The 136,269-nt window shown below is 47.2% G+C and overlaps 2 protein-coding genes across 4 annotated transcripts; both read right to left on the bottom strand.

Moving 5' to 3' along the window:
- Positions 1-22,410: 22,410 nt before the first annotated feature.
- LOC141050792 (uncharacterized) lies at positions 22,411-48,510 on the bottom strand. 3 transcript variants are annotated; one of them, XM_073547447.1, is made up of 10 exons: positions 48,408-48,510; positions 43,282-43,509; positions 39,319-39,632; positions 38,266-38,304; positions 30,531-30,710; positions 29,956-30,132; positions 29,640-29,753; positions 29,036-29,215; positions 28,683-28,814; positions 22,411-23,104 (listed from the first exon to the last, which is right to left on the bottom strand). In XM_073547447.1, the coding sequence occupies exons 3-10, from the start codon at positions 39,602-39,604 to the stop codon at positions 22,836-22,838; spliced, it is 1,377 nt and encodes a 458-aa protein (XP_073403548.1). In that variant the 5' UTR covers positions 39,605-39,632; positions 43,282-43,509; positions 48,408-48,510; the 3' UTR covers positions 22,411-22,835. The 3 variants fall into 3 exon arrangements, with proteins under 3 accessions (XP_073403548.1, XP_073403550.1, XP_073403549.1); XM_073547449.1 differs by having other exon boundaries at positions 28,701-28,814; positions 48,408-48,504; XM_073547448.1 differs by lacking the exons at positions 43,282-43,509; positions 48,408-48,510 and adding an exon at positions 41,417-41,474.
- An 8,023-nt stretch (positions 48,511-56,533) lies between these two features.
- LOC141050793 (uncharacterized) lies at positions 56,534-128,286 on the bottom strand. Its single transcript, XM_073547450.1, has 8 exons — positions 128,257-128,286; positions 127,781-128,072; positions 111,039-111,077; positions 109,834-109,956; positions 109,129-109,251; positions 95,066-95,248; positions 73,081-73,212; positions 56,534-57,147 (listed from the first exon to the last, which is right to left on the bottom strand). Exons 2-8 carry the CDS (start codon positions 128,055-128,057, stop codon positions 56,879-56,881), a joined length of 1,146 nt encoding a protein of 381 aa, XP_073403551.1. The 5' UTR covers positions 128,058-128,072; positions 128,257-128,286; the 3' UTR covers positions 56,534-56,878.
- Positions 128,287-136,269: the final 7,983 nt, after the last annotated feature.

Genomic DNA, 136,269 nt, shown 5'->3' with positions numbered 1-136,269 from the left:
GTGGCAGGAGTTGTGGATTTCTAGGTCTCTGGTGGCAGGGGTGATGGGTCTCTAGGTCTCTGGTGGCAGGAGTGATGGGTCTGTAGGTCTCTGGTGGCAGGAGTGATGGGTCTGTAGGTCTCTGGTGGCAGGAGTGATGGGTCTGTAGGTCTCTGATGACTAGATTTGTGAGTTTCCAGGTTTCTGGTGGCAGGAGTGATGGGTCTGTAGGTCTCTGGTGGCAGGAGTGATGGGTCTGTAGGTCTTTAGTGGCAGGAGTTGTGGATTTCTAGGTCTCTGGTGGCAGGGGTGATGGGTCTCTAGGTCTCTGGTGGCAGGAGTGATGTGTCTGTAGGTCTCTGGTGGCAGGAGTGATGGGTCTGTAGGTCTCTGGTGGCAGGAGTGATGGGTCTGTAGGTCTCTGGTGGCAGGAGTGATGGGTCTCTAGGTCTCTGATGACTAGATTTGTGAGTTTCCAGGTTTCTGGTGTCAGGAGTGATGGTCTCTAGGTCTTTGATGGCAGGGATAATGGGTCTCTAGGTGTCTGGTGACAGGAGTTGTGGATTTCTAGGTCTCTAGTGGCTGGGGTGATGGGTCTGTAGGTCTCTGGTGGTAGGAGTGATGGATCTCTAGGTTTCTGGTGGCATGGATGATGGGTCTCTAGAGACAGGGATGATGGGTCTCTAGGTCTCTGTGGCAGGGGTGATGGATCTCTAGCTATCGGGTGGCAGGGGTAATGGATCTCTAGTAGTTATGAGTGAACAGAGGCTGGACAGAACAGAGGCTGGACAGACATCTGACTGGGATGATTTAGCGAATCCTGCTCTGAGCAGGGGGTTGGACCAGATGGCCCAGGAGGTCCCTTCCAACTCTACTATTCTATGATTCTATGATTCTATGATTCTATGATTCTATGAACATGGTCAGGTAATATATTATCCGCGCATGCTCGGGTGGTAACAGCGTGTCTTCGGTTCCCAAGTCAGGGAGGCCCCTACACTGTTGGAGCATGGAGGTCCGTATGGTGGAACAGTCTCTATTTCTTCATGTGTCTGAACTTCCGATCATATGTTTGGGAATTTCAGTAGCCACGGTGCTGGCATTTCTCTGGACACATCCACAGATTGGAGATCAGCGCCTGGGACTGAGCATCCACAGTGACGACATGTAATATCACCTCACATAGTGGAGTTTCCCTTTAATTACACCCAGAGGATATCGGGACGTTGGCCGGTGTGGGGGCAGTGATGGCTCCCTCCATCGCTCACATTCCTGGCAGGGATCGTACATTCATCTCCGTATAATCGTCGCTTTATCAGCCCAGAATTCGGATTTACCAGAAACTTTGGACGCGGCTGGAAGTGACCAGAGATGGAGGATTTGTGTAAGAAATGGACACGAAGGAGGGAGACGAATGATTTCATTAGGTGTGTGATGAGGAGGCCTTCACGAGGAAACATCGCCTCGGTCCTACTCCCGGGATTATGGCGCAGGGTTGGCGGTCACTGTAACGAGCCGTGCACCTGTGTGTCCATCACGTGGCCAGGACGGATTATACCCTGGATAAAGACTCATATTACGTTACAGCCAGAGGAGACCCCACACTGGACCAGCGAGCGCCCCCGTATGCTGAGGGAAGGAGCAGACGCCAGGCCTGGCCCGCCGCCCGAGGCAGGAGCCTACAATCCCATGATCTTATATGGAGGTGTCTGTGCCTGTAATGAGTCATCCCGGCCACAAGATGGCAGCAAACCGCAGGAAATAACATTCACGAAAAGAGAAAAGTTTAACAGAAAAATTTAACTTTTAATCCATAAATGGGATTTGTATACTAAGACTGAAGCAATCATTGGGATTTGTAGGATCAAACACATTTAATGGGGCGGTCATCAAAGAGAAGGTTATATAGTGCTAATGTTAAGGGTTAATACTAAAATCAGAGTTGAAGTTTCGTTTTATCCATTCAATGTAAGGTTTCGTTTCTCCGTTTTTTGTTGTTGTAAGATAAATTTTTATAATTGGCATGGCCTGTCATGAAACCAGACTGTTTCCATCAGGTGCAAGATAAGGGGCTGGGGGGGGGGGTGTGTATTGCTCTGAATATGCCATTATACTACTTTCTATTTGGATACGGACATATATGTAGTTTCCGGTTTTCTTGCAATATTATTGGCTTATAAAGTGAAATGATGCTATTGGTACTTGAGAACCTTGCATAATTAAGCAAAAGATTATAAAAGATGTGACTAAAATAAAGGGGCTTAGTGATCTGCCTCGATCCTCCCGTACAGAGACCCCGTCTCCGTGTGGTCATTTGAGTTGCTAGCAACACTGGAATAATTTGGAAATCACTGGCTCAACCGTGAAGGGTTAATTTAACTCTCTCCTTATCAGCTTGGCGCCCAACGTGGGGCCCCTGAATAGGGATGCCTCTGCACCCCCCGGAGGACAACAAGACAAAGGACCCTCGGAGCGGACACAGGTGCTGGAAAATTGGGACTGATCACCCCCCCACGACCACGGTAAGTTGGCAGTTATACTGTTCAGACTGACCGTTGGTGTGGTTTTCCTGTGCTTGTTGCTGCAAAGAGGATCTGAGGTTTGTCCCCTGGTGGGGTGATTCATGGGTGGAATCATATAGAGGTGCAGTCCCGTTGGGGGCCCAGTGCTCGAACCGTACCTCATAAGGGACGGACACCCCGGATTGAGCAGTGATTGTGACTCTCTTTATAGTCAAAATATCCTGAATTCCTGAATTCACTGTTAGTAATCAGGCGTGGTCATGTGATCGAAGATGGGTAGGATACGTAACTCAGGTATATATAGATATATATATATATAACCAGAGGTGTCCGGAGGGAGAGTCTGAGACGCCCTCCTCCTTTCACTGAGCACCACGAATTTTGGGCAATCCCAGAGGGGGATTATTGACCCGGTGGAACAAACTGAGACGGCCGCTCCAGTATTGTGCACAATTGAAGTAAGGGTATTTAGCTGTAAATGAGAGAATCTGTGGAAGGAAAAGAAGAATTTTGTGGCTTGGCACATGTATAATACAAAATAAAATTGTGGTACCGTGTTAGCCAGAAAAATAGATGTAATTATTCAAGGTGTGATACCTTTTTTGGCTAACCAGAGAAATTATATTTGCAAGCAAGCTTTCAGGGCTCAGGCGGCCCCTTCATCAGGCTAGATTACAAGTGAATCACTGAGAAAAGATGGCAACATTTAAATAGGAATTACAACAGGACATGAGATGATGCTAGCTATAGACATGCCAAGGAAATCAAATTAAGGTTTTTGTTACACATGCAGATGAGGACCAAGTGTTCTATTAGAGATCTGGAGACCTTCTTGTGGAGGTGTGAACTGTGTCCATGTAATGAGTCATGAACCCAGGTGTCAAATTCAGTCCTATTGTTAGCGATTGGAACATATTTATAAATTTAAACTCCCAAATCTTCCTTTCTCTGTCACTATTAAAAAAAAATGAAAAATGACCTTTCAATATTAGGACTTTTAGATCTGCCAAGCTGTGTCCAGGTCTAGAGAAGTGTATCCCTACAGGTGTGTCCAGCTCAGTCTTTATCGTATGTCTGTGCAGATTCATCCTTGTTTGTAGCTTTTGCTTAGTTTCCCCGATGTATGTCCCTGCATTGCACCTTGTATACTGTGTCATGTACACGACATTGAAGGATGGACATGAGAAAGAGTCCATGATCTTATAGTCCTGATTTGTGTTGGGTATGGGGACTTTATCTGTTGGTGATATGTGGGGGCAGGTCTTGCATTTCTTACTGTTACAGGGACTGTGCCTGTCTCTGAAGGTGATGTGAGGGTACTTCTGACAAGGATATTCCTTAGGTTGGGAGGCTGTTTGTAGGAGAGAAGTGGCAGTTCCGGGAATATTGCTTTCAGTCTGTGGTCTCTGTGGAATATGGGTTGGAGGTCTGCGATGTTTTTCTGAGTGATTATTATTATTATTATTATTTATTGTTATAGCGCCATTTATTCCATGGCGCTTTACATGTGAGGAGGGGTATACATAATAAAAACAAGTACAATAATGTTAACAATACAAGTCATAACTGGTACAGGAGGAGAGAGGACCCTGCCCGCGAGGGCTCACAATCTACAAGGGATGGGTGAGAATACAGTAGGCGAGGGTAGAGCTGGTCGTGCAGCGGTTTGGTCGGTCGGTGGTTACTGCAGGTTGTAGGCTTGTCGGAAGAGGTGGGTCTTCAGGCTCTTTTTGAAGGTTTCGATGGTAGGTGAGAGTCTGATTTGTTGTGGTAGAGAGTTCCAGAGTAGGGTGATGCGCGAGAGAAATCTTGTATGTGATTGTGGGAAGAGGAGATAAGAGGGGAGTAGAGAAGGAGATCTTGTGAGGATCGGAGGTTGCGTGCAGGAAAGTACCGGGAGACGGGGTCACGTGAGATGGGGGAAAGATGATGAATTCTGTTTTGTCCATGTTAAGTTTCAGAAATCTAGCGGAGAAGAAGGATGTAATAGCAGTCAGACATTGAGGGATTCTGGTTAGTAGGGAGGTGATATCTGGTCCAGAGATGTAGATCTGTGTGTCATCAGCATAGAGGTGATACTGAAAGCCATGAGATTCTGTGAGCTGTCCCAAGCCGAAGGTATAGATGGAGAAGAGCAGGGGTCCAAGGACTGAACCTTGCGGGACTCCGACGGATAGGGGGCGAGGGGAGGAGGTGGTGTGTGAGTGGGAGACGCTGAATGTCCGGTCTGTTAGGTATGATGAGATCCAGGATAGGGCCAAGTCTGTGATGCCAAGAGATGAGAGGGTCTGTAGTAATAGGGAATGGTCCACTGTGTCAAAGGCAGCCGACAGGTCCAGGAGGAGGAGGACAGAGTAGTGTCGCTGAGATCGAGGTTAATGTGTCAGGGAAATAGTTAAAAGTGATGAAGAAGAAAAAAAAAAAAAAAAAAAGAGCAAGCTAACAGCTGCAGCTGCTTCAGTACCCCCTCCCATCTTAGCCCACACCATATCCCCCTTTGCCCCCACCGCAGCTGCGAGTGCACAGCCAATCTCTTATCACTGGAGCACACAGCAAACTCTGGCCCCCCCCTCCCTCAGACTTCAGCTACTGGGAATCCTGCTCCTCAGCCCCTCCCTGCTAATTCTGGCGATGCGCCAGACTCGAGCACTATCAGAGATTGTCATTCCCCTGCTGTTTTGATCGGAGTAGATGGTAGACCCAATTAATATACTTTTATAAACCCTATTTCTGTGGGACCCTTCCCCGAAGTTACTGCCCAGTTTGTAATCTCTCCCACATGCCCTGTAAATTTACTAGGGAGAGATTTATTATCGCAGATCCGCTCCTGAATACAATTCCAAGATGATGGTCAGATGGTTTTTTTTTTTGTTATATAATCCCTATGTAGATGAAGACAGTGAGAAAATCTGTATTTTGCATGCCCTTCCTACAGTTATGATGGCCCTGATAGGCCCAGATCCACCCCCAATATTGCCTGAGGATCAATGACTCACCCCATACCTCTCAGAGATACTATCTAAACTCCTGTCAAAAGGGCCAAATGATATAGGGAAAATGCCTGTAGAACCAGTAAAAGTGTTTCTCAAACCTGGTGCCTAATCCTCATACTTTTTTTTGTCCCAAATACCCCAGGATGCTGCTTGGTTTACAGTTATTGATCTTACCAATGTCTTCTTTAGCATTCCGTTATACCCAGACTGCCAGTTTCTATTTGTATTCACTTAGCTGTCCATATTAACTGTCGTCCCTGCTATGTCACAAGGGGCCCAAAACAGTCCCAACCAGTTTGCAAAAAAATATGAGCAGGTGTCTTTTGCCATTGCTGCCATTGTTAGCCTCCTTAAGTATCTGGCAGCACTGAACTGTCGGGTTTCGGCCTCGAGACTTCGGTTCTGCCTTGGTCAAGTGATATTCTTGGGTCACTGTCTCCTTCAGGGTGCCAGACACCTCGCAGAAGAAAGAAAAATAGCTGTCAGCTCCCTTCCTTTCCCAAAAGATGAAACTGGACTCCAGCGCTTTCTTATGCACTTATTGTTGTCAGTGGATACCGGATGCATCCCGCATAATGCATCCCCTTTACAACGCCTTGAAAGATGGTATAATGAACTATAAGGGAAGATGGCAGTGATGAGGATTACCTCCAACATGATTGTTCCCAACTTCTGACTGAAGAAACAGCTACTGTACTTGTTCTCACCCACAAAGCTCTCCACAGTGCGGCACCCCCTTACATCTCTTCTCTCATTTCTGTCTATCGGCCTAGCAGATCGCTGCGCTCTGCAAACGACTTTCGACTAACCTCTGCACTAATCCGTACCTCCCACTCCCGACTCCAAGACTTCTCCCGTGCTGCTCCTATCCTCTGGAATGCTCTACCCCAAGAAATCAGGACTATCCACAATTTGCATAGTTTTAGGCGCTCCCTCAAAACACACCTGTTCAGAGCGGCCTATCACGTTCACTAATCAAAGTCATTCTCTGTGTAAGTGTGCGTGCGTAGCCCATTCACTATCTCCATCCATCCTTCACTCCCGCAAGATGGCTGGACCTTCATTGTAAATACACCATTGTAAATACAGACCTGTACTCTGTATCTCCCTCACCTCATTGTAGATTGTACGCTCTCACCAGCAGGGTCGTCTTATTTCGTCTTATTTTGCTTTAATTATTGTATTGTTAATGTTGTTACTTATGACTTGTGTTTTGAAACTGTTAAACTGTAAAGCGCTGCGGAATATGTTGGCGCTATATAAATAAAGATTATTATTATTATTATTATTACTCCACCAAATGTCAGTGAGAATCCACTCCCAAATCCTGATCTGGTGTTATACACGGATGGTTCAAGATATGCTGACGAGTTTGGTAGATTCCACACGGGATACGCTGTTACCACAGAGGACACTGTAGTGCACGTAGCTGCGCTCCCGCCCTCACAGTCAGCACGAGAAGCAGAACTCCAGGCTCTGTCTACTGCATGTACTTTGGCCAAGAGCAGACGGGCTAATATATACACAGACACACGGTATGCATTTGGTATTGCTCACGATTTTGGGGCTCTATGGGCCAATCGAGTGTTTATTACTACTGCCGAAACTCCAGTGAAAAATGCTGAAGCTGTTAAAACCCTCATGGACTCGATCAAATTACCTACTCAGGTGGCCATTATCAAAGTTAAGGCGCACGGTCCTAGGAACAGTCCACAGACTGTTGGCAACGCATTTGCGGATATGCAAGCAAAAGCCGCCGCTCTCTTACCCGTTGAACCAACCATACCAACTATGGTGACCACACGCTCTCAGCGTAAACAGTTACAAGAAGCATTGACCCTACAAGAACCTGATGATCTACAACAGACTGAAGTTTTCTGTCGGACCCCGCGAGACCGCTTAATGACGATGCAGAGAATGTCTCCAAAGGAAGAGGTGAAGCAATGGAAGACTGATGGGGCACGAATGGATAATGGTCTCTGGAAAAAGGAGCGACTTGTGTGTCTCCCTAAGCGGATGTACCCTGCTATGGGCACATGGGCCTACACATCGAGGAAAGAATCAGGCCCTCGCACTGGTGCAAAAATTCTACTGGGCCCCGGTTCTCCAGTTGGCCGGAAGCATTCCCTGTTACCAGCAAAGACCACAGCGAAGAAACTGGTGATGGAAGTCATATGCAGATATGGGGTTCCAGAAGTTGTTGAAAGTGATCAAGGCCCGGCCTTTTTCTTCTCATGTGTACCAAGAAGTTCTGACAATGCTTGGATCCACTGTGGCCCTCCATACTCCGTACCACCCACAATCCAGTGGGGAAGTTGAGAGGCTGAACGGCACACTGAAGGGACAATTGACCAAAATGATGCAGGAGACTACGGCTCCATGGCCAGAGCTCTTACCCATTGTACTATACCACATTCGTACTACCCCTATTGCAAAACATGGCCTGTCCCCATATGAGATATTGTTTGGTGCTAGGCCCCCAGTTGCAAATTTCCAGCCTCAGCAGTTATCAGAAGAGACTGACCGTGTTGTTCAATATGTTATTCTGCTTAGTAAAAATCTTGCTAACACCCATGTTCTAGTTTCCTTTTCTTTTCCAGATTCAGCAGAAACCGACACCTGTCATAACCTGAAGCCTGGTAATTTGGTAGTCGTGAAGAAGCATGTCAGGAAGCATGGACTAGAACCCTTGTATGACGGTCCCTATCAAGTCCTCCTCATCACCCAACAAGCCAATAGCAAATGAAGGGGACATAATGTTTTGGTTTTCCGCATTTTTCATATTATTATTGGTAGAAGTTAAAAGTTAAAGTTAGAAGATATTCAATGACTCAGAGATTAATACGATAAAGACAATGATCATAATAAGGACAGTTGGTGGTCAGACACCTTCTCCTTTCTCAATCCAGCCAATTGATTTAAGGGAATTGGGGGCTGGATAGCTGGGATCTTACAGAGCTTGTTACACATTGCTGCCTGTATCCTTGTTGTATATGTGATACTAAAACTTGTTCCTTGGTGTATTTCTGTATGTATTAGGAAAACTAAGACAGCTAATGATGATACCAAAGGTGTTGTTGCCCCTGCTCTTCTCTGCACCGATCTCAAAAGGCTACTTGATGAAGATGTTGAAGCCAAGCACATGGCTACCTCCAAAAGATCCCCACCACCGTCATCAAAAATTGTTGTTCGTGAACTGCAGTATACAGGGGGGACAGGTGCGCCGCGACAGCCATGACTGGTAACACGGCTTCAGTCATGTGAAGACCAGTACCCCTCAAGCTGTTAGCTTGGGATAGCACCTCTGATGCTGCATGTGTGTTAAAAAATTTATCTAGGGGGGAATGTTAAGGGTTAATACTAAAATCAGAGTTGAAGTTTCGTTTTATCCATTCAATGTAAGGTTTCGTTTCTCCATTTTTGTTGTTGTAAGATAAATTTTTATAATTGGCATGGCCTGTCATGAAACCAGACTGTTTCCATCAGGTGCAAGATAAGTGGCTGGGGGGGGGGGGGGGGAGTGTATTGCTCTGAATATGCCATTATACTACTTTCTATTTGGATACGGACATATATGTAGTTTCCGGTTTTCTTGCAATATTATTGGCTTATAAAGTGAAATGATGCTATTGGTACTTGAGAACCTTGCATAATTAAGCAAAAGATTATAAAAGATGTGACTAAAATAAAGGGGCTTAGTGATCTGCCCCGTCTCCGTGTGGTCATTTGAGTTGCTAGCAACACTGGAATAATTTGGAAATCACTGGCTCAACCGTGAAGGGTTAATTTAACTCTCTCCTTATCACTCTACTAATAGAGCCCATAGTGACCTGGGAGAGCGCCCCCTACAGATCCAGCATCCAATGTGACCTCCTGTGTGACACGATGACCCTGTGCCGCCATCTACTGGACAAATGTGATATTACAGGATGTCATCAAGGCGATCAATCACCTGCGAACAGATCAGACACTCAGAGGTCATGGAGGCGACCTCTGCTCTTGCTAGGGGGGTTTCTGTGATAATCTGATCGCAGGATGTCCTAGGGACCCTCAGCGGCGATCAGCTGTAATCTGTGGGGGAACCAGAAGAAAGTGTTGCATTTCCCTGCAGTGCCCCCACAGGAGAAAAGAAGTATTACACAGGTCTCACTGACATCCCTAGAGTGATGAGGGTCCTTCAGTGAGAGACACTTTATCTATAGGATCCTGACAGGAGGACCCCCTTCCACTATTTTAGTTTTCCTTAATAAGGTGGATTTTTTTTTTAAAGATGTCCCCTTTCAAATATTCTGAGCTTCTCATCCAGCCGGTGAGTCTCCTCTGTCAGGGACAGATTATTATCGGCTTTCCATGACCATTGCTTTTGGAAGGTGATCTGTCATGGGGCTGTCATTGGGCATCCATGTCTGTTATTACTCCGGTCACAGATAACGATCTGTTGTGAACGGGCATCTGACTTTCCTTATAGGTCGGGGTAGAAGGATCAGGCAGGTTGGATTTCAACATGACCAATATTTGGTTCTTCCATAGAAGTCGGGTTGGGCCATAGAATGGAGTTGTTGCATTTCAGCTCCTGCCTGTGTCTTCTGATCATACCCCCTTCCCACACCCGGATCCTCATCTCTATAGGGTCCATCGCAGGGTCTCCATAAACTCACCTGAGATTCTGTGCTCTCGGATTCTCGCTGATTTGCAGCAGGACGGTGCACGTGACCCACACGGCTCTGTGTCTGGTGTAGTGACAGATGAGCCGGTCCGCTACATCCACAGTAGGTTTGATGGCACGTGAATGTCACGCGGGGCTTAGGACAACTAAGGCAGAAATACCCGGGGCCCCTGTGGTGTCCCTTTCACTAGGGGAAACCCTGTCTGACCCTCAACCCAGGGTTTTTGCTGAAGGTGCAAATGCCTGAGCCTCCACCCTTTCCTTATCTCCTGCTCAGCCCTGCACTTAACCCTCCACCCTCCACCCAGTGAGGAGTCACACCACCAAAGCTCCCACACAAATAATGACAGACAGGGAGAACTTAAACTGCACTGCGCCGCACACACACAGGAATATACAGTAATGTGAACAGGGCACAACTAAACACAAATATGGGAAGGAGAAAGGATAACGACGGATCATACGACACCAGATACGAATCTCTCTCTCTGCAACACCTCCACTCCAGACCGGAACCACTTGGTATGAAAACACAAGCTATAATCGGCGACGCCCATATGCCAGTATGACTATTTAAAGACCGTGGGCGTGACTAACCTTCCAACCTGGTCTCCAGCAGGATTAACCCCCGAGAGCCTGAAGATCAAGCCGGCGCCACTGAGGCTATAGTGGCTGGAGGTGGAACTACCTCTGCCTGCCGGACGCTGTGGTGTGAACAGCGTCCGACATGACAGTACCCCGTCTTCTACGAGGGACCCCAGGGCCCTCAAGACTCATAGGACCCGGCTTGTCCGGATGACGACGGTGAAAAGAACTGACCAGCCGATCCGCATGTATGTCTGAGGCTGGAACCCAAGACCTCTCCTCCGGACCATACCCCCGCCAGTGCACCAAATACTGAAGAGTACGGCGTACTACTCGAGAGTCCACTACCTTGGCGACCTCGAACTCTAAATTGCCATCCACCATGACTGGAGGTGGCATCGGCGTCGTGTCCACCAAGCCTACCACCTTTTTCAATAAAGCCCTGTGAAAAACGTTATGTATTTTGTACACCGCAGGAAGTTCCAACCGATAAGCCACTGGGTTAATGATGGCAGAAATCCTAAAAGGCCCAATAAACCTTGGACCCAGTTTTAAAGATGGAATTTTGAGTTTTATGTTCTTCGTAGCTAACCACACCCATTCACCCACACACAGGTCCGGACCTGGCACGCGTCTACTGTCAGCCACCCGTTTGTACCTGGCACTCATGCTCAACAAACGCTGTTTCACCCGCCTCCAGACTGATGACAATTGGGCTCCTAGCTGATCCTCCTCCGGGACACCCCCGGAGTCACCCTGACGTAAGGTACAAAACTGAGGATGTTGACCGTACACACAAAAGAATGGAGACTCTCCTGATGACTCTTGGCGGTGATTATTTAACGCGAATTCGGCCAGAGGAAGGAAAGTAGACCACTCCTCCTGGTTGTCGGACACAAAACATCGTAAATCCTGTTCTAGATTTTGGTTCATGCGCTCAGTTTGTCCATTAGACTGTGGATGAAACGCCGATGAATGTGACAACTTGATCCCCAACCTTGAGCAAAAAGCTTTCCAAAACCTCGCCACAAATTGCGTACCCCTATCAGATACTATGTCAGATGGTACTCCGTGGAGTCTGACCACCTCCTTCACAAATACCTGAGCCAACGTCTTAGCATTGGGCAAAGAAGACAACGCCACAAAATGCGCCATCTTTGAAAAACGGTCAACCACCACCAGGATGACCGTGTTCCCTGCCGAGGCTGGCAAGTCAGTGATAAAATCCATGGAGATTTCTGTCCATGGCCTATTGGGTACCCCCAGAGGCTGTAGCGTGCCAGCAGGACGGGTTCGGGGTGACTTAGCCCTAGCGCACGTGATGCAAGCTGCCACGTACGAGACCACGTCCTGCCGGATTTTGGGCCACCAGAAACGACGCGATACCAGCTCTAAGGTGCCCTTCACCCCTGGATGACCAGCCAGTACCGAATTGTGGTGTTCCTTCAACACCTTAAGCCGAAGATGCAGGGGTACAAATGATTTGTTGGCGGGAAGTCCTGGTGGTACCTCCTCTTGGGGCTCGGCAATCTCCGCCTCTACCTCCGTCGTGAGAGCCGAGACCACTACCCCTTTCTGGAGGATGGGTACCGGCTCTTCCCGAGGTTCTCCCCCCGGAAAACACCTAGACAAGGCATCCGCCTTGGTGTTTTTAGCCCCGGGACGGTACGTCACAAGAAAATTGAAACGAGTAAAAAACAATGCCCAGCGAGCCTGCCTAGGAGACAGACGCTTGGCCGACTCCAGATAGAGCAGATTCTTATGGTCGGTGATAACTGTGACCTGGTGAGCCGCCCCCTCCAAGAAGTGTCGCCATTCCTCAAAAGCCAGTTTGATGGCCAACAACTCCCTGTTGCCGATATCATAATTCCGTTCGGCCGGCGACAACTTCTTGGAGAAGTAGGCGCATGGATGCATCTCGCTCAAGGACGAGCCTTGAGACAGTACTGCCCCCACTCCCACCTCCGACGCATCAACCTCTACCACAAAAGGTTTAGACACGTCTGGTTGCACCAGAATGGGGGCTGAAGCAAAACTATTCTTCAGACGCTCAAATGCACGTATAGCCACCTCAGGCCAGTTCGCCAGATCGGCACCCTTTTTTGTCATGTCCGTGAGCGGTTTGGCGACAGTCGAAAAGTGTTTTATAAATTTCCTATAATAATTCGCAAACCCAAGGAACCGCTGGAGCGCTTTCAGACTCTCCGGCCTCTCCCATTGCAGCACCGCTTGCACCTTAGCGGTGTCCATTTTAAAACCGGCTGCGGACACAATATATCCCAAAAAGGGCAACTCCTGGACAAAAAATAAACATTTTTCCAGCTTAGCATAGAGCTGGTTCTCCCGGAGCAACTGTAACACCTGCCTAACATGCTCCAAATGAGTGTCCCGATCGCTAGAATAAATGAGGATATCATCCAGGTATACAATCACAAATCTCCCCAGGACATGAGCAAATACATCATTAATAAAATGTTGGAAAACGGCAGGCGCGGTGGTCAACCCAAACGGCATAACCAGACTCTCAAAATGACCCTCAGGAGTGTTAAACGCCGTCTTCCACTCATCCCCCTGACGGACCCTTATGAGGTTATACGCCCCCCTGAGGTCCAGCTTAGAAAACCATTTCGCCCCCGCTACCTGGTTGAACAAATCCGGGATCAACGGCATTGGGTAGGGATCACGGATAGTAATCTGGTTTAACTCTCGGAAATCCAGACACGGGCGTAACCCCCCATCTTTCTTCTTAATGAAGAAAAACCCCGCGGCTACAGGCGAGGACGAAGGCCGGATGTGACCTTTGCTCAGACTCTCCGCGATGTAGTCTTTCAGAGCTTGTCTCTCAGGACCAGAAATATTAAACATCCTGGCCTTAGGTAATTTGGCCCCGGGTTTTAACCTAATAGCACAGTCATAGGCTCTATGTGGAGGCAGTTCTGAGCAACCCTTCTCAGAGAAAACATCCGCGAAATCCTGCAAAGCCTCCGGCAGGCTGGGCGTCACGGCGGACACACATGTGGCCAAGCAATTGTCTTGGCAGAAACCACTCCATTGCACTATGTCCTGAGTTTTCCAATCAATTACCGGGTTGTGCCTGGACAGCCATGGAAAACCCAGGACCATTTGTGCTGGGAGATTACGGAGGACCCTACATGTAACCGACTCAGAATGTAGGACCCCAATGTGGAGTTTCACCTCTGCCACAAACTCAGTAATCTCCCCTTGAGGGAGGGGAACAGCATTAATGGTCACCACCTGTATGGGGTGAGGAAGTTTTTCGATCTTAAACCCGGCGGTGTGTGCAAACTCCTCATCTATGAGATTGGTAGCGGAACCGCTATCCACAAACACTGATATAGGTAGCTCTCTGCCGGCGATAATAACCTTGGCAGGGAGCATACATTGAGATACCATCATGGAGGATATGCATACGCTCAGTTGGGTCTCCTCCATACCCTCTGAGCTTAACAGTTTTCCGCCGGTGTGACCCTCTTAGGTAGTACCGGGCAAACGTTAACATAATGACCTCTTTTACCACAGTAGAAACATGCTCCGGGCTTTCGGAATCCCGGAGCGCGAGGCTGAACCTGTGCCACGCCAGCAATCTGCATAGGTTCAGGGGACTCATCTACTTCAACCACACCTGCACCTCTGCTTTCCCCCAGAGGTAGCGTCTCCTGTGCCCCCTGGCGAAAACGGCGATCAATACGTATCACCAAACTCATGGCAGACTCCAATGATGCCGGAGTCTCATACATCAGGAGGGCTTGTTTCACCCTCCCTGATACCCCATGAATAAACTGGCTCCGCAGTGCTGGGTCATTCCACTGTGTGTCTACAGCCCAGCGGCGAAATTCCGAACAATAGTCCTCTGCCAAGTGCTCCCCCTGGCGGAGGGCGCGGATTTTAGATTCCGCTAGAGCCAGTCGGTCAGGGTCATCGTAAATGAGCCCGAGGGCAGAAAAAACATTATCGACCGAATGAAATGTAGCAGAGTCAGGTGGTAAGGAAAATGCCCATGCTTGGGGGTCACCCCTCAGTAATGACAACACCAGCCCTACTCGCTGGGCCTCATTACCTGAGGAGATTGGCCGCATGCGGAAGTATAATTTGCAGGCCTCCCGAAATACGACAAATTTGCTGCGATCGCCTGAAAATCGTTCTGGCAGCGGAAACTTCGGCTCTGCACCGATACCTGCAGATGCCGTTTGCACCTTTGCTACTACCAGGCCCTGCTGCTGAACTGCCCCTTTCAACTCGGAGACCTGTATGGACAGCGCCGCCAACTGGCGGGTTATGGAATCTAATGGATCCATGGACTCCTGAAAAAATGTGGGCCGATTATAATGTCACGGGGGCTTAGGACAACTAAGGCTGAAATACCCGGGGCCCCTGCGGAGTCCCTTTTACTAGGGGAAACCCTGTCTGACCCTCAACCCAGGGTTTTTGCTGAAGGTGCAAATGCCTGAGCCTCCGACCTTTCCTTATCTCCTGCTCAGCCCTGCACTTAACCCTCCACCCAGTGAGGAGACACACCACCAAAGCTCCCACACAAATAATGACAGACAGGGAGAACTTAAACTGCACTGCGCCGCACACACACAGGAATAAACAGTAATGTGAACAGGGCACAACTAAATACAAATATGGGAAGGAGAAAGGATAACGACGGATCATACGACACCAGATATGAATCTCTCTCTCTTGAACACCTCCACTCCAGACCGGAACCACTTGGTATGAAACACAAGCTATAATCGGCGACGCCCATAGGCCAGTATGACTATTTAAAGACCGTGGGCGTGACTAACCTTCCAACCTGGTCTCCAGCAGGATTAACCCCCGAGAGCCTGAAGATCAGGCCGGCGCCACTGAGGCTATAGTGGCTGGAGGTGGAACTACCTCTGCCTGCCGGATGCTGTGGTGTGAACAGCGTCCGACATGACAGTGACACAGTGAGGGCCATGCCAGATGGCAGAATAACCAATGAGGCAGGCACACCGAAAGCCACATAACCAGGAGATTCAATATATGAGAGGCTGAGGAAATGAGAAAGCGCAATAGGGTCTTATCCGGGTGGTTTTAGGAATAAAATGATAAGAAATTTACTCACCTTTTCCAGGGGAGATAAAAGCGCATAAATGGACTGTCAGCTGCTGCACGCCCGAAGGTCCACTCCGTGACCGCCAATGTGAATCCTTATGGATAAGATATTTTTTGGACTTACTGTGCGCTGCTTGACAAAGCTCAGTAGTACAGGATGAGAGGTTTTATCTGTTTAATTCCCAACGCGTTTCGAAGTTTCTATTACTTCTTCCTCAGGGGATGACATGAAGTGAACAGATACAGCCATCTCCAGTTATATACATACAAAATTTGAATTTGGGCGCCAAAAGCGCATGTGATAGTGGGACAAATGTCAGAGTTCAAGGGTTAAAACAGCGCAGAGTGTATAAATCCATTTGTAATCAGATTAAATGCTTTTTCTTATGTTTCTTATTGCAGGAAAGACATTATATTAAATGGGAAAAAAGGGGGGAAAAGGAAACCTGAAGAAGAAATGAAAGAAAGAGGATGAAAAAAGGGGGAGTACCGAACCGGTGGAAAAAGAGAAAAAAACTCTAAGTCGGGAGGCAAAACCACTATACTGGAGGAAGATACGCTTGGAAAGCGACTATATATAAAAAGTTAAAAAATGTTTATTGAAATAAGAGGAATTTAAAAATGCATATATATATATACATGTATATAAAAATTGTATGTATAAAAAACTGTGAGAATAAAAATATGAAAATAAAAAATGAATAATAAAAAATGAAAAATAAATTGTCAAAAATGGATTATGGTGGAGATTCTAAACAGATGTCTAAAAGGATCTATTAGTACCATGTATCAGGAAAGGACCTACAAGGAATCTCACCAAAGAAGAGCATAAGGGAGCCGGGTCGCAACCCGGGTCGGTTGAAAAAAGAAAGATATATTATATGTATTGTTTTTGTGGGAAAAAAATATATCTATAAATATATATACATATAAAAAATATATATAATATATAATATAAAGAAGGAATTATATCTTGGACAGAATCGGGCAACTGAATCGTAAAGAAGTCTTCTGGATTTATAGGTTGAACACACTGAAACCAAATGGACTTAACGAGATCACTGAAGTTTTTTTTATAATGTTACTTTTTAATAGTGTATTTTAATAATTTCGTATGATAATTCCTTTGCTGTATATTAGAGTGTTTCCATTAGAGCATTGTACTATTGATAGATATAATTCCTTCTTTATATTATATATATTTTTTATATGTATATATATTTATAGATATATTTTTTTCCCACAAAAACAATACATATAATATATCTTTCTTTTTTCAACCGATCCGGCTCCCTTATGCTCTTCTTTGGTGAGATTCCTTGTAGGTCCTTTCCTGATACATGGTACTAATAGATCCTTTTAGATATCAATTTAGGATCTCCACCATAATCCATTTTTGACAATTTATTTTTCATTTTTTATTATTCATTTTTTATTTTCATATTTTTATTCTCACAGTTTTTTTCTACATACAATTTTTATATACATGTATATATATATATGCATTTTTAAATTCCTCTTATTTCAATAAACATTTTTTAACTTTTTATACATAGTCCCTTTCCAAGCGTATCTTCCTCCAGTATAGTGGTTTTGCCTCCCGATTCGGTTCGGTACCGGTTCGGTACTCCCCCTTTTTTCATTTCTTTTTTTCATCCTCTTTTTTTCATTTCTTCTTCAGGTTTCCTTTTCCCCCCTTTTTTCCATTTAATATAATGTCTTTCCTGCAATAAGAAACATAAGAAAAAGCATTTAATCTGATTACAAATGGATTTATACACTTTGCGCTGTTTTAACCCTTGAACTCTGACATTTGTCCCACTATCACATGTGCTTTTGGCGCCCAAATTCAAATTTTGTATGTATATAACTGGAGATGGCTGTATCTGTTCACTTCATGTCATCCCCTGAGGAAGAAGTAATAGAAACTTCGAAACGTGTTGGGAATTAAACAGTTAAAACCTCTCATCCTGTACTACTGAACTTTGTCAAGCAGCGCACAGTAAGTCCGAAAAATATCTTATCCATAAGGATTCACAGAACCAGGAGGGCAGAGGAAGAGTAAAACAGCAGGCCTACAGATATAGGAAGCAGACTCCTTAGCAGATTGTTGCGCAATGTGAACAGTCCTGAATAACAGTTTTTGATGCTTACAGCAAACAATTGGTTAACCAGCAGGTCACAGAAGCAGCTGATGCAGGTTATAGAATATGCAGCAGATTGAAATATAAAGTAAAGAGACACTAAGGCTATGTACCTACATTAGAAGTACAGTAGATGGGATTTAAAGAAATTGTGCTTTGTTGAGGCATTTTGGAGTTATTCTGTGACTGTTGCTGGGTGTTTTGCTTATCCCATGAGCTATTCCACATCCTCTCCTATATAGCTTCCCTACCTTTTCTCTCTTGTGTTTTTCTCTGTTGTCTATGAGTGTTTATTTGTATAACTGCTATATTAATTTATCCCTGTACGTCCTCCCTTGTTTGTCTGGTTTGTGTATATACTTACACTATTACTCCCCACTTCCCTGGTTTCCTGGGAGAGGGAGGGGACAGATAAGGGCTGATTCAGGAGTACAGAAAGGTACATGGACCCAAGACATTCACCATCAGAAGTAATCCGGGAAGCAGGAGTAGCTAGGGTTCCACTAGCATTAGGGACAGGGTAGGAGCCCCTGGCTCTGGGTGTCACGTTCTTCTGGAAGACCTGTCACGTCAGGTAATGAATCACAGCTCTTCTTTAGAGATGGTGTGATTTGTGTCCCATATTAAATGGATTTATTTTCTTCTAGTGCTGAAGAAATTAACAACCCTTTCTTTACTGGTAAGAAACATGCAGCTCCATTTCAGCTGCCTTTAATCTGGTCATTACCTCTTCCTATAAAAACTAGTCAGACCTTCTTGTCCCTGCCGGTGAAAGATTCATCTTCCTGTGCTTTGTGCTAAAGCTAAGCGATTGGAGTAGAGTTACTGTAGTAGTGCTTTGTGGTTTGCTGTAGTACGTGTGTGTTTATCTCCCGGTCATTGTTCCCATTTAGTTTATTCCTCCCTGTCCCTATCCTCCTCCCTACTGTTGGTTGGTGCTTTTGTATGATAGAGGTTTTCTGTTATCCCTGTTTTGTCTTTGTCTTGTTTACCTTACATTTCTGTCCCATGTCTCATGGGGTGGGTGTTGTGAATTCACTTTCTGGCCTACCTCTGGTTGCTAGTGAAGGTAATGGAGCTGATCTAATTGACAGAGGCCTGCCACCTGATAATGAGGAGGATGACTGGAGATCTGGAGTTTCTGACTGGATTTAAGACAGCCGACTCCCTCTATCCCTGCTGGTGATTTTTTCCTGCCTCCTGAGGTCTTAGTTTCCAGCTCAGTCCCTGCATGCTCAGCTAAGTGTTCTTTTGCTATTGTTCACATTTGATCTGGTTTTGTCTATTTCAGTTTTGTGTGGTCAGCCAGCTCCGGCTGGGGCTGTGCTGAATTTTCATCCTTATGTTACTATTTGTGCCAGTTTGTTTTTGTCCCTTATTAGATTGGCCTCTTTTTGCTCTGCTTTTAGAATATACCAGAGTGCTGATATAGTGGGCGAAGTCTAGTGACTTCAGTATTTTTCTATCAGACGTGTTGGGCATTTTTTGCAGGGTTTTTTGCAGGTTTTTTTGCGTGATTGCAGACAGAGTCTTTCCTTTCTTGTCCTGTCTAGTCAGTGTGGGCCCCATCGTTTGCTCAGCCTATTTTCCTACCTGCATTTGTGTTTTCATCTTGTCTCACCATCAATATATGTTTGGGGGCTGTCTATTGCTTTGGCGTCTGCTCTGGGGCAGTTTAGATTTCTCCTTTCTTGCTTTAGGCTTATTTAGTTCTCCGGCTGTGTCGAGGCGTCTAGGATCATCGTTGGTACGCTCTACGACTACTGCTAGTTGTGTGGACAGGATCAGGGGTCTGCAATCTGCTTAGTTACCAACCTCTCTGGTTTTCTGTGTCTTAGCTTGGTCTTGCTTTCCTCCTCGGTGACCCAATCATAACAGGTGGGAGGAGGGGACAGATCAAGGTTTAACAGAAGTATAGTAAGGTCGGAGACTCTGGCCTCTCTACCTTCAAGAGTACCCCTAGAACAGGGATAGTTAGGGTTCCAGGGACAGTTTGAGGCCCCCCTTCTTTACCGAAGAATTTCACAGCATGACACCAGGTTATAGGACAACAGAATTACCACTGGGATTTCTGACCATTCCTCGAGGCAACCCTGACTTGTACTTCACAACAGCTTTGTCCCTGGCTTCTTTGGAGATCTCTTTGGACTTCATGGTGTTGTCTGGAGATCTCTTTGGCTTCATGGTGTTGTTTGGAGATCTCCTTGGTCTTCATGGTGTTGTTTGGAGATCTCCTTGGTCTTCATTGTGTTGTTTGGAGATCTCCTTGGTCTTCATGGTGCTGTCTGGAGATCTCTTTGGCTTTATGGTGTTGTTTGGAGATCTCCTTGGTCTTCATGGTGTTGTTGGAGATCTCTTTGGTCTTCATGGTCTTGTTTGAAGAGCTCCTTGGTCTTCATGGTGTTGTCTGGAGATCTCATTGGTCTTCATGGTGTTGTTAGAGATCTCCTTGGTCTTCATGGTGTTTGGTTAGTGGTGCCTCTTGTTAATGGAGATGCAGCCTGTGGCTTTTCAGAAAAGGTAAAGTGTATATAATGACAGACACAAGACATTTAGATTGCACACAGGGGGACGTCCTGTCACTAAGTATGGGACTTATGAAGGGAATTGCTTGCACCAGAAATTTTTAGGGGCATCGTAGCAAAAGGGGTGAATACATATGCACATGCCAATTTTTAGTTATTTGAGCTCATACATTTCATTTATGTCTATATTTTTCTCACTTCACCAACTTAGATTATTTAGTGCTGATGCATCACACACAAATCGGCTTATAAAAATATTTACACACAGGTTGAAATGTAATAAAATAGGTAAATAACCAAGGGGGTGAATACTTTCACAGGCCACTGAATATTCCATCTCCTTAAACTCTGATTATAGAGTAACTTCATTTATATTATTGTATTAGTTGGCTACTTATCTTTATAGCACTGGAAAAAGAGAAGCCAGGAATTGTCGTAACCATCTTTGTCCTGCACTGTAGAGGTCCTAAACCGGCACATCCAAAGGACATGTTATAAATGGCACATCCACCTCCGGGACCCGCGGGGCCCAGTCACGTGCTCTTTAGTGATGAGTTGGCTGCCCGTGCCTGGCTCTCTCTGTTCATCTATATTGGAGGACACCGGACAATGAATGAAGAAAGCTGCGCATGCGCAGCTTCTTCTCTACTGTCAACATTGTTCTTGAAGGCAGATGTTGATCACATCATACATTTATGGCATCTCCTGTGGAAATATGTTATGATTAGGTCACCAAGGAGGATAGCCGGGAAATAAGCTAGGCAACCAGAAAACCAGAAAGGTTGGTAACTTAGCAGATTGCAGACCCCTAAACCTAACAACACAACTAGAATTAGCCGTGGGGCATACCTACGATGCCCTAGACGCCTTGGCACAGCCAAAGAGTTAACTAAGCCCAAAGCAAGAAAGGGGTAAGCTAAACTGCCCCAGAGTAGAATCCCAAAGGAATAGATAGCCCCCAAACATATATTGCCGGTGAGACAAGATGAGGCACAAACACAGGCAGAAAATAGAGTAAGCAAATAATGGGGCACAGACTGTCTAGATAGAACAGGACAGGAAAGGATACTGTCTGCAATCACGCAAAAAACCCTAAAAAATCCAACACATCTGATATACAAAAAATACTGAGCCCACACGACCTCTCCCCCACTAGATCAGAATTCTGGTGTGAACTGGAAGCAAAACAAAAGACACTGATATAACAGGGGACTAACAATACTGAACAGACAGACATAAGCTGTGGCATGTGGAACGGGGCCAGCACCGGTCCCAGCAGGGAACAATGCTGAACCCACACAGCAAAGCAGAAAGCAGAGAAAGGCAAAACTGGATCAAATGCAAAAGATTCCAGCAAACAAATAACTTAACGATGCAGGACCAAGCAGGGGACAAGCAGACTTCAAGATGCACAGGAAGAAAGCCAAATCACCAGCAGCAACTAAAGGAAGCTTGCTCACTTAAATCTTCCCAGTCTGTAACACCTGACTTCCACTCATCGTCTTCAGGTGATTTACTTCTGTCAACCCGACCAGCTCCATTACCCGCAGCAACCACCAGAGGGAGCCCAAACTCAGAAGTCAGGTAAAGAGTGTTCACAACAGAAATATATTAAATGTATTTGAAAGGGCAACTGCTTTTAGTAAAATGTTCAAGACAAAGTTGATATTAGATCCCAGACTCAGCCCGTCCGAGGATTCTTCTGTGTTTACTCTCAATAAACTCGCTATTTCCTCGCACAATTATGGTTCTCTGCTGTAAAAAAGAAAATCTATCATTCTCTGATTTTTGTCAAACGTTTTTGGTGAAAAGAAATGAAGTTGCGCGGCTTTCACCCCGACGCGCCGTGACCTTAATGACATCAATGAGCAAAATAACAAACTCAACATCAAATACTCTTTTTTTTTTTTAAGAACCATGTTCCCAACCACTGTTTTATTAAAAAAAAAAACCCATAATAAAATATTTTTCAATTATTAAAGAAGAAAATAAATTGTGACAAATTCTTCTTCAGTGGAAGTGGAATTTCTTAGAATTTGGAACAAGTTGCATAACCGGGAACATTCCGGCCAGTTAGATCTTTTATCAAACCAATGATCCATGTGGTCAAAATTCGGAGTTAAAAAGATTTGCTTTTGGGTTGGATCTATAGTGGTCACGATGGCGACTTTCCAATGACTTCTAGAAAATCTTGAATTTTCCTTCTAGATTTTGTGTGATAAATCCTTTGAAGATGTAGATGTTCTCTGAAGCCGCAGCCCGTGGTAAGTACATGATGACTTACAGCCAGGTCTCCTGCGACTTTATTTAGCTGCCGACTACTTTTCCAAGTTGAATTTTTTTTTCAGAGTCTTAATGACGGAGGGATAATGCTTCTCCAAAATGGGCAGGAACTTATCGTTCTCGTCGTGATCCACAGAATCGAGCAGTAGTCTCATCCTCTCCTGACTGCTGCCTTTTTTCCAGATGCTGTCGTATTGCTCCTGCGTCAGTAATCCTTCCTCCAGAAGATCATCCAGAACTGGATCCACTTGTGTGATTAACTTTATTAGGTTGTTTCGATTTTCATTCACAAAATTATTCTTATCTGTGGAAAGTAAAGAAAATGTCATCACAAAAAAAAGAGCTGATGAAGAATTTTTTAAGGTATTTCATAAGAGCTGCATCTATAAAACCCAACTATGGACTCAAGTGTGTTCAGGCACCGAGGCACATCCAAAGGACATGTTATAAATGGCACAGCCACCTCCGGGACCTGCGGGGCCCGGTCTCGTGCTCTCTAGTGATGGGACGGCTGCATTTCCAGCACTCTCACTATTCATCTGTATGGGAGGAATCCCGACAATGAATGAAAAAAGCTGCGCATGCGCATCTTCTACCCTACTGTCTACAATGTTCTCAAAGGCAGATGTGGATCCCAGCCATGGAACCATCATACATGTAGGGTATATCCTGTGGAAATATCTCACATGTGCGTTAAGTCAAATCTATAAGCTACATTTGATATTAAATCCCAGACTCTGCAGAAGATTCTTCTGTGTTTACTCTCCTCGCTTCCCCAGTGTTGGCTCTCCCTCGCTGCCAGCCCCCATCCACTGCCCCAGTGCCGACTCTCCCCCACTGCCAGCGCTCCTCCGCTGCCCCAGTGCCGACTCTCCCCCACTGCCAGCACTCCTCCACTGCCCCAGTGCTGACTCTCACCCGCTGCCAGCACTACTCCACTGCCCCAGTGCCGACTCTCCCCCACTGCCAGCGCTCCTCCGTTGCCCCAATGCCGTCTCTCCCCCACTGCCAGCGCTCCTCCACTGCCCCAGTGCCGTCTCTCCCCCGCTGCCAGCGCTCCTCTGCTGCCCCAGTGTCGACTCTCCCCCACTGCCAGCGTTCCTCCGCTGCCCCAGTGCCGACTCTCGCCCGCTGCCAGCGCTCCTCCGCTGCCCCAGTGCAGACTCTCTCCCGCTGCCAGCATTCCTCCACTGCCCCACTGCGAATCTCTCCCGCTGGGAGCGCTCCTTCGCTGCCCCAGTATTGGCTCTCCCTTGTTGCTAGCACTCCTCCGCTGCCCCAGTGCCGACTCTCCCCCACTTCCAGCGTTCCTCCGCTGCCCCAGTGCCGACTCTCCCCCACTGCCAGCGTTCCTCCACTACCCCAGTGTCGACTCTCTCCCGCTGCCAGCGCTCCTCCGCTGCCCCAGTGCCGACTCTGCCCCACTGCCAGCGCTCCTCCACTGCCCCAGTGCTGACTCTCCCCCACTGCCAGCGCTCCTCCTCTGCCCCAGTGCCGACTCTCCGCCACTGCCAGCGCTCCTCCGCTGACCCAGTGCCGACTCTCCCCCACTGCCAGCGCTCCTCCGCTGCCCCAGTGCTGACTCTCCCCCACTGCCAGCGCTCCTCCGCTGACCCAGTGCCGACTCTCCCCCACTGACAGCGCTCCTCCGCTGCCCCAGTGCTGACTCTCCCCCACTGCCAGTGCTCCTCCACTGCCCCAGTGCCGACTCTCCCCCGCTGCCAGCACTACTCTGCTGCCCCAGTGTCGACTCTCCCCCGCTGCCAGCGCTCCTCTGCTGCCCCAGTGCCGACTCTCCCCCACTGCCAGCGCTCCTCTGCTGCCCCAGTGCCAACTCTCCCCAGCTGCCAGCACTACTCTGCTGCCCCAGTGCCGACTCTCCCCCGCTGCCAGCGCTCCTCTGCTGCCCCAGTGCCGACTCTCCCCCGCTGCCAGCGCTCCTCTGCTGCCCCAGTGTCGACTCTCCCCCACTGCCAGCGTTCCTCCGCTGCCCCAGTGCCGACTCTCGCCCGCTGCCAGCGCTCCTCCGCTGCCCCAGTGCAGACTCTCTCCCGCTGCCAGCATTCCTCCACTGCCCCACTGCGAATCTCTCCCGCTGGGAGCGCTCCTTCGCTGCCCCAGTATTGGCTCTCCCTTGTTGCTAGCACTCCTCCGCTGCCCCAGTGCCGACTCTCCCCCACTTCCAGCGTTCCTCCGCTGCCCCAGTGCCGACTCTCCCCCACTGCCAGCGTTCCTCCACTACCCCAGTGTCGACTCTCTCCCGCTGCCAGCGCTCCTCCGCTGCCCCAGTGCCGACTCTGCCCCACTGCCAGCGCTCCTCCGCTGACCCAGTGCCGACTCTCCCCCACTGCCAGCGCTCCTCCACTGCCCCAGTGCTGACTCTCCCCCACTGCCAGCGCTCCTCCTCTGCCCCAGTGCCGACTCTCCGCCACTGCCAGCGCTCCTCCGCTGACCCAGTGCCGACTCTCCCCCACTGCCAGCGCTCCTCCGCTGCCCCAGTGCTGACTCTCCCCCACTGCCAGCGCTCCTCCGCTGACCCAGTGCCGACTCTCCCCCACTGACAGCGCTCCTCCGCTGCCCCAGTGCTGACTCTCCCCCACTGCCAGTGCTCCTCCACTGCCCCAGTGCCGACTCTCCCCCGCTGCCAGCACTACTCTGCTGCCCCAGTGTCGACTCTCCCCCGCTGCCAGCGCTCCTCTGCTGCCCCAGTGCAGACTCTCTCCCGCTGCCAGCATTCCTCCACTGCCCCACTGCGAATCTCTCCCGCTGGGAGCGCTCCTTCGCTGCCCCAGTATTGGCTCTCCCTTGTTGCTAGCACTCCTCCGCTGCCCCAGTGCCGACTCTCCCCCACTTCCAGCGTTCCTCCGCTGCCCCAGTGCCGACTCTCCCCCACTGCCAGCGTTCCTCCACTACCCCAGTGTCGACTCTCTCCCGCTGCCAGCGCTCCTCCGCTGCCCCAGTGCCGACTCTGCCCCACTGCCAGCGCTCCTCCGCTGACCCAGTGCCGACTCTCCCCCACTGCCAGCGCTCCTCCACTGCCCCAGTGCTGACTCTCCCCCACTGCCAGCGCTCCTCCTCTGCCCCAGTGCCGACTCTCCGCCACTGCCAGCGCTCCTCCGCTGACCCAGTGCCGACTCTCCCCCACTGCCAGCGCTCCTCCGCTGCCCCAGTGCTGACTCTCCCCCACTGCCAGCGCTCCTCCGCTGACCCAGTGCCGACTCTCCCCCACTGACAGCGCTCCTCCGCTGCCCCAGTGCTGACTCTCCCCCACTGCCAGTGCTCCTCCACTGCCCCAGTGCCGACTCTCCCCCGCTGCCAGCACTACTCTGCTGCCCCAGTGTCGACTCTCCCCCGCTGCCAGCGCTCCTCTGCTGCCCCAGTGCCGACTCTCCCCCACTGCCAGCGCTCCTCTGCTGCCCCAGTGCCAACTCTCCCCAGCTGCCAGCACTACTCTGCTGCCCCAGTGCCGACTCTCCCCCGCTGCCAGCGCTCCTCTGCTGCCCCAGTGCCGACTCTCCCCCGCTGCCAGCGCTCCTCTGCTGCCCCAGTGCCGACTCTCCCCCACTGCCAGCGTTCCTCCGCTGCTCCAGTGCCGACTCTCGCCCACTGGCAGCGCTCCTCCGCTGCCCCAGTGCAGACTCTCTCCCACTGCCAGCATTCCTCCACTGCCCCACTGCGAATCTCTCCCACTGGAAGCGCTCCTTCGCTGCCCCAGTATTGGCTCTCCCTTGTTGCTAGCACTCCTCCGCTGCCCCAGTGCCGACTCTCCCCCGCTTCCAGCGTTCCTCCGCTGCCCCAGTGCCGACTCTCCCCCACTGCCAGCGTTCCTCCACTACCCCAGTGTCGACTCTCCCCCGCTGCCAGCGCTCCTCCGCTGACCCAGTGCCGACTCTCCCCCACTGCCAGCGCTCCTCTGCTGCCCCAGTGCTGACTCTCCCCCACTGTAGGCGCTCCTCCGCTGCCGCAGTGCCGACTCTCCCCCACTGCCAGCGCTCCTCTGCTGCCCCAGTGCTGACTCTCCCCCGCTGCCAGCGCTCCTCCGCTGCCGCAGTGCCGACTCTCCCCCGCTGCCAGCGCTCCTCCGCTGCCCCAGTGCCGACTCTCCCCCACTGCCAGCACTCCTCTGCTGCCCCAGTGCCGACTCTCCCCCGCTGCCAGCGCTCCTCTGCTGCCCCAGTGCCGACTCTCCCCCACTGCCAGCGCTCCTCTGCTGCCCCAGTGCCGACTCTCCCCCACTGCCAGCGTTCCTCCGCTGCCCCAGTGCCGACTCTCCCCCACTGCCAGCGTTCCTCCGCTGCTCCAGTGCCGACTCTCGCCCACTGGCAGCGCTCCTCCGCTGCCCCAGTGCAGACTCTCTCCCACTGCCAGCATTCCTCCACTGCCCCACTGCGAATCTCTCCCACTGGAAGCGCTCCTTCGCTGCCCCAGTATTGGCTCTCCCTTGTTGCTAGCACTCCTCCGCTGCCCCAGTGCCGACTCTCCCCCGCTTCCAGCGTTCCTCCGCTGCCCCAGTGCCGACTCTCCCCCACTGCCAGCGTTCCTCCACTACCCCAGTGTCGACTCTCCCCCGCTGCCAGCGCTCCTCCGCTAACCCAGTGCCGACTCTCCCCCACTGCCAGCGCTCCTCTGCTGCCCCAGTGCTGACTCTCCCCCACTGTAGGCGCTCCTCCGCTGCCGCAGTGCCGACTCTCCCCCACTGCCAGCGCTCCTCTGCTGCCCCAGTGCTGACTCTCCCCCGCTGCCAGCGCTCCTCCGCTGCCGCAGTGCCGACTCTCCCCCGCTGCCAGCGCTCCTCCGCTGCCCCAGTGCCGACTCTCCCCCACTGCCAGCACTCCTCTGCTGCCCCAGTGCTGACTCTTCCCCGCTGCCAGCGCTCCTCCGCTGCCGCAGTGCCGACTCTCCCCCGCTGCCCCAGTGCCGACTCTCCCCCACTGCCAGCGCTCCTCTGCTGCCCCAGTGCTGACTCTCCCCCGCTGCCAGCGCTCCTCCGCTGCCGCAGTGCCGACTCTCCCCCGCTGCCAGCGCTCCTCCGCTGCCCCAGTGCCGACTCTCGCCCGCTGCCAGCGCTCCTTTGCTGCCCCAGTGCCTGCTCTCCTCCGCTACCCCAGTGCTGTCTCTCCTCCACTGCCCCGGTGTTCGCTGACAGGCTGCAGCGGTGACATGTGCTGTAGTAGTGACATCACCGCAGCAGCCTGTCAGTAAACAGTAAGGATCAGTTGGTCATTTTTACCCCAGGCAAGCCTTTTTAGTAAAGACAACAATTCTTGGACACCCCCTTGAAGGGAAGCTGCCATCAGAAAATTACCCACTGTATAAATCAGGTTTTTGAATTAAACGTGTTTTTTTTTTAATTCTTGACGGTGTTTTATTTTCTATATCACAATCTGTATTAAATATAAAAAATAAAAATCCTGCAATTTTCACACCTACCTATGGGAATTTTTTAGACGTTACCCTCGTATGTTTTCAGAATACAACATGAACATTAGCAGCAATGAACAGACTGTGATTCTATCTTTTGTATTGTAGCATCTGATGAGCGGGTGCAGAGGTCAATGTGAAGGGAGGAGGAGCAGGCGAGCTGTGACGTCGCTTACTATGATTGGTGGATCCTGTGTTATTAGCTGTGTATAGAGATAGTCAGTCTTTGGACTTTGGAAACCTGCCCCTGATGATAAGGAGTCTGCTGAAAACTCTTCTGAGCATGAAGTATGGGTCTAAAATAACCCAGGTGGCCAGCGAGAAAATTGCTAAATTTAGGGGTTTTTTTTTAATAAAGTTTATGATATAGGAAAAAAAAAACATTGGCAAAAATTTGTAGCCTGATTTCAATAATAGGTGATTTTTCAGCAGACTGGTCACAAATCCGATAAATCCCTTACCACTTGTCGGAGGCTTACTTGCTGTTTTTGGTTTCTCATCTTCCTCTCTCGGCTCCTTTCTCGCTCGTTTGCCGCCCGCGGCTCCACCGGAGGTCTGCGCTTTCACAGGTGACTTCTCCGTGGTTTTTGGCTCTGCACAGACATAAGTATAGCCTGCTCATGACTCAATGAGTAACATTGTCATCTGCCGTTATGTGGCCGCGATTGTCCAGCAGAAGAGGTCACATCTGGGGAACGCTAATAGACGAAGAATATACGGTAACCAAACTTCCAAAATGTGAGCTTTACTCAATAACACTCCTCCATCTAATAGAATATCATTCAGTACCACCCGATGCTACTCGGCCATTTACCAGTTTTTGGTTTCCTTCCTCTTTTGGGCTTGATTTCTTCAGTTTGTTGGCTTGTCCCCGGTTCACATTCTGTATAGGCCCCCTTGGGTTGTACGGTCACGGCCGGCTTAGGACTTTCTCCCGCTCCTGTGATCTTCTCCAGCTCCTCGGCACTGACCCGTCCACCGCTCGTCCGCGGAGCTTCATACATGAAACAGGAAAAATAAGCACTAAATGTAACATAAAGAATGGCCGAGACGTCCCGAATGTGAGTGGGATCTACTGGACGACAACTGTTATCTACTGGGGGACAACTGTTATGTAACTTGGCCAAAATTTTTGTGAAAGAGTAAAATGGAAAACATTGGAGAATATGGATAGTAAAACAAAATTCTATTTTTTATTCCATCGTCCTGCCAGAATCTAATTTACACCCCCACGAGACTCATCAATAGACTGCTGCATTATCCTCCTCCGCAGCCTCCCACCTAACACTCTTGTGCCCCCCAATCTTCAGCACAGGTTCCACCTCTTCCCTCGTTACTCCTGTGCTGCCGCCCTCCTGCTTCCCCACACATGATCTCTGTCCTCTCCATACATCTCTGACCGCTCGTTGGAGGCTTACTTGCTCTTTTTGGTTTCTCATCTTCCTCTCTTGCCTCCTCTCTCGCTCGTTTGCCACCCTCGGCTCCACCGGAGGTTTGCTCTTTCATAGGTGTCTTCTCCATGGTTTTTGGCTCTGCACAGACATAAGTGTAACCGACTTATGACTCCATGAGTAACATTGTCATCTGCTGTTATGTGGCTGCGATCGTCCAGCAGAAGAGGTCACATCTGGGGAACGCTAATAGACTCTTCCAAAATGTGAACTTTACTCAATAACACTCCTCCTATACAATAGAATATCATTCAGTACCACCCGATGCTACTCAGCCATTTACCAGTTTTTGGTTTCCTTCCTCTTTTAGGTTTGATTTCTTCACCAGGTTGTGTCCCCGATTCACATCCTGTATCGGTCCCCGTGGTTTGTATGGTCATGGCCGGCTTAGGACTATCTCCTGCTCCGGTGATGTTCTCCGGCTCCTCGGCACTGACCCGTCCACCGCTCGTCCGTGGAGCTTCATACATGAAACAGGAAAAATAAGCACAAAATGTAACATAAAGAATGACCGAGACGTCCCGAATGTGAGTGGGATCTATTGGGGGACAACTGTTATGTAACTTGGCCAAAATTTAGATGAACGAATAAAATGAAAAACATTGGAGATATGGTTTGGAATTTTTTTCCACTTTTTATTGGTATTAATTACGTAGGTGTAACCTGCTCATGACTCCATGAATAACACTGTCATCCACAGTTATGTGGCCGCCATCGTCCAGCAGAAGAGGTCACACCGGGGGAATGCTTTTAAATTAAGGACAGAACCAAATTTCCATAATATGAAATTTGCTGATAGACACCATCCAATACCACCTTATGCTTCTCTACACCACCCAACGCTCCACAGCTGTTTACCAGTTTTTGGTTTCCTTCCTCTTTTGGGCTTGATTTCTTCAGTTTGTTGGCTTGTCCCCGGTTCACATTCTGTATCGGCCCCCGTGGGTTGTACGGGCACAGTCATCTTAGGTCTATACCCGGCTTTTATGATCTTCTCCGGCTCCTCGGCACTGACCCGACCGCCGCTCGTCCGAGGAGCTTCATACATGAAACAAAAAGAAAGATGCGAAAGAAATTTCATAGGTGGAAGAATGATGAAGAAGCCATGAGCGTCTGTGAGATATATTGGGGACAGCTATTAGACGACTTGAGATATAAATTGGGCAAACATTGTAAAACTTTAGCAAATTTTGTATTGGCCTAAGAAATTGCTCCTTTTTGTGATTCTTTCTTTACTTTTGCCGTTTCTTATAAGTAAATAAGGCTTAGTGGTGGAGGAGTCACCTCCTATGCCGAAGCAAATTTCTTATCATTTATGTCAGATATCGGTCTGTTTTTATGATTTCTGTCCTTCATATGACCTGGTTTGCTCTAGTGCATTTTTCAGTAAGATCACTGGTATTTAGTAAAAAGAGGAGATCTGCCAATGTCTTGGTCCACCCTCCTTCAGGAGACCACTGTTACCAGCCCCACCTGTTATGATGAGTCACCGAAGGAGGAAAAAACAAAATACCAGCTAAGTCCAGAAAAACCAGAGAGGTTGGCAGCTATCGGATTGCAGACCCCTGAACCTATCCACAACAACTAGCAGTAGCCGTGGGGGATTCCTACGGTGCCCTAGACCCCTCGATCACAGCCGGAGAACTATATAGCCTAAAGACAGAAAGGGGAAAAACTAAACTGCCCCAGAGCAGACCCCAAAGCAAAAGGCAGCCCCCAACATATAATGACGGTGAAGCAAGATGAAAACACTAACACAGATAGAAAGATAGGTTGAGCAAATGATGGGGCCCAAGCTAACTACATAGGACAGGATAGGAAAGCTGCTGTCTGCCATCCGCAAAAACCCTATCAAAATGAGCCAACCGACTGATAGGAAAAACGGGCCCTGAAGTCGCTAGGCTTCAAAAGACTATATCAGCACTCAGGTATATTCTGAAGACAGAGCAAAATATCAACAGATCAGAGACAAAAATGGAATTCAGCTCACCCCCGGCCGGGGATGGCAGAACTCCCAAAAAACAAGGCAAAACAAAAACAAAACTGAAGAGTACAAAGCAGAGCAGAAAAACTTAGCTTTGAGATGCAGGAATCAGACTGGTCTCCAAGAATCCAGCAGGAAAATCACGAGCCAGGAAGAAGGGCGTCGGCAGCTTTATATCCAGTCCTCAATTCCAGCCACCCAGTCATCATCTAGCTGCCCAGGTGTTTGGTAATCAGTCTCACTACCTTCCTTCACTAGAGGAGGGAGTTCATCAGACCTCAATGGTGAAGGGAAAAATGAACTCACAACAGTACCTCCCCCTTGAGGAGGGGTCACCGAACCCTCATCCATGCCACCAGGGTGATCCGGGTGAGCCCGATGAAAGGCATGCACCAATCTTTCGGCATGAATATCAGAGGCAGAGACCCAGGAATTATCCTCCTGACCATAACCCTTCCACTTAACCAAATACTGGAGTCTCCATCTAGCCAGACGGGAATCCAGTATCTTCTCTACCTCATATTCCATGTTACCTTCAACCAATATAGGGTCAGGAGGTGCCACCACAGGAACTACTGGTTCAACAAACCTCTTCAACAAGGACTTATGAAACACCTTATGAATTTTAAATGTGACAGGAAGAGCCAACCGAAAAGAGACCGGATTAATAATCTCCAAAATCTTGTAAGGTCCAATAAATCTAGGCTTAAACTTAGGAGAAGCCACCTTCATAGCGATATTTTTTGATGACAACCAAACCATATCACCCACCTTAAACTGGGGACCAACAGTCCTACGCCGGTTGGAAAACCGCTGGGCCTATTCCTGGGAGAGAGACAACTTATCCACTACTTGGTCCCAGATCTGGTGCATTCTCTCCACCACAGTGTCAACACCTGGGCAGGCAGAAGGCTCCACCTGCCCTGAAGAAAATCGAGGGTGAAAACCAAAGTTACAAAAAAAAGGTGACATCAAAGTGGCAGAACTAGCTCTATTATTTAAAGCAAATTCGGCCAAGGGCAAAAATGAAACCCAATCATCCTGATCGGCAGAAATAAAACATCTCAAATACGACTCCAAAGTCTGGTTTGTTCTCTCCGTCTGCCCATTGGTCTGAGGGTGAAACGCAGAGGAGAAGGACAACTGAATTCCCAGCTTGGAACAGAAAGTCCTCCAAAATCTAGACACAAACTGAACTCCTCTGTCAGATACAATGTTCTCAGGAATCCCGTGCAAGCGAACCACCTGTTGCAAAAACAAGGGCACCAACTCAGAGGAAGATGGCAACTTAGGGAGTGGTACAAGATGGACCATCTTAGAGAATCTATCACAAATCACCCAAATAACAGTCATTCTCTGAGAGACAGGCATATCAGAGATAAAATCCATTGAAATATGGGTCCATGGCCTCCTGGGCACCGGCAAAGGCATCAACAAGCCACTAGAGCGAGAACAAGGTTAGGACCGGGAGCAACTCCCACAGGACTGCACAAAATTCCTGACATCACGAGACAAGGCGGGCCACCAAAAAGATCGACTCACCAGATCTCTAGTACCAAAAATACCTGGATGACCAGCCAATGCAGAGCAATGAACTTCAGACATCACTCTCTTCCTCCACTGGTCAGGAACATACAACTTTCCACTGGGACAACGCTCAGGTTTGTCCTCCTGAAACTCTTCCAGAGCACGTCTCAAATCGGGCGAGATGGCAGAAAGAACTACCCCCTCGCCTAAGATGGTAGCAGGCTTAGTCACAACAGGAGAATCAGCAAGGAAACTCCTAGAGAGGGCATCTGCCTTGACATTCTTAGTGCCCGGAAGAAAAGAGACCACAAAATCAAAACGTGTGAAAAACAAGGCCCACCTAGCCTGTCTAGGATTCAAGCGCTTGGCCGACTCCAGGTAAATCAAATTCTTGTGGTCAGTAAGGACCACGACTTGGTGTTTGGCTCCCTCCAACCAATGTCTCCACTCCTCAAATGCCCATTTCATGGCCAACAGTTCCCGATTCCCCACATCATAGTTATGTTCGGATGGGGAGAACTTTCGGGAAAAGAAAGCACAAGGATTCATTTTAGATGTCCCAGGATCTTTTTGGGACAACACCGCTCCTGCACCAATCTCAGAAGCGTCCACCTCCACCAGAAACGGGAGTGAGACATCAGGTTGCCGCAAAACCAGAGCAGAAGTGAATCTTCGCTTCAGCTCCTGAAAGGAAGAAACAGCCTCCGGAGACCAATTCAGCACATCAGCACCCTTCCTAGTCAAATCCGTCAATGGCTTGGCAATACCAGAAAAATTAGCTATAAATTTCCGATAAAAATGAGCAAAACCCAAAAACTTCTGGAGGGCCTTCAAAGAAGTGGGCTGAACCCAATCATAAATGGCCTGTACCTTGGCCGGGTCCATTTCAATAGTTGACAGAGACAAAATAAATCCCAAAAATGAAATCCTCTGTACCCCAAAAAGGCATTTAGATCCCTTGACATACAGGGAATTCTCCCTCAAAATCCGGAACACAGTCCGAACATGTTCCACATGAGAGTCCCAATTCTTGGAGAAGATCAAAATATCATCCAGATAGATGATCAAAAATTTATCCACAAAGTCTCGGAATATATCGTACATGAAGCACTGGAAGACAGAAGGGGCATTAGTGAGCCCAAAAGGCATCACCAGGTACTCAAAATGTCCCTCCGGAGTATTAAACGCCGTCTTCCATTCATCCCCATGCTTAATGCGAATAAGATTATACGCCCCCCTGAGGTCAAGCTTGGTAAACCAGCAAGCACCTTTAACTCTGGAGAATAGATCAGAAATCAGGGGTAACGGATACTGATATTTAATAGTAATTTTGTTGAGGGCACGATAGTCAATACAAGGCCTTAATGAACCATCCTTTTTAGCCACGAAAAAAAACCCAGCACCTAAGGGTGAAGAGGATGGTCTAATATGACCCTTCTCCAACGCCTCCTTAATATAGGACCGCATAGCCTCGTGCTCGGGTACAGATAAATTGAAAAGCCGACCCTTGGGGAATTTGCACCCCGGGTTCAGCTCAATAGCACAGTCATAACTCCTATGAGGAGGCAAAGACGCAGACTCATTCTCACTAAATATATCATAAAAGTCAGCCAAATAGTCAGGAACATCATGCGACTGAGGAAAGGTGGAGAAAACAGGAGCATCACTAAGGGCACACCGACAACCCCAACTCACCACAGACAAAGATTTCCAATCCAGAACTGGATTATGGATTTGCAACCAGGGAAACCCCAGAACAATGGTATCATGCAAATTATGCAACACCAAAAATCTGCAATTTTCTTGATGGTCTGGGGCGACCCGCATTACCACCTGGGTCCAAAACTGAGGTTTATTCTTCGCCAAAGGAGTAGCATCAATCCCTCTCAAAGGGATAGGCGTCCGCAGAGGTGTCATAGGAAATCCACAACGTTTAGCAAAATCCAAGTCCATCAGGTTCAGAGCTGCTCCTGAATCCACAAAAGCCTTGGCGGAAAATGTGGACAGGGAGCAGATCAGAGTAATTGCCAGAAGAAACTTAGGTTGAACACCACCCACAGAAAACGTGTTTGCACAACGTTTCTCTCGTTTAGGGCAGACAGAAATAATATGCGAGGCATCTCCACAAAAAAAACACAGCTTATTACGCCTTCTGAACTCCTGACGTTGCGCCCTAGACAAAACTCTATCACATTGCATAGGTTCAGACATTTGTTCAACAGGTGGTAACATCTCTTGTGTAGTTTTGCGTTCACGTAAACGCCGATCCACCTGAATGGCTAATGACATAGAATCGTCAAGACCAGAGGGAACAGGAAATCCCACCATAGTATCTTTTACAGTTTCTGACAAACCCTTCCGAAAGAGGGCTGCCAAGGCACCATCATTCCAGGTAGTAAGGACCGCCCACTTTCGGAATTTTTGACAGTACAACTCTGCCGAATCCCGACCCTGGCTTAATGCCAACAGGGTCTTTTCAGCCTGATCAATGGCATTAGGTTCATCATACAACAACCCCAAGGCTTGAAAAAATGCGTTCACATTATTCAGAATAGGATCATCAGGTTTCAAAGAAAACGCCCAATCCTGGGGACCCCGCGCAGCAAAGAGATGACAATTTTAACCTGCTGCGCGGAGCTCCCTGACAAGTTAGGATTCAAGGCAAAAAATAATTTACAATTATTCTTGAAATTCTAGAATTTAGACCGATCCCCCAAAAATACATCAGGAGAAGGAATCTTTGGTTCAGCAGCATGTGAATGAGCAAGATAGGCGGAAATTCCCCGCACTTCAGCAGCGAGCTGCTCCACACGATCAGACAATTGCTTCATCTCCATGGAGAGAAAAATTCCCCCTACGGCCTCAGAGATATAGAGGAAAAAATATGCACACAAAAAAAAAATCTGACACTTTTTTTTTTTACAATTCTCTCCTGCTATTGAGTACCCTAGGATCTGCGGTATGGCTGGTGATTCTGTTATGATGAGTCACCGAAGGAGGAAAAAACAAAATACCAGCTAAGTCCAGAAAAACCAGAGAGGTTGGCAGCTATCGGATTGCAGACCCCTGAACCTATCCACAACAACTAGCAGTAGCCGTGGGGGGTTCCTACGGTGCCCTAGACCCCTCGATCACAGCCGGAGAACTATATAGCCTAAAGACAGAAAGGGGAAAAACTAAACTGCCCCAGAGCAGACCCCAAAGCAAAAGGCAGCCCCCAACATATAATGACAGTGAAGCAAGATGAAAACACTAACACAGATAGAAAGATAGGTTGAGCAAATGATGGGGCCCAAGCTAACTACATAGGACAGGATAGGAAAGCTGCTGTCTGCCATCCGCAAAAACCCTATCAAAATGAGCCAACCGACTGATAGGAAAAACAGGCCCTGAAGTCACTAGGCTTCAAAAGACTATATCAGCACTCAGGTATATTCTGAAGACAGAGCAAAATATCAACAGATCAGAGACAAAAATGGAATTCAGCTCACCCCCAGCCGGGGATGGCAGAACTCCCAAAAAACAAGGCAAAACAAAAACAAAACTGAAGAGTACAAAGCAGAGCAGAAAAACTTAGCTTTGAGATGCAGGAATCAGACTGGTCTCCAAGAATCCAGCAGGAAAATGACCAGCCAGGAAGAAGGGCGTCGGCAGCCTTATATCCAGTCCTCAATTCCAGCCACCCAGTCATCATCTAGCTGCCCAGGTGTTTGGTAATCAGTCTCACTACCTTCCTTCACTAGAGGAGGGAGTTCATCAGACCTCAATGGTGAAGGGAAAAATGAACTCACAACACCCACCACAGTCTCATAAGGTCAATACCTAGGGGGAACCTTTGCCGTAGTCTTCTCTTTTAATGTTTAATAACAGACTCATAGATGATGTGATCGAAGTCTGACAACCCAAAGCTTTCTCCTTTACTGAGCCATCTCCAACTTTGTACTGAGAAGAGTGTAGCTAATTTCTGACTTCTGCCAAACCTGATCTGTCTCATTATGAACTCATTATCTTTCCTCCATCTCGCGTATCTTCCCTACCCGATCTATCTATTACGGTGAACGGCATCACACGCTCTCCAGCACCTGAAATCCGCTGCCTCAGAGTAACTCTCGACTCTGCCCTGTCCTTCAAACCACACGTCCAAACTCTTGCCACCTCCTGTCGCCTCCAACTCAAAAATATTTCCAGAATCCGTCCCTACCTCAGCCCTCAATCTACTAAAACTCTTGTACATGCCCTCATCATCTCCCGCATTGACTACTACAACACTCTCCTCTGTGGCCTCCCTGCTAACTATCTTGCACCATTCCAGTCTGTCCTCAACTCTGCTGCCCCACTAATCCACCTCTCTTCTCACTACTCCCCTATCTCTCCCCTCTGCAAATCCCTCCACTGGCTCCCGATTCCCCAACGAATCCAGTTCAAACTACTAACACTGACCTGCAAAGCCATCCACAACCTGTCCCCTCCCTATATCTCTGAACTAATCTCTCAATATCTTCCTTCACGTAATCTTCGGTCCTCCCAAGACCTCCTACTCTCCTCCACACTTATTCATTCCTCACACAACCGCCTACAAGACTTCTCCTGAAAATCCCCTATCCTCTGGAATGCCATTCCTCAACACGTCCGATTATCCACCACCCTCGGATCCTTCAGACGGAACCTGAAAACCCATCTTTTCAGGAAAGCTTACAGCCTGCAATAACCATTCTGCCGCCTCACCACTGCCTGAGCCACCGCCTCAAAACCACCAGAGCTGCTGCACCCCCAACCTTCTGTCTCTTCCCCACTATCCCATAGAATGTAAGTCCACAAGGACAGGGTCCCCTCCCCTCTGTACCAGTCTGTCATCGTAAATTTGTTTACTGTTAATGGTATCTATAACGTTGTATGTTACCCCCCTTCTCATGTACAGCACCATGGAATTAATGGCGCTATATAAATAAATAATAATAATAATTGACTACTTCTCCAGAGTTTAGTACCGACCTCGAAAGACCATGGCAGGTGCTCACCACTTCTAGGACCTTTCTAGTGTCGGCCCCAATGACCACAGTAACATTCTAATATAACACTCACCAGGCTCAGCTTCTTTTGGGTTTTTCTTTTCATTTTTACCTGTTAAGATAGAAGAAACCCATCATGTTACTGACAAGTTGAGGTCCAGCAGTTGGACCTCCAGTCAACCGGATCTGCAAAGGAAAAGTAGCTGCTCATGTAGAAATTGTAAAACATCTGAAGAGGAGCACGGAGTACCTCCACCGAGTCCTCATGTTTGATTGAGGTCTGTGGATATCAATTTCTGGACAATCCCTTCAATTATTAAAATGAAGTCAACTATATTATCGAATAGCCCAATGTAGCGGGGTCCGAGCTCTGATGATATCGGTATAGGCAGAAGAATAAACTGATAAACTATTGCATGTATTTCTCATAGTTGGAAGCATTGAACAGTAGGTGTAAAAAAAAATGCTAAGAAACTTTAAATTTCCAGTAAAATTTTCAGTCATAGCACTAAGTTCCTCATGATCGTGGACTCATTTTGAGACCTGCCCATGAGAACCCAAAACAGCTTCATTAACTTCCATTTTGGGCATTTCTTGCGTAAATGACACTCTTTTAGGAAATATGCCTATAGACCTCCCATGCATGTTAGACTAAGGTCAGCCAAGCTCGTCCATATCAGTGGGATCGGCCGACGGTCTAAGATGTGTGTGTGTGCTCCTCCCAACTCAGCCCCGACAGGTGGTGTTGAGGGAAAGAACATCCATCATGTCTGATTTTGGCTTCCAATCGTTTTCTTTTCTGGAGATAACATAGAGAGTATACTGTAGGAGATCTTGGCTGGTATGAACGTTCCTGTCTAGGAAGCATTCGGCTAACAGCTATCTATTGTGTTTGTGGTCAGACGAGGAAAAGTAAACTCCATTCTTCCCTCCAGTCAATCATTACTCACTGAATTACTTAGTGATTTAAGGACCTCAAAATCTTCTGCACTTTACACTGGATGGACGATGTGAAGGAGGAGGGTTCTCCGAGTGTCCCCTCCTCTGTGTCACCAGTATGACCAGTGAAGACTCCTGCGTAAGATGACTAACCACATAAAATCAATGTATGTATTAATCTGCTCACCTCCTCGGAGATCTTTCTCTAGATCAACCCGAATCTGATTTTCGTTGATGTTCCTCAGAGCTTCTCTGACTTTCACTGGCCCATGTTTTACCGTGTAGGAATTTATGATAATGTCGGCCACATCCATTGGAGTTCTTCCTTTCAGTCGGTCTATCTGGATTTGGTTGCATCCTCGAGGAGCCTGGAGACCACAGAGGGCCACAATGAAGTCTTCTAGACGGGCCTTGGACAACTCATTCAGATGGTTTCCCAGGATTTTTATGATAATTGAAGTTTCTGTACCCATAGTTGTAGAATCACAGATCCCGAAATCCCTTACAAATAAAGATTAACATTCAGTTATTGAAGGATCGAGAAATCCAAAGAAAAACATCTCAGTGAGAGGAGAAAACACTGATCTCTAACGTGGAAGCGTTAGAAGTGGCTCTCACTAAATTACAATATCATCAAAAAGTGAATTTCTTTCAGTTCTTCAATACAAGACGTGAATCTCCTCTATTCTATAGCGTCATTACACACAGAGGGATCTATGTCACGGGTTTATTCCTAGTAATGTTGATGATTATGGCTTACAGCCAATGAGAACCCAAAAGTAATTATCTCAGGAAATTAGAATAATTACCAATAAACCCCTGTAAAGGCTCCTAAGTGTTTATAAAAGTCCCTTAGTCTGTTCCAGTAGCTCCACAATCATGGGGAAGACTGCTGACCTGACAGATGTCCAGAAGGCAGTCACTGACACACTCCACAATCATGGGGAAGACTGCTGACCTGACAGATGTCCAGAAGGCAGTCACTGACACACTCCACAAGGAGGGGAAGTCAGAAAAGGTCATTGATAAAGAAGCCGGCTGATCACAGAGCGCTGTATCCAAGAATATTAATGGGAAGGGAAAGGAAAAAGTGTGGTAGAAAAAGGTGCACAAGCCACCGGGATAACCGCAGCCTGGAAAGGATTGTTAAGAAAAGGACATTCAGTAATGTGGGGGAGATTCACAAGGAGTGGACTGCTGCTGGAGTCATTGCTTCACACCACACACAGACATCTCCAGGACATGGGCTACAAGTGTCACATTCCTTGTGTCAGCCACTCATGACCAATAGACAACGCCAGAAGCGTCTTACCTGGGCCGAGGAGAAGAAGAACCGGACTGTTGTCAGTGATCCCCGAGTCTGGAGGAAGAGTGGAGAGGCCACAATCCAAGCTGCTGGAGGTCTAGTGTGAAGCCTCCACCATCAGTGATGGTTTGGGGAGCCATGTCATCTGCTGGTGGAGGTCCACTGTGTTTTATCAAGACCAAAGTCAGCGCAGCCGTCTACCAGGACATGTTAGAGCTCTTCATGCTTCCCTCTGCCGACAAGCTTTATGGAGATGGGAATGTCATTCTCCAGCAGGACTTGGCCCCTGTCCACACTGCCAAAAGTACCAATACCTGATGTAAAGACAACAGTATCACTGGGCTGATTGGCAGCAAACTCGCCTGACCTTAACCCCATAGAGAATCTATAGAGTATTGTCAGGAGGAAGATGAGAGACACCAGACCCAACAATGCAGACGAGCTGAAGGCTGCTATCAAAGCGACCTGGGCTTCCATAACCCCTCAGCAGTGCCACAGGCTGATCGCCTCCAGGCCACGCCGCATTGATGCAGTAATTGATGCAGAAGGAGCCCGACCAAGTACTGAGGGCATTTACTGATCATACATTTCAGTAGGACGACATTTCAGATTTTACAATCATTTTTCAAACTGGTGTTATAAAGTATTCTAATTTACTGAGATAATGACTTTTGGGTTTTCATTGGCTGTAAGTCATAATCATCAACATTACCAGGAATAAACCCCTGACATAGATCACTCTGTGTGTAATGACTCTATAGAATAGAGGAGAGTCACTGTCTGTATTGAAGAACTGAAATAAATTCACTTTTTGATGATATTCTAATTTAGAGAGAAGCTCCTGTATGTGTCTGGTGGAAATTTAAGTTCACAAGGTGGTAAAATCTGGGCCTGAGAATCTCACTATGTTTGAAACTTCTTGAATCTCACAGGTATCAATAGTTAAAGTACTCAGTACAGATAATATAGTAGATGTCACCTGCAGTCCTATGTAACACCACAGATAACACAGTGATAACTCTCTGAGTACAGATAATGTAGTAGATGTCCCCTGCAGTCCTATGTAACACCACAGATAACAGAGCGATAACTCTCTGAGTACAGATAATGCAGTAGATGTCACCTGCAGTCCTATGTAACACCACAGATAATACAGTGATAACTCTCTGAGTACAGATAATGCAGTAGATGTCACCTGCAGTCCTATGTAACACCACAGGCAATACAGTGATAACTCTCTGAGTACAGATAATGCAGTAGATGTCACCTGCAGTCCTATGTAACACCACAGATAATACAGTGATAACTCTCTGAGTACAGATAATGCAGTAGATGTCACCTGCAGTCCTATGGAACACCACAGATAACACAGTGATAACTCTCTGAGCACAGATAATGTAGTAGATGTCCCCTGCAGTCCTATGTAAAACCACAGATAACACAGTGATAGCTCTCTGAGTACAGATAATGTAGATGTCCCCTGCAGTCCGATGTAACACCACAGATAACACAGTGATAACCCTCTGAGTAGAGATAATGTAGTAGATGTCACCTGCAGTCCTATGTAACACCACAGATGACAGTGATAACTCTCTGAGTACAGATAATGTAGTAGATGTCACCTGCAGTCCTATGTAACACCACAGATAACACAGTGATAACCCTCTGAGTACAGATAATGTAGTAGATGTCACCTGCAGTCCTATGTAACACCACAGATAACAGAGCGATAACTCTCTGAGTACAGATAATGCAGTAGATGTCACCTGCAGTCCTATGTAACACCACAGATAATACAGTGATAACTCTCTGAGTACAGATAATGCAGTAGATGTCACCTGCAGTCCTATGTAACACCACAGGCAATACAGTGATAACTCTCTGAGTACAGATAATGCAGTAGATGTCACCTGCAGTCCTATGTAACACCACAGATAATACAGTGATAACTCTCTGAGTACAGATAATGCAGTAGATGTCACCTGCAGTCCTATGTAACACCACAGATAACACAGTGATAACTCTCTGAGCACAGATAATGTAGTAGATGTCCCCTGCAGTCCTATGTAAAACCACAGATAACACAGTGATAGCTCTCTGAGTACAGATAATGTAGTAGATGTCCCCTGCAGTCCGATGTAACACCACAGATAACACAGTGATAACCCTCTGAGTAGAGATAATGTAGTAGATGTCACCTGCAGTCCTATGTAACACCACAGATGACAGTGATAACTCTCTGAGTACAGATAATGTAGTAGATGTCACCTGCAGTCCTATGTAACACCACAGATAACACAGTGATAACTCTCTGAGTACAGATAATGTAGTAGATGTCACCTGCAGTCCTATGTAACACCACAAATAACACAGTGATAACTCTCTGAGTACAGATAAAGTAGTAGATGTCCCCTGCAGTCCTATGTAACACCACAGATAACACAGTGATAACCCTCTGAGTACAGATAATGTAGTAGATGTCACCTGCAGTCCTATGTAACACCACAGATAACACAGTGATAGCTCTCTGAGTACAGATAATGTAGTAGATGCTACCTGCAGTCCTATGTAACACCACAGATAACACAGTGATAACCCTCTGAGTACAGATAATGTAGTAGATGTCACCTGCAGTCCTATGTAACACCACAAATAACACAGTGATAACTCTCTGAGTACAGATAAAGTAGTAGATGTCCCCTGCAGTCCTATGTAACCCCACAGATAGCACAGTGATAACCCTCTGAGTACAGATAATGTAGTAGATGTCACCTGCAGTCCTATGTAACACCACAGATAACACAGTGATAGCTCTCTGAGTACAGATAATGTAGTAGATGTCACCTGCAGTCCTATGTAACACCGCTGCTTGCTCTGGCTGTCGTCTCTCACTTTCCCGCTCCGTACACTTCCTCATTCTTTCTGAGGCTGCGCGGTTTCTACAGCATAAAACAAGAAATACTAGAAGTGTCTTCTGTCTTGTCCCTTTATTAGCAGCAGCTGGTGGGGACCCTGCACCTCCCCGCAGGCGGTGATCTCATGATCGGGGGCGCTGTAGATCCCCTCCTCACACTGTGGACACAGAGAGGAAACATTTTGTGTTCTCAGTAGATTGAAAGCTATTTTTGGAATAGTGTTACAATGCTGACACTATAGCTGAGTGCGGGGAAAGCCATTAACCCTTTCACCCCGGAGCCTGTTTTCACCTTCCTGACCGGGCCAATTTTTACAATTCTGAGCACTGTCCCTTTATGAGAACATAACTCTGGAGCTTCCACGGATCCCGCTGATTCTGAGACTGATTTTTTGTGACGTATTGTACTTCATGATAGTGATAACATTTATTCGATATGACTTGCGTTTATTTGTGGGGGAAAAAAAAACAAAATTTGGTAAAACAAAATTGTTGTGCAATTTCTCCTGAGTACGCCGATACCCCGTATGTGGGGAGAAACTACTGTTTTGGCGCACAGCAGGACTCAGAAGGGAAGGAGCTCCATTTGACTTTTTAAATGTAAAATTTGTTAGATTAGTTAGCGGAAGCCATGTCATGTTTGGAGAGCCCCTGATGTGCCTAAACATTGGAAACCGCCCTCAAGTGACACCATTTTGGAAACTAGATCCTTCAGGGAACTTATCGAGATGTGTATTGAGCACCTTAAACCCTCAGGTGCTTCACAGAAGTTTATAATATTGAGCTGTGAAAATAAGAAAATGACATTTTCCCCACAAAAATATTTTTTAGCCCCAAATTTTGAATTTTCACAAGGGTAACAGGAGAAATTGCTCCATACAATTTGTTGTGTAATGTTTCCTGGGTACACTGATACCCAAAATTTAGGGGGGAAAACTACTGTTTGTGCGCACAGCAGGGCTTGGAAGGGAAGGAGCTCCATTTGACTTTTTGAATACCAAATTTTCTGGAATAATTAGCAGACGCCATGTCACATTTGGAGAGCCCCTGATGTGCCTCAGCTGTGGAAAACTCACACAGGTAACACCATTTTGGAAGCTAGACCCTTCAAGGAGTTTACGGTGAGCACTTTGAATCCCCGGCTGCTTCACAGAAGTGTATAACATAGAGCAATGAAAATTTAAAAAAAAATTCCCACAAGAAAAATTTATTTTAGCCCCAATTTTTTTGGATTTTCACAAGGATCGCAGGAGAAAATGGACCCCAAAATTCGTTGTGCAATTTCATGAGTACGCCGAAAGCCAATAGGTTGGTTGAAAACTACTTTTGAGGCGCAGTGCAAAGCTCAGAAGGGAAGAGGCGCCATGTTGGAGTCCATATTTTGCTGGACTGATTGCGGGGGCCATGTCACATTGGCAGAGCCTCTGAGGTGCCAGAACCCCCATAAGAGACCACAATTTTAGAAACTACACCTCTCAATGAATTAAATTAATCTAGGGGTGCAGTGATCATATTGACACCTCAGGTGTGTCACAGAATTGTATGCCATTGGGCAACAAAGAAAAAAATAATTATATTTTTTACCATCAAAATTTTGTTTTAACCCAAGATTTTACATTTTCACACAAGAAATGGGTAAAAATGGCACCAAAATTTCTGCTGAATGTAGAAATCCCCCATATGGGGCTGTACAGTGCGGCATAGCCACACAGAGAGACTCGGGAGGGACGGAGCGCTGTTGGAGAGGAGCTGCTGTGGCTGCAGTGCTGGGAATGTCAGGCAGTGACCTGTGGGTCCTGGATATGTATCACTGTGGGATGAGCTGAAGAACCGATGTCATGTGCCATCACGATGTGAGGAGGCTCCAGAATTGGGCTGCTGGCTGCTCTGGTTGTTCAACTGTTAAAACCACAGTAGAAAGAATCCTGTCTTTTGCCTATAACAGCCGCACCTGCTTCATTTTCTGTGACCCTCATCACAACTCACCAGCCCGCTCCACCGGCCAGCAGGGAAGTGTTACAGATTGGGAGAGGGCGAGAGCTGAGCGCAGTACACGGTCATCACTGGTGTGAGAGGTTCATGATAAAACTCAGCCGAGGGAAACATTATACCATTGGGATAACAATGAATGAGACCCCATCATCCATGGTTAGCCATACAGCTTAAAGTGAGACCACAACCTCGTCATTATCCGACCCCAGAAAGTCCCCATAATGTTCCCATAAATATCCAAATTATCCCTATAATCCCTATTATCACTACATACAAGTTCATATAAGGCCACAGTAAAGGGCTATTCCCAAGATAATGCGTTACCCCATACCCATGGGACAGGGGGGATAATTTGCTAATCGCAGGGACCCCATGTAACCTGAAACTTATAAGCCCCAGAGCAAAAGACAACAACGGACCAAAAAATATCACAGGTCTTTAATAGTATTCGTCTTAAATATGGGATCTGGTGTTATGGTCACACGTGGCTGGACACAGCGCCTCCAGCAGGGCGGATTTAGATGGCACGCGTGACCCTGGATACACCGCCTCCAGCGGGGCGAATTTAAATAATAAAACGTGCAGCTGGATACGCCGCCTCCAACTGGCGAATTTCAATATTACACATATATATACAATAAGGGGAAAACCTGGGTAACAATAACAATGGCGGCCCTGCGATAGGGAACGGGGGCGTGGAGACCTCCTGCACTCCCCTGAGCCAGCGTCCCTGCACTCCTAACGATCCCTATGCCGGTTCCGCACTGGGCGACGCACAGGAACCTTAAAACCCTGACTTGCCCTGCACCTAAACCATCACTAGGGAATTGGTCGGTGCGGAAACTAATCCCACCACTGCACTAAACACACATAAGGGAAAATGACAATACAGGGAGACACCACTTAGCTTTTTGCTCTGTTGCTTGTGCTCCCCGCAACAGAGCCCCACCACCCTCGTGAATCTTCTCCTCCAACTGGATCCATCACCATAGTGCAGCCTTGGAGCAGAGTCCACCACCAGTTGCAGCTGCCCAGTAAACAGAGACCAAAAGATGAGTCCAGCTTCTGCCAAAAAGTCCAGCATGCTCGAGTCCAACTTTTCTGCCAAAAAGTCCAGCATGCTTGAGTCAAGCTTTCAGCAACCAAGTTCAGCATGCTGAGTGCAACTCTCAACATAGTCGCCACTCCACCAAGCCATGCAAGCACTTTCTGCCAACACCATAAACTGTGACTCCACCACGCCATGCCAGCCCTTCTTGCAGACTCCAACGATGAACTCCACCAATCCATGCCAGCACTCCTTGCAGACTCCATAGCTGCCACTCGTCCCCTCTGGCTCGGCTGCCCAGGACTCTTGTTCAGCTCCATCTTTCACCCAGGCTTACTTGTGAATGACTAACTATCACCAACCGGGATCAAACACACATGACACTCTTTTATAGAGCATCACACCTGTTTTATAATTACGTGCACTTAACCAAAGAAACTAAAGTGCGATACCGCTCACCACCACCGGGGCAACTTAGAACAAACGACACCACAGTGCAATAATTCTAATGGCCACCGGGGGCAATCAACTCACTTTGGCACACAGCCAAAGGAAACAAAAGTTCACTTTGTCCATTTACTCTGTCAGATCCACCCTGGATCGTGACATCTGGGACTTATTGGGCCCCCTTAGGCTCCAGGGCCTCAGGGCAACTGCAACCCCTGAATCCCTGAGAATGGACGGTCTTGAATGGAGCATTAATGTGTACACTCGGCCTCCTCTGCATTCATTGTCTATGCGGCGGCTGGACAAGGTGGAGTACTGTGCTCTACTATATCCAGCAGTCCCATGTACAAGATGGGCTGCAAAGCAACCAAACTAAAAAGAAATCATATAAAAAAAAGTTTTTCGATACATCTCACCCCATCCAATATATGTGCGTTGTTCAGCCGGGTCTCCTGGGCTGTCCACTCCACTGCGCACGGATGAAGCGTGTCAGGTATCAGGCAGCTTTGTTCAAAGAGAAAAGAGTTTTTTTCAATCAGCAAAAGCGAAATAAAAGCAAAAAAATAATTTATTATGACTTCATAAAATAGTAGCATGGACATAAAAAATATATACTGACGCATTTCAAGTCTAGCTGACTATATCTGCGACTAAGAGTCAGTTAGACCCGAAAATGCGTCAGTAAATTTTTTTTATGCCGACGCTATTATTTTTTGAAATCACAATAAAATATTTTTCACTTTTAATTCGCTTTGCTGTATTGAAAAAACTCTTTTCACAACTTTGACCCAACTAAAAGGAAACCAGAATGTATCAGAAGCGATCCCTGTAGGTGATGTGACCCCGTGCCAGAAAACTGCTGATAATCAGCACTAGTGTCATGATCCAGGCCGGGTTTTGTATCCTGTCTCTCTTTCCCGGTCTGATCATGCCAAGGGTTAACTTTTCTCTGCCTCGTTCTGGTGTCAGATCGGCTATTCATCTCTGCTGCATCCTGCAGGCGGTGTCAGTTATAGTTTCTGCCTACGACATGTGTTGCTGACTCTGCGAACCCTGATTTGTCCTGCCGCTTGTGCTGACTGTACCCGTGTCTGTTTATTCCCCTCTTCCCGTCCCGACTCTGTGTTCCCTTTTCATGTTTTGACTCCCTGGTTTTGACTTGGCTTGGACCCTGACCTGGTGTTTGTCTCTGGTCTTTGGCATATCTGATCCTGACCGGTACTGACCCATTTGGCTTGTTTCTGACTCTGTGCTTGTTTATTCCTTTGGTACTGCGCTACAAACTAATATCGACCTGGCTTGTTTGACTATTCTGCTGCCAACTGGTGGTGGCCTCGCTGCTGCGCTGCAGGTGGTCTGCTGTTGCTGTGTTCAGTCCTCCCTCCACTCTATTGCCATCTAGTGGAGCTTGCTTCTACTTGCATTGCAGCAGCGTGACAACTGGGAGCTGCGTGACGACATGATATACTTATTAGATCCTGCTCAGCGATAGGATTGAACGGGCAATAAAGGATATATAATATAAGATATCCAGTGGTAAAACACCCTCACTCGGCAGCCACCACTCACCCAGTCAGTTCAGGAGCTGCGTAGCCGCATGATAACTGCTCCGTGCCATCATCCCTGGATACAGAAGCTCCTGACGATCGGCAATTTATTTCCACAATTTAGTTTTGAAAAATAAATCTGAAAAAAAAATATTTGGGAATATCTTCAAACGCCCAAAAACAAATTCCACAAACCAGGACGACAGCATCGGATGATCGAATGAAAAACAATGGAGAAATAAACATCACATCGTGTTCCACGTTCATCCCATAGGGGGCGATCAAAGCTAAGTTTTTGTTGCATAGGTTGAATAAAGGCTCCGATCCATCAAGTTCCCCCTTTCTCCGTCAGCTCTACATTCACTAGCACCAGATAATTTATAACCTGCCATGTAATTTGTAGTTAGATATATAAATTCTGTTATAGTGTCGGCCATTACTGCCCCTTGTGGTCGTCATTCCACAGTCTGACTGCTCTAACTGGAAAGAACCCTTTCCTATTTAGATGTCAGAATCACTGTTCCCTCCACCTATAATAACAGCACCCTAACGGTTTTTAAAGGTTAAAAATCATGTTGATTTCAAGGTCACTTAGGGTCATTGTCTGCTAAAAAGTGAAATTCCTCTTCTGCTTTTTAGCAAAGGCTTGATGGTCTTGATGCAAAATTTAATGATATTTCTTCTGTTCATAGTTCCCTCCACATTGATTAAAGCTTAAAGCTCCAGTCACAGCTACTGAAAAACCACTCCAAAGCACAATGTTGCTTCCACCATGCCTAACTGTCGGTATGGTGATCTTCTGTTGATGCTCAATGTCGACTTTGCACCTTTTGAAATTATGGCCAATAAGTTACATCTTGGTCTCTATCAAACATAATACGTTTCCCACAGACTTCTGGCCGATGTAATGGAGATTTGGGCAAAATATTGCCTGGCCTGGATGCTTTCCTTTGGGAGAAAAAACGTCTGTCTTGAAATCCTACCCCACAGGCTGCACATATGAAAAATATGGGAGATTGTTGTCACATGCAGCATACAACCAGTACTTGCCAGAAATTCCTCCAGCTTCTCTAATGTCATTGTTGACTTCCTGGCAGTCTCTCAGAGCAATTTTCTTGTTTTTTTTTCATCAATATTTGAGGGACATACAGTTCTAGGTCATGACACTCTTGCGCCTAATTTTTGCCACTTCTTGATGGCGTCTTCACAATTCTCCATGGTAGATCTAATGCCTGGAAATGTTTTTGTTCTCCTGGCTGATAACTTTCCACACTGAGATCCTTTGCTGTGTTGTCAGCTGTTTATAGACCAGAAAATGACAGGAAAATCCTACAGCAGCGACACTTTCTCTGGGGTTAATCAGAGTGACTGTAAATTATGGCAGCGGAGCCATTTATATTTATATATTTATTTATATTTATTTGGGGTTTCTTTTCTTATTCCTGAATTATATATGTAATTTTATTATACGTGCTCTTTACTGATCATCTGTTTAGCATTTATATTTTTCAATATTTTTTAATTAATTATTTCAATAAAAATGTGTATTAATTATATTTAAACATATTGTTGCCTTTATTGCACAATGTTTTTTTGGAGGATTTTATATGTGGCTGTGGTTAAAGAGGCAGGAACCATTCCTGAGTGCGGAGCAGTTACCCACTACCTGTACAGTTTCTTCAGTGTTTTATGTCTATCTCTCCCTATGGCTATGACTAAGCTGTGACGTCCTCTCACTATCCAGAGTCAACAAAAAATGGCAGCTACATTCCCTGCCTCTACTTTTATACAGGCTATGAAAGTCCCTCCTGATTGGCTGTGCCATACCATGTGAAAGCTGCAAGAATTTATGAGGAACCCCGGCTGGCAACGCTTGAGGTCATGCGATCCTTTTCTGGCTGAGAAAATCTTCTGCTTTGTGCAAAATAAATGCAATCAATTTTTTTGTAACTTGTGCAACTTCAATTGCAAATTATTAGAATTTTCCAGATCGATCAAATTCTTAAAAGTTTTCAATGAATTAAATTTTCATCAAAACAATTCACTTATCTCTCCTATGCATCTTTCCATGACTTTTGTTGATTTCTGTCTTGTAAGTTTTTTTTATTGATTTTGTTTGTTCTTTTAGATATCTTGTATCATTGTAATATTTGGTCTCCCAGGAGCCGCCGGCTTTCAGTCAATGGTGGACAGAGCAGCTACAGTCACTACTCACTATACTGTAAGTGGCAGCTATCGGCACGCACCGGCACTTTCACAGCTCACTCCGCAGTGTGTATGTGTAAAGTGGGCTGTCAATCAATGTACTGTCAATCATTGAGCTTTCAGTGATTACTGCAGCCGCTCACTGTGTACTGAGCAGTTACTGTGGCCGCTCCGTGCACACCCCATGACTGAAAGCCGGCGGCTCCTGGGAGGATAGATGTTAGTCTCCTCCGGTAACCGCAGTACGGTGGTCTGAACAGCATTTTAACGTTATTTACCTGTTGCATAACCCTACATTTGTAGATAAATAGCGTTTTTGCACATGACATATTCATGTTAAAGACTCCTATGGGTTGATGACCCAGCGCCCATTGCATCCCCCCCCCAGAGATATCCGATCATTTCTCTTTATTTTGTCATTTTTTTAAGAATATCTTAACAATCATGAACCATCTGTCAGAAGAAAGGCGTTACCTAAGAATAAAATAACAAGGCTTCTTTCCTCCAGACACAGCGCCACTCCTGCCCCATAGGTGGTGTCTGGTATTACAGTTCAGCTCCATTGATGTTCAGGAAGAAAGTAGTCATGATTTGTTTTTTTAATCCTAGGCATCTCCTTTAATGTCCTGGCATATAGATACTGTATAAATTATCCTGTAGTTCATGAATGAATACATGAAGGAGAAAAAAGTGCAGAATAAAAGTAAGACTGCAGAGACCTGTGTGTGGTAAGCAGTGCCTTTCCGCCTCCCACCAATCCCGTAATAGGAAAATACCGACAAGCATGGATGGGTTGAACAGGTCGGTCACAGTTTATTAATAAGCAGAGAGAGGCAAGTACAATTCGGAACGGACTCACAGCTGTAGGCCCGCGACCGCTGGGCACGTCGGCTGATGAGAGGTTACCCCCCTCTACACTACCGCCACGGAGGATCATGTGTATGACCTACACAGGACTCCGACCCACACACAACATCATTAAGGCCTGGTGAACCCCGTCCTGCAAGTTAGTTAAAAACATATCTAGCCCGATATCTGTTAGATGAACGCCGTCCGGTCTCAGGAGGGGTGAGATGTTTTCTTCCAGATTGTGGTGGTGAACCACGATGCCGAAGTTCTCTTTGACAAACGTTGCCATCTTTACGTTTATCCTTCTCCTTGACTTGTCGATGGCCTTAAGGTCTTTAGCTCCGTGCCAGACCGTTCGTGATATTATATCGGACCACACCACCACCATATCTGATATCAAGCACACAGCCCGCTTTATATCCGTCTTCATCGTCGTGAAGAGCTCCGCACCTGTTGTCTTGCACAAATCATTACCACCAGCATGTAACACCAATATCAGCGGCCGTTTTGCCATTTTAGAAATTTTAACCAACTCCGGGAAGATCTGATCCCACTGGAGCCCTCTGATGCCTCTCAAGTTGACCTCAAGTTGTGGGAAGTTAAATTCCTTTTCACCGGGGCGTATCTCGGCTCTTTTGCCCTCCCAGTAAATAAAAGAATGTCCCAAAACCCAAACTGTGGGCTTATGACCTCCTGTAAGAGACGAGATGTGTTATAGCAGGTCTGGTCTTATGTATCTCGCAAAGCATGCGGATTTCCAACGACCCAATCTCTGTACTTCAGCTTCAGCTACACCGGCCCTAGCTGCTTCAGTGGCTGCTCCTATTCTAAAAGAATGCATTCCGTATTCTTTGGAGTCTACACCGACAGCTTGTATACATTGCTTAAAAATTGTGTGAAATTGATATTTAGTAAGTGGGGAGCCGTCGGTGTGAGAGAGAAAAAATCTACTTTCGTGCCTTATAGCTGCGTAGTGTCTGATTATTTTGACCTTGCATATGGGGCCGTCTACGGCCTTAACCAGGACCCACGACCCTCTACCGGTGGGGTCACATTTTGATTTCCGCACTCTAATGCGCAGAGCGTCGCTGCATATTGCGAGATCCTCATTAATTAACCCGCCTATCGATGTCGTTTTGGAATGCGGCACTAGTTCACTAATTCTCAGCGCCCCGAAAAATGCGATCGCAAACGCTGCAGATATTAGGGCTGACTCGTATTGAGATTTGCACACCGTTTTAGATATTGTTATAATATCGTGCAACAGACTTAAAGAAACGGGGCGACGACATTCCTGACTGGGTTGGAGCCTTCTCCAGCCTTTAGCGGCTTGCTTTATGAAGAAATATTTAGTTACATCGGCCCATCCCACTAGCTGAAAGAAAAAGGCTACTCCCGATAAATGACGCTGCGCTAATGTACCTGACGCGCCTCTACTTTTGAGCTGAATCAGGAGTTCTACCACCACGTCGCATCTCGCCTGATCACATGTATTGATTGGCCTCTCTTTAATTAGCGAGCACCACTCTTCCCATGCCTTACCATAAACCTGCCAGGTAGCCGGTGTCACTGAGGCGCGGATCAAGGGCATCAGTGATTGGCCACTGTGTCCCAGAGGGAGGGAGGACACAGTAGGCCCGTTGGTTCTGCGCTGGGAAGGAAGACTTTGAAGGCCTGCCAATCGGAAGACAACAGAGAGTTAACCATTTTATCATCCACAGTAGGCGTCACTCTGGCTCGGCACCAGATGTTGTGTCTAAGGCATAATAGTGCAAGGCGGCGCGACAGCGCAAGAATCGGTGGTGATGATGAAGACATACTGTTTAAACATTTAGCGCTTCCCGGGTTTTTGATCAGAAATCTGATATTAGCATTTTTTAGTTTGTCACCCCACAGTTCGACTGATGTAACTATGGCAAATATCTCATACAAAACGGGGTTGCGGCCCCAGTTGGCAGAGGTCCATAGGACCGGTCATCTGCTTTTGCACCATTGGTTGCAGTAGACTGCGACAAAACCATTTGTGAGATCTGCGCCCACCAGTAGACCTAGGGCGCTGTTTAGCTTCTCCTGAGACATGACACATGTATGCCCATTGTAAGATTCCAAGAATGATTTCCAGACTGACAAATCCGCTCTCATTGAGCGATTAATTCTGATTCTGTGGCCCGGCTGGGCGATGCCCTTTGTAGCTAATGATAACCTGCGTGAGAAAGCCCTGCCGACCGGCATTACCCGGCAAGCAAAGTTGAGTAAACCTAGTAAGGACTGCATCTGCTGCAGGGTGACTTTCTTTTCAACGAGGAAACTTTTAACTATTTGGAGTGTTTTTTCCAATTTATCCGCCGGTAAACGAAAAATCATCTCATTTGTGTCTATTTCAATACCGAGGAAAGGGAGAACGTAACATGGACCGAGCGTTTTCTCCGGCGATAGTGGGACACCGAAACGCCTGGAAATAAATTTAAACTTTTGAAGAAGAAAAGAACAGAGTTTGGATTCCCTGGGTCCAACGAACAAAAAGTCATCGAGGTAGTGCACTGTTGAATTGCTGCCTGTTTCGTGACGTACTACCCAGTCTAAGAAGGTGCTGAAAAGCTCGAAATAGTGACAGGAAATGGAGCAGCCCATTGGTAGGCACATGTCGAAATAAAAAAGCTGGCCCACCTTACAACCCAACAAATGGAAGCATTCGGGGTGCACGGGTAAAAGACGGAGAGCTGACTCGATGTCGGTTTTTGCCAACAGGGTTTCGGGCCCCGCCGCGCGCACAAGCTCAACAGCTCTGTCAAACGAAGCGTAGGTCACCGACGAGTCTTCCGGGGGTATTGCGTCATTGACCAAATCGCCTTTTGGGTAGGAAAAGTGATGTATTAGCCGATATTTACCGGGTTTGTGTAAGCGTTAGTCGTAGCCAAACATCTGTCGCTTTTACACCCCATCCTAGATCAGGTTGCAGGGCTAGCAGCCTCCGGAACTCCTCGTCATAGCGCTTCCAAGCAACACCGCCATGAGACTTATAGGAGTTATATATTAAATCCTGGTATATGAATAACTCAGAGCAGCGTTCAGGATGCTTTTGGCCCATTACACAGCCGAGGACTCCGAAGGCCTGCAGCCAGTTGTTCATTGTATGCGCTATTTTACCTCTATTTCTATCGTATGACCACTCGCCTGTCCTCCTTTCCTTATCCACTGACTGTTGGTCCACTGATAAGAGTGACCATATGTCTACATAGTCATTATTCCAGATCTTATCTTTCTTCTCTAGGTCTATGTGTGTACCTAGCGGACTAATTCCACAGAAAAAGGCGTCTTTGTGTAGACTAGCTGATTGAGGTATGCTCCCGGTGACGCGTTGACCTCCGGGCTGATTCAAGTGGTTGACTTAGCGCCCTGATGGCAGATGCCAGGTCGCTCTCTTCTGTGTTGTGTATTTTGTTATGCGTGTTGTTTATACGTGACTCACCACTGTCTGTCGCCGATCGAGTGTCTCCAGTTGAAGGAGGTACCCTGGCGATATCCTGCTCCCGGCTGGCGGCCCGATATGGCCCGAAAATTTGCTGGGCAATGGAACGTAGCTGAAATCCTGCTTCGGTGATAGAACTTTGATGATGTTGGGCCATGATGAATACAGATGGATCTTCTGGGATTGATGACGACGATGGAGCACATCGCAGCCGATGGCTGTCGTGAGCTCGTGGCAGCGCTCCCTCCAGAATGACGATCTGGCTGGAGGTCGCAAGATGTTCATCGATGCACCTCCGGCTACTGGTGTGGGGTGGAGATTTTGTGCAACGTCTTCTGCTGGATGTCCAAGAACGCCTGCTGCGGTGCCCTTCAGAGGCATCGGACCATCCAGATGTGGAAGGTGACCTCCATCTGGAGGAGCGTGACCTGTGGCGGCTCCTGATGGAGCTACGCCTTCGCCTGTAAAAGCAAAAAGCTCCTAGATATCAGACGGAGAGGAAAGAAAAAGACCCCCACCCCAGCACCTGAATTTAACCCCTGAGGGTGTGGCCGGACACCCCTTTCTCTCTTTCCATTGGTCAGTGGGGCGTCCTAATTATGGCATCATACGGGGGGGGGGGGAGTAGTGGGAGGGGGAGGCACTGCACGGAGTTCGCTTATCATCAAATCCATGGGGGCTCTACAGTCAGAGGCACGATCCTTAAGCAGTACCGTGCCTGCCAATATAATTGGGAATATTAAGTAGCGCAGTGATTAGTTTTATCTTGTGCTGGGAAATAGATGTGTGATCTCAACGTAGTCACAATATGAGATGATGTGTGTGTGTGTGCAAAAATAATGAAATCTGGATCGATACCTCTGCCCCTCAAATAACCTCAAAATAGGAGTAATCACAGGTCATCCTTGGTGTAAAGTCCAATATTTTTCTTTTCCGATTCTTTTTTCAGGAGAGACAACTACTAGAGAAATCTGAATTCCCAGTGTCTGCAGCCATTCCAGAAAGTATCTACACTGAGCTGCGCCCAGCTTTTCCTTTTTTCGGCAGCAGTCTCGGGAATCCTCACTGAGCAGTAGCCGAGCTTTCATTGTTTTCCGCAGCAAAATCGGAAGAGATAATCACTGAGTTGCAACCCAGCTTTCTCAGTATCAGCAGCAGTCTCACAAATCATCACTGAGCTGTACCCCAACTTTCCCAATTTCAGCAGCGGTATCAGTAATAATTACTAAGCTTCAGAAGCAATCTCAGAATGTACCATCAATAATAAGCTGAAACCAAACTTTCCCAGTATCAGCAACAGTCCCAGAAATCATCGCTGAGCTGCAATCAAGCAGCAGTCCCAGAAAGTCTCCACACTGAGCTGCTGTCTGGGTCCTCAGCGGTCTTCTCTTTTTCTCTTCTGGAGTGGTTGATACATGAGCGCTCCAGCTAGTGATTGGCTGCATAAGTCATGGACCAACAATGAGAGGATAACGCAGTGTTATGGAGGATCGGCAAGGAATTGGTAGGTGCGTATGTGATTTCAATTACCCGGAGAGCTGGGCGGCAGCTCAGTGTAGATCCTTTCTGGGACTGCTGCTGCCAATATCAATCATGGCGGAAAATAACAGCACAGAGGCAACCGATCTGTTCTGCTTCATATTTTTATTATAGAAATGTGCATGTTGATAATAAGTAAAAAAACAAAACTTTACCATGAGCTTGAATGAATGGATTTACGAGGGTTTGCACATCTTAGTGATGACAAGATTTTTTGTAAAATTGTTGCCCTCAGATTACTAGAATTTCCGAGTCTGTGTTCTTCCCTGACTACAGAGATTCGAGGTTGGGCAGAGTCTGTTGTGCTTTGGATGGCGCCCGTATCATAACTTCTGGAAGGTCTTGTACTAATGGTTTGCGTAAGCAATAGCTATGCGGGGTAATGGTGCTTCAGGCACATGAAAGCGTCGGCATTGGGCCGTCTACTTCTCTCATTTGGTATTTTCTTTCAGATTCTTAATGACTACTGGGTTATGGTCCCGCAAGATTGAGAGAAATGTGTCGTTATCTCTAGGACCCCAGGATCTCACATAACCGTAGAGTTCTCTCATTTTCTCTTGGCTGGTTTCTTTTTTTCGGATGATATCGTATTGCTCATTCGTCAGTAACCTTTTTTCCAAAAGATCATCCAGAACTGGATCCACATGAGTGATGTTGTTAATTAACTTGTTTCGATTTTCAGTCACAAGATGTTTCTTATCTGCAGTAAATATACAAGGATTTGCGTCACTACAAGAAGACCTGATGCCCGATTTCACCAATATTAACAATATTCGATAGATATTTTGCAAAATCTGTGAAACTTAGGACAATGCATGTAGAGAAGAGGGAACCAGTCACCATGTTGGGGCTCTGCACCATTCAATGAGTTTTTGTGTAATCTACTTTCTCGGGAGCACACGGCTCCTCTGCCTCTCCACATCCAACTGGGTGGACTGGTGTACACCTGGAGATTGACAGCTCAGGTCTGCAGCACAGTCGCACCGCTGATCCGAGTTGTATTTTCTCATCTAGCTGGCAGAAGTAATTTTGCTTCTGCAGAATTGGAGAATGTGCAGCCATCATCAGATGCAAAGAGCTTGTAAGCACTGCGCTCCTAGACTAGGAAACTGACCATCTCTGATAGACTGCAGCAGTAGCTGGTGGCCTAGGTAATTAAAAGTAAACTCTAACATTAAAAATCCTCCCTTCTTGAGAAAAAAGAGGATTTTTAATAAGAGGAAAGTTGCAAACTTTGTTGTTTTTACAAGCACTTTGCAATTTTAAGCTCTGTTCGCATCAGTATTTTCAGAGACATTTCTCATGTAACTTCCATTACAATAGCACCCACCAGACAACCTCTGACACCAAAAGACAATGCAGATGCCCCGAAGTTTCTGATTAAAACTGTTCCCCATGAGCTGACAGTGGCAGAGTCAGGAGGTACTTTGTGAGTGGAGTTATCGCGCAATGTGCTCCCGTCCCACAGATGAAGACAGAAGCAGCAGCCCCTGTGTCTCCTGTGATATATGCACCAGTCTAATGTCTCCTGTGATACATGCTCCAGCACAATGTCTCCTGTGATATATGCTCCAGCCCAATGTCTCCTGTGATGTATGCTCCAGCCTAATGTCTCCTGTGATGTATGCACCAACCCGATGTCTCCTGTGATATATGCTCCAGCCTAATGTCTCCTGTGATATATGCTCCAGCCCAATGTCTCCTGTGATGTATGCATTAGCCCAATGTCTCCTGTGATGTATGCATTAGCCCAATGTCTCCTGTGATGTATGCATCAGCCCAATGTCTCCTGTGATGTATGCACCAGCCCGATGTCTCCTGTGATATATGCTCCAGCCCAAAGTCTCCTGTGATGTATGCATTAGCCCAATGTCTCCTGTGATGTATGCTCCAGCCCAAAGTCTCCTGTGATATATGCTCCAGCTCAATGACTCCTGTGATGTATGCATCAGCCCAATGTCTCCTGTGATGTATGCACCAGCCCGATGTCTCCTGTGATATATGCTCCAGCCCAAAGTCTCCTGTGATGTATGCATTAGCCCAATGTCTCCTGTGATGTATGCTCCAGCCCGATGTCTCCTGTGATATATGCTCCAGCCCAATGTCTCCTGTGATGTATGCACCATCCCAATGTCTCCTGTGACGTATGCACCAGCCCGATGTCTCCTGTGATATATGCTCCAGCACAATGTCTCCTGTGATATATGCTCCAGCCCAATGTCTCCTGTGATTTATGCATCAGCCCAATGTCTCCTGTGTTGTATGCACCAGCCCAATGTCTCCTGTGATATATGCTCCAACCTAATGTCTCCTGTGAAGTATGTACTCCAGCATAATGTCTCCAGTGATGTATGTGCTCCAGCCCAATGTCTCCTGTGATGTATGCTCCAGCCGAATGTCTCCTGTGATATATGCTCCAGCCCAATGTCTCCTGTGATGTATGCACCAGCCCAATGTCTCCCGTGATGTATGCTCCAGCCCAATGTCTCCTGTGATGTATGTACTCCAGCTCCAATGTTTCCTGTGACGTACATGCTCCAGCCCCAATGTATCCTGAGATATATGCACTGCAGCCCCGGTATGTCCTATGTGATGTATATACAGCACCCCCGGCGTCTCCTATGTGACATAAATGCTCCAGTCCCAGCGTCTCCTATGTGACATATATGCTCCAGTTCCAGCGTCTACTGTGATGTTTATGCTACTGCTCCAATGTGATGTATACACAGCAGCCCCACTGTCTCATATGTAATATACACATAGAAGTCCCAGCATCTCCTATGTGACATATATGCTCCAGTCCCAGCATCTCCTATGTGATGTACAGTATATGTTCCTGTTCCAATGTCCCCAATGCGATGTATACACAGCAGCCCTACTGTCTCATATGTGATGTATATACAGCAATCCCAGCATCTCCTATGTGACAAATATACTCCAGTCCCAGAGTCTCTTATGTGATGCATACACAGCTTTAGTGACTCTTATATGATGCCCCAGTGTCTCCTATGTATTGTATATCAGTCTCGGTGTCTCTTATGGTGTATACAGCATTTTCAGGGTCTCCTATGTGATGTATACAGCAGAGCTCCCACTGCTTGAGGTCTATAAATGTAACATGAGCAGTGATGAATTTCCCCCTGTGAGGAGACATGCAATGTAATATACATCTGTGTTTGGTACATCTTACTGCTCTGAGTCCTTTACAAAACTTATCATCGCAAAGAGTCTCCTGTGCTCCAGACCAATGCAAATCTGGAAAAGTGGTTTCAAGTAGTGACATCATCCATACCACCTACCATAACAGCTGCACCAAAGAAAAGCAGCTCCAGCCGTCACATTAGGGGGGAGGTAATTAATTATTTGACCAAATAAACCAGGATCATTTTCAAGTAAATAATTTTCTGTGCCCCCCCCCGAATGATGGTACAAATATCCGAATGGCCCTTGGTAGAAAAAGGTTCCTGATCCCTGTTTTAGAGCAACACTGTTGTGAACACTTTGGACCTGACTTCTGAGTTTGGGCTCCCTCTGGTGGTTGCTGTGGGTAATGGAGCTGGTCGGGTTGACAGAAGTCAATCACCTGAAGAGGATGAGTGGAGGTCAGGTGTTACAGACTGGGAAGATTTAAGTAAGCAACCTTCCCTCAGTTGTTGCTGGTGATTTGGTTTTCTTCCTGTGCATTTTGGAAGTCTGCTTGCCCCCTGCTTGGTCCTGCATCATTCAGATAAGTTATTTGTTTGCTGGAATCTTTTTGCATTTGATCCAGTTTTTGCCTTTCTCTGCTTTCTGCCTTGCTGTGTGGGTTCAGCATTGTTCCCTGCTGGGACCAGTGCTGGACCCCGTTCCATATGCCACAGCTTATGTCAGTCTGTTCAGTATTGCTAGTCCCCTGTTATATCAGTATCTTTTGTTTTGCTTCCAGTTCACACCAGAATTCTGATCTAGTGGGGGAGAGGTCGTGTGGCCTCAGTATTTTTGCATATCAGACGTGTTGGATTTTTCTTAGGGTTTTTTGCGTGATTGCAGACAGTATCTTTCCTGTCCTGTTCTATCTAGACAGTTTGGGCCCCATCATTTGCTTACTCTATTTTCTGCCTGTGTTTGTGCCTCATCTTGTCTCACCAGCAATATATGTTTGGGGCCTATCTATTCCTTTGGGGTTCTAGGCTGTTATGAACGAGTCACCGTAGGAGGCAAAAGCAGAAATGCTAGCTAAGTCCAGAAAACCAGAGAAGTTGGCAGCTATCGGATTCCAGACCCCTGAACCTATCAACAACAACTAGCAGTAGCCGTGGGGGGTTCCTACGGTGCCCTAGACCCCTCGATCACAGCCGGAGAACTACATAGCCTAAAGACAGAAAGGGAAATCTAAACTGCCCCAGAGCAGACCCCAAAGCAATAGGCAGCCCCCAACATATAATGACGGTGAAGCAAGAAGAAAAAACACTAACACAGAAAGAAAGATAGGCTGAGCAAATGATGGGGCCCAAGCTAACTAGATAGGACAGGATAGAAAAGCTGCTGTCTGCAATCCGCCAAAAACCCTCTCAAAACAAGAGCCAACAGACTGACATTGAAAAAGGCCCTGAAGACGCTAGGCTTCAAAAAGACTATGTCAGTACTCAGGTATTTTCTGAAGACAAAGCAAAAAGACACAAAGGAATTCAGCTCACCCCAGCAGGGAATGATAGAATCCAGAAAAGCAAGGCAAAATAAAACCAAAATACAAATGCAAAAAGCAAGGCAGAAAACTTAGCTTTTGAGGAGCAGGAATCAGACTGGTCTCCTAGAATCCCTCAGAGAAATCACCAGCGAGGCAGAAGGGCGTCGGCTGTCTTATATCCAGTCAGCAATTCCCGTCACCCAGTCATCCTCTACCAGCTCAGGTGTTTGATAATCAGCCTCACTACCTTCCTTCACCAGAAGAGGGAGTTCATCAGACCTCAATGGTGAAGGGGAAAATGAACTCATAACAGTACCTCCCCCTTGAGGAGGGGTCACCGAACCCTAATCCACGCCACCAGGGCGATCAGGGTGAGCCCGATGAAAGGCACGCACCAATCTTTTGGCATGAATATCAGAGGCAGAGACCCAGGAATTATCCTCCTGACCATAACCCTTCCACTTAACTAAATACTGGAGTCTCCGTCTAGCCAGACGGGAATCCAGTATCTTCTCTACCTCATATTCCATGATGCCTTCAACCAATACAGGGTCCGGAGGTACCACCCCAGGAACTACTGGTTCAACAAACCTCTTCAACAAGGACTTATGAAACACATTATGGATTTTAAATGTGACAGGAAGAGCCAACCGAAAAGAGACCGGATTAATGATCTCCAAAATCTTGTAAGGTCCAATAAATCTAGGCTTAAACTTAGGAGAAGCTACCTTCATAGCGATATTTTTTGATGATAACCAAACCATATCACCCACCTTAAACCGGAGACCAATGGTCCTATGTCGGTTGGAAAACCGCTGGGCCTTTTCCTGGGAGAGTGATAACTTATCCACCACTTGGTCCCAGATCTGGTGCATTTTCTCCACCACAGTGTCAACACCTGGGCAGGCAGAAGGCTCCACCTGCCCTGAAGAAAATCGAGGATGAAACCCAAAGTTACAAAAAAAAGGTGACATCAAAGTGGCAGAACTAGCTCTATTATTTAAAGCAAATTCGGCCAAGGGCAAAAATGAAACCCAATCATCCTGATCAGCGGAAATAAAACATCTCAAATACGACTCCAAGGTCTGGTTTGTTCTCTCCGTCTGCCCATTGGTCTGAGGGTGAAACGCAGAGGAGAAGGACAACTGAATTCCCAGCTTGGAACAGAAAGTCCTCCAAAATCTAGACACAAACTGAACTCCTCTGTCAGATACAATGTTCTCAGGAATCCCGTGCAAGCGAACCACCTGTTGCAAAAACAGGGGCACCAACTCAGAAGAAGATGGCAACTTAGGGAGTGGTACAAGATGAACCATCTTAGAGAACCTATCACAAATCATCCAAATAACAGTCATTCTCTGAGAGACAGGCATAGCAGAGATGAAATCCATTGAAATATGGGTCCATGGCCTCCTGGGGACCGGCAAAGGCATCAACAGCCCACTAGAGCGAGAAAAAGGTTTAGATCGGGAGCAAGTCCCACAGGACTGCACAAAATTCCTGACATCACGAGACAAGGCGGGCCACCAAAAACACCGACTCCCCAGATCTCTAGTACCAAAAATACCTGGATGACCAGCCAATGCAGAGCAATGAACGTCAGACATCACTCTCTTCTTCCACTGGTCAGGAACATACAACTTTCCACTGGGACAACGCTTAGGTTTGTCCTCCTGGAACTCTTCCAGAGCACGTCTCAAATCGGGCGAGATGGCAGAAAGAACTACCCCTTCGCCTAAGATGGTAGCAGGCTTGGTCACCACAGGAGAATCAGCCAAGAAGCTCCTAGAAAGAGCGTCAGCCTTGACATTCTTAGTGCCAGGAAGAAAAGAGACCACAAAATCAAAACGTGTAAAAAACAAGGCCCACCTAGCCTGTCTAGGGTACAAGCGTTTGGCCGACTCCAGGTAAATCAAATTCTTGTGGTCAGTGAGGACCACGACTTGATGTTTAGCTCCCTCCAACCAATGTCTCCACTCCTCAAATGCCCATTTCATGGCTAACAGTTCCCGATTCCCCACATCATAGTTACGTTCAGATGGGGAGAACTTTCGGGAAAAGAAAGCACAGGGATTCATTTTAGATGTTACAGGATCCTTTTGGGACAAAACAGCTCCTGCACCAATCTCAGAAGCGTCCACCTCTACCTGGAACGGGAGTGAGACATCAGGTTGCCGCAAAACCGGGGCAGAAGTGAATCTTCGCTTCAGCTCCTGAAAGGAAGAAACAGCCTCCGGAGACCAATTCAGCACATCAGCACCCTTCTTAGTCAGATCAGTCAAATCAAAATCAATCAAATTTATTATCGCCAAGTACATATTACATATATACAAGGAATTCTTTGTGGCAAAGAGGCAACATAATATATAACAACAGATACAACAAGTAACATCTAACAAGACAGATACAGTATATAGTCTACACATGACGATTTAATTGTTGAACAGAGAGTGGATAGAAGCTGTTCATATGGCGGTTGGTGCTGCATTTGGGGACTCTGAAGCGACGTCCTGAAGGGAGTAGTTGGAATGAGGAGTGTCCCGGGTGAGAGGGATCGGATGAAATTTTCAATGCGTGGGATCGAATACCCTTATCATTAAGATCCTGGATTTTAGGCAGGGGGGAACCTATAATTCTCTCTGCTGTTCTGAAAGTCCTTTGTAAGCGGAGTTTGTCATGCGCAGTGGCTCCCCCATACCAGACTATCAGAGAGGAACAAATCACAGATCTGATGACAGCATTAAAGAATAAGATCAGCAGATTCTTAGACAAACCATATCTTTTCAGCTGACGCAGGAAGAACATCCTCTGTTGTGCTTTTCTTATAACAGCATCCACGTTTTTCCCCCATTTAAGATCATGAGAGATGATAACACCAAGGAATTTGGTCTCTGTGACCCTAAGAACCACTTCGTCATGGATGTAGATTGGAAGTATCTCATGTTGATCTTTCCTAAAATCCACAACCATCTCAGCAGTTTTTTTAGTGTTGAGTACAAGATTATTGGCTTTACACCAGTCACATATTCTTTCCACCTCACTCCAATACAAGTCTTCAGCATTTCCCCTGATGAGACCAATCAGTGTCATATCATCGGCAAATTTCAAGATTTTTACTGAGTCTGCTGAAGAGATGCAATCATTCGTATAGAGAGAAAACAGTAACGGGGACAAAACACACCCCTGAGGTGCCCCGATGTTTGTGACCAAGGTGTCCGAAGTGAATGGTCCAACTTTTACACTCTGTATCCTGGCTGTCAGGAAGTTATAAATCCACAAGCATAAGTTAAGAGGGACTCCAAGAGCTACCATTTTCTTATGAAGTAAATTCGGATCAATGGTATTGAACGCTGAGCTAAAGTCCATGAAAAGAATCCGGACATATGAGTGCAGTTCATCTGTATGATCCAAAATGTACTTCAGTGCCAGATTGACAGTGTCGTTTGCCGAACGATTCTCCTTATAGGCAAACTGAAGCGGGTCCCATAGCTTCTGCGTGAATTTTATCAGGTGGGACATCATAATTCTTTCGAAGACTTTCATAGCTACAGATGTGAGTGCTACTGGTCTATAGTCGTTCAACTCAGAGGATCCCACTTTCTTGGGGACAGGGATAATTGTGGAATTTTTCCAACACTGAGGTACAACGCACTCTTTCAGTGACACATTGTATATATTTGTCAGTATAGGGGCAAGCTGGGTAGCACATACTTTCAGACACATTGGAGATACACCATCAGGGCCAGGTGCCTTTTTGACCTTAAGTCCCTTTAGGATGCGTATCACCTCTGCCTCGGAGATCACTACTTGGGTGTTGCACAATGAATGATCTTTATATGAACAGACTGAGGAGCTTAGAGATGAATAGCCACTGTGTGTAGAGCTTGCCTCAAATCTGCAGTAGAATTCATTTAACTCTGCTGCCAGACTTCTGCTGGGGTTCACTATAGTGGAGTGGCTTTTATAATTGGTGACCTCTCTTAATCCTCTCCATGCAGATCTATTATCTTTTGATGAGAACCTTTCCTCCAGAATCTTTGCATACTCGTGTTTGGCTAACTTGATCTCTTTAGATAGCGAGTTCCTAAGTTTCTTGAATTCAGTAATATCGCCTGCTTTATAAGCCTCCTCTTTTCTCTTACGGATCAACCTGACTTTATTTGTAAACCACGGCTTGTTGTTTCCCCGAAAGTGGACAGATTTGGATGGAATAAACGTGTCTTCACAAAAACGGATATATGAGGACACTGCATCAACCCATTCATCCAGACCCGAGCATGTTTCCTGGAATACCTCCCAGTCCGTGCATTCAAAGCATGCTTGTAGTTGCAATTTTGCCTCCTCAGACCATGTCTTCTTTGTATAAACTGTAGGTTTGGATGTTTTCAACCTTTGCCTGTAGGCTGGAATTAAATGAATTAGACAATGATCTGAAAAGCCCACTGCTGCTCTCCTCACTGCCCTGTAGGCCCCTTTTATGACTGTATAGCAGTGATCAAGCGTATTGTTCTCTCTCGTGAAGCAGTTTATATGTTGAGTAAATTTGGGGAGATCCAGGTTGAGTTTTCCTTTGTTAAAGTCCCCCATTACGATCACAAATGCTTCTGGAGATCCTTTCTCCCATTCTGATATTTTGCATGCTAATTCACCAATAGCAGCTTTAACAGATGCTTGGGGGGGAATATATACTGCAACCAGAACCATAGATGAAAACTCTCTTGGAGAGTAAAATGGTCTACAATTGAGTGCAAGGTACTCTAGATCTGGAGAGCAACCTTTTCCCAGTATGTTAACATCACAGCACCAGCTAGTGTTGATGTAGAGACATACCCCACCCCCCCTTTGTTTACCTGAAGCTACACAATCACGGTCAGCTCTGTAGATAACAAAACCAGGTAGATCCAGACTACAATCAGGGATGGTCTCATTCAACCAGGTCTCAATAAAACAAAGAGCAGCTGAATTGGCCATATCAGATCTCATGTTACAAAGTAAGTTCAGTTCCTCCATTTTGTTAGATAAGGAACGGACATTAGCCAAGTGGAGTGAAGGAAGAGCTGTTCTGAACCCTCTCCTCCGAAAGCGTGCCAGGACGCCTCCTCTCCTACCTCTCTTGCAGTACACCTCCACAGGTTTCACAGAAGTAATGGATTTTATGTGCTCAATTGTTGAATTAGCAATCATGCTCCAAGAAGGGGAGTCCATGAGAAATTGCGGATGAATCCAGAATAATAAATCGCCCCTTGAAATCATAAGAGTAGGTTTACAGAGTGCAGTGGCCATGATTACACTCAGCTTGTAGCTATAAAGACTGAACAGTCACAGCTTAGCAAAGTTAAATGTACAACTTTCCATAAAGGGTGCTCCCAGCACTGCTGGGGGGGAGGGCATGGGTGCAACAAGACAGGGACATCAGGGGACACGCCAACAGTCAGTCCAAACCTGCCCAGCTCACCCCTTCAGCTCCACCTGGACCACAAGATCTCCAGAACATCTCCAGCACCGCACACTCCACCAGCTTTGCTATCCCGGGATCATCTGCATTCTGGAAATGGGTACAAGTTGTAGGAAAGTTGGCAGGCAGCTAGCAGCTTCACTCTCCCCCAGCTGAAACCAGGCACGGAGCTCCATGAGGACAGAAATACACCGGTCCCAGCTGGTCGCAGTCTCCACACTACTCCCAGCTCTGCCGAATCCTGTAGCCCTACAGCTCCACGTGGACCACAAGATCTCCAGAACAACTCCAGCACCGCACACTCCACCAGCTTTCCTATCCCGGGATCATCTGCATTCTGGAATTGGTTACAAGTTGTAGGAAAGTTGGCAGGCAGCCAGCAGCTTCACTCTCTCCCAGCTGAATCCAGGCACGGAGCTCCACGAGGACAGAAAGACACCAGTCCCAGCTGATCGCAGTCTCCACACTACTCCCAGCTCTGCCGAATCCTGTAGCTACGCAATGGTGAGTGCTCCAAAGGGAGAATTAACAATTAAACGGGGTAAAAAACTAAAAAACTCAGGAGCCTCATGCCAGAGCAGCCATCTCCTCGGCGCTCCTCCTCCTAGTCAATGGCTTGGCAATACTGGAAAATTTTGCTATAAATTTCCGATAAAAATTAGCAAAACCCAAAAACTTCTGAAGGGCCTTCAAAGAAGTGGGCTGAACCCAATCATAAATGGCCTGTACCTTGGCCGGGTCCATTTCAATAGTTGACGGAGACAAAATAAATCCCAAAAATGAAATCCTCTGTACCCCAAAAAGGCATTTCGATCCCTTAACATACAGGGAATTCTCCCTCAAGATCCGGAACACAGTCCGAACATGTTCCACATGAGAATCCCAATCCTTGGAGAAGATCAAAATATCATCCAGGTAGATAATCAAAAATGTATCCACAAAGTCTCGGAAAATGTCGTTCATGAAGCACTGGAAGACAGAAGGGGCATTAGTGAGCCCAAAAAGGCATCACCAGGTCACCAGGTACTCAAAATGTCCCTCCGGAGTATTAAACGCCGTCTTCCATTCATCCCCATGCTTAATGCGGATAAGATTATACGCCCCGCTGAGGTCAAGCTTGGTAAACCAGCAAGCACCTTTAACTCTGGAGAATAGATCCGAAATCAGGGGTAACGGATACTGATATTTAATAGTAATTTTGTTGAGGGCACGATAATCAATACAAGGCCTTAATGAACTAATGAACCATCCTTTTTAGCCACGAAAAAAAACCCAGCACCTAAGGGTGAAGAGGATGGTCTAATACCGTCTTTCCCTGACACCCCCGAATGTAAGACGTACTAGGGGAATAATGGGGGATGCCTAATGTAAGACATCCCCCGTTTATAAGACATAGCGGATCAGCGGTGCCCCGAAAGTAAGACGTTGTGCGGTACCGGTATAATGCATTAGGTTTAACATACCGGTACCGTTGCCTGTGTCCCCCTGTGTCCCCCGGGCAGAAGTCAGGGCCTCTCTGATTGGCCCAGCGGCTTCTGTGAGCCCGCCCGCCGGCCGCCGCCCTGACGTCACCGCTCATTGGCCAGTGTCCCCCTGCACGAGGAAGAAGAAGCCTGCCCTGCCCTGTCCCGCACCGCAGAGGAATCGCCATCCGGTAAGCAATGGCTGTGGGATACTGTACCATACCGTAATGGCAGGCTGTGGGATACTGTACAATGGCAGGCTGTGGGATACTGTACAATGGCAGGCTGTGGGATACTGTACAATGGCAGGCTGTGGGATACTGTACAATGGCAGGCTGTGGGATACTGTACAATAATGGCAGGCTGTGGGATACTGTACAATGGCAGGCTGTGAGATACCGTACTGTAATGGCAGCAACCCTTCTGTATGGCAGGCTGCTGTGGGATACTGTATGGGACTGTATGGGTGACTGTGATACGGAACCATAAGCAATGCTTATATGCTATATTTTTGCCCCCAGACATGAGTGGTTCCGGTCCGAGTAAAAGGAAGAGCTACTCTGTGGAGTATAAAAAAGCCATGGTTGAAGAATCTTGGGGCAAAAATGTAGTGGAGTTCTGCAAGGAGAAGATGTTGGATCACCGACTGTTCCAAAAATGGCGTGCAGAATACACTAACCTGAGTGAGAAAGCGGAGAGTGGAATGGCTAAAAGGCGTAAGGTTGGATGTGGTCAGCAGCCAATGTATCCCGAGCTGGAAAGCCTGGTGTGTGAGTGGGTTGCTGACAGGAGAGCGAAGACATTGGTGGTGACCAGGGCTCAGATTCAGGAGTATGCCCTTGCTGTGGCACCACAGTTTGACATTACCCCTGAACAATTCAAGGCGTCACAGCACTGGGTGGATAACTTCATGGAACGCAATGACCTGTCTCTGAGAAGATCCACGACCCTCTTTAGGCTGGAAGATGCAGAGATTGTGAAACGTGCATTTGCCTACAAGAAGTTTGTGGATGACACTGACTTCTCCAAATACAATCTTTGCCACATGATCGCCATGGATGAAACTGCTGTGTTCATGGGCCAAGCAGCTCAAACCACCGTTGGTCAACGAGGTGCCTCCTCAGTGTACGTTCCCTCCACCGCTTATGAAAGTGCACGTGTCACCTGCATTTTGGCGATTCGTCTGGATGGCACTAAAGTCACACCTTTGCTGATTTCAAAGGGCAAGAAGGACAAGATAGAGCGGGTTTCTGGTATTTATGTGCTGGAAACGGAAAAAGCCTGGGCCACACAAGCGGTTATAAGGAAGTGGCTTGATTTAATGCTGCCGCTTGTTATGCGAGGGAGCAAAAGAGGGATGCTGATCTGGGATGCAGCCAGCACACACCGGGCTAAAGACATGAAAAACTTCCTTCATGAGCGACGTATCGACCAGATCATGATTCCGGCAGGGATGACGGCTTATCTCCAGACTCTGGATATCGCCATAAACAAGCCCTTCAAGGACAATCTGCGTGCGGAAATCAATGACTACATTGAAAACCGTATGGAGAGGAACGTACGTGGGAACTTTGTTAAGCCAAAACTGCCTGAGATTGTGAACTGGGTGAAGAATTCATGGGATAAGATCAGTGACACCTGCATTGAAAATGCACTGCGAGCTGGCTACCTGGACAAGGCCTGCTCATTTCAGGACAGTGCCATTGCTACCCATGAGAGATATGGGCCAATGATTCAGGCGGAAATGGATTCCCGAGAGTCCCAAGAAAATCCACAGGAACCTCAGAGTGTGGATGTTTACGATGATGTTCCTGAAGATGATGACATGGTTGTCATCGAATAAATCTTGTTTTATCTTCCAGTATAACTTATTCAGACTGTTCATTGTTACCGTTTTTCATTGTTTTAAATGTTTTACATGTTATACATGGAAATACCGTCATGATACGGTTGTAACAAGACATTCTTGGCACTTTCTTGGGCACTTGGTTTAATAAAACTGTTTTGTGGTGAACACCACACTGTTCAGCTTGTTAATAAATGTTATTTTTTGGTTAAAACAAAAATCGTCATTTTTTTTTTTCTAATATAAGACATACCCCGAAAGTAAGACATAGTGGGACTTTTGGGGGTCAAAAGAATGTAAGACACTGTCTTATATTCGGGGAAACACGGTATGACCCTTCTCCAACGCCTCCTTAATATAGGATCGCATAGCCTCGTGCTCGGGTACAGATAAATTGAAGAGCCGACCCTTGGGAAATTTACACCCCGGGCTCAGTTCAATTGCACAGTCATAACTTCTATGAGGAGGCAAAGACGCAGACTCATTCTCACTAAATACATCATAAAAGTCCGCCAAATAGTCAGGAACATCATGCGACTGGGGAGAGGTGGAAAAAACCAGAGCCTCACTAAGGGCACACCGACAACCCCAACTCACCACAGACACAGATTTCCAATCCAAAACTGGATTATGAATTTGCAACCAGGGAAACCCCAGAACAATGGTATCATGCAAATTATGCAGCACCAGAAATCTGCAATTTTCTTGATGGTCTGGGGCGACCCGCATTACAACCTGGGTCCAAAACTGAGGTTTATTTTTCGCCAAAGGAGTAGCATCAATCCCCCTCAAAGGGATAGGCGTCCGCAGAGGTGTCATAGGAAATCCACAACGTTTAGCAAAATCCAAGTCCATTAGGTTCAGGGCCGCTCCCGAATCCACAAAAGCCTTGGTGGAAAAAGTGGACAGGGAGCAGATCAGAGTAATTGCCAGAAGAAACTTAGGTTGAACCCCACCCACAGAAAACGTGTGTGCAAAACGTTTCTCTCGTTTAGGACAGACAGAAATAATATGCGAGGCATCTCCACAAAAAAAACACAGCTTATTACGCCTTCTGAACTCCTGACGTTGCTCCCTGGACAAAACTCTATCACATTGCATAGGTTCAGACACTTGTTCAACAGGTGGCAACACCTCTCGTGCAGTTTTGCGTTCACGTAAACGCCGATCAACCAGAATGGCTAATGACATAGAATCGTCAAGACCAGAGGGAACAGGAAATCCCACTATAGTATCTTTTACGGCTTCTGACAAACCCTTCCGAAAGAGAGCTGCCAAGGCATTATCATTCCAGGTAGTAAGGACCGCCCACTTTCGGAATTTTTGACAGTACAATTCTGCAGAATCTCGACCCTGGCTCAATGCCAACAGGGCCTTTTCAGCCTGATCAATAGCATTAGGTTCGTCATACAACAACCCCAAGGCTTGAAAAAATGCGTTCACATTAGTCAGAATAGGATCATCTGGTTTCAAAGAAAACGCCCAATCCTGGGGATCGCCACGCAGCAAAGAGATGACAATTTTAACCTGCTGCGCAGAGCTCCCTGACGAGTTAGGCTTCAAGGCAAAAAATAATTTACAATTATTTTTGAAATTCAAAAATTTAGACCGATCCCCAAAAAACACATCAGGAGTAGGGATCTTTGGTTCAGCAGCATGTGAATGAGCAAGGTAGGCGGAAATTCCTCGCATTTCCGCAGCGAGCTGCTCCACACGATCAGACAATTGCTTTATCTCCATTGAGAGAAAAAAAATTCCCCCTACGGCCTCAGAGATATAGAGGAAAAAATATACACACTTTTTTTTTATTTATTTTTTTACAATTCTTTCCTGCTATTGAGTACCCTAGGATCTGCGGTATGGCTGGTGATTCTGTTATGAACCAGTCACCGTAGGAGGCAAAAACAGAAATACTAGCTAAGTCCAGAAAACCAGAGAAGTTGGCAGCTATCGGATTGCAGGCCCCTGAACCTATCAACAACAACTAGCAGTAGCCGTGGGGGGTTCCTACGGTGCCCTAGACCCCTCGATCACAGCCAGAGAACTAAATAGCCTAAAGACAGAAAGGGAAATCTAAACTGCCCCAGAGCAGACCCCAAAGCAATAGGCAGCCCCCAACATATAATGACGGTGAAGCAAGATGAAAAAACACTCACACAGATAGAAAGATAGGCTGAGCAAATGATGGGGCCCAAGCTAACTAGATAGGACTAGATAGGACAGGATAGGAATCAGACTGGTCTCCTAGAATCCCTCAGAGAAATCACCAGCGAGGCAGAAGGGCGTCGGCTGTCTTATATCCAGTCAGCAATTCCCGTCACCCAGTCATCCTCTACCAGCTCAGGTGTTTGATAATCAGCCTCACTACCTTCCTTCACCAGAAGAGGGAGTTCATCAGACCTCAATGGTGAAGGGGAAAATGAACTCATAACACTAGGCTTAGTTAACTCTTTGGCTGTGCTGAGGTGTCTAGGGCATCGTAGGTACGTCCCACGGCTAATTGTAGTTGCGTTGTTAGTTTTAGGGGTCTGCAATCTGCTTAGTTACCAACCTCTCTGGTTTTCTGGGTGCCTAGCTTATTCCCCGGCTATCCTCCTCGTTGACCTAATCATAACACAACACCCTGTAGGACCCATTCTTCATTGTACATTTTGGTGATCTTCTCAAAGATATTTGACTTTTATAAAAGGGTAAAAGTGATATTCCCATCGCTGTCTTTCATGGCTGAGACCGGAACAAGTCTGTCCAGACGCCGACCACTGATGGATCTGCGGAAGCTGCTGAGCTGAGCTGCGCTGTCCGTGTCTTACATTTGTCTTATTTCTAAACAGAATAGCTCAGTTGGGCTCGGATGTTCCCGTAGCTCGTCTTAGGTGCCTGGATGGCGTAATTCTCATCTCTGTCATCACAGGCTGAGATGTTAATAAGAGCTTCACACCGGCCATTCACTTTAAGAAAAGTCTGGGCTCTGACAATAATGTGTCCTCCTATTTATCTGACTACTCTGTTGTCCCTCATGAGGCTGAGAATCACAGATCTGATGGAGGTATCTGGCCGGGAAGCCTTTCCATGTTTATCCCTACCCCGGGTCTAGATGCAAAACACAACATAAAAACACTAATACAATGGAACAAAACAGGTAAAGTGACACAACTGTGATGTTCGTCCTTGAACCAGTTCCGTTTTACTCTCAGCTCACTTACCGCTTGTCTTTGACTTTTTTGTTCTTTTTGGCTTCTCATCTTCCTCTCTCGGCTCCTTTGTTGCTCGTTTGCCGCCCGTGGCTCCACCGGAGGTTTCCGCATTTACTTCTGATTTTTGAGTGGCTTTTGTCTCTGTAAGAACATAAATGTAACCTGCTCATAACTCCATGAATAACATCGTCATCTGCAGTTATGTGCCCGGCACAAGAGGTCACATCTAGGGAACGTTTGTAGATTAAGGGCCGTTAAAAGATCGGCGATCGGCTACGTGGCGGCCGACCTGCTGTCACTTCATTGCCTGTGCCGACAGTCTGACTTCACTTCTTCGTCCACAGAATGATCATAAAGACAATCGTTCTGTGTGCGTGGAACATGATGTTGTCGGCAGCACATCCCCCGTTTACATAGAATGTGCTGCCAGGAACCATGATGTGTAAACCAACTTATCAATCATTTCGGCCTGATGAATGAACATTTTGTTCTTTTGTTGGGTCACTGCCGACTTGTTTAGAAAGACCTAGAATCGGGGCGTGGCCTAGGACCCTGGCTATGCAGGCAGCAGGAGTCCAGAGCTCCCGGTCTGATGTCCTCAAAGCGACCCACAAAGCGACTGGAGGTATACTTAAAGAATTTTATTCGGTTCAGAAGAGATCCCTGAACACCCTGGACCATTTTGATTCTACTTTCAAGCTCCTTGGTCCAGGAAAAGTGAAGTTTCATCTTTAAAGAAGTAGACGGTGAGAGCAATGAGGAAGCGGCGGAAGGATACCGCTTTGTGCCATGGTCTTTCCTGAGGAGAAAATTTCATACTAAATGCAGCAATGACAAGAAGATACCTAAATTCATCAACCCCTGCTATGGGGTACTCGTTTTTAATGTTTATACAGAGGCACAACCAAGTTGTGGACTTTTAATCCTTGCGGGCCTGCAGAGTGACAGAGCAGGGCTGAGGAGCGGAGTGATACCACTCTCCACAGTGAGCTCCTTTGAAAAGCGGATCCGAGGACAAGTGCAGGCTCCCTTCTCAGAAAGGACCACTGGGTCTGGCCTTCCTAATCTTAAGGTACCCATTGCCACCCGTTACTCCAGGGCACACGCAGTTCCTGGTCCCCTAGAGTCGGTGTCCAGACAGCACGTTGGCCGGATCTTCTTCCACGGCGTGTGAAAATAGTCCCGATGGCTGCATAAGATTATGCGGCAGCGGGAATAACTTTGGAGCAGCAGTTTACATCACAGGGGGACTACCTATCCCTATCCCCTAATCTGAGACACATCAACAGCCCTGCCTTTTGACCCCAGCCAGGGGACCTGCGGTGCGACGGAGCGGTGTTGAGTGGCGGAGTAATACCGCTCGCAACTAGTGCGCTCCCTCAGGATAAAGTTTTCATACAGTGTGCACGTTCCTCTCCCTGTGAAGACCGACGGGACTGACTCTATGGACCTCGAGACACCCCTGGCTACCCGCTAAACCAAGGCACACCCGGTTTCTAGCCCATTAGACCTGGTGTGCAGGTGACGCGTCGGTTAGATCTACATCCGCAGCACGTGAAAAGAGTCCCTGTGGCGACACTAGGATAAGCAGCACGGGACTTGCTCTTAGGGGGCCTCGGCTCCTGGTGCATCACTACTATTCCTCTCCGTTTTCTGGGAGTTCTTTGTTGATCCCTATTAAAAATTACTCCGGGCTGGCCTTCTTTACCGCAGAATATACCTGTGATTTGCCTGGGTCACCCTGAAATATTTCAAAGTGGGGAAATTCACCTCTCATTTATAGGCTGCGCTACTAGGTCATATAGGACACTATATAAAGTCCATTTAGGCTCCCTTATACAGAATCCTTTCAACTACCAGGGACATTTGACAATTGGTGTCCTGGGACCTATACCTTCACCTGCATAATTTTTATAGCACTTCATACCAAATCCATTGGTCCGGGTATTAACCATTGGTGGACCACAAGAGTGGAAGCCATACATAAACTTTGAAATCATATATTCAACATTTCAAATTTCATCTCTACTCTCCGTGGAACTTTGAGGGAATAGTTCCCCATAGGAATACCTGGTTGGCGTAGCAACCAGCTTTTAAAGGGACACTCACAAGCTTGTTTCTCCTTTACAATCTGGTAGCTGACCCTACAAAAATATAGGATCTCTGACTGGTTGGGCTTTAAAATTATTTAAGATTACATGTATACTCATTTTATGTTGTAATACTATTGTCACAGTCCCGGCTGCTGCGCGCTCCTCCCAGCGCGTCCCTGTGCCCTGGCGCGTCCCCGCACCCGGCTTCCGGGTTCCACGGCGTCGGGCACCTGCGCACTATGGGGATCCCAGCGCTTTGCCTCCTGGGAGTGATGATGCGGTGGCGCCGCCCCCAACATGGCGGCGTCCACCGGCTATTTAGGATCTGTGTCTAGTCAGGTAAGGTGCCTGTCTGTCGACTTTGGTGACGCTGTCTCCTGCAGCGTTCACTGTGTCTCAGGCCGTGCCTCTTGCAGCGCCATACCTGTCTTGTCTGCGCCTTGCCTGCGCTCTCCCTGTCGGCTCTCGCTCTGTCTCTTCTGCCTGCCCTTGCCTCCGTTGTCTCCTGTGTCTGCCTCTGTCCGCTTGTCTCCTGCCTTGTCTCCCAGTCTGTGCCTTATCCATTGTCCCTCTCTATTGCAGCCTCCCGCCTGTGCCATCCGCTGAGTCTGTCTCGCAGCCCCTTCTCCGTTATTCCAGGTCCTTCTCTGCATCAGCACTGATTCCCTGTGTATCCTCTCCAGGCGTACCACAGTCACCCCTTTGGTTCCGGCCGTCACGGTTCTACCCTCCGTGGACCTGCCCCTAACACTCCCTGTATAGGGGGTGGCCACACCTGGGCCGCTCGCCCTCGGGGGCTCTGGAGCCGTGACCCAGAGGGTCCACTTCCGGGTTGTTCCTCATCGCCCCTGTAACAGCAATCGTAACAGTACAGTCAGGCCCTGGAGCCTCGGCTGCGCAAAAAGAATTAGTTTTCCTTCGGGAGAATCAGACGCGCATTATGTCCTTTATGAAAACCATGGACTCGCGTCTGTCCGCTCTCCAATCCTCTGATCCTGGTAGCGCCGCCCAGCTGGTGGGCTTACAACAAGAATTAGCTCAGCAGCGTGATACTCAGACCCATATCCTTAGTTACATGGCGTCTGTGGACGCCCGATTACTTTCCCTGCAGTCAGCTGCCTCTGCCTCCTCCCCAGCTCCAGTTTCTCACCCACCTCCGCGGCTAGCCAAGCCACCTCGGTATAGCGGTGATGCCAAATTATGCAGGGGTTTTTTAAACCAGTGCCGTCTCCATTTTGAACTACTGCCCCAGCAGTATCCAACAGACCGAGCCAAAGTGGCCTTCATCATCTCCCATTTGGAGGGGGATGCCTTGGCTTGGGTCAATCCCCTCTGGGAGCATGACGACCCTGCGGTCACCCAGCTATCCATATTTTTGGACACTTTTTGGCGAGTTTTTGACGAACCAGGCCGTCTTGCCTCCACCACTGAGGCACTGTTCAACCTTCGCCAAGGTTCTCAGACTGTGGGCCAGTACACCATACAGTTTAGGACCTTGTCCTCTGATTTAGGCTGGAATAACGAGGCGCTGGTGGGCGCCTTTTGGCGAGGCCTCTCGGGTCGTATTAAGGACGAGCTGGCTGGTCGTGACACCCCCACAGCTCTGGAAGATCTGATTTCCCTGGCCACGCGGATTGATCTCCGGTTCCAGGAACGAGCCCGGGAGAGAAGGGTTCCCCGTCCTATACCTTCAGTTCGCAGACCGCCCAGTCCCCGACCGAGGACCCCCGCTCCTGCTTCTGTGCCTAAACTCATGCAGGTGGACCGCCTTAAGCTCTCTGACCAGCGTCATAGGGAGAGAAGTCTCCAGGGCCTTTGTTTCTATTGCGGCAGCAACTCCCACCTACTCCGATCTTGTCCAGAGCATCCGGAAAACTTCTCCGCCTAGGCCAGGTAAGAGAGGCCTCCCTAGGCATATGTGATACCTCTCAACCCCTCACTTTATCTGTCCTCTTGCATGTTGGTGGGAAGCGAGCTTCTCTAATGGCCTATGTGGACTCGGGCGCCGCCAGAAATGTTATTAGACTTGAGGAAGTTAATAAACTTTCAGTCCCTGTGAGGGTCTTGGAGAACCCCCAGGTTCTTGCGTCCGTTGATGGCCGACCCCTACAGGAGGCCGTTACTCATGTTAATCTAGAGGTAGAATTGCAGATAGGGGCCCTGCACAGGGCGAAAGCTACATTTTTTGTCTTAGCAGGGATCTCCCATCCTATCCTCCTCGGTCTCCCTTGGCTGCGGCTCCACGAACCCACGTTGGATTGGCATACTGGCAACGTCTTGCGCTGGGGGGAGTCCTGTCGGGCTCAGTGTCTGCTGTCGGTGCATCCCGTAGGTAACCCCTCTCCTTCCCCTGTTCCCGCCGGGTTGCCGTTGGCCTACACTGCTTTTTTGGATGTCTTCCACAAGAGAGAAGCTGAGACTCTTCCTCCGCACCGTCCCTACGACTGTCCCATCGAGCTTGTTCCAGGTACCACTCTTCCTCGTGGTAGAATTTATCCCCTCTCCTCGGCAGAGACTCAAGCCATGTCTGAATACATTCAAGACAACCTGGCCAGAGGATTTATTCGGAAGTCTTCGTCCCCTGCTCCTTTTTTGTGAAAAAGAAGGATGGGTCTCTGCGTCCGTACATCGACTACCGTGGCTTGAATCGCATCACGATCAAGAACAAATACCCCCTGCCGCTCATCTCTGAGCTCTTTGATCGCCTGAGGGGAGCACGAGTGTTCACCAAGCTCGATTTACGAGCAGCCTACAACCTCGTTTGCATACGCTCAGGGGATGAGTGGAAGACCGCGTTCAATACGCGAGATGGGCACTATGAATATTTGGTTATGCTGTTTGGTCTCTGCAACGCCCCTGCAATGTTCCAGGAACTCGTTAACAACATCTTTCGAGACCTCCTCTACTCTTGTGTCGTGGTCTACCTGGACGATATCTTGGTCTACTCCCCCGATCTAGCCACACATCGTCGAGATGTTCGCCAAGTTCTCCAACGTCTCAGAGAAAACCACCTTTTTGCTAAGTTGGAGAAGTGCACTTTTGAGCAGACTTCGTTGCCTTTTCTTGGTTACGTCGTCTCGAGCTCGGGGTTGGAGATGGACCCTGAGAAAGTCTCTGCAGTTCTCAGTTGGCCACATCCTCTTGGTGTAAAGGCAATTCAACATTTTTTGGGGTTTGCCAATTATTATAAGCAATTTATTCCCCACTTCTCGTCTTTGACTAAACCTATTTCCGCTCTTGTCCGCAAAGGAGTCAATCCCAACCTCTGGCCTCCTGATGCGCAAGATGCTTTTGAAGCTTTGAAACAAGAATTTGCGAAATCTCCTGTACTCCATCGCCCGGATACCAACAGGCCGTTTATTCTCGAAGTCGACGCATCCTCAGTGGGAGCTGGAGCTGTTCTGATGCAAAAGTCTTCTTCTAGCCGTACTCTCACCTGCGGGTTCTTTTCTAAAGCTTTCTCCGCTCTTGAACGAAACTATGCAATTGGAGATAGAGAACTGTTGGCCATAAAGTTGGCTCTCGAGGAATGGCGTCATCTGCTCGAAGGAGCCATCCATCCGTTCACCATCTTCACGGATCACAAGAATTTGGCTTACCTTCAGTCCGCTCAAAGGCTTAATCCTCGGCAGGCCAGATGGTCACTGTTCTTCGAACATTTTGACTTCGAACTCCACTTCCGGCCCGGGGACAAGAACATCAAGGCCGATGCCCCATCACGGTCATTCTTATCAGTGGATAAGGAGGAGGGTCCTGCACATCTCATCAACCCTGCCAAAATCCTTACTGTGGCTCCACTGAACATAGTGTCCCCACCGTCCGGTGAAACCCTTGTTCGAAGTAAAGACAGACTGAAGGTTCTACGTTGGAGCCATTCGTCTAAGTTCTCTGGACATGCAGGAGTTAAAAAGACGCTCTCTCTCTTCTCCCGTCATTATTGGTGTCCTTCCCTTCGCAAAGACGTCTTGGATTTCATCGCCTCTTGTCCTTCCTGCGCCCGAAATAAAGTCCCTCGACATCCTCCTTCGGGTTTCTTGCATCCATTACTGGTGCCTGCCAAACCTTGGACGAATGTTGCTATGGATTTCGTCACAGATTTGCCTCCGTCTTCCAGATGTACGGTGATATTAGTGGTCATGGATCGATTTTCCAAAATGGCCCACTTTATAGCTCTGCCTAGCCTGCCTACTGCTCCCGAGTTGGCGAAGATCTTCCTACTCCACGTTTTCCGCCTCCATGGGTTTCCTCAGCATATCGTCTCGGATCAGGGAGTTCAATTTACCTCTCGTGTTTGGCGAGCACTCTTCGAATTGTTAAAGATAACTCTGGATTTCTCCTCCGCCTATCACCCCTAGTCTAATGGTCAAGTGGAACGAGTCAACCAGGTTCTCACGTCATACCTTCGGCATTTCACCAATGCTCACCAAGACGACTGGGTCTCTCTGCTTCCTAGGGCAGAATTCGCCTATAACAACCATCCCAGCAAGGCCTCCTCCAAGTCTCCTTTTTTTGTGGTTTTTGGCCAACACCCCGGCATTCCTCTTCCTGTTTCCCCTGCCTCGGGTGTACCGGCAGCGGACTCCTTGTCCACAGACTTTTCTCAGATTTGGAGGGAGACTAAAGTTGCCCTCGAAATAGCCAGCCTCAGGATGAGAGGTACGCCGACAAAAAACGGTTGGACGCTCCCCCGTATAAACCTGGAGATAGGGTTTGGTTATCCTCACGGCATATCAGGTTAAAAATTCCTTCCTATAAGTTAGGTCCACGATACATTGGTCCCTTTGAGATCCTGAGTCGTATCGACGACGTCGCCTATAAGTTGAAATTGCCCCCCTCTCTGAAAGTTCCCAATACCTTTCATGTATCCCTCCTCAAGCCTGCAGTATTCAATCATTTTCACTCTGCGTCAGCTCAGACTTCCCAACCTTGTAGTTCAGATAACATTTTTGAGGTGCAGGACATTTTAGCCATGAAGACAGTCATAGGAAAAACTTTATTTTTGGTTGATTGGAAGGGTTTCGGCCCGGAGGAGAGATCTTGGGAACCCCAGGAGTATATTAATGCTCCTCTTATTATGAAACGATTTCTCATCAACATTAGGAGGCAGGGGAGTAAGGGGGGGTATTGTCACGGTCCCGGCTGCTGCGCTCTCCTCCCGGCGCGTCCCTGTGCCCCGGCGCGTCCCTGCACCCGGCTTCCGTGTTCCTCGGCGTCGGGCACCTGCGCACTGTGGGGATCCCGGCGCTCTGCCTCCTGGGAGTGATGACGCGGTGGCGCCGCCCCCAAAATGCTATTTAGGATCTGTGTCTAGTCAGGTAAGGTGCCTGACTGTCGACTTCGGTGATGCTGTCTCCTGCAGCGTTCACTGTGTCTCAGGCCGTGCCTCTTGTCTGCGCCTTGCCTGCGCTCTCCCTGTCGGCTCTCGCTCTGTCTCTTCTGCCTGCCCTTGCCTCCGTTGTCTCCTGTGTCTGCCTCTGTCCGCTTGTCTCCTGCCTTGTCTCCCAGTCTGTGCCTTATCCATTGTCCCTCTCTATTGCAGCCTCCCGCCTGTGCCATCCGCTGAGTCTGTCTCGCAGCCCCTTCTCCGTTATTCCAGGTCCTTCTCTGCATCAGCCCTGATTCCCTGTGTATCCTCTCCAGGCGTACCCCAGTCACCCCTTTGGTTCCGGCCATCACGGTTCTACCCTCCATGGGCCTGCCCCTATCACTCCCTGTATAGGGGGTGGCCACATCTGGGCCGCTCGCCCTCGGGGGCTCTGGAGCTGTGACCCAGAGGGTCCACTTCCGGGTTGTTCCTCATCGCCCCTGTAACAGCAATCGTAACAACTATCTTGCCACACTACTCTTGTTGATGGATATTCTAAGAGTTTATTACTGGTAGACTTTAATATCTCATTTTGTCTGATAATTTTGATTAATTCTCATATATATTTTGAAGTCTCATACATAATCTACATGCTTCTTGTATATTCCTGAATTCTCGTAATACCTACGCCATATCCCATTGAGTCTATTTCTTAAAACTGAAATCTAGTGCTTCACTTAATTCTCGAATATTTTCACACAAATCTTGCCATAGAGGTACTTGTACAAAATGGCCGCTGCAAAGCCGAGAAACAATACTAAGTCTCAAAAAAATTCTCTGTCCCACATGGGAGCACTTTCACAGTCATATGAAGACTTCCCTAGCTTATTAAGCCCGGGCAAGTCGAGATCCCCACTAAAAGGAGATGAGTCGAGGTCTTCCTTTCTAAAACAATCACAGATTCCAACCTATAATAAAACTACTAAAAAAGGAATTAGCTCTGGTTTAAAAAACTCAGTGTCAAAATCTCAAACTAACTTGCCCTCTTCTAAGGGAACCTCTAAAGGTGCACCCAATCCTTCAAATAAGACTCATCCTCCTTTAGAGGGGATGGACACCACTACCTCGGCCAAAAGAAAAGGTCCTAATGACCGTGAGAGCAAATCTCATTCTTGCACTGAGGAATCTGACAGTTTTTCTGATGATTATTCCCCCAACAATAGTCCAGAGAGACACAGGGTTAAAAGAACACATGAAATTGTGACACCAGTAATGGAGGTGGCACCCCTTCCCTTTGTCACGTGCCCCGTCCTGTGTGACACGGCCCGCAGGCAGGTAGCTGAAACAGGACGTGGCACGTGTAAATGTCCTGTGTGACACGGCCTGCAGGCCGGTAACTAATACAACAAGACAAAGGGGAAAGGGAAACAGTTACAACGGTGGGCCCTGCGATAGGGAAAGGGGGACGTGGAGACCTCCTGCACTCCCCTGAGTCAGGGTCCCTAACACTCCTAACGTTCCCTATACAGGCTCCTCACCTGACGCCGACCAGGATACCTGTCACCCTAGCACACCCTACACCTATTCCTTAGCAGGGAGCTGGGTGGTGCAGGCACTGTCCCCACCGCTGTACTAACACCAACATGAGGAAAAGTGACAAACAGGGAAACACTTAGCTTTGCTCTGTTGCTAAAGCTCCCAGCAACAGAGTCCAACACCTGAGTGCATCTTCCTCCGACCGTGTCCAACACCTGGGTGCAGCTTTACAGCAACAGCGTCCAGCACTGAGTGCCGCCTTGGAGCAACAGAGTCCAGCACCTGAGTGCAGCTGTCCAGCTACAGAGTCCAGCACCTGAGTGCAACTGTCCAGCAACCGAGTCCAGCACCTGAGTGCAGCTTTCCAGTAACAGAGTCCAGCAAACTGAGTGCAGCTCTACACCATAGCTGCCACTCCACCAAGCTTTGCAAGAATTCTTCACTGACACCATAGCTGCCACTCCACCATGCTTTACACGAACTCCTCGCTAACACCATAGTTGCCACTCCAGGACTCTGACTGAGCTTCCCTGGACTCTCCTCCAGCTCCTTCCTTCACCCAGGCTGGTAGGAGAACCAATTATAATATCACCAACGTGAGTGAGCACAACTGACACACCTTTATTGAGCAAAAACACCTGTTAGTGATTCCCGTGCAATTACACTAACCACCACCAGGGGCAAACTAGAAGTAAAAACACCAGTGCAATGACCATACTGGCCACCGGGGGCAAAACTATCTCTAAGCACAAAGCTTAGCTACAGAAGAAAAAAAGGTTACCAGTGCTTTTATCTGACATGATCCAGCATGGATCATGACACCCTTGATCTGGACCAATATCTTGGTTCCAGTAAAAAAGTTACGGAAGGTTTTCTAGCAGGTGTTTTCAAATCTTTCAGTGACGCTATGAAAATAGGGTTCGAAACACAAACCAGGACCCTGCAGGAAACGTGTAACACTTTTAACCAAAAATTTGAAAAACATAACAAAAGGCTAAATACAGTAGAAGAAGACACTAGATTCCTCTCTAAACAGAATTCGGACCTTCAGGAGGAGGTCTTACTTCTAAAAAATAAATTAACCGATCTCGAGGACCGAAATAGATGAAATAATTTGAAATTAAGGGGTATTCCGGAATCCATCTCACCAGATAGTCTTTCAGGGTACACAAACAACTTATTCAAGAAACTGGTCCCTAACTTAACAGATCTTGAGTTAAATATTGACCGTATCCACTGTCTTCCTCATCCCCAGGGAATTTCTCAAGACAGACCTAGGGACACCGTTCTCAGAGTCCATATTTTTTGGCACCAAAGAGAAAATACTGAGGGCTAATAGAGAAAGGGGATCCTTTCCAGAACCTCATGGAAATATAAAGGTCTATTCCGATTTTTCTAAAGCAACGATGGACGCCCGCAAGTCTTTCAAAGATATTACCACAAAACTCAGAGAAATCAAAGTACCCTACAGGTGGGGCTTTCCCACTAAATTGAATATTTGGTACAATGAGAAGAGTCACATAATCAACACCCCTCAGGTGGGCCACCGGTTCCTGGCTTTTCTCAGAGAGGAACCAGCATTCATGGACAGAGATTAAGAATATTGATGTAATATATTCTTTCCTCTATAATTACCTTTTGTCCTGTAAGCCTCTCTAGTTTGATTCAATATTCCTCTAAACATATGATGTCCCTCCGGGATCTCGGCCACATATTTGTAATTTTTGTCCCCAAATTAAGGTGAGACTTCAGCTGTATTGAAGTCCGCCAGGAGAACTTTTGCTACCTTATTTTTTTTTTATATAGTGCTTGAAAAAGCACTATATTGTAATCCGAACGCTGCTAACTTCTTCTTATTCAGTAGATTTCCGCAATTAATGCGGCCCGAACCGCTACACGCACAGACTCCGTTGAGGCGTCGTTTCGAAGCCAGCGTCCACGAGTGGTGTGCTAAGTACGGTCTTTTTCGTGTCAATCAGATTTGTAGTTTTTGCGCAATTTGCGTTTGAAAATGTTTTTTCCCGTCATTGGAATGCACTGTCTCAATGCATTTCAATGGGAAAATGTTGCCACAGGGAAAACATGCCCTGAGGCGATTCAAATGGCAGTTAAGCTCATTGATATGCGCAGGCAGACCCAGTTACTATGCCAACGCCTACGAACTTCACATGACCCCCCCAGGACACAGTTTCTGCCAGATAATTTCAGCTCTTAAAGTGAAACCCACAGCACAAATGCAAATCTGATCGACCCTGGCCTACAAATCGGAGGCTGAGCCACCCAGGCCTCCAAATCGGACCCAGAGTGGCCCTGCCCACCAAATCGGACCCTGAGGGGCCCCACCCACCAAATCGGATCCTGAGGGGCCCCGTCAACCAAATCAAGCCCAGAGTGGCCCCACCCACCAAATCGGACCCTGAGGGGCCCCGCCCACCAAATCAGAAACTGAGGGGCCCCACCCACCAAATCGGACCGAGAGTGGCTCCGCCCACAAAATCAGACCCTAAGGGGCTCCACCCACAAAATCGGACCCAGAGGTGCCCAACCCACCAAATCGGACCCAGACTGGCCCTGCCCACCAAATCGGACCCTGAGGGGCCCCGGCCACAAAATCGGACCCTGAGGGATCCTGTACACCAATTCAAGCCCTGAGGAGCCCAGGCCACCGAATCAGATCCTGAGGGGCCCCACCCACCAAATCAGACCCTGAGTGGCCACACAGGTCAAAGTGGCCCCTGAGAGGCACCCACAGTTAAAACGGATCCTGGGTTGAAAGTCTAGCAGGGGCAGCAGGCAAGTCTCTCTTAAAGGGGCAGCCCGGGCACCATTTCAAAGCACTATCTGTACTTCCTTCAGGAAATACACATCTAGTTAAGATAGCTCTCCATTTTCTTTGTTCTTCTACGTTTAACTTTAACAGGCAAGTTTGTCTATCTGTTTCCTGTTTTTTAGTTGTTAACCTTCGGTTTCCTTTTCAGGAGTGTTATGAAGATTTTATCTTATAATGTTAGGGGCCTTAATAGGCCCCATAAGAGATTCACAATATGGAAAGATATCAATCACATTCACTCTGATATTTTTTGTCATTTCCAGCATAAAAACTACCCTCATCAATTCAAGTCCTTAGGTCCATCAAAGAAAGCTGGAGTCATTACCCTGGTAAGTGGCGATGTCCCATTCCAACTGATCAGCGAGACCACGGATTCCTTGGGGAGATAACACATTCTTGTCTGTCTCCTCAATAATAGGCTCTGCACTGTAGTGAACACCTACTGTATGTTCCTAATAGAAGACAAGTTTCTTTCCTGAATAAACTCCAAAAGAAAATTAACAAAACAAAGTCCGGAGACCTTATCCTGGTTGGAGATTTTAATATAATCCCTGATAGGAGCCTGGATTCTTCCTCATCAGTCAGGCATAAGGCCCCAGTATTAAAAAATTGACTTATTCAAAATGAATATTATGACACATTTCGCTGCTTTAACGCATCTTCAAGGGAATACACTCATTATTCGGATGTCCACATGACATCCTCAAGAATTGACCTGATTCTTACAAATATTTTCACATTAACGAAGTTCCAAATTATTAGAATCTTGAATAAATCCTTATCTGATCATTCCCCGGTCTTAGCACAATTCTCACTAGGCCCATCCCCTTATGATACCCGTCTCTGGAAAATCAACTCATCACTCTTTAAAATACCTGAATTTAGACAAGAGATTGAAAATCATATTGCCAACTTCTTTAATGAAAACCAATCAGACGAAACTGATATATTCACATTATGGAACGCCCACAAGGCTGTACTAAGGGGAGCTCTCATCCAGATTTCCTCCAGTTATAAAAAGAGAAACAGAGAAAAAATTGTCACATTACAAAAACAGATCAATGAGAGAGAGGAACGGCAAAACAATTTGACATGTCCCTCCCCTTTCCTTCAAGGGGAAATTCTAAAATTGAAACAAAGTCTAAGACTCGAAATTAGCCAGGAATTTGAGGCGGTGATCAACGCTTCAAAATTTAAGACTTACACATCATTGAACAGACGCACCAGATACATGATGGCAAAACTGAAAAGGGAAAGAGTTAATAGAAGGATCAACAGGATAGTGTCCCTTTCGGGCGAAACCAAAACACACCCTGTTATGAATGAGTCACCGTAGGAGGCAGACACAAAAATAGAAGCTACGTCCAGAAAACCAGAGAAGTTGGCAACTATCAGATTGCAGACCCCTGAACCTATCAACACAACTAGCAGTAGCCGTGGGGGGTTCCTACGGTGCCCTAGACCCCTCGATCACAGCCGGAGAGCTAGATAGCCTAAAGACAGAAAAGGAAATCTAAACTGCCCCAGAGCAGACCCCAAAGCAAAAGGCAGCCCCCAACATATAATGACGGTGAAGCAAGATGAAAAAACACTCACACAGACAGAAAGATAGGCTGAGCAAACGATGGGGCCCAAAACTAACTAAACAGGACAGGAAAGGAAGGTTGCTGTCTGCAATCTGCAAAAACCCTATAAAAGACATAAGCCAACAAGCTGATATGGAAAAAAGACCCTGAAGCAGCTAGGCTTCAAAAGCTATATCAGCACTCAGGTACTTTCTGAAGACAGAGCTAAAGGAATTCAGCTCACCCCAGCAGGGAATGGCAGAAATCCAGAAAAACAAAGCAAAACAAAGGCAAAGCAAAAATGCAAAAGGCAGAGCAGAAAACTTAGCTTTAGATGAGCAGGAATTCAGACTGGTCTCCAAGGATCCCACAGAGAAATCACCCGCAGGGCAGAAGGGCGTCGGCGGCCTTATATCCAGTCAGTAACTCCACTCAGCCAGTCATCATCATTGGGCTCAGATGTTTGATAATCAGGCTCACTACCTTTCTTTACCACAATTCAATAAGGAATAAATTCTTGGACTTTGAGTGCGCTGCCAGACGAATTCAATAACCACACAAGGTTAAAAAAGTTAACCCTTTAATCCCTACGCGTTTCGAAGCGTAACGCTTCTTCAGGGGTAGATACATCTACATTCTTCTTTACCAGAAGAGGGAGTTCATTGGGCCTCAGTAGTGAAGGGGAAAATGAACTCACAACAGTACCTCCCCCTTGAGGAGGGGTCACCGAACCCTCAACCACGCCACCAGGGCGATCAGGGTGAGCCCGATGAAAGGCACGCACCAATCTTTTGGCATGAATATCAGAGGCAGAGACCCAGGAATTATCCTCCTGACCATAACCCTTCCACTTAACCAAATACTGGAGTCTCCGTCTAGCCAGACGGGAATCCAGTATTTTCTCTACCTCATATTCCATGTTACCTTCGACCAATACAGGGTCTGGAGGTGCCACCCCCAGAACAACAGGTTCAACAAACCTCTTCAACAAAGACTTATGGAACACATTATGGATTTTAAAAGTAACAGGAAGAGCCAAACGAAAAGAGACCGGATTAATAATCTCCAAAATCTTGTAAGGTCCAATAAATCTAGGCTTAAACTTAGGAGAAGCCACCTTCATAGCAATATTTTTTGATGATAACCACACCATATCACCAACCTTAAACTGGGGACCGATGCTCCTATGTCGGTTGGAAAACCGCTGGGCCTTTTCCTGGGAGAGAGATAACTTATCCACCACTTGGTCCCAGATCTGGTGCATTCTCTCCACCACAGTGTCAACACCTGGGCAGGCAGAGGGCTCCACCTGCCCTGAAGAAAATCGAGGATGAAACCCAAAGTTACAAAAAAAAGGTGACATCAAAGTGGCAGAACTAGCTCTATTATTTAAAGCAAATTCGGCCAAGGGCAAAAATGAAACCCAATCATCCTGATCAGTGGAAATAAAACATCTCAAATATGACTCCAAGGTCTGGTTTGTTCTCTCTGTCTGCCCATTGGTCTGAGGGTGAAAAGCAGAGGAGAAGGACAACTGAATTCCCAGCTTGGAACAGAAAGTTCTCCAAAATCTAGACACAAACTGAACTCCTCTGTCAGATACAATGCTCTCAGGAATCCCGTGCAAACGAACCACCTGTTGCAAAAACAGGGGCACCAACTCAGAGGAGGACGGCAACTTAGGGAGTGGTACAAGATGAACCATCTTAGAGAACCTATCACAAATCACCCAAATAGCAGTCATCCTTTGAGAGACAGGCATATCAGAGATGAAATCCATTGAAATATGGGTCCATGGCCTCTTGGGGACAGGCAAAGGCATCAACAACCCACTAGAGCGAGAACACGATTTAGATCGGGAGCAAGTCCCACAGGACTGCACAAAATTCCTGACATCACGAGACAAGGAGGGCCACCAAAAAGACTGACTCACCAGATCTCTAGTACCAAAAATACCTGGATGACCAGCCAAAGCAGAGCAATGAACTTCAGACATCACTCTCTTCTTCCACTGGTCAGGAACATACAACTTTCCACTGGGACAACGCTCAGGTTTGTCCTCCTGGAACTCCTCCAAAGCACGTCTCAAATCGGGCGAGATGGCAGAAAGAACTACCCCTTCGCCTAAGATGGTAGCAGGCTTGGTCACCACAGGAGAATCAGCAAAGAAGCTCCTAGAGAGGGCGGCTGCCTTGACATTCTTAGTTCCAGGAAGAAAAGAAACCACAAAATCAAAACGTGTAAAAAACAAGGCCCACCTAGCCTGTCTAGGGTTCAAGCGCTTAGCCGACTCTAGGTAAATCAAATTCTTGTGGTCAGTGAGGACCACGACTTGATGTGTAGCTCCCTCCAACCAATGTCTCCACTCCTCAAATGCCCATTTCATGGCCAACAGTTCCCGATTCCCCACATCATACTTACGTTCAGATGGAGAGAACTTTCGGGAAAAGAAGGCACAGGGATTCATTTTAGATGTTACAGGATCCTTTTGGGACAAAACAGCTCCTGCACCAATCTCAGAAGCATCCACCTCTACCTGGAACGGAAGTGAGACATCAGGTTGCCGCAAAACCGGGGCGGAGGTGAATCTTCGCTTCAGCTCCTGAAAGGAAGAAACAGCCTCCGGAGACCAATTTAACACATCAGCACCCTTCTTAATCAAATCAGTCAATGGCTTGGCAATACTAGAAAATTTTGCTATAAATTTCCGATAAAAATTAGCAAAACCCAAAAACTTCTGGAGGGCCTTCAAAGAAGTGGGCTGAACCCAATCGTAAATGGCCTGTACCTTGGTCGGGTCCATTTCAATAGTTGACGGAGACAAAATAAATCCCAAAAAAGAAATCCTCTGTACTCCAAAAAGGCATTTCGATCCTTTGACATACAGGGAATTCTCCCTCAAGATCCGGAACACAGTCCGAACATGTTCCACATGAGAATCCCAATCCTTGGAGAAGATCAAAATATCATCCAGATAGATAATCAAAAATTTATCGACAAAATCTCGGAAAATATCGTTCATGAAGCACTGGAAGACAGAAGGGGCATTAGTGAGGCCAAAAGGCATCACCAGGTACTCAAAATGTCCCTCCGGAGTATTAAACGCCGTCTTCCACTCATCCCCATGCTTAATGCGAATAAGATTATACGCCCCCCTGAGGTCAAGCTTGGTAAACCAGCAAGCACCTTTAACTCTAGAAAATAGATCCGAAATCAGGGGTAACGGATACAGATATTTAACAGTAATTTTGATGAGGGCACGATAATCAATACAAGGTCTTAATGAACCATCCTTTTTGGCTACAAAAAAAAACCCGGCACCTAAGGGTGACGAGGATGGTCTAATGTGACCCTTCTCCAACGCCTCCTTAATATAGAATCGCATAGCCTCGTGCTCGGGTACAGATAAATTGAAGAGCCGGCCCTTGGGAAATTTACACCCCGGGCTCAGTTCAATTGCACAGTCATAACTCCTATGAGGAGGCAGAGACGCAGACTCATTCTCACTAAATACATCATAAAAGTCCGCCAAATAATCAGGAACATCATGCGACTGAGGAGAGGTGGAAAACACCGGAGCCTCACTAAAGGCACACCGACAACCCCAGCTCACCACAGACACAGATTTCCAATCCAAAACTGTATTATGAATTTGTAACCAGGGAAACCCCAGAACAATGGTATCATGCAGATTATGCAACACCAAAAATCTGCAATTTTCTTGATGGTCTGGGGCGACCCACATCACCACCTGGGTCCAAAACTGAGGTTTATTTTTCGCCAAAGGAGTAGCATCAATCCCCCTCAAAGGGATAGGAGTCTGCAGAGGTGTCATCGGAAATTCACAACGTTTAGCAAAATCCAAGTCCATTAGGTTTAGAGCTGCTCCCGAATCCACAAAAGCCTTGGCGGAAAATGTGGACAGGGAGAAGATCAGAGTAATAGCCAGAAGAAACTTAGGTTGAACACCACCAACAGAAAACGCGTGTGCAAAGCGTTTCTCTCATTTAGGACAGGCAGAAATAATATGCGAGGCATCTCCACAGAAAAAACACAACTTATTACGCCTTCTGAACTCCTGACGCTGCTCTCTGGACAAAACTCTATCACATTGCATAGGTTCAGACATTTGTTCAACAGGTAGCAACACCTCTCGTGCAGTTTTGCGTTCGCGCAAACGCCGATCAACCTGAATGGCTAATGACATAGAATCGTCAAGACCAGAGGGAACAGGAAATCCCACCATAGTATCTTTTACGGCTTCTGACAAACCCTTCCGAAAGAGAGCAGCCAAGGCATTATCATTCCAGGTAGTAAGTACCGCCCACTCTTGGAATTTTTGACTGTACAATTCTGCAGAATCTCGACCCTGGTTCAATGCCAGCAGGGTCTTTTCAGCCTGATCAATGGCATTAGGTTCGTCATACAACAACCCTAAGGCTTGAAAAAATGCATTCACATTAGTCAGAATAGGATCATCTGGTTTCAAAGAAAACGCCCAATCCTGGGGATCGCCACGCAGCAAAGAGATGACAATTTTAACCTGCTGCGCGGAGCTCCCTGACGAGTTAGGCTTCAAGGCAAAAAATAATTTACAATTATTTTTGAAATTCAAATATTTAGACCGATCCCCAAAAAATACATCAGGTGTAGGAATCTTTGGTTCAGCAGCATGTGAATGAGCAAGATAGGCGGAAATTCCCCGCACTTCCGCAGCGAGCTGCTCCACACGATCAGACAATTGCTTTATTTCCATTGAGAGAAAAAAAAATTACCCCTATGGCCTCAGAGGTATAGAGGAAAAAATATACACCTTTTTTTTTTTTTTTTTACAATTCTTTCCTGCTACTGAGTACCCTAGGATCTGCGGTATGGCGGGTGATTCTGTTATGAAAGAGTCACCGTAGGAGGCAAACACAAAAATAGAAGCTAAGTCCAGAAAACCAGAGAAGTTGGCAACTATCAGATTGCAGACCCCTGAACCTATCAACACAACTAGCAGTAGCCGTGGGGGGTTCCTACGGTGCCCTAGACCCCTCGATCACAGCCGGAGAGCTAGATAGCCTAAAGACAGAAAAGGAAATCTAAACTGCCCCAGAGCAGATTGGGGTCTGCAAAAGGCAGCCCCCAACATATAATGACGGTGAAGCAAGATGAAAAAACACTCACACAGACAGAAAGATAGGCTGAGCAAACGATGGGGCCCAAAACTAACTAAACAGGACAGGAAAGGAAGGTTGCTGTCTGCAATCTGCAAAAACCCTATAAAAGACATAAGCCAACAAGCTGATATGGAAAAAAGACCATGAAGCAGCTAGGCTTCAAAAGCTATATCAGCACTCAGGTACTTTCTGAAGACAGAGCTAAAGGAATTCAGCTCACCCCAGCAGGGAATGGCAGAAATCCAGAAAAACAAAGCAAAACAAAGGCAAAGCAAAAATGCAAAAGGCAGAGCAGAAAACTTAGCTTTAGATGAGCAGGAATTCAGACTAGTCTCCAAGGATCCCACAGAGAAATCACCCGCAGGGCAGAAGGGTGTCGGCGGCCTTATATCCAGTCAGTAACTCCACTCAGCCAGTCATCATCATTGGGCTCAGATGTTTGATAATCAGGCTCACTACGTTTCTTTACCAGAAGAGGGAGTTCATCGGGCCTCAGTAGTGAAGGGGAAAATGAACTCACAAAAACACCCTAAGGATATCACTAAATCATTCACAGAATTTTACCAGCATCTGTACAATCTTAAAGATGACCCTGATGCCCCTGTGGTAAACCACAAATCTATTAATAACTTTCTAGCGGATATCAACCTTCCCAGGTTGACACAATCAGACCTGGAACAAATTGATAGCCCCTTCTTGGAAAAATAATTATTGGCCGTTATTAATAAATTAAAGACCCAGAAATCCCCGGGTCCGGATGTCTTCTCCTCCGAATATTTCAGGACCTTTTCTAAAGCCTTGATTCCATATATGGTCTCAGTATTTAATGCAGCATCTTCTCGGGGCTCCTTCCCAAAAGAGATGCTGGAAGCCGTAATTGTTCTGATTCCAAAAGCAGGGGGGGACCCGTAGAAGATGCAAAATTACAGGCCAATACCGCTTAGAAACAACAACATTAAAATTTATTCTAAATTACTGGCCGAAAGGTTGAAAAATATACTCCCTCGTTTGCTTTCCGATGACCAGATTGGCTTTGTCGAGGGCCTTCAGGCGGCGGATGGAACGAGGAGAGTTTTGAATTTAATTACCAGGGCAAATCTGTCCAATAGTAGATAGGCATTTCTGGCGTTGGATGCGGAAAAGGCCTTTGACAGGTTGAATTGGTCTTGGAAGCAACTTTAACTAAATTTGGTTTTAGCCAAGGATTCCTGTCATCGGTCTTTGCGTTATACTCTGCTCCCAGCGCTAAAATCTATGCCAATAATAGCCTCTCAAACTCGTCCCCCATTTCGAACGGAACAAGACAGGGGTGCCCCCTGTCACCCCTGCTCTTTGCATTAGCGATGGAGCCACTGGCGGAAAAGATCAGATCTAATAAAAATATTGCAGGATTTGATTTCCCCTCCCGTCGTTTTAAAATTGGACTATTTGCCGATGACCTCTTTTTGACCATACTGGACCCCTTGAATTCCATCAGAGCACTTGCTGCAGACCTGGAAATGTTTTCAAGGGCCTGTTATTTCAAGATTAACTCTCACAAGTCGAAATTCTTGACCCTCAACATGACAAAAACGGAAATCGAAGAGCTAAAGAGAAGTACTAAATTTGCCTGGGAAGAAACAGGTATAGTCTATCTTGGGATCACTTTGGCTAGTTCTATCCAAGCAACTGTCAAAGCAAACCTAAATGTGATCCTTGCAACTGTCTCAGGACATTTCCTTTTTCAGGCAAACTGAACTCTCTATGTTTGGTAGGGTGATGGTTGTGAAATCCATCATTCTGCCCAAAATTATCTATTTTTTTCGTACGCTACCGACCACTCTTCCATTTCAATCCATACAAAATTTACAAAGCCTACTAAAATCATTTGTATGGAACGACAGGGGGCCTAGGGTGTCGTCAGAAATTTTATATAAGCATAAAAGCAGAGGAGGTACAAGCCTGCCTAAATTGCATGCATACTATATTACTATAGTAATAAAGATTATACTATACTATAAGAGTATACTATACTATACTAATAAAGATTATTATTATTATGATGGGTCTAATTTTCTCACATTCAGTGAACTAAAAATCAAATATAATATCCCCTCCTCTGAATTGATTCCCTACTTAATGCTGAAAGATAAGGTACAAAAAATTCTAATAGGTAAATCTTTTAACTATGAAATTGTGTCTTCACTGCTAAGCAACCTTACTAATAAAAATACCTGGAGTTTAAGGAATATATATTCCTCTTTCAATAGAGAGGAACTCTCTTGCAAGAACATATATTTAAGGAGATGGGAATCCGACTTTGGGACTGTTGTCTCGGTTGAGCAGTGGGATATCGCCATAAAAAATACGTATAAATCTACCATATCGATGACTCTTCACGAGTCTTATTTCAAACTACTTAACAGGTGGTATCTCACGCCTATCAGACTCTCCCACATTAACCAGGACCACTCCCCCCTATGTTGGAGAGGATGCGGACAACAGGGGAATCTTTACCACATCTTTTGGTGTTGCCCAAAACTAAAACGTCTCTGGCTCCAGGTTTCTCGTCATATTGACTCCTTTACAGGAAACTTCACCTTGACTCCCCAAAAAGCATTGCTTTCTTTGGACTTGGATCAATTGCATCTGTCGGTGAGACAGGTAGGGATATCTCGTTTACCTCTGCCCAGGGGTCACATGATCAGGGGCTGTGTCTGCCTCTGTGTCTGTCTGCACTCTGCAGGACTCTGCTGTGCTGGTTGTCATGGATGGTGCTGGGGGGGTTCTGTAACAGGTAGTTATACACATCCTTTTGGTAGTTAAAAATAACTTGGTTTTCTTTTGGAAGAAACCTGACCCCCCAAATTTTCAGACATCCTAGACAAAATCTACCAACATAATGCTATCGAATGGAGGTACGCAGTCAGTAATAATATTCTCGTCTACACCAATAAGTGGAAGGTCTGGAACAGTAAATTTAGACGAGTTTAAATTTCTTTCATGCACCTCCTTAAGTGGTTGGACTAGACCGCCCTCATGCATCTCCTCTTTAAAGGTTTAGTATTATTGTACCTCTTAGTGGTATAAGTATATTGTATACTTATTAAGGTATGCTTTGTTACAAGGGTTCTCTATTTTTTTATGACCCTCACCCATCCTATGTACTTATACCCTTCTCCCTCCCCCTTCCCTGTTCTGTTCCCCCTCCCCTTCCTCCTCCCAGTTTTATGAAAAAACTTCAATAAAAATATTTAAAAGAAAGACCAAGAATCGGGAATGAGATTTCTTGAAATTCTCGCTTCTCAAATGGACCCTAAGAATGAAATTATATTTCTGTAATGTGAACACAGCGTGATCGTGACCATTATACAGCATGATCGTGACCATTATACAGCCGCTGATCAGCTGTTTAGGCCAGACTAAGAATGCTGGTTCCCAACTCTCAGCCTGACGAAATGGATTCGGTCCTGACCTACATCACGTTGTTATTCCGCACCACCCAATGCTGCAGGGCTGGTTACCGCTTTTTGGTTTCCTTCTTCTCTTATGTTTGGGTTGTTCGCCAGGTTGTTGGCTTTTCCCCGGATTACATCCTGTATGAGCCCCCATAGGTTTCACTGTCACAGTCGGCTTAGAGATTTTTTGTACTTTCACTTTCTGCTTCTGATCCGCTCGTCTGACCAATCCACCACTCATCCGAGAAGCTTCATACATGAAATAGAAGCAACACAATTTACAGCAAATCAACAATTTACATAAACCATGATTTATCCTCGTTATTGCTGGGTCCCGCACATCCATGTAACCTAGTTCCAGACTTCGGCTCACACATTACGTGTGAGTCCTACGTCTACTAAACACATCGAGACAGAGATCTCAAACATATGATTTGCACCAAACTCTCCTTTTTGTTTACACCTCTTTTAAAGTCTATTTTAGGCGTTCTCCTTTTTTTTTTATGTTCGCTGATCAGGGGGTGATTTTTTGTTTACCAAATGCTTACGGCCAATTTTTTTGCACAAATGTACTCCATTTCCCCTTCTCCTGGAGTGATTTTAAGTACGTCTGAAATTTTTGTGTTAATTATGCAATATTTTCGTAGAACATGCAACTATATGCTCGAAGAAGGCACAAAAAATGTAATCCACAATATTTTTTTGATTTTGTGCAAAATTTATAAACCCCGTGAAAAAAAAATTTTGAAGAATTTGGAGCAAAAAAAATGACAACAAGGAACACAAATAAAAAAGAGAAAAGTGACTAAAAAAATGATTATCTCAAACCTTGAAAGACCATGGATCGTGCTCCCCACCTTCAGGACATTTCTTGTGTCTGCCCCCAGACAATTTTAAGCTCTGTTCACATCAGCATTTTCAGAGACATTTCTCATGTAACTTCCACTACAATAGCACCCACCAGACAACCTCCAACACCAAAAGACAATGCAGCTGCCCCGAAGTCTCTGATTAAAACTGTTCCCCATGAGCCAACAGTGGCGGAGTCAGGAGGTACTTTGTGAGTGGAGTTAGCACACTATGTGCTCCCGTCCCACAGATGAAGACAGAAGCAGCAGCCCCTGTGTCTCCTGTGCCGTAAGTGCACCAGCCCGATGTCTCCTGTGATACATGCTCCAGGCCAATGTCTCCTGTGATATATGCTCCAGCCCAATATCTCCTGTGATGTATGCACCAGTCCAATGTCTCCTGTGATGTATGCTCAAGCTCAATGTCTCCTGTGATATATGTACTCCAGCTCCAATGTTTCCTGTGACGTACGTGCTCCAGCCACAATGTCTCCTGTGATATATGTACTGCAGCCCCGGTATGTCCTATGTGATGTATATACAGCAGTCCCGGCGTCCCCTATGTGACATAAATGTGTAGGAGGGAGATTCCCCACTGTGTAACCGGACGGGAACCAAGGAGACTGTCACCAAGTTTCTTAGGGAGACTGTTTCTGGGGGACATAATTAGAGGATGGACCAGAGACAGTTCTAGAAGGAGTGGGCATGGAGCAAGTATAAAAGGAGCTGAGAACGCCAGCAGGGTGCACTCGACAGAGCGGGAGAGAAGGAGCAGGAAGCCTAGGTGGCGCCAGAGAGCCAGAGCCAGAAGGAGTGAGCGACGACCAGAGAGATTGGAGGGAGACTCACCACGGTCAGGGAGGAGACAGCACCGAGCAGCCCAGCAGAGGGACGCCGACCGAACGACCGCGCTCCCGCTCCCGTCACTCCAGCCCATGGTTGCGGCCTGCCTGCTGCCACCCGCGGCCGTCACTGCCCGGCTCCAGACCGCAGTTGCAGCTTGCCCGCTGCCGCCCGCGGCCGACACTGCCCGACTCCAGCCCGTGGCTGCGGCCTGCCCGCTGCCACCGTTTGACTCCAGCCCGCGGCTGCGGCCTGCCTGCGGCCGCCTCCATCCGACTCCAGCCCGCGGTTGCCTGCCTGCCGCCGCCCGCGGCCGCCATTGCTCGACTCCAGCCCGCGGTTGCGGCCTGCCCGCCGCCACCCACGGCCACCGCTGCCCGACTCCAGCCTGCGGTTGCGGCCTGCCCGCTGCCACCCGCCGCTGCCCGGCCCTAGCCTGCAGCTGCGGCGTACATGCCCCGGGCCCCGGCTATCGCCATCCCACCTCCGCCGGGAGGCGCAACGCAGAGGAACTCTTTAGAGGCCTGTTGTGCCCTCGCTCCACCTGGGCGTAGGAACGCCAGAAGCTTGCGTCAACTCCTCGTCGGCTGGGCCCAGCGGCTGAGATGCTGAATAGACACCGACCACCACTCTGCCGGACATCAGAGGAGGATAAGTGACACGTTGTAGTTGATTAATCGTAGTTCCTGGACCCGTAGTCGGCCATACCGCGGCCTCATAGTTACCGGTTCCGACCGGGTAGTTATTATCGTGTTACCTGTTTATTATTGTTCTGATCCCTGCGAGGATAACTGTTGTTAGCTTGCTGGTTACTCGAGATAGCCCTATAGATATATATATATATACAGTCATATGTTAAAGTTTGGGCACCCCTATTAATGTTAACCTTTTTTCTTTATAACAATTTTGGTTTTTGCAACAGCTATTTCAGTTTCATATATCTAATAACTGATGGACTCAGTTATATTTCTGGATTCAAATGAGGTTTATTGTACTAACAGAAAATGTGCAATCTGCATTTAAACAAAATTTGACCGGTGCAAAAGTATGGGCACCCTTATCAATTTCTTGATTTGAACACTCCTAACTACTTTTTACTGACTTCCTGAAGCACTAAATTGGTTTTGTAACCTCATTGAGCTTTGAACTTCATAGCCAGGTGTATCCAATCATGAGAAAAGGTATTTAAGGTGGCCACTTGCAAGTAGTTCTCCTATTTGATCCTCCTATGAAGAGTAGCATCATGGGCTCCTCAAAACAACTCTCAAATGATCTGAAAACAAAGATTATTCAACATAGCTTTTCAGGGGAAGGATACAAAAAGTTGTCTCAGAGATTTAACCTGTCAGTTTCCACTGTGAGGAACATAGTAAGGAAATGGAAGAACACAGGTACAGTTCTTGTTAAGCCCAGAAGTGGCAGGCCAAGAAAAATATCAGAAAGGCAGAGAAGAAGAATGGTGAGAAGAGTCAAGGACAATCCACAGACCACCTCCAAAGACCTGCAGCATCATCTTGCTGCAGATGGTGTCACTGTGCATCGGTCAACAATACAGCGCACTTTGCACAAGGAGAAGCTGTATGGGAGAGTGATGCGAAAGAAGCCGTTTCTGCAAGCACGCCACAAACAGAGTCGCCTGAGGTATGCGAAAGCACATTTGGACAAGCCAGTTACATTGTGGAAGAAGGTCTTGTGGACTGATGAAACAAAGATTGAGTTGTTTGGTCATACAAAAAGGCGTTATGCATGGAGGCTAAAAAACACAGCATTCCAAGAAAAACACTTGCTACCCACAGTAAAATTTGGTGGAGGTTCCATCATGCTTTGGGGCTGCGTGGCCAATGCCGGCACCGGGAATCTTGTTAAAGTTGAGGGTCGCATGGATTCAACTCAGTATCAGCAGATTCTTGACAATAATGTGCAAGAATCAGTGACGAAGTTGAAGTTACGCAGGGGATGGATATTTCAGCAAGACAATGATCCAAAACACCGCTCCAAATCTACTCAGGCATTCATGCAGAGGAACAATTACAATGTTCTGGAATGGCCATCCCAGTCCCCAGACCTGAATATCATTGAACATCTGTGGGATGATTTGAAGTGGGCTGTCCATGCTCGGCGACCATCAAACTTAACTGAACTGGAATTGTTTTGTAAACAGGAATGGTCACAAATACCTTCATCCAGGATACAGGAACTCATTAATAGCTACAGGAAGCGACTAGAGGCTGTTATTTTTGCAAAAGGAGGATCTACGAAATATTAATGTCACTTTTATGTTGAGGTACCCATACTTTTGCACCAGTCAAATTTTGTTTAAATGCAGATTGCACATTTTCTGTTAGTACAATAAACCTCATTTGAATCCAGAAATATAACTGAGTCTATCAGTTATTAGATATAGGAAACTTAAATAGCTGTTGCAAAAACCAACATTGTTATAAAGAAAAAATGTTAACATTAATAGGGGTGCCCAAACTTTAACATATGACTGTAAAAGTTACATTCTAAGATCACTCCGGCTCCCGTCTCGTCACTGCATCCCGCGTACCTGCGATTACTACATTTGGCATAGTCGAAAACCAAAACCAAAACACAAAACAAATATCCTGGAATAAAAAAGTTAAAAAAATATATTGCAAAAATTGCATGAAGGTAGTAATAATAGTAATAATAAGGGTATTTAGTTAAAATAATTTTGATCAAAATAATGTAGAAGCCATCCCGCCACGTCACGGCAACCCTTGTGGGACAGTCCTAACTCTTGTATTTAAAACCTTTCCACTTGTCAAGTGACGTAAATGTGAGCAAGGACACTGAACCACCAGTAATAGTATAGGCCAGTCAGGATGGATTTTCCAACTCAGAAACAGGGCGGTCACACCCATATATGCACAGAATGCACAATGAAACAAATGATCCAGGATATTTGTTTTGTGTTTTGTTTTTGGTTTTCTCTGTGTAAAGGTCATGTGTTCATATGCAATTACATTTTGCATGCACATTAATTTACTTTTTCTGCTCAGACCCAGTTTCTCATTTGTTTCATTGTGCATTCTGTGCATATAAGGGTAGTAATAATAGTAATAATAAGGGTATTTAGTTAACATAATTTTGATCAAAATAATGTAGAAGCCATCCCGCCACGTCACGGCAACCATTGTGGGACAGTCCTAACTCTTGTATTTAAAACCTTTCCACTTGTCAAGTGACTTAAATGTGAACAAGGACAGAGGGACTGAACCACCAGTAATAGTATAGGCCAGACAGGATGGATTTTCCAACTCAGAAACAGGGCGGTCACACCCTTATATGCACAGAATGCACAATGAAACAAATGGGAAACTGGGTCTGAGCAGAAAAAGTAAATTAATGTGCATGCAAAATGTAATTGCATATGAACACATGACCTTTACACAGAGAAAACCAAAAACAAAACACAAAACAAATATCCTGGATCATTTGTTTCATTGTGCATTCTGTGCATATAAGGGTGTGACCGCCCTGTTTCTGAGTTGGAAAATCCATCCTGTCTGGCCTATACTATTACTGGTGGTTCAGTCCCTCTGTCCTTGTTCACATTTACGTCACTTGACAAGTGGAAAGGTTTTAAATACAAGAGTTAGGACTGTCCCACAAGGGTTGCCGTGACGTGGCGGGATGGCTTCTACATTATTTTGATCAAAATTATGTTAACTAAATACCCTTATTATTACTATTATTACTACCTTCATGCAATTGCAATATATTTTTTTAACTTTTTTATTCCAGGATATTTGTTTTGTGTTTTGTTTTTGGTTTTCTCTGTGTAAAGGTCATGTGTTCATATGCAATTACATTTTGCATGCACATTAATTTACTTTTTCTGCTCAGACCCAGTTTCTCATTTGGCATAGTCGGCATGATGCAGTCTCCAAGCGCGAGCGGAGATGCTGTGGACCAAGGGGGAAACGGTGGCCCCCGGTTCAGTTTATCCTTGGGGGCTATGCTGAGTAACCTGCCCAGGTTCTCCGGCAGCAATACTATGCTGTGGAGCTGGACGGAGCGAATGCGAGGGCTATTTAGGATGCTTCCGATGACCCCTGACCTAGAGGCAGAAGTAGCCCTAATGGCGTTGGACGGGGAGGCCCGGGATTCTGTGATGTTGAGGCACCCGGGACAGCGAAACACCTTTATCAGGGTCTTACAGATCTTGGAGGAGACTCATGGGGACCTGACGGACGTGGGAAAATTGAGAACACGGTTATTCAGTCGTATGCAAGGGGAAGGAGAGACGGTCACCCAATACATGAACGTCCTTCAAGAGCTATACACGGCCATTGAGCGGAAGGACAGTGTAGGCATAGGACCCATTGACATAACCCTACGTGACCTCTTAGTGACCGGGCTCCGAGACCTCCTGACTAAACAAGCATTGTGGGAGCGGGTCCGAGTAAACCGGCGTATGCCTTTCTCCGAGGTAGGGAGTCAGGCGCGCGCCCGGGAACAAGAACAATGGCTGACAGTCCCCGTGGGAAAGGTCCGGAGCACTGAAGTCTTCACGAACGCCATTGGAGAGCCCCAATGGGTGTAAGAAATGAAACAAGAGCTGAAGAGCATTAGGGGCGAATTGGCCGAGGTTAAGAGAAGGGCTGAGACCACAAGTGGTCGGCCTGGGCCAGGCCCGGCACCCTGAGGCCCTCGTAATCCCAGGGGCAGTTGGTCCCTGCGGCCTCGGGAATGCTTTGAATGTGGCAAACTGGGCCACTTTGCCCGAGAGTGCCCCCGGCGTGGGAGATACCCACCCTGGTGGCCATTAAAACTAAACGGCTCTGAGATGGGGGGACGGCACTCGGAGCCAGAACCCACAATGCGGGGTGGTGGAAGTCCCGAAGATCTGATTGCAAAGCGTCCGTTGATATGGGCAGAGTTCGAATGACGTGCAGTGCGCTGTCTGGTGGATACGGGGTCACAAGTAACGACCATGCCGGAGACCTATTTCCGTCAGCACTTTCCCGAGGCTGTGAGGCCCCTGTGGGGGTCCGTGATAAAGCTACTAGCCGCTAACTAGCTACCAGTCCCTGTCGTCGGAATAGCCTGGATGCAAATTTCATTGTGCGGCAAACAACTCGGCCGCCGAGGTGTGATTCTGACCCAGGGAGACGCCAACAAAAAACACCCTGTCACCCTGGGTATGAACATATTGAGGGATTTTAGCAGTCTACTCCTTAGCGAGCCCACACAAGAGACCCTGAAACAATGGGGCTCCCGCACTCCCCAAGGGCAGATCTTCCAACAGCTGGTGCGGGGGGGGGGGACGGATCCTACAGGACTACAAGGAGGGAGAAGTGCTGGGAAGAGTGATCGCACCGGTGGCCCCTCAGCTCGTGCTGCCACCAGGGCAGATGGTGGTAGCCCTACCCGTCCGGGCCCATGTGCCTCTGGAGAGAGTAGAGGTGCAGGTGGAGCCGTGCTTCTCGGAGCGCCTACCGCCTGGAATCCTAGTGGCCCGCGCCTAGGCCACCGTGAGGAAGGGGACAGTTGTCGTGCGCTGTGTCAACCTAGAAGATCAAGACGTCGTCCTAAAATCACGCGCCGAAATGGCGAAACCTCTGGAGGAAGTGCTTCTGACCCTGGCATTACAGCTAAAAGTGCAGGCAGGGGACCCATGGCCAGTGACTATTCGTTCCATCCAAACCGCTAGGTCCTCGCCCGAAGAGAAGGGCCGAACCATCCTAGAGAAAATGCGAGCAGAACTCTCTGGCCTTACCCCAGCCCAAATACATCAAGTAGAAGCACTCCTGGGCCAGTACCGAGAGGTATTTGCCAATCATGAAGACAACTTCGGGAGCACCACGGCCATCACGCACGGCATTCCCACCGAAGGAACGGCCCCTATCAGGGAGCGATACCGACAGATTCCTCCGCAGCTATACCAAGAGGTAAAAACACTACTGGGCCAAATGCTGTGGAAAGGGATTATCCGGGAAAGCCAGAGTCCTTGGGTGGCCCCCATTGTGTTGGTCCGAAAGAAAGACGGCACCTTGCGGTTCTGCGTGGATTATCGAAAGTTGAACGCCTGTACCATCAAAGACTCATACCCGTTGCCCCGTATAGAGGAGTCCCTATCAGCCCTGGGGAAGGCAACATACTTTTCTACCCTGGATCTGGCCAGCGGGTACTGGCAGGTGCCAATGTCGGAGGAAGACCACGCCAAGACCGCGTTCATCTTGCCCATGGGACTGTTCGAATTTAATCGCATGCTGTTCAGGCTAGCCAACGCCCCCGGGACCTTCCAACGGCTAATGGAGTGATGTCTGGGAGATCTCAACTTCAAGGCCACTTTGATATACCTGGACGACATCATCATCTACGCTGGCACGTTTGAAGACCACTTGCAGCGGTTGGAGCAGGTGCTCGGTCAGCTGCAAAAGTTCCGTACGCAGATCGAACACCTAGGGCATGTCGTCTCCGCCGAGGGCGTTAGACCGTCTATGGAGAAGATCGCCGCAATCCAGGGGTGGCCTACTCCAGAGACGGTAAAGGATGTGAGAGCCTTTCTGGGGTTGGCCGGATATTATCGTCGCTTCGTAAAAAACTTCGCCTGCCAGGCCCGAACCCTGCAGGACCTGCTGAAGGGGGCCCCTGCCGGGGCCAATAGTTGACAGATCCAGTTGCGGGAACCACAAGAAGAGGCCTTCCAAGATCTCAAAACCGCGCTCTTGGAAGTGTGGCACCACAGAGGTACTGCACCTCCTCCTGAGGTGTGGTACCCCACCATCCAGGTAAGGTGGGAACTCCTGACCACGCTCCAACACTCGCACCCCACACAATAGAGTAGTTCAGCAAAGCCACATTGCGGCTCTTGCTTAGAGTGTAGCAGAGCACCTTTGGTGTCTCCCTGCTTGGAACACGAAACGTGCTGGGAGGTGGGTGGAGTTGAGAATGCATAAAAGAGTGGGAAGGTTTAGAATTACAGGTCAGTCAGTAGAGGAAGTCACTCAGAGAGGAGTGAGGGAAGGAGATCCCTGGAAGAGGGATGGAGGAAGGAGTGCTGCAGCTGCCTCAGTGATCTGAGCCAGCTGGCACGGGAAAGGAAAGAAGGAGAAAGACGTTGAACTGAAGCCTGAGCTTCCATAGGAAAGAAAGACAAGTACGGAATGTAGGAGAAAAAGGGAACACAGAGGACGTGGGTTAGAGGAAGAACCCTGCCTAGAAGTTCTAAGCGCAAGGCCGGGGCCCGGTCCCCGAGGTTGTATGGACACTAATGGTTCTGCAGCAGACACCGGTGAAGTAGTGGTCTGTAAATGCACTATTCCCATCTAAGACTTGGGGGCACAACAGCAACACGGATAGAGAGCCGGGACTCAGGAGTAGGGAGTCCCCGAAGTAGGCTACAGCTGTCTGCCGTACAAGTAGAGTTCTTGGGAACATCTGTTAGGAGGAACTCCAGTGTAACTCAGTATTAGGAGATCTTCACACTAAAAGGCGCTATAAGAGGAGATGTTCAGAAAGGCACATGTTGGCGGAGCGTTGGAAGGGAGCATTCCATCTTGCCTGGAGGTTGGCTGAGTCCCTGACCCGGAGGACATGGCATGGAGGCCGGCACCTGTGTGTACTACAGACTGTGAGTAAAGCGTTGGAACTACAAGCCCTGGTGTCCTCCATTGATTCTTGCGCCAACACACCCAGCACCGCTACATCTGGGTACCAGCTTCTACACTGCCTGCGCCTCTCCTCTCCCCCTACATCTACACTGCCCTGGGGCTACAGATCCACCTGTGGGGAGCTTCACCATCTTGGCTGCAACACACCACCAGCCCCAGAGGATCTGCATGTAGCGTCGGCCTGACATATCACTTGCCGGACGCCACAGGTGGCGTCACGAACTATTCCATTCACTACATCCCACCATTTCAATTCCCCCATTAATTGGGCGCCCAGGGCCACAGACCGGGTCACCGCTGCTGTGACACATCCCGCCGACACCGGCCCGGTACCGAGTACCCCACGGCCCTGGGAGGGCGACCCAGAAGCCCCAGTGTTGGCCTAGGTGGATTTCTCGCAGCCGTTCATACTGCACACCGACGAGAGCTTACACGGGCTGGGAGCTGTATTGTCACAAGTCCAAGACGGTCGGGAAAGAGTGATCGCTCCACAACTCCGAACGCAATCCCGACAATTACAGCTCCTTTAAGCTCGAGCTTCTCGCGGTAGTGTGGGCCATGACGGAGCGGTTCGCGGAGTACCTGGCAGGCTCTGAGGTAGTGGTACGGACTGATAACAACCCACTGGCCCACCTCGACAATGCCAAATTGGGGGCCCTAGAACAATGGTGGGTGGCCCGGATGGCCAAATTCAAATATAAAATCATCTACAAACGGGGAGCAGAGAATGTGCATGCCGATGCCCTCTCCAGAATTCGACATACAACCCCTGGGCAAAGCCGGGACAAAGAGCTAGAAGGAGAAGAGACGCCGTTCTCTTTGGCCGTGTCCCGAGAGAAATCCCACACAGGACCCACACAGGACCCGCTAGGGGCTTGTTAGAACAATCCCGGGATGAATGGATCCAACAGCAGCAAGAAGATGGAGAGATTTGCCCCCTGCGTCAATGGGTGGCCACGAGACAGCTACCCAACGACACCCAAAGAAAGACATTGACTCGAGACACTCTGCTAATGCTACGCCAGTGGGAGAAACTAGTAATCAAAGGAGGACTATTGTACCGAAAGGCAGTGCTACGCACAGCACCGACGACACCCTGGCAGGTGGTAATACCGGGAGCCCGGCTCACTGAACTTGCTCGCAAAGCTCACGAAAAAAGGACTCATTTTGGGGCACAAAAGACATTTCAGTAGTTACAACAAATAGCCTACCATCCCCATTTACAAGCCGAAGTGGAAGGAGTTTGCCATGCATGCCACCTGTGTGAACTAACTAAACCACCTGAGCAACAGGCCCCCACAAACAATAGTGACGGAGGCACCCCTCAAACTCTTGATGATAGACTATTTAACCATCGGTCCTGCTCACCAGGGGTACGAGCATTGTCTAATCATGGTGGACCATTTTACCAAAATCGCCGTGGTGACCCCTACTCGGGATCAAACAGCGAATCAGCTGCCTTCGCGATCTGTAAGAACTTTATCCAAGTATACAGCTTCCCACAGCGGATCCATTCAGACCAAGGTGCATGCTTCATGGGAAAAGTAATGGAAGAACTATATCGCTTATATGGTATCGATAAATCCCAAACCACACCATATCATCCTCAAGGGAATGGGGCCTGCGAGCGATTTAACCGTACATTAATCCAAATGCTACGTACCCTGGAGGACGACCAGAAAGCCAGCTGGCCCGAATACATCCCCGAACTGGTCTGGGTATATAACAACCGGGCACATTGAGTCACCGGCTATACCCCGTATTCGCTACTGTTCAGCCGGAAGGCAAAGGAATCACCGAGGTGGAGTTGAATCCGGAGGAGGAACAACCATGGACGGGAGTCTCCTCGTAGGTCCGGTATCACCGATATCGGCTACAAACCCTGCACTGGATCATCCATACAAAACTTCAAGACCTGGAATATCCGGGGAAGACCCCGTCCCAACCCACCGAATTCCAGGCAGGAGATTGTGTACTCGTACGAGATCAGCGCCCCCAAAACAAATTGGGACACCGCTGGGAAGAAAGTCCCTACCGAGTACTGTGTCGAGTAAGCCCAGATGGGCCAGTGTACAAAATACAATCTGAAAAAGTGGGAGATCACCCCGCCTGCACAGTACATCGCAATATGTTGTGACCCTGTGCTTCCACAGACCCTGAACGACCCAAGGCCCCTCCTCAGGGCCCCAGAACCTCTGCCAGCAGTATGGAATGAGGATGATGAGGAAGACCTTCCGGCAGTACAAACGGACACTTCAAGAACCAATACCCCAACAACTCTAGTCAATCCACCATCTTCCACCACCCCAGAAGACTCCACCACAGTTGAACCACTGTGGACGCTCCGAGTGGTCCACAGCTGGCAAACCCCCCGAACGCTATGAACAGGACCAGTTCGTGTGGCAGAAAAGACTTTTACATCAAGAAGCAGGGCCAGACCCCTCCAAGTCCTCGCCCGAGGACTGGCGAGCATACAGGATGGGGGAGTGTAGGAGGGAGAGTTGTTATGAATGGGTCACCAAGGAGGATGGCAGGAACAGGCTAAGCCACCAGGAAACCAGAGAGGTTGGTAACTGAGCGGATTGCAGACCCCTGATCCTATCAACACAACCAGCAGTAGCCGAGGAGCGTTCCGATGATGTCCTAGACGCTTCGTCATAGCCGGAGAACTAACTAAGCCTAAAGCCAGAAAGGTGATATCTAAACTGCCCCGGAGCAGATCCCCAAAGGAATAGATAGCCCCCAAACATATATTGTCAGTGAGACAAGATGAGGCACAGACACAGACAGAAAAATAGACTGAGCAAATGGTGGGGCCCAAGCTGTCTAGATAGGACAGGACAGAAAAGACACTGTCTGCAATCACGCAAAAACCCTGAAAAATCCAACACATCTGATATACAAAAAACCTGAGGCCGCAGAACCTCACCACCACTATATCAGCACTCTGGTGTAAACTGGGAGCAAAGCTAGAGATACCAATATAACAGGGGACTGAACAAACAGACACAAGCTGCAACATATGGAGTGGGGCCCAGCGCAGCCCCCAGCAGGGAATACGCTGAACCCTAGCAGCAAAGCAGAAAGCAAACAAAAGTACAACCAAACTAGATGCAAAGGATTAGCAAAAGAATCACTTAACTGAACATGCAGATCAGGCAGGAGACAGAGGAACTCCAAAAGCACAAGGAGAAAAAATCACCAGCAACCACCAAGGGCAGTCTGCTCAATTATATGCTCCCATCCAGAAATCTCCGGTTCCCAATTATCATCGTCAGGTGGGGAACTTCCAGCAACCTGGCCAGCTCCACTACTCCCAGTAACCACCAGAGGGAGCAGAGGAAGCTCCGGCTCAGAAGTCCGAGCCAGTGAATTCACAACAGAGAGTCCCCTCTGTGTATCTGGACTGGAACCAAGGAGACTGTCACCAAGGTTCCTAGGGAGACTGTTTCCGGGGGACATAATTAGAGGACGGACCAGAGGCAGTTCTAGAAGGAGTGGGGGCGGAGCAGGTATAAAAGGAGCTGAGAACGCCAGCAGGGGGCACTCGACAGAGTGGGAGAGAAGGAGCAGGAAGCCTAGGTGGCGACAGAGAGCCAGAACCAGAAGGAGTAAGCGACGACCAGAGAGATTGGAGGGAGACTCACCACGGTCAGGGAGGAGACAGCACCAAGCAGCCTAGCAGAGGGACGTCGACCGAACGACCGTGCTCCTGCTCCCTTCACTCCAGCCCACGGTTGTGGCCTGCCTGCCGTCACCCGCGACCGCCACTGCCCGACTTCAGCCCGCGGTTGCGGCCTGCCTGCCACCACCCGCGGCTGCCACTGCCTGGCTCCAGCCCGCGGTTGCAGCTTGCCCGCTGCCGCCCGTGGCCACCGTCCGACTCCAGCCCGCGATCGCGGCCTGCCTGCCACCACCCGCGGCCTCCACTGCCCAACTCCAGCCCGCGGCTGCGGCCTGTCCACTGCCGCCCGTGGCCGCCGCCGTCCGATTCCAGCCCGCGGTTGTGGCCTGCCTGCCACCTACCATCACAGCTGCACCAAAGAGAAGCAGCACCAGCCATCACATTAGGGGGGAGGTAATTATTTGACCAAATAAACCAGGTTCATTTTCAAGTTAATAATTTTCTGTGCCCCCCGAATGATGGTACAAATATCCGAATGGCCCTTGGTAGAAAAGTTCCTCATCCCTGTTTAGAGCAACACCCTGTAGGACCCATTCTTCATTGTACATTTTGGTGACCATCTTAAAGATATTTGACTTTTTTAAAAGGGTAAAAGTGATATTCCCATCTCTGTCTTTCATGGCTGAGACCAGAACAAGTCTGTCCAGGTGCCGACCACTGATGGATCTGCGGAAGCTGCTGAACGTGGCTGAGCTGCGCTGTCCGTAACTTCCATTTGTCCTATTTCTAAACAGAGAAGCTCAGCCATGCTCGGATGTTCCCGTAGCTCGTCGTAAGTGCCTGGATGGAGTAATTCTCATCTCTGTCATCACAGGCTGAGATGTTAATAAGAGCTTCACACCGGCCATTCACATTAAGAAGAGTCTGGGCTCTGACCATAATGTGTCCTCCTATTTATCTGACTACTCTGTTATCCCATCGTGAGGCTGAGAATCACAGATCTGATGGAGGTATCTGGCCGGGAAGCCTTTCCATGATTATTCCTACCCCGGGTCTAGATGCAAAACACAACATAAAAACACTAATACAATGGAACAAAACAGGTAAAGTGACACAACTGTGATGTTCGTCCTTGAACCAGTTCCGTTTTGAATGCAGATCACTTACCGCTTGTCTTTGACTTTTTTGCTCTTTTTGGCTTCTCTCTTGGCTCCTTTGTTGCTCGTTTGCGGCCTGCGGCTCCACCGGAGGTTTCCGCTTTTACTGCTGATTTTTGAGTGGCTTTTGTCTCTGTAAGAACATAAATGTAACCTGCTCATAACTCCATGAATAACATCGTCATCTGCAGTTATGTGTCCAGCAGAACGTGCAGGCCGAACTGCTGTCACTTCATTGCCTGTGCCGACAGTCTGACTTCACTTCTACGTGCACAGAATGATCATAAAGACAATCGTTCTGTGTGCGTGGAACATGATGTTGTCGGCAGCACATCCCGTGTTTACATAGAATGTGCTGCCAAGAACCATGATGTGTAAACCAGCTTATCAATCATTTCAGCCTGATGAATGAACATTTTGTTCTTTTGTTGGGTCACTGCCGACTTGTTTAGAAAGACCTAGAATCGGGAATGAGATTCCTTGAAATTCTCGTTTCTCAAATGGACCCTAAGAATGAAATTATATTTCTGTAATGTGAACACAGCGTGATCGTGACCATTATACAGCGTGATCGTGACCATTATACAGCCGCTGATCAGCTGTTTAGGCCAGACTAAGAATGCTGGTTCCCAATTCTCAGCCTGTCGAAATGGATTCGGTCCTGACCTACATCACGTTGTTATTCCGCACCACCCAATGCTGCAGGGCTGGTTACCGCTTTTTGGTTTCCTTCTTCTCTTAGGTTTGGGTTGTTCGCCAGGTTGTTGGCTTGTTTTTTGTACTTTCACTTTCTGCTTCTGATCTGCTTGTCTGACCAATCCACCACTCATCCGAGAAGCTTCATACATGAAATACAGTAGAAGCAACACAATTTACAACAAATCAACAATTTACATAAACCATGATTTGTCCTCGTTATTGCTGGGTCCCGTACATCCATGTAACCCAGTTTGAGACTTCGGCTCTGTTCACATTATGTGTGAGTCCTACGTCTACTAAACCCATCCAGACAGAGATCTCAAACATATGATTTGCACCAAACTCTCCTTTTTATTTACACCTCTTGTGGTGCAGTGACCCCTGTGACAGCTAGGGGGCGCTATGTGGGCGTCTCAGGACATGCATACAGGCACGTCCATTATTGTAATGGAGAAAGGATGAACGGCAGGATGGTAAATGACCGATATGTATCACAAGGTGGGTGACCTTGTGATGGAAGCTGGAACCGGCATTAATCAGCAGATAATCTGCTGAGGGTTTGCTACTCTGTATTAGGGAAAGCTTCCAGGTGGCTTGGTGAGATGGGTGGGACCAGTCACCTACAAACCCACCCAGGGGCGTGTGTCTGAACGCCCATAGTAAAACCTGTATATGTGTGTGTATGGCTGGGTGTCTGGAAAGGACCTGCAATGAGGTCATAGCCATGTGATCCACACCACGCCTGTGGGTGTGGCTACAGACCATATAAGGTGACCAGGGTAGGTCATATGAGAGAGTGCATGGATCTGATTGGGCCATGTGGAAGGTCCCGGAAGGCCTAGGTGCTGGAAGGTGTGCTGCCTCCCTGAAGAGCACATGCTGAGGCTGCGGACCTGGTGAGGCCTGTGTATATTGGCCTGTGTGTGCGGGACAGTCCCCAGGAGGGAATGGATGTCCTGAATGAGAAGCAACTAAGAGGTAACCCCGGACAGGAGGAAATAACTGTGAAGCTATAGAGCCTGTTTGATGGACAAAGCACAGCCTGTGTGACCACAGGGCTAAGAGAACAGACAACAAAATGACAACAAGGAACACAAAAAAAGAGAAAAGTGACTAAAAAAATGATTGTCTCAAACCTCGAAAGACCATGGAGCGTGCTCCCCACCTTCTGGACATTTCTTATGTCTGCCCCCAATTTCAATGGTCTAATATTACACTTACCGGCCTCCGATTTCTTTGGACACTTCTTTACATTTTTATCTGTGAGATAAAAGCAACATATTACCTTACTGCCATGCTGTGATCCGGCAGCTGGACTCCCAGTCGTCCCAGTGTAGGAGGGCTGTAGATGGGCTCACCAGACTCTTACCAACGTTACAGACTGTTGCTAAGTGAACTCCATCGCCATATGCCGCATGGTCCGGGACTGTGTTAATGGTGACTGGCTGCCATTTATTACCTGTAACACTGCTGCAGTGGAGAAACCACCTAAATTGCAGGTTCACTGAGCTGATGCCTTGATAATATATGGTAATCTGTGCTACAATGTTATACTTTGCCCTGTGTTTATGTATATATTATATATATATATATATATATATATATATATATATATATATAGTAACGTTCCACACTGTCTTTGGACGGGGATTACTCACTTTGCAGGTCTTGAAGGTAAACACTGGCACGCTCAGGGTTAAAACAAGTCCATTCGGTTTATCATTCACCAGTATGCAGCAGCCATTATGTGGCGCCCCCAGGAGTATGGCCGCCACAGTGGCTTTGCCTTCCTCCAAGGAGGGTAATGCCAGACTTGGAAGCAGTGAAGGGTCTCTCTCGCAGTTAACCTATACATGCAACACAGTTCCACTCCAGGCCAGCAGGGGGGACTCTGAACTGGAATTGAAGGGAGGAGTGCTCTCTGAGGGCCAAGAGGAAGGAGTGGTCAGTTAGCGTGAGGAGGGTGAAGTGTGCAGACGTGAGGGAGAAGCGTGGAGATCGAGCGGAGAGGAAAAGGCTCATCTCCAGTGAGAGCGCATGAACTGGAGCCTGGTCTCCACAGTTGTACGGATACTAACGGTCCTGCAACAGACACCAGAGGAGTAGGAGGCTGTAAATGCCCTACCCCCATCTAAGACTCGGAGGCACAACAGCATGGAGTGGCCCAAGAGAGGAATAGCGGCTACAGCTGTCTGCCATACGAGGAGTGCTAGAAGAAGAGAATTTTGAGGAACTTAGTGTAACTCAGTACTAGGAGTACTTTACTCAAATAAGCGCTAGGGAAGGATACTGCACAGCCCATCTGCTGAGAGAGAATCCAGAGCTGCTTCCAGGCTAGCCTGCTCCGGTACCATCTGTAATCAGGACCCTGGACTGCATTTATCAAATAAAGGTACAGAAATTGCACCCTGCTGTGTCTTTGTCTGCTTCCTACCCTTCCGGCACTGCTACATCCCCGTGCCAACCACATCTACACTGCCCTGGGATTACAGCTTCTCCTGTGGGGAGCTTCACCATCTTTGTTGCACCATACTATCAGTCCCAGCGGATCTGCATGCAGCGTCGGCCTAACATCTCACTTGCCGAATACCACAGGTGGCGTCACGAACTATTCATTTAATCAATTACATTCCACCATTTCAAGTCCCCCATCACTTGGGCGCCCAGGGCCACGGACCGGGTCACCGCTGCTGTGACACATCCTGCTGACACCGGCCCGGTACCGAGTACCCCACAGCCCTGGGAGGGCGACCCAAATTGGCGTCACAAACAGGATTACGGAGCCCGGTACCCCCGGGTCCTGTGTGCCATAGACTGTTTGTGCCTTAGACTGTGTTGGCGCCATCGCTGCCATTGCCGCGCTGCTTGGCACGTGCGGGAAAGCAAAAGAGGCGGCCCTTCGTGGGCGGAGCCCCTCAGAGATCGCGAAGAAGTGAAGCGCCGCCCGGGAAGAGAGGACGGCGCGCGAGACGTGGGAGGAGCTGAGGCCTAGAGCCCGGAGCATCGGGCCGCCGGTAAGCTCACTCATCCCCCGGCTCTGGCTAACGTTAACTAGGGGGGGAAGAATCATAGAATCATAGAATCGTAGAGTTGGAAGGGACCTCCTGGGCCATCTGGTCCAACCCCCTGCTCAAAGCAGGATTCGCTAAATCATCCCAGTCAGATGTCTGTCCAGCCTCTGTTTGAAGACTTCCATTGAAGGAGAACTCACCACTTCTCGTGGCAGCCTGTTCCACTCATTGATCACTCTAACTGTCAAAAAGTTTTTTCTAATATCTAATCTGTGTCTCTTCCCATTCAGTTTCATCCCATTGCTTCTAGTCTTTCCTTGTGCAAATGAGAATAAAGTTGATCCTTCTACAATGTGACAGCCCTTTAGATATTTGTAGACAGCTATTAAGTCTCCTCTCAGTCTTCTCTTTTGCAAACTAAACATTCCCAAATCCTGCAACCTTTCCTCATAAGACAGGGTTTGCAGACCGGTCACCATTCTGGTCGCTCTTTTCTGAACTTGCTCCAGTTTGTTGATGTCTTTTTTAAAATGTGGTGCCCAAAACTGGACACAATATTCCAGATGAGGTCTGACCAAAGAGGAGTAGAGGGAAATAATGACTTCACGTGATCTAGACTGTATGCTTCTGTTAATACATCCTAGAATTGCATTTGCCTTTTTTGCTGCTGCATCACACTGTTGACTCATATTCAGTCTGTGATCTATTAGTATACCCAAGTCTTTTTCACATGTGCTGTCACTTAGCCCTATTCCTCCCATTCTATATATGCTTTTTTCATTTTTATTGCCCAGATGTAGTACTTTGCATTTCTCCCTGTTAAAAACCATTCTGTTAGTTGCTGCCCACTTCTCCAGTTTATTTAAATCTTTTTGAATCCTCTCTCTCTCTTCTCTAGTATTAGCTATCCCTCCTAGCTTTGTGTCATCAGCAAATTTAATCAGTTTACCCTCAATTCCTTCATCTAAATCGTTGATAAAGATGTTGAACAATACAGGGCCCAGGACAGAGCCCTGTGGTACCCCACTTGAGACATTCTTCCACCTGGATGTGCAGCCATTTACGACCACTCTTTGGGTCCGATCACTAAGCCAGTTATGAATCCACCTAACAGTTGCCTTGTCCATTCCATACTTAGTCATTTTTTCAATAAGGATTGTATGAGAGACTTTGTCAAATGCTTTGCTGAAGTCAAGATATACTATATCTACAGCATTTCCTTGATCCACCCAATCAGTGATACCGTCATAGAAGGAAATTAAGTTAGTCTGACATGACTTATTAGTTAGAAACCCATGCTGACTCTGTTTAATCACTTCATTCTTATCCAGGTATTGACATACATGTTGTTTAATAATTTGTTCAAAGATCTTTCCTGGTATAGAAGTCAGACTCACCGGCCTATAGTTGCCTGGGTCCACCTTCTTCCCCTTTTTGAAGATAGGAACAACATTTGCTCTTCTCCAGTCTTCTGGCACTTCTCCTGTTCTCCAAGAATTTTCAAAGATTATGGAGAGGGGTTCAAAAATTTCTTCTGCTATCTCCTTCAGTACTCTGGGGTGTAATTCATCTGGACCTGGAGACTTGAATTCATTTAGGTTAGCTAAGTGTTTCCTCACTATCTTTCTGTTTATAGATATCCTGGATTCTTCTATTCCCTTAATAGGACAGTGAATAACAGTTGATGTTGCATTTCCTTTCTGAGAGAAAACAGATGCAAAATAGGAATTTAAAAGTTCAGCCTTCTCAACATCCTGTCTTACCATTTCATCATTTTCATCCTGTAAAAATCCTATAGCATCTTTGACTTTTCTTTTACTTTTGACATATCCCCAAAATCCTTTATTATTGCTTTTGACATCTCTTGCAAGCCTCAGTTCATTTTCAGCTTTAGCTAATCTGATTTGTGCCCTGCAGGTTCTGCAGACAGCATTATATTCTTCTTTAGATATGCCTCCCTCTTTCCATTTTATAAACATTTTTTTCTTCCTTTTTAGCATGTGCTTAAGTTCTGTGTTCATCCATCCTGGTTTCCTTAAATGCTTCCTATTCTTCCCTCTTTTCGGAATTGTTAACAACTGTGCTTTGAGAATTTCATTTTTCAAGATTTCCCATCCTTCCTGGACATTTTTGTCTTTAAGGATATCCAGCCATTGGATCCCTCCAATTCTCTTTCTGAATCCCTTAAAATCTGCCTTTCTGAAATCTAACCTTGACGTCTGAGTCTTCACAGGTCTTCCACCTCTAGTTATCCAAAATTCTAAAATAGCATGGTCGCTACCTCCTAGGGTCCCAGCCACTTTTACCTCCTCAACCATTTCCTCCCTGTTTATAAGGATTAGATCCAAGGTAGCAGTTCCCCTTGTTTTCTCCCCTACCTTTTGGAAGATAAAGTTGTCAGCAAGAGAGGATAAGAATTTCCTTGACCTGTTAGTTTTGCCTGAGAGAGATTCCCAACAAATGTCTGGATAGTTGAAATCTCCCATGACAACTATGTCATATTTTTTGGAGAACTTGGCCATCTGATGCATAAAGAGTTCATCTATATCTTCGGCTTGCACAGGCGGCCTGTAGTAAATGCCTACAATGGTGTCCTTTCCATTGTTCTGTCCTTGTATTCTTACCCAAACAGTTTCCACAGCACTCCCAGTCTCTGAAGCTTCAATCTCTGTGCAGATATACGCGTTTCGAACATACAATGCGACACCCCCTCCTCGTTTATCAAGTCTGTTTCTTGCAAATAAGTTGTATCCTTCTAGTCTTGTATTCCAATCATGTGTATTGTCCCACCAAGTTTCAGTGATTCCAATTACATCATATTTCTTTTCCTGTGTTAGTAGTTCCAATTCTCCTTGTTTGTTGCCCATGCTTTGTGCATTAGTATAGAAACATTTTAGTTTGTGATTGGTTTCTCTTCCTCCAATATTTTTATTAATTAGATTCTTTCGTCTTTGTTCTTCCTTTCCACTTCTAATAGCAGAGTTCTCAATAGCATTTGTCAGGTGTATGGCTTTTTCTGGTCATTTGCTTCCCTTCCCATGTTGTTCTAGTTTAAAGCTCTCCTTACAAGTGTAGCAAGGCGACTTCCAAATACATGCTTTCCAGTCTTCGTAAGGTGCACCCCATCTCTAGCAAGTAGTCCATCGTATAAGTAGTTCACTCCGTGATCCAGAAATCCAAACCGTTGCTGACGGCACCATCGACGTAGCCAGTTGTTCACCTGCAGAATCTTATTCCACCTCCTTGTTCCATGGCCATCCACTGGGAGGATGGAAGAGAAGACCACCTGCGCTCCCAGTTCTTTCACTTTCTTGCCTAAGTCTTCAAAGTCTCTGCAGATGGTTTCCAGGTCGTTTCTTGCGGTGTCATTTGTCCCCACATGTAGTAGCAGGAATGGGTAGTCATCTGTAGGTCTGAAGAGTCCTGATATCCTGTCAGACACATCTTTAATTTTTGCACCTGGAAGACAGCACATTTCTCTTGAAGTTATATCCGGTCTGCAGATAGCGGCCTCTGTTCCTCTCAACAGGGAATCCCCCATGACCACCACTCTCCGTTTCTTCTTCACAATATTTTTCTTTCTCCATCCAGGAGGACTCTGAAGGCGTACAAGGTTGCTGCTTGTTGGCAAAGTCTTATCCTGATGTATTTCTTCATCGTTTTCCTGCGTGAGAGCCTGGTACTGGTTTCTGAGCAGTATGGGTGCTGACTGCCTCCTGATCCTCCTGCTTCTCTGGGTCACATGTCTCCATTCCTCTGTTTCTTCAGGTGCACTTCGAATTTCTTCTCTTTCTGTAACATGAAGAGATAATTCTGCTCTGTCCAAGAACTCTTCACCTTCCTTAATGATCTTCAACGTAGCTAACCTCTCTTCGAGATTTTGCAACTTTTCCTCCAACAGGGACACAAGCTGCATTTGTGGCATGTGAAGTTTGGCTTTTCCACTGGTAAATCTGTGAACATGTAGCAAGAAATGCAGCTCACCAAATGGCTCCTGGCCTCTTCCATCGTGAGATTTCTTAAAAACGATGAAAGATGAGCCAAACTTCGGCGCGCGGTTTTTCCGATTTCCTCTTTTCAGCTGCAACCGCCAAAACCCAGTGATCGTTGAGCTCGCGGAGACTCTTCACTTATCCCAGAAGGCACTGGGAATATGCAAATGATCTCCTCAAGACTCTTCCCCTGGTATTCCGATTTCCTCTTTTCAGCTGCAACCGCCAAAACCCAGTGATCGTTGAGCTCGCGGAGACTCTTCACTTATCCCAGAAGGCACTGGGAATATGCAAATGATCTCCTCAAGACTCTTCCCCTGGTACAGAGAATGTCTGTACCATGCAGCAATGCGGCGGACGCCGCCGCCAACCCCTCAGCGCCGCAAGGAGTAGCGCCCGCCGCAGCCGTCTCCATAATGCCGCTGTCTATGCCCTACCTTCCAGGAGCGGCCTGGCTACCGCAGTATTCAGGTGAGTCACATACCCTGAGTGAATTTAAAGAGAGATTGTGCAGTTTGTTTAAAGTTTACCCTCTGTCTGAAAGCCAGAAAGTGAACATCCTTATTGGACAGCTATCGGGTGCAGCACAGAGAGAGGTGAAAGCCTGGCAGGACACTGACAAAGAGACTGTTGCAAAGGTCCTGGCCAAGCTGAGAAGCACCTTTGACACCCGCACTGCAGCTGAAATCAAGATGAGGTTCTTTGGCTGTAAACAGAAGGCGCAGGACAGTATCAGGGACTATGCTCTCAACCTGCAGGAGGCGCTGTGAGCAGTTAAGCAAGTTGATCCTGACAGTGTGAAGGAGGAAGATAAACTGTTAATGGAGCAGTTCATTGAAGGACTCCTGTCCAGTACCCACAGAGGACAGTTGCGCATCATAACCCTGCAAAACCCTGATCTGGACTTTGCTGATTTTAAAGACAGGTCTATTCAGGTCCTGCTGGAATCAACTGACAGCCGTCCAGCGCCCCCTAGGCGCCCAGCGATCACCTACCATCAAGAAGCAACATCTTTCCCTTCCATCCCTGTGGAGGCTGATGCACAGACTCTGGATAAAGATCCAACTGAGGAGCTGTGTCTTCAAGTCCAGGAGTTGACCAAAGGTATGGCTGCACTTACTAAAACTGTGCAGTCCCTGCAGGTGTCCTCCAAGGAGAAGATCCAGCTTGCTTCCAGTCCAGAGGATGTCCCTTGGCTCCGGAAGAGGAGAACCCCGCCACTCCTAGGGAGGAACAACGACTGCTATGACCAGGACGGACGTACCATCTGTCGTCGCTGCCACAAGGCAGGCCATCTTGCAAGATTCTGTCCTTTAAACGAGTAACCCCTGGGGCAGAGGACCAACCCCCAGGAGTAGGACCACAAGGCCCAAGGAACTGGCGAGCCAAGTATGTGGGAGGGAGACCGGTCCTTCCTGTGGTGATTGACGGCATCCCCATGAACGCTTTGCTGGATACTGGCTCCCAGGTGACCACTATGCCCTATATCCTCTACAAGCGGTATTGGGCTGATTCCGAACTCACCCGTGGCCCCACTGATGAACTAACAGTAGTTGCCAGTAGTGGTCAGTCTTTACCACAAGTGGGATGTAAAGAAATTACTGTTAAAGTGGGGAGGGTGGAGTTAAAATCTCAAGGTCTGATAGTTGTGGATATTGATCGACGTGAGTGTAATCCCATGATGACTCTTGGTACAAATGTAATTGAAAATTGTCTTTCCGAGGTTATTGTCTTGTTGCAACAGGTGGCTGAGACTGCTGGTTCCAGTGAACGAGTCCTGCAGAAGGAGATCTGAGCCCTGATGCAAAGACAACAGGTAGAACTCTCTGGCGAAGAAATTGGCAGCGTCAGAGTGAGTGATGCTTTCCCCATTGCAATACCCCCCAGGTGTGAAATGTTGATTCGGTGTCGGGCAGCCATACTGTAGGCCTCAGAGGGAAGGATTACCAGGCATTGGTAGAACCAGTATATTCTGATAGCAGGCCCACTGTCCTGACAGCCAGAGGGGTGGTTGATGTACGTAAAGGGAGAGTACCTGTACGCCTTCTGAATTGTGGGGAGGAGAATGCCACAATACTTCGGTACGCCACAGTTGCTAAGCTGCTCACTGTTAATAACAACTCTTTGCAGGCAGCAGAGCCCTTGGTCTCATCCGATCAGGTGGAGGACAGTGGCTCTGTGAAGCAGATGGAGGAGTGGTGCCAGCAACTGCAGGTGGGGACTGACTCTACACCTTCATACCAAAAGAATGGGGTTTACAGAGTGACACCAGAATATGAGCGGGTATTCAGTAAACACCCACTAGATTTTGGGCAGGCAAAAGGGGATCAACATCATATCCCCACTGGAGATCATCCACCCATTAAAGAAAGGTACCTGCCTATACCCCCCACACAATACCAGTGTGCAAAAGGGATGTTGAGAGAGATGAAGGAGGCAGGGGTCATCAGAGACAGTTGTAGCCCCTGGGCAGCTCCAATAGTTTTTGTAAAAAAGAAGGATGGTACCATGAGAATGTGTGTTGATTACAGGAAAATTAACAGCATTACACATAAAGATGCCTACCCATTACCTAGAATTGAGGAGTCATTAGCTGCACTTAAAACTGCTAACTACTTTTCCACCTTGGATCTCACTAGTGGGTATTGGCAGGTTCCCGTGGCAGAGGCAGACAAGGAGAAAACAGCATTTACCACCCCAATGAGTCTCTGTGAGTTCAACTATATGCCATTCGGGCTCTGTACCGCTCCAGGGACATTTCAACGGCTGATGGAGTGCTGCCTGGGACACATGAACTTTGAGACAGTCCTGTTGTACCTTGATGATGTCATTGTTTTCTCCAAGACTTATGAAGACCATCTGGAGCACCTGGCTGAGGTGTTTGAAGCCTTGTCCGATTTTGGCCTAAAGGTGAAGCCTTCCAAGTGCCACCTCCTGTAGCCCAAGGTACAGTACCTCGGTCATGTAGTGAGTGCAGAAAGTGTGGCACCAGATCCGGACAAAGACACAGTCATCCGGGACTGGCTGAAGCCCAGCAACCTCCATGAAGTATTCCAATTCCTCGGGTTGGTAGGCTACTACCAAAGGTTCATCAAAGGCTTCACTGAAATAGCCACTCCTATGCAAAATCTCCTGGTGGGGAAGTCCAAGAAAGCCAAACAGAAGAATTCCACATTTGAATGGACTGAGGAGTTGGAGAGGTCCTTCACCCGACTGAAGATGGCTCTCACAGGAGATGAAGTTCTGGCCTACCCAGATTATGACAAACCCTTTGTGTTGTATACTGATTCCAGCAACGTGGGACTTGGAGCAGTACTGTCGCAAGTACAGAATGGTAAAGAAAGAGTGATCTCCTACGCCAGCAGGAAGCTTCGTCCCACTGAAAGGAACCCAGACAACTACAGTTCCTTCAAGCTGGAGTTCCTGGCCATAGTCTGGGCTGTGACTGAGAGATTCAAGCATTACCTAGCTTCAGCCAAGTTTACCATCTTCACGGAAACAACCCGTTGACTCACTTGGAAACTGCCAAGCTAGGTGCACTGGAGCAGCGATGGATGGCTCGGCTGTCTAACTATGAATTTACCATCAAGTACCGAGCAGGACATAAGAATGCCAATGCTGATGCGCTGTCCAGAATGCCTAATCTGCCAGATGCAGGAGAAGACCCTGAGGCTCTTGAAGAAATAGAGTTACCTCCCTTCCACGGGCCACTTGCGGCCCAACGTGCTCAAGGAGTGAGAAACAGGCGGTCTGGCTTGAAAGAGGTCACCCTAAATCCATTGCCCCATCATGACTGGGCACAAATGCAGGATAGTGACCCCGCAGTCCGCATGGTGAAGGAGCTACTGTCACAAGCTGACTCACGCCCAGAGTCGAATGCTCCTGAGGAAACTCAGCAGTTGTGGAAGGAGAGAGGCCGGCTGTTCATCTATGAAGGAAAGCTGTGTCGGAGGAGTATCAATGCCCGCACTCATGAGCTGGTTTGGCAAGTGATAGTCCCAAAGAGAGAGGCATCAATGGTCCTGGAAGCATACCACAATGGAGCTAGCCACTTCGGATGGAAGAAGTTGGAAGCATTGCTCCGGGAGAGATTCTACTGGGCTGGTAGGAGGAAAGCCATTGAAAAGTGGTGCCGGGAGTGTGGACAATGTAACCTGCGCAGAAAGGATCGAGACAGCCAGAGAGCTCCTCTGCAGCCAATAGTGACCAAGCAGCCACTCGAGTTGGTTGCCTTGGACCATGTGAAGTTGGTCCCGAGCCGGTCGGGCTACATCTATGCTCCTACCATCGTTGACCACTACTCAAGATTCCTGGTAGTTGTGTCTGTCAAAGATCAAACAGCCAGGACAGCAGCCAGAGCCTTTCAACAGCACCTCTGTAGGCCACACGGTTACTCTGAAAGAGTGCTTACAGATCAAGGTCCAGCTTTTGAGGCAGAAGTGTTCCAGGAATTCTGTAACTTGTACGGTTGCAAGAAGATCAGGGCAACCCCGTACCATCCACAGACCAATGGCATGTGTGAAAAGATGAACCAGGTAGTGATTGACCTACTGAAGACCTTGCCTTTGGAGGAGAGGAATCTCTGGCCAGAAAAGTTGCCAGATCTTGTAGACCTCTACAACCACATTCCTGTGAACTCCACCAACTGCACTCCAGCCTACCTAATGAGAGCAAGGCCTGGTAAGCTGCCTATTGATTTGGACATGGGAGTCCTGACACCTGAAGTGACATCACCAGATGCTGACTGGGACACAGAGAGGCAGCAACAGTACGGAAGAGTCCAAGAATGTGTAGAAAAGAGTCTAGCCCAGGCAAGACAAAAACAGGAGAAGAATTACAATCACAATGCACCTGCAGTTCCCTTGTCACCAGGAGAACAAGTTCTCAAGAGAAAAAGAAGGTTGCATAAATTGGATGACCAATGGGAAGCTGAACCCTACACCATTCTACCCTCAAACTTTGATAAAACCAAGGTGTGCCTTATTAGTAAAGACGGGGGAGAAACCTCAGCAGCCGTATCCAGGGATCATTTGAAATTATGCCCTGGTCAGTTAAAAGAAAGAATGGAGGAACAAGATAACATCCAACCCATAGAAGAAGAAAAGGTCAGCACCATACTTGGAGAATTCCCTGCAAATTGGACTAAAGTAAATGATGCAATAGTGGTGCCAGTCTTGACCTTCCCCCAGCTTGTAGCACAGGAAGAAGTGACTCAAGAAAATCCTGAAGATCAGGAAAATCAGGCAGCAGTAGCCACACCAGCAGTGGAGCCGGAGAGTCCTCGCCCTGCCAGTGGTGAATCTGTTATACCCATGGTGAGTCTAAGAGTTCACAGACAATCTAGTATCCCTGTGCCATGCAGAACCACCAGTAGTGTATTCAGTACATTACACACTACACCAGTAGTTAGCCCCGGACAACCAGTTTTATGCAGGACTACCCGTACTACACAAGGTATACCACCCATCAGGTATCGTATATAGCTAAGTTTATGTGAATGTTGAAGTTGTATATACAGTGGGGCAAAAAAGTATTTAGTCAGTCAGCAATAGTGCAAGTTCCACCACTTAAAAAGATGAGAGGCGTCTGTAATTTACATCATAGGTAGACCTCAACTATGGGAGACAAACTGAGAAAAAAAAATCCAGAAAATCACATTGTCTGTTTTTTTTTTCATTTTATTTGCATATTATGGTGGAAAATAAGTATTTGGTCAGAAACAAAATTTCATCTCAATACTTTGTGATATATCCTTTGTTGGCAATGACAGAGGTCAAACGTTTTCTGTAAGTCTTCACAAGGTTGCCACACACTGTTGTTGGTATGTTGGCCCATTCCTCCATGCAGATCTCCTCTAGAGCAGTGATGTTTTTGGCTTTTCGCTTGGCAACACGGACTTTCAACTCCCTCCAAAGGTTTTCTATAGGGTTGAGATCTGGAGACTGGCTAGGCCACTCCAGGACCTTGAAATGCTTCTTACGAAGCCACTCCTTCGTTGCCCTGGCGGTGTGCTTTGGATCATTGTCATGTTGAAAGACCCAGCCACGTTTCATCTTCAATGCCCTTGCTGATGGAAGGAGGTTTTCACTCAAAATCTCACGATACATGGCCCCATTCATTCTTTCATGTACCCGGATCAGTCGTCCTGGCCCCTTTGCAGAGAAACAGCCCCAAAGCATGATGTTTCCACCACCATGCTTTACAGTAGGTATGGTGTTTGATGGATGCAACTCAGTATTCTTTTTCCTCCAAACACGACAAGTTGTGTTTCTACCAAACAGTTCCAGTTTGGTTTCATCAGACCATAGGACATTCTCCCAAAACTCCTCTGGATCATCCAAATGCTCTCTAGCAAACTTCAGACGGGCCCGGATATGTACAGGCTTAAGCAGTGGGACACGTCTGGCACTGCAGGATCTGAGTCCATGGTGGCGTAGTGTGTTACTTATGGTAGGCCTTGTTACATTGGTCCCAGCTCTCTGCAGTTCATTCACTAGGTCCCCCCGTGTGGTTCTGGGATTTTTGCTCACCGTTCTTATGATCATTCTGACCCCACGGGGTGGGATTTTGCGTGGAGCACCAGATCGAGGGAGATTATCAGTGGTCTTGTATGTCTTCCATTTTCTAATTATTGCTCCCACAGTTGATTTCTTCACTCCAAGCTGGTTGGCTATTGCAGATTCAGTCTTCCCAGCCTGGTGCAGGGCTACAATTTTGTTTCTGGTGTCCTTTGACAGCTCTTTGGTCTTCACCATAGTGGAGTTTGGAGTCAGACTGTTTGAGGGTGTGCACAGGTGTCTTTTTATACTGATAACAAGTTTAAACAGGTGCCATTACTACAGGTAATGAGTGGAGGAAAGAGGAGACTCTTAAAGAAGACGTTACAGGTCTGTGAGAGCCAGAAATCTTGATTGCTTGTTTCTGACCAAATACTTATTTTCCACCATAATATGCAAATAAAATGAAAAAAAAAACAGACAATGTGATTTTCTGGATTTTTTTTTCTCAGTTTGTCTCCCATAGTTGAGGTCTACCTATGATGTAAATTACAGACGCCTCTCATCTTTTTAAGTGGTGGAACTTGCACTATTGCTGACTGACTAAATACTTTTTTGCCCCACTGTATGTATGTAACTGTTTTCAAGTTTTGTGCCTACAGGTAATCTGTAAGAGTTTCCTCTGAATTTTCCATTTTTTATCTTGTTTTATGGACACTGAACCACAGGACTTGTGTGGTTACCAATTTGTATATAGTTCACCATTTGCCCAGGAATGGACCATGGACATTGATGCTTGGACTTGTCATCATAGGACTGTTTTTGGAGCTTTTGGTTTTTGTACATTTTTCATTTTTCAAATCTTGTAACCTTCATGCTGTTTACATGTTTATATGTTTTTCATCAGCCCGGGAGTGTTGACTTGCACTAGGGGGGAATGTGGCGCCCCCAGGAGTATGGCCGCCACAGTGGCTTTGCCTTCCTCCAAGGAGGGTAATGCCAGGCTTGGAAGCAGTGAAGGGTCTCTCTCACAGTTAACCTATACATGCAACACAGTTCCACTACAGGCCAGCATGGGGAACTCTGAACTGGAATTGAAGGGAGGTGTGCTGTCTGAGGGCCAAGAGGAAGGAGTGGTCAGTTAGCGTGAGGAGGGTGAAGTGTGCAGACGTCAGGGAGAAGCGCGGAGATCGAGCGGAGAGGAAAAGGCTCATCTCCAGTGAGAGCGCATGAACTGGAGCCTGGTCTCCACGGTTGTACAGATACTAACGGTCCTGCAACAGACACCAGAGGAGTAGGAGGCTGTAAATGCCCTACCCCCATCTATGACTCGGAGGCACAACAGCACGGAGTGAGCCAAGAGAGTAATATCGGCTACAGCTGTCTGCCATACGAGGAGTGCTAGAAGAAGAGAATTAGGAGGAACTTCAGTGTAACTCAGTACTAGGCGTACTTCATTCAAATAAGCGCTAGGAAGGAGACTGCACAGCCCGTCTGCCGAGAGAGAATCCAGAGCTGCTTCCAGGCTAGCCTACTCCGGTACCATCTGTAATCAGGACCCTGGACTGCATTTATCAAGTAAAGGTACAGAAATTGCACCCCGCTGTGTCTTTGTCTGCTTCCTACCCTTCCGGCACTGCTACATCCCCGTGCCAACCACATCTACACTGCCCTGGGACTACAGCTTCACCTGAGGGGAGCTTCACCATCTTTGTTGCACCATACCATCAGTCCCAGCGGACCTGCATGCAGCGTCGGCTTACCATCTCACTTGCCGAGCACCACAGGTGGCGTCACAAACTATTCATTTAATCAATTACATTCCATCATTTCAAGTCCCCCATCACTTGGGCACCCAGGGCCACGGACCGGGTCACCGCTGCTGTGACACATCCCACTGACACCGGCCCGGTAGCGAGTACCCCACAGCCCTGGGAGGGCGACCCAATTACACTGTCTGTTACACATTCAGCTTTACCAAAATGATCACAGTCTCTCACTGACCCCGGTCAGCATAACACGGACTCCGCTCCATTACCTGTTGGCCACACTGGTTCTCAGATCCCTCTTATCCATAGAAGTTTCCCATAAATCTCTCTCAGTGACCACGGTCAGTATAACTAACAGTTTTCAAGACCGTCTACTCCTCTGGCTTAGACTCGCCAGCACGGCTTCCCCAGGCTATGCGACGTCCAGGCTGACAGACTCCCTACACACTCTCTCACATGTGCAACACACCTTCCTTAGATAGCTGTAACCTCTCACAGTTACCCATCACATGGCTAGTCACATGATCATGACCTCATCACAGGTCCTCAAAATTCACAACCACACACATATCTTCAGGCAAAACGGGGTACAGTGGGACCCCCTCACCCCAGAGCGAGGTAAATGGGTAGCACAACCCTCTCAACTCTCAGAGCTACACGTAACCTGGACCCAAATGTGAACAAAAACTACTTAGAACTTACGTACACTTAAGAAAAAACACTCCGGGCTACATCACAGGGAGCTGCCATCCCTGTGATACATACCTCCCATTAACTATACAGCCATTAATATCGCTACAATTTATATACTGAGATCACTGTGCCACAGACCATGTAAAGTGCTGCAGTGAGACGAGCCCGGGTCTAACATGCCCAGACAGGATGCCACAGGGCAGCCAAAGTGGAATATGACATGATGAGAAAGGAGAGCCTAAACAGTTAGCACACTGAGCTGCTGAGTCGTGGAGACCGTGGAGAGAGCATTAGCATGTATGGCCGTGCAAGGAGAACTGGATTCTCCTGTGTTACTTCGTAGACAGAGGAGACATTTAGAGATGATCTTACATCAACATAGAAAGATAGCACGTAAGGGGTAACACTTGACGACTGTTGTGGCATTCTAGGGAGCTAATGATGGTCAAAGAGGAACATGTAAGAAGCTCTATCATCTTACACTGCAGTTGATGTAGTCTTCCCGGGTGGAAGAGATTTCATCCTCCTGGATGAAGGTGCTGCCATTACAGTGGAAGGCTGAGGATTGCCACCACAGAATGGAGCACAGAGGCTTATTCGTGACTGTGAGGATTGTCACACAAGAAGTATTTGTGTGCTTATTCCTGGGTGTAACCAGCATTACAGGCAGAGACTAAGGGCCTGTGTGTGAACGCAGTGACTGAAAGAGTGAGCGGCAAGAGTGTGCAGATTGCTAGACAAGAGGTGGTGCTGCTGCCAAGAGAGGTGGCTGTGAGAGGGGCCCAAGACCAGCATTAACAAGATGTTGTCTGTGTGAGGAGAGAGCTCTGAATGTTATCTGGTTGAAGCTCGTTGCCTCTTAGGGCCCCGTCACACATAGCGATCTCGCTAGCGAGATCACTGTGTGTGACAGGTATCAGCGACCGGCCCCCCTGCCGGTTATCGCTGATCGCTCTTGGAAAGCCCTGCACATTTCTTTTGTCGCTGGTCTCCCGCTGGCCAGACGCATCGCTGCGTGTGACAGGCGGGAGACCAGCGATCAGCTCGTAACTAAGGTACACATCGGGTATCTAAGGGATGTGCGTCACTTAGAAACCTGATGTGTACCTTAGTTACCAGCTTCCTGCATCAGTGCGCTTGTAACTAACGTACACAGCGACGCCGGGCGCTCGGCGTCGCTGGTGCTGATTGCTGGTGAAGCTGCCTGTGTGACAGCTCACCAGTGATCATGTAGCGACTCACCATCGATCCTGACACGTTGATATCGTTGTCGGGATTGCTGGCGAGTCACTATGTGTGACAGAGAGTCAATGATAAGCGGTCATAGAGGAGCGCTTAGGAAGCAACCCAGGGGCAGACAAAGATGTCAGGTCTCCACCGCAGCTCCAGCCAAAAACCTCCAATGGAGGATAGGAGCAATGAGAAATTGGAAACGGTCTTAGGAGCGCTGGAAAGAGACTCAGACAAGAGATGGGGTTAAACCACAACGCGTTTCGAGTTACTTCCACCTGATGAAGACGGATCCTCCGTCGAAACGCGTTGTGGTTTAACCCCATCTCTTGTCTGAGTCTCTTCCCTGCGCTCCTAAGGCCTGTTCCACACTTCCGTTTTTGACCATCAGTCAAAATCCGCCGGTTTTGCAAAAAAACGTATTCGCCATTTTTTTTGGCGGATCCGTTTTTTTCCTCTCTCTCCCAAGGCAGCGGTTCCTTTAAAATTCTTCATTCGGCGGATCCGTCAACAAAACCATCCGGTGGCATCCGTTCACATCAGTTAACAACGGATCCGCTTTCCACCATTTTGCCGGATTTTAACTGACCCTAAAAAACTGATGTGTGAAACAGGCCTTAGACCGTTTCCAAATTCTCATTGCTATGTGTGACGGGGCCCTTACAGACATTGTGTAGCTAAGATTGTTTCCTTTCAGTGAGTGAAATCTACTTGGACTATTGGAGACATCCATCTACTTCACCATATCGGAGTGAGGAGACCACTTCTCACCTCTTTTTAGATCCTTCTGAAGTTCGATCCTCATCTGATTTTTTTTGATCTTCTTCAGAACGTCTCTGACCTTTTTTGGCCCGTGCCTCACAGTGTAGGAATCTATGATGATGTCGGCCACCTCTGTTGCAGTTTTCCTTTTTAGATCTTTCTTCTGGAGTTTGTTACATCCTTGAGGAGCTTTGAGACCACAGAGGGCCACAATGAAGGCGTCTAGACCGGCTTTAGACAACTGTTTGAGATGTTTTGCCAGAATTTTTGCAATATATTTACTCATAACTGAAAGATTGTCCTGAAATCGGTAGAAAAATTAAAAATTGGCGTTCAGTGACTGAGGAGCACAGAAGAGAGAGGACCATTGCTCCACGAGACTCTCTGAGCACAGATAGTGTAGAAGATGTCACCTGCAGTCCTATGTAACACCATAGACAACACAGTGATAACTCTCTGAGTACAGATAAAGTAGTAGATATCACCTGCAGTCCTATGTAACACCACAGATAACACAGTGATAACTCTGAGTACAGATAATGCAGTAGATGTAACCTGCAGTCCTATGTAACACCACAGATAACACAGTGATAACTCTCTGAATACAGATAATGTAGTAGATGTCACCTGCAGTCCTATGTAACACCACAGATAACACAGTGATAACTCTCTGAGTACAGATAATGTAGTAGATGTCACCTGCAGTCGTATGTAGCACCACATATAACACAGTGATAACTCTCTGAATACAGATAATGTAGAGATGTCACCTGCAGTCCTATGTAACACCACATATAACACAGTGATAACTCTCTGAGTACAGATAAAGTAGTAGATGTCAACTGCAGTCCTATGTAACACCACAGATAACACAGTGATAACTCTGAGTACAGATAATGCAGTAGATGTAACCTGCAGTCCTATGTAACACCACAGATAACACAGTGATAACTGTTATGAACGAGTCACCGTAGGAGGCAAACACAAAAATAGTAGCTACGTCCAGAAAACCAGAGATGTTGGCCACTATCAGATTGCAGACCCCTGAACCTACCAACACAACTAGCAGTAGCCGTGGGGGGTTCCTACGGTGCCCTAGACCCCTCGATCACAGCCGGAGAGCTAAATAGCCTAAAGACAGAAAAGGGAAAACTAAACTGCCCCAGAGCAGACCCCAAAGAAATAGACAGCCCCCAACAAATAATGACGGTGAAGCAAGATGAAAAAACACTCACACAGGTAGAAAGATAGACTGAGCAAATGGTGGGGCCCAAGCTAACTAAATAGGACAGGAAAGGAAGGTTGCTGTCTGCAATCTGCAAAAACCCTTTCAAAGAAAATGGCCAACAACTGATATGAAAAAAGACCCTGAAGACGCTAGGCTTCAAAAATACTATATCAGTACTCAGGTATTTTCTGAAGACAGAGCAAAAAGGAATTCAGCTCACCCAGCAGGGAATGGCAGAAATCCAGAAAAAACAAAGTAAAACAAGGTCAAAACACAAATGCAAAACAAGAGCAGAAAACTTAGCTTTTGAGGAGCAGGACTTCAGACTGGTCTCTAAGAATCCCTCAGAGAAATCACCCGCAGGGCAAAAGGGCGTCGGCAGCCTTATATCCTGTCCGTAACTCCACTCAGCCAGTCATCCTCATTAAGCTCAGGTGCTTGATAATCAGGCTCACTACCTTCCTTTACCAAAAGAGGGAGTTCACCAGACCTCAGTAGCAAAGGGGAAAATGAACTCACAACAGTACCTCCCCCTTGAGGAGGGGTCACCGAACCCTCAACCACACCACCAGGGCGATCAGGGTGAGCCCGATGAAAGGCACGCACCAGTCTTTTGGCATGAATATCAGAGGCAGAGACCCAGGAATTATCCTCCTGACCATAACCCTTCCACTTAACCAAATACTGGAGTCTCCGTCTAGCCAGACGGGAATCCAGTATTTTCTCTACCTCATATTCCATGTTACCTTCAACCAATACAGGGTCTGGAGGTGCCACCCCCGGAACAACTGGTTCAACAAACCTCTTCAACAAGGCCTTATGGAACACATTATGGATTTTAAATGTGACAGGAAGGGCCAAACGAAAAGAGACCTGATTAATAATCTCCAAAATCTTGTAAGGTCCAATGAATCTAGGCTTAAACTTAGGAGAAGCCACCTTCATGGCAATATTTTTTGATGATAACCACACCATATCACCAACCTTAAACTGGGGACCAATGGTCCTATGTCGGTTGGAAAACCGCTGGGCCTTTTCCTGGGAGAGAGATAACTTATCCACCACTTGGTCCCAGATCTGGTGCATTCTCTCCACCACAGTGTCAACACCTGGGCAGGCAGAAGGCTCCACCTGCCCTGAAGAAAATCGAGGATGAAACCCAAAGTTACAAAAAAAGGTGACATCAAAGTGGCAGAACTAGCTCTATTATTTAAAGCAAATTCGGCCAAGGGCAAAAATGAAACCCAATCATCCTGATCAGCGGAAATAAAACATCTCAAATACGACTCCAAGGTCTGGTTTGTTCTCTCTGTCTGCCCATTGGTCTGAGGGTGAAAAGCAGAGGAGAAGGACAACTGAATTCCCAGCTTGGAACAGAAAGTCCTCCAAAATCTAGACACAAACTGGACTCCTCTGTCAGATACAATGTTCTCAGGAATCCCGTGCAAGCGAACCACCTGTTGCAAAAACAGGGGCACCAACTCAGAGGAAGACGGTAACTTAGGGAGTGGTACAAGATGAACCATCTTAGAGAACCTATCACAAATCACCCAAATAACAGTCATTCTTTGAGAGACAGGCATATCAGAGATGAAATCCATTGAAATATGGGTCCATGGCCTCTTGGGGACAGGCAAAGGCATCAACAACCCACTAGAGCGAGAACACGATTTAGATCGGGAGCAAGTCCCACAGGACTGCACAAAATTCCTGACATCATGAGACAAGGTGGGCCACCAAAAAGACCGACTCACCAGATCTCTAGTACCAAAAATACCTGGATGACCAGCCAATGCAGAGCAATGAACTTCAGACATCACTCTCTTCTTCCACTGGTCAGGAACATACAACTTTCCACTGGGACAACGCTCAGGTTTGTCCTCCTGGAACTCTTCCAGAGCACGTCTCAAATCGGGCGAGATGGCAGAAAGAACTACCCCTTCGCCTAAGATGGTAGCAGGCTTGGTCACCACAGGAGAATCAGCAAAGAAGCTCCTAGAGAGGGCGTCTGCCTTGACATTCTTAGTTCCAGGAAGAAAAGAGACCACAAAATCAAAACGTGTAAAAAACAAGGCCCACCTAGCCTGTCTAGGGTTCAAGCGCTTAGCCGACTCTAGGTAAATCAAATTCTTGTGGTCAGTGAGGACCACGACTTGATGTTTAGCTCCCTCCAACCAATGTCTCCACTCCTCAAATGCCCATTTCATGGCCAACAGTTCCCAATTCCCCACATCATAGTTACGTTCAGATGGAGAGAACTTTCGGGAAAAGAAAGCACAGGGATTCATTTTAGATGTTACAGGATCCTTTTGGGACAAAACAGCTCCTGCACCAATCTAAGAAGCATCCACCTCTACCTGGAACGGGAGTGAGACATCGGGTTGCCGCAAAACCGGGGCGGAGGTGAATCTTTGCTTCAGCTCCTGAAAGGAAGAAACAGCCTCCGGAGACCAATTTAACACATCAGCACCCTTCTTAGTCAGATCAGTCAATGGCTTGGCAATGCTAGAAAATTTTGCTATAAATTTCCGATAAAAATTAGCAAAACCCAAAAACTTCTGGAGGGCCTTCAAAGAAGTGGGCTGAACCCAATCGTAAATGGCCTGTACCTTGGCCGGGTCCATTTCAATAGTTGACGGAGACAAAATAAATCCCAAAAAAGAAATCCTCTGTACTCCAAAAAGGCATTTCGATCCTTTGACATACAGGGAATTCTCCCTCAAGATCCGGAACACAGTCCGAACATGTTCCACATGAGAATCCCAATCCTTGGAGAAGATCAAAATATCATCCAGATAGATAATCAAAAATTTATCGACAAAGTCTCGGAAAATATGGTTCATGAAGCACTAGAAGACAGAAGGGGCATTAGTGAGCCCAAAAGGCATCACCAGGTACTCAAAATGTCCCTCTGGAGTATTAAACGCCGTCTTCCATTCATCGCAATGCTTAATGCGGATAAGATTATACGCCCCCTGAGGTCAAGCTTGGTAAACCAGCAAGCACCTTTAACTCTAGAGAATAGATCCGAAATCAGGGGTAACAGATACTGATATTTAACAGTAATTTTGTTGAGGGCACGATAATCAATACAAGGTCTCAATGATCCATCCTTTTTGGCCACAAAAAAAACCGACACTTAAGGGTAACGAGGATGGTCTAATATGACCCTTCTCCAACGCCTCCTTAATATAGGATCGCATAGCCTCGTGCTCGGGTACAGATAAATTGAAGAGCCGACCCTTGGGAAATTTACACCCCGGGCTCAGTTCAATTGCACAGTCATAACTCCTATGAGGAGGCAAAGACGCAGACTCATTCTCACTAAATACATCATAAAAGTCCGCCAGATAGTCAGGAACATCATGCGACTGAGCCTCACTAAAGGCACACCGACAACCCCAACTCACCACAGACACAGATTTCCAATCCAAAACTGGATTATGAATTTGTAACCAGGGAAACCCCAGAACAATGGTATCATGCAGATTATGCAACACCAAAAATCTGCAATTTTCTTGATGGTCTGGGGCGACCCGCATTACCACCTGGGTCCAAAACTGAGGTTTATTTTTTGCCAAAGGGGTAGCATCAATCCCCCTCAAAGGGATAGGCGTCTGCAGAGGTGTCATCGGAAATCCACAACGTTTAGCAAAATCCAAGTCCATTAGGTTTAGGGCTGCTCCCGAATCCACAAAAGCCTTGGCGGAAAATGTGGACAGGGAGCAGATCAGAGTAATTGCCAGAAGAAACTTAGGTTGAACACCACCAACAGAAAACGTGTGTGCAAAGCGTTTCTCTCGTTTAGGTCAGACAGAAATAATATGCGAGGCATCTCCACAGAAAAAACACAGCTTATTACGCCTTCTGAACTCCTGACGCTGCTCCCTGGACAGAACTCTATCACATTGCATAGGTTCAGACATTTGTTCAACAGGTGGCAGCGTTTCCCGTATAATTTTACGTTCACGTAAACACCGATCAACCTGAATGGCTAATGACATAGAATCGTCCAGACCAGAGGGAACAGAAAATCCCACCATAGTATCTTTTACGGCTTCTGACAAACCCTTCCGAAAGAGAGCAGCTAAGGCATTATCATTCCAGGTAGTAAGGACCGCCCACTTTCGGAATTTTTGACAGTACAATTCTGCAGAATCTCGACCCTGGTTCAATGCCAACAGGGTCTTTTCAGCCTGATCATTAGCATTAGGTTCATCATACAACAACCCCAAGGCTTGAAAAAATGCGTTCACATTAGTCAGAATAGGATCATCTGGTTTCAAAGAAAACGCCCAATCCTGGGGATCGCCACGCATCAAAGAGATGACAATTTTAACCTGCCGCGCGGAGCTCCCTGCCGAGTTAGGCTTCAAGGCAAAAAATAATTTACAATTATTTTTGAAATTCAAATATTTAGACCGATCCCCAAAAAATACATCAGGTGTAGTGATCTTTGGTTCAGCAGCATGTGAATGAGAAAGGTAGGCGGAAATTCCCCGCACTTCCGCAGCAAGCTGCTCCACACGATCAGACAATTGCTTTATCTCCATTGAGAGAAAAAAAAATCCCCCTACGGCCTCAGAGATATAGAGGAAAACATATACACACTTTTTTTTTTTTTACAATTCTTTCCTGCTATTGAGTACCCTAGGATCTGCGGTATGGCGGGTGATTCTGTTATGAACGAGTCACCGTAGGAGGCAAATACAAAAATAGTAGCTACGTCCAGAAAACCAGAGATGTTGGCCACTATCAGATTGCAGACCCCTGAACCTATCAACACAACTAGCAGTAGCCGTGGGGGGTTCCTACGGTGCCCTAGACCCCTCGATCACAGCCGGAGAGCTAAATAGCCTAAAGACAGAAAAGGGAAAACTAAACTGCCCCAGAGCAGACCCCAAAGAAATAGGCAGCCCCCAACATATAATGACGGTGAAGCAAGATGAAAAAACACTCACACAGGTAGAAAGATAGACTGAGCAAATGGTGGGGCCCAAGCTAACTACATAGGACAGGAAAGGAAGGTTGCTGTCTGCAATCTGCAAAAACCCTTTCAAAGAAAATGGCCAACAACTGATATGGAAAAAGACCCTGAAGACGCTAGGCTTCAAAATACTATATCAGTACTCAGGTATTTTCTGAAGACAGAGCAAAAAGGAATTCAGCTCACCCAGCAGGGAATGGCAGAAATCCAGAAAAAAACAATTAAGACAAGGTCAAAACACAAATGCAAAAGAAGAGCAGAAAACTTAGCTTTTGAGGAGCAGGACTTCAGACTGGTCTCTAAGAATCCCTCAGAGAAATCACCCGCAGGGCAAAAGGGCGTCGGCAGCCTTATATCCTGTCCATAACTCCACTCAGCCAGTCATCCTCATTAAGCTCAGGTGCTTGATAATCAGGCTCACTACCTTCCTTTACCAGAAGAGGGAGTTCACCAGACCTCAGTAGCAAAGGGGAAAATGAACTCACAACAGATAACTCTCTGAGTACAGATAATGTAGTAGATGTCACCTGCAGTCCTATGTAACACCACAGATAACACAGTGATAACTCTGAGTACAGATAATGCAGTAGATGTCACCTGCAGTCCTATGTAACACCACAGATAACACAGTGATAACTCTGTGAGTACAGATAATGTAGTAGATGTCACCTGCAGTCCTATGTAACACCACAGATAACACGGTGATAACTCTGAGTACAGATAATGCAGTAGATGTCACCTGCAGTCCTATGTAACACCACAGATAACACAGTGATAACTTTGTGAGTACAGATAATGTAGTAGATGTCACCTGCAGTCCTATGTAACACCACAGATAACACGGTGATAACTCTGAGTACAGATAATGCAGTAGATGTCACCTGCAGTCCTATGTAACACCACAGATAACACAGTGATAACTCTCTGAGTACAGATAATGTAGTAGATGTAACCTGCAGTCCTATGTAACGCCACAGATAACACAGTGATAACTCTCTGAGCACAGATAGTGTAGTAGATGTCACCTGCAGTCCTATGTAACACCACAGATAACACAGTGATAACTCTCTGAGTACAGGTAATGTAGTAGATGTCACCTGCAGTCCTATGTAACATTACAGATAACACAGTGATAACTCTCTGAGTACAGATAAAGTAGTAGATGTCAGCTGCAGTCCTATGTAACACCACATATAACACAGTGATTACTGTGCGCACAGATAAATCAGTTGGCTTACCTGCAGTCCTATGTAACACCACAGATAACACAGTGATAACCCTGAGTACAGATAATGTAGTAGATGTCAGCTGCAGTCCTATGTAACACCACATATAACACAGTGATTACTGTGCGCACAGATAAATCAGTTGGCTTACCTGCAGTCCTATGTAACACCAGTGATCACTCTCCCGCCCGTTGCTCTGTGTTGCGTCAGTCTCGGGGTTTCTCACCTATGAATGATTTCTTTCTTTGCTTAGTGGCAGATTATTTTGCTGTTCCTGATTCTCCGTCCGGCCCACAATCACCTGTTGTTCGGTCTCTTTAGTCCGCAGCTAGTTTCCTGTGCTTTGGTGTTTGCGGTTTTCTGTGGACGTTTGTGTCACTCGTTACTGACGTTCTATTCGAGGCTTCATCGTTTGTTTTGTGCTGCTGTTTTTGTGTGGATCTTTTTTGCAGATAGAAAATAAAGCGTTTTAGATTTTTGTTTTCTATTTTTTATGATTCACGTTTCACTCTCAATAATGCATTGAGATGTATGTTCTGGGTTTTTACACTCGTGGGAATAAATAGGTGAACTCTTTATTTTGCTACAAGCTTGTAATAAAACAATTCAGTGAAGTGACCGCTGCAGCTCCTTGTTCTTTCTCACTGTTATTTTGGGGCAATGTTACTTGAACTATGAGGCTATGTGCACATGGGTCGCCCTCCCAGGGCTGTGGGGTACTCGGTACCGGGCCGGTCTCTCAGAGGGGAATGTCACAACAGCGGTGACCCGGTCCGTGGCCCTGGGCGCTGTGGTGTAGTAACCACTGTGTCTGCTAGGGGGCGCTGTGTGGCGGTCCCAGGAGACAGGATGAATGGCAGAATGTTGAATGGCCGTTAGGTATCTCAAAGTGGGTGGCTTTGAGATGGAGACTTATGTGTATGTGATCAGCAAGGTCTTTGCTGAGATGCTGATTTAATATGAAATAGGGAGATGTCTCCAGGTAACTAGAGAGTTGGGGGGACCTGGTTACCTACAAACCCACCCAGGGGGTGTGTTTAAAGCACGGTTGTAAAGA

Source organism: Dendrobates tinctorius, unplaced genomic scaffold, assembly GCF_039654945.1.
Source record: "Dendrobates tinctorius isolate UK_male_01 unplaced genomic scaffold, ASM3965494v1 ptg000152l, whole genome shotgun sequence".
Taxonomy (NCBI): Eukaryota; Metazoa; Chordata; class Amphibia; order Anura; family Dendrobatidae; genus Dendrobates; species Dendrobates tinctorius.
This window is presented reverse-complemented; position numbering and strand designations above follow the sequence as displayed.

Bases quoted from the DNA above. Each gene is read 5' to 3' on its own strand.
- LOC141050792 (XM_073547447.1), bottom strand. From the start codon at position 39,604: ATGGGTACAGAAACTTCAATTATCATAAAAATCCTGGGAAACCATCTG. The intron at 30,133-30,530 runs GTAAACAGCTGT...TCATGTATGAAG, and splicing joins AGGAAGGAAACCAAAAACTG to CTCCACGGACGAGCGGTGGA. The intron at 29,216-29,639 runs GTAAGCCTCCAA...TCATGTATGAAG, and splicing joins TGAGAAACCAAAAAGAGCAA to CTCCGCGGACGAGCGGTGGA.
- LOC141050793 (XM_073547450.1), bottom strand. From the start codon at position 128,057: ATGAGTAAATATATTGCAAAAATTCTGGCAAAACATCTCAAACAGTTG. The intron at 73,213-95,065 runs GTAACCAGCCCT...ATGTTCTTACAG, and splicing joins AAGAAGGAAACCAAAAAGCG to AGACAAAAGCCACTCAAAAA. The intron at 57,148-73,080 runs GTAAGTGAGCTG...TATTTACTGCAG, and splicing joins AAAAAAGTCAAAGACAAGCG to ATAAGAAACATCTTGTGACT.